This window comes from Neurospora tetraspora (assembly GCF_033439725.1).
Source record: "Neurospora tetraspora strain CBS 560.94 chromosome Unknown B0H65scaffold_2, whole genome shotgun sequence".
NCBI lineage: Eukaryota > Fungi > Ascomycota > Sordariomycetes > Sordariales > Sordariaceae > Neurospora > Neurospora tetraspora.
In genome coordinates, this window is record NW_026944384.1 from 1,160,137 (window position 1) to 1,282,906 (window position 122,770).

The window sequence follows — 122,770 nt, forward strand, 5'->3', positions numbered from 1 at the left end:
AAAGGTTTGAAAAAAATAATATACACGTTAAACCCTAACCCGATTGGGGCCCCCTTAAGGTTTGGGGCCCCCAGAGCCTAAGGCTTGTGCCCCCGGAGCAAATGCCATATTTTTAAGCTTAATACTATACGAATTTGAAAACTTATAGTTATAGTACGAAAGGACTTTCATAGATCCGTATATATACGAACCAATATATAAAACGTACGTGTAAAGATTCGTCGCCGTAATTTCGATAGTTATACCCCGACCGGTACTCTAATTAAATCATTTAACGACAATAATATTAAATATATTAAGAAGATAGATCTAGAAGACCTAGAGCGGTTGTTGAGCTTCGTCTTTATTGTCCTAACCTATATATCGATAGCTAAAATATTCCCTAAAATGATAATTATCGATAATACATATAGTACTAACCGGTTTAATTATCCGTTTTATTAAATTTCGAGCGTATCCTTTGTTAGTTTAATATTTAATTATATCTTTGGCATTATTAACGATAAAAAGGAGGTAACTTTTAACTCCCTAATCGAAGCTACCTATAAACTAAGATTACGATATAATCTATTAACTCCTTCTATTATTATTATAAATAAATATAAAGAAATAAAGTAGGCTTTAGGAAAAGTATTCCCTAATATTTAATAATAACTCTATTTATTCTATATTATTAAAAAAGTACTATTTAATACGAAAAAGAAGTAGAAGAAGTATAAGGGTAATAACAAGGATAACTTTAAAGACGATGAAGAGGGTAAAGATAATTAGGAGAATCCGGTTTCTTTCGATCTAATTAATTAAGGAATTTACTCATCCGTACAAACTAGCGGTACCCCTAGCAAATCCACGATTACGGGCAAAATTACTAAAATTACCAACGATCCCTATAGTATTGTAGCTATATTTAAATTTATAATGTACGCCAAAACCGAACTAGAATTCTAAGTAGTTTGGGAGAGGTTAAAGAAACAATTTGAAGGTCAAATACTAGTTCTTCGATACATCCAGAAGAATTGGCTCCCTATTAAAAATCAATAAGCATATTATTATATTAGGAGATATAAGAACTATAGTATTAAAATTACATTGCCAATTGAATCGAACAACCTCAATATTAAGAATTACCTTCTTAACGGTAATAGCGATATTTACAAACTAATTATTACCATCGTAGAAATGGCTACTAGTCAATACTAAACCTTTTAAGAGAGACTCGTACGCTAATAAACCCGCCAGCGATAAAAGTATATCGACCGTACGTATTTAAATAAATTACCGCTATAAATTAATTACGTTGCCTTCGAATTAATTAATCACGAATACCTTTAAACAAATAAGGGCAGGCGTAGTAACCCGCCTACTCTAGAGCCCTACAATGAGGAGTATAGTATCCTTGCCTAATATAGACTGCCTTATTATTATATTATATTTAATAAGATAATTATAACGAAGATTCTAAAACTTACTTACGTACACCTTCGCTAGTATTATAGAGAGCCCTTTATACGTACTATATTTATGAGAAAGTCTTTTCGCACCGTCGTGAAAGTCTTCAGGCACCGTCGACCCACCCTCCCCCCACCCTTCCCGCCCACGTTCTACCCTTCCCGCTTTTCCGACCAATGAAAATCGGTGCATCCAAAGCGCGGACCACCCTCGCCTTAGCGTGGTATTCTTTCATAGATTTCGCTTAGAAATCTAGGCATTACATTATTTCATAGCATGATATTAGATTGCAGTACCCGCCCAAATGTATACTCCTATAACTATTATTTGAGGCATGTGCCAGAATAATCGCTAAGTCAGACTGGGTGGTTAGTGTAACCCCTAGATGCGTGTAATGGCCTGAAATCTGGGAGCTTGGCGGGCGCGGTACGAAGGGGATCGGTGCGAGGTGGAGACAATGTAGTCCGCGCTTTGGATGCACCGATTTTTATTAGTCGGGAAAGCGGGAAGGGTGGGTCGACGGTACCTAAAGACTTTCACGACGGTTCGAAAAGACTCTCATATTTATAGCCCTATTTATTATTCTATATATGATTATTAATCAGTAATTTTTCTACAGAATTTTTATAATTTCTACCTTCGCTTTCGAAACCTTCGCGTTACGGCTACCGGTCGTAGCCATACTAAGAATTCTATTAAAGCTATTCCTAACGACTATACCCTTCCTATAAATACGAAATAAAAAATTCCTAAAACCCCCAAGACACCTAAGAAGTAAAAAGAAAAAGCTACATCTATACTTAATTTAAGGAAGGGAAGTAAGAAGGCTATACTAACGTTAAAGAGTAAGAAAGGGAGTAAAAAGGCTAAGCCCATCAAATAGAGTAACTTCCATAACCTGCCTCGCTTGTAGCCCAATATTCGGCGTAAGCTATTTTATTAGGAGAGCAACGATATCGACGAACTTACTTCCAATTCTACTAAACGTAAGCGCGTACGGGAGCCGGTTAGCTCTAATATTTCAAACTATAGTAGCGAGTCGGAGGCAATATTAGGAAGTAACTAGAAGCTTAGCCTTTCATTTCTAGAGCTAGTACTAAATTATATTCAAATAGCTATACCAGAACTAGAATCAGAATTAGATTTAGATTTAAACTCTCTACTCCCGCTTTTAGAGCTCCCGCCTCTAGAATTCCCGCCTCTAGAACTCTCTCTAAAAGTCTCTCTAAAATTTTCTCTAGAATTAGAGCTATAACTAGAATTCTTACCCTCTATAGAGCCCTCCCTAGAACTAGAGCCCTCTCTAGAGCTAGAGCTAGAGCTAGAGTACAATTTCTCGTTTAAAAAGCAATAGTCAAAGTAATAGTAGTCCTCTCTAGAGCTAGTGCTAAATTATATTTAAGTAGTTACACTAGAACTCTCGTCTCCAAAGCTAGAGTTAAACTCTATTTAAGTAACTACACTAGAATCGAACTCTCCCGTTAAGCAAGCGGTTAAACGTAAAAGAAGTAGGGCTCAAGTAGGTTTACTAGCCTCCAAGGTTCTAATTATACAAAGTAGTCGTATAAGCAAACCTAATCAGCAACCTTAAAAATACTATACTAAGTATTACGAAATTCAATTTAGTACTATAGTCTTTCGTAGTATAAATAAATGCTATAGAATTATCCCACATACAAAACATTATATACCATAGAAATCTCTATACAGAACTATATCGTTGAACATCGCTATTATTTTTTATATACATATAACGCGACTTGTAACGCCCTGGAATTTACCATATAAACGCTATTTTACATCAAAATAACGTGCCAAGGCTTGAAATATGGGTGCCCGTATAGGGATGGGTGCCCGTGTAAGACGACCCGGGTGCCCGCGGATGAAATGCCGTTAAATATGAGGTATGATCTTTATTATTGTACGAGGGAAGTAGGAAAGGTATGCGCAGCCAGGGCAGATATAGGGTACGGGTGAGATCCACTTAGTTGGGTGGATCTACCCCGTAACCGCTACTAAAGCTGAGCCTAGAGTGCCATAGCAATGGCTGCAGCTGAGCCGCAGTGCAGCATTGGCCAATGGCACGACTGGCACAGGGCATTTGATCTAGCCCTGTGATAGTTAGAATAGATAAAGACATTATTTATATGTATAAAGGCAGAATCGTCTAAATATTTCCTTAAAATAGAATTAATACATTTTTAAAAGGTAATTAAAGCGCTGCTAAGACTGAAAAGGGTAATTATTTATTCGAATAGTCCGAATTACGTAATAAAAACTTTTTTCTACTCTTTACTTATCGCTATCCTAATTTTATGGAAGCGCTTATATAATATTAGTCATTATTAATTATTTAATACTTTTTAAATTCCGAAATATTCCCTTAATAAAGGGGAAGGGGTAATAATTAAATTTAATAATAATATTAAATTTCTTATAATTATAATAGAAACGTAAACTACTTCCCGGCTTCCTTAGAAATAATATAAAAGCCGCTATTTCCGAACAATTAGGTTTAATAAAACCTTTATCGAATAAATCTTTCAATATCTTCTTTAATACTAAGAACTCTTTACACGATATATTATATAGTAAACCTACCGGTATTAAAAGGTTATTCCCGTTTATATCCCTGATAATTTTGATATAATAATTAATAATAAACTTATATAAATTCAATTTATTAACTTCCAATTTTATAAATAATTGTCATGGGGCCAAGGCCCGGGCTATAGCGCTCTGGTTAACGACTAGAGCTATTATAAAGCGCCGTAGCTATGTCCGTACAGCCCCCATCAAAACCACGCATCTCCGGTAAAACCGCCTCTCAAACAGAACTTTCCTTCTTCATAGAACCTTAATTAAATTATACAACCAACACCTATATTAACCGTACTATCCCCATTACATCAAATTTTATTATAATAGACCTAATAGACTAAAATAAACAACCGCTATAACAATAGTAATAAGGCCTACTTGCTTAAATAGCTATAAATAGAATTCTTATAAAGTTCTCCGCTATTATAGCCGCTGTAGCCGTAAAATAAATAAAAAATTACGAAGAGAGAAGCTGCACGCTTCGTATAAGAGAAATAAAATTTCGCTGAAACGCTATTTACTAATAATGTATTCGCCTAAGTAATAAACATAACATTTAATATATAACCTACGATTTAAAATTAATAGAACCCCCTTAATATTAATATAACCGCCGTAACAACTACTACTACCCCGAGTACTACAATAAATACTATACAAAAAACTGCTCCTTATTGCAATTTTAGGTATAAAAATATCTATTAACCGAAATAAAATAGAACCCCCTCTATATTTAATTTCTATATTACCCGACTACGCCTTATATACAAAGAAAAAAGGTTGGCGGGAACTATTACTAACAATAAATCGGGCTAATTAATACTATTAAACGCCCTCCCGGCTAATAAAATGATTAAAGTAAAAACTTTCTAGCGCTGTAGTAATATTAATGGTATTTATAAACCCGAAGATGTCTTTAATTACTTCGAATTAGTCTTCGGCAATAAAAACGAAAAAGAATTAGCCCTAACCCGCCTACGTAGTATATAATAGAAAGAGAACCAATCCCTATTGGACTAACTCCTTACGTTCGAAAAGAACCTTATGAAAATTAAAAGCCTTATTAAAAAAATTAATTCTAAATTAATTTAATTAACGACTTCTATACCTAACGCTCTCTATAACTAATTAATTATAATTTATATACCCGAAACCTACGACCTTTATATTAAGTAATTAAAAGATATTATATAAAAGCTTAATGCTAATAAAGCCTTCCGTAATTTTGGGGGTAATAATAAAAAATATAATAATCGTCGTTAGAATTCCCTTTCCTAACGCAACCCTACCCCTACCATTAAATACCCTAAAAATATAAATAATAATATTATAATAGGCTATATTAAAATAAAGGGCAACTTTAATAATAAGGACGCTAAACGTACCAAGTAAATTTCCCAAAATAAAAGAAATAAATACTATATTTGAAATCTCTATTTCTATTAAAAAAATAATAAATATATAATCGGTAACTATATATACTAAGCGACGCAACGTCCCCCTATTAATATTAAATCTACTAAAATTAAGCCTAAAGTAAAACCTACATTAAAAAATAATAATAAATATTCTTCCTCTAAAAAATCGGAAAAGAAATAGCTCCCTTACGAAGTCGAATAAAAGAATATTTTAAAATACTAAGTAAGAAAGCGGGAACTAAAAGCTTCCTAAGACCTATAAAAATAAATATTATTAAAATACTTATCTTTATTAATAATAAAAAATCGTTGCTATACCCTTATTAATAAAGATTGCCAATACTATACTGTAACTAGTAAAGGTATTATTAAAAAATTAAAAATTCCTGTTATACCCATACTTAAAAGATAAATATAAAGAGCCTTAATTAAAATAGAAGGGGTAGAAATTAAAAGGATTATTTATTCTAAGGTAAATATTTATAAGTACGAATCTATTATTTATATTTATATAATCCTTTAATTAAAATTCCCTATTATTCTAAAGAAATTGTAATTAATTACTATAAAGGCTTACTCTATCCTTTATAAACATAAATTTTAGTATAAAGTAACCGGTTATTAAATCCGGTATTTAGAATATTTCCTAAAAACTTTCTCCTTAAAACCTAAAGAGTTTAGAAAAGTAATATATTATTTAATAACTACATTTATAATTATAATAAATAAAATTAGGAAAAAGACTAATTAATAAGCTGTAAAATTAATAATATTTATGATAAACCTACGAAACATCGAGAAAGCCTTCAAACTTAAAATTAATATAATAAATAAAGAATTATAAGAAAGTAATCCTTATAAAAATATATAATTACTTATTCGTTTAGAAGTAAAAGGAGGCCGATAAAATTAATCCTAACCGCCTGAATGTCGATGATAAGATCGAATTCAAAAAAATTAAAAACGGTAAACAATTGCCTTTCCTTTATAATTACCTTTATAATATATTATAGAAAGAATTCTTAATGTTAAAAAGAACTTTTAAAGACCTTTTTAATAAGAGTTTTATCCGTACTAATTATTTAATTACCGCCGTATTATTTCTCTTTATTAAAAAATTAGGAAGAAGTTTTTAGTTCTATTATAATTATAAAACCTTTAATATTATTATTAGAGTAAACCGGTACTTATTACCCTTAATTAAAGAAACGTTTAAAATTATCGCTAAAGTAAAATAATTTATTAAAATAAATATTATATAAATATTTTATGAAATTTGTATAACCGAAGGAGAAGAAAGGAAAATAATACTTTAAACTTAATATAAATTATTTAAATAATTAGTTATGCTTTTGGGATTATTAAAAATATTAATAATATAATAACAGTATATTAATAATATACTAATTTTCTTATTAAATTCTAAAGTAAATTATTTAATAAAGGTGTATAAAATTATTACATGTATAATTATTGTAAAGTTTTATTTAAATTCTAAAAAAGATAGAGATTTGTAATAAAGAGTATTAAATAATTATAAATATTAATGTTTAAGCGGACCTAGAGAAGATCAAAGTAATTATCGAATAGGAAGTATTTATATTTTAAAAAGGGGTATGAAATTTCTTTAAATTTATTAATTATTACCAAATATTTATTAAAAACTTCTCCTCGATTGTAAGGCTGCTAATAGCTTTTATAAATAAAGGGGTCCCCTTCGAATAGACCGAATAATATAATATAATTTTTAAAGAATTAAAAGAATTATTTGTTAAAACTCCTATTTTACCCAATAGAATCCTAATTTACTTACTTTCCTAAAAGTAAATTATAATAATTATAATTTCGGTAATATCCTTATTTAAAAGAAGAATAAGTAAAAAACGGCGGTTATTTATTATTCTTAAAAGTTTACCCCTACCGAATATAATTATCCTATTTATAATAAAGAAATATTTATAATTATTGAATATATAAAGGGATAATTTATAAAATTTAAAAGCTATAAAAAATTCGTTATTATTATTAACTATTATAATTTCGAATACTTTATAGAAAAGTAGAAATTTTCTAAATAGTAAGCGTAATAAATTGAATTTTTCTTACAATTCAATTTCAAATCCTCTATCGCCCGGAGAAATTCGCTGTAATTCCTAATATTCTATCTTATCGGGACTAGGACCGCTTAAACAAAGAAGATATAAAAGTTAAGGAAATATAATTAATTACTTAATTTACTTTTAAAAATTATATTCGTTTAATTACCTCTTCTATTATAATAAAGGAAGATATAAAAATATTTAAAAGTCCGGATTTACAATAACTCTTCGAAAAAATCTCTTAAAAAAACAAAATCTACTAAATAATTTACTAAACCGTTATTGATAAAAATAAAACCCTTCTAATCTCTACACAAAGTTTAAAGATTTAATTTAGTAAATTTATTATTAATAGGTAAAATAAATTATATTACAAAACCGTATTTAAATCCTAGGAACCTTTATTATTACCGAAGTTATAATTCTATATATATCCTTAAAAGAAATTAAAAAGAATGTTCTCCGTACCCGTATTATTTAAAAAGTATATAATTCGAAGATTCTTGATTATCCCGGAAAAAAGGGTACTATTTATATAATACATAACAATTTCTATTAGCCGCTAATAAATATTTATATCCGTCGGTTTTTAATTAATTACGATATTTATAGTAAAGTAAAGTATTAAAGAAATTAGAAGAGAAGGTTATTAAAACCTTTTCCTATCCTCAATTATTTCGTTAAGGATATTTAAATAAATTTTATTACTAATCTCCCCCTTATAAGAAACTATATTAATTTCTTCGTTATTAAAAATAAATTTAGTAAATTGGTGATCTTAAAATTAATATTTATTATAAAAGTGAAATAACAGCGGAAGATCTTTTTAATTATGTTATATAATATTATAAATAGTTGCAATTTATTATTAGTAAGAAAAATATTAATTGGACTAGCCGATTTTAAAAATATTTTTACGATTTACTAAGTATTGATTAATCTTTAAATACCGTTTTTTACCCTTAAATTAATAGTAGCCCTAAAAGAATAAACTAAAAGGTATAAACCTTCCTAAAAATCTTTATCAACTATATCTAAAATAATTAGGATTATTAATACCGCTATTAATATATTTCTATTCTTCACTACTTACAATTATTACCTGTAATCTCTAATAAATAGCCTTAATAATTCTTTTACTAGAAGGAGATTTTAAAAACCTATAAGTAAAAATTTAAAATTTCGTCGCAATACTATAATGAATTATGAATCTATATTAAACAATTATAATAATCTCCGTATAAAAGTAGGAATATTTTACTAATTATAAAAAGTAATTAATGAAAATCTTTAAAATAAAGGATGAAATCTTATTAAATTTTAAAAATTTTATTATAATTCGCCTTAAGAAAAAATTCGATTAAATCTACGTAAAGTATATAATATTTAAAATTCTTAACACTTTTATGATAGAATTTTCCGACCTCTTATTAAAAGTCTTTCATAAATTCTATATAAATCTATTTAGGAAAGCTCGTAAAGACCCTTTACTAGGTTAAATTACTACCAATTCCTAACCGCTAACTATTATAATAAATAAGGAGAAAGAGTATTATATAAATAAAATTCTCTACTATACGACTAAAAAAAGTCGTACAATAATTTTAATTAATTAAATTAATTAAGTATAATAATTGTAAGAACTATTAGAAGAGTCCGCTGGTATAACGGCCTTAAATTATTTCGAAATAAAATATAATTTAGCGGATATTAATAATAATTTAATCGAATATTTTAATAGAGAATATAAGAAGTAATAAAAACCGTAATAAAAAAAGAAAGAAAAAGGGTAGTAAATATTAATTTTAAATTTTTCTAATTTTTCTTTAATATTTTATACTTTTATTTATTTTTAATCTCTATAACTTTTAACCGCTTTTTGAATAATTTAAAGCAAGCTATTAATTTTACTATAATAAATTTTTAGGAAGATAGTTCAATTAGGAAGATTTGGACTTAATTTACCTTACGGTTGTTTTTATAAAATCGTAGGTTCGAATCCCGCTCCCCTCTCTTTTATACGATCTTTTCTAATTCTTAGATCGAATAGAATTCTTCCCCTACCCTACGTACGTAATTAAATTTATAGGGCTTTCCCTAATTTAAAACTTTAAATACCCCGCCGAAAAGTAGATTCGGGTCGATTCTCCCTACTTCGAAAAATAATTATCCCGTTCGATAATACGATAATTCTTCCGCCTAATTAGAGTACGATTCCCTAATAATAAGTAAGGTAACGCTTACCCCTCGCCTCTACTAACCGGGGCCTTCGGACTAATTACGAAGAAAGTACGATAACGAAATTCGTAAGACCCTTTTACCCTCCCCTTCCCCGAAGCAGTACCCTAATGATAAAACGTATTTAATTAACGATAAGGACCGAGGGTAAGGGTAGAGGGGTTGAGAAGGATTAGAGGAAATCGGAAGGAAGGTTTGGGATTGAATAAAGATAAATATTAGATGTAAAGACGCGGGAGGTTTTCATCCGGTATTCGGCGATATACGGTTTTTCCGCCCGGCTTTGAACGACGAAGGACCGTATGCCTAAATAGGCGACTAGTTAGATTAGACAGTCAAGTGTGAATAAGATCATTATTATTATAATAAACTCCTTAAAAAGAAAGGTTGGGGTCGAGGGAATAGCCGGAATAATAAGAGCGGTAAGGGTCGGAAGAGGAGTAGTAACGTCGCTAGAGGCCGAAAAAAAATAACTATACTCCTATTTAAAAATTTCGGTTAACCGAAATTTATTTTACAGAAGCAAATGAAATAAAAGCAACTTACGCAAAAATAACATTATTTTTGTATAATTCGGTAGTATAATATTAAGTAATTATAATTATATAAACGTACCCGAAAACCTTCGTCTTTACTTTATTAGAAATCGCTATTTCCTAGATTACGGCGAATTTCTAAATTAAAGACGAAGCCTAATCGTAGTATTTATTATTATTATAATAGGCTATATACGCCTAATTTCCCGGTTTAATATAATATTCATACGGAATATTCAAATACAAAATATATAAGACTTTAGAAAGGTCACAATCCGCCTAAAGAATAAGTAAAGTCAATAACAATATTTTAAAATAAGAGCGATAAAGAAGATTTATTAGTAAATATTTAAATTTAATAAATTTAAATTTTTTTAAAATAGCGACGGGGTTTTTAATATACCTATAATAGGTAGCGGCCTCCTAAGAAAGGGATCAAGAGCCGCACTCAAATAGCGAGGACGAAACTTTACACTCAAATGGCTAAAATATGGACGGGGACGGCTCGGAGGAAATCAAAAAAAGTATGTACCTAAATTAGGAAAGGTAAGCGAAGAATTAGATAAGGGATAGTAATACTTACTTTGATAATTTAAACGACAATTAAAGAAAGAAAAAAGAGGAAAGGAAAAAAAGAGGGAAAAGAAGTTGGAAGAGGGGTTTTTATATATAATTCTAAAAGTACGTGTATACGTACGCTATTACCTACTACCTATTACCTTCGTCGGTCGAAATAGAAGGAGCGAACGTGTAGAAGGGCAGGAGGGGGGAAGAGGAAGGTAATATTATAAGGCCAAAGCCCGGGCTATAGCGCTCTAATTATCGACCAGAGCTATTATAAAGCGCCGTAGCTATATCCGTACAACCCCTATCAAAACTATACATCTCTAATAGAGCCGCCTCTTAAATAGAACTTTCCTTCTTTATAGAACTTTAATTAAACTATACAACCAACACTTATATTATCCGTGCTATCCCCGTTACAATAATAATAATATAAAGTTATAGAATTTTATAGGGATGATCTTCTTAAATTTAGCCTTTATTTTCAATTTTTTCGGCGCGAAGGCCTTCTTTAGGTTTTATATCGAAACTATTATAATTAGAACGACGTGATTTTTTAAAAATTATAAACGTAATTAATAAAATATATAGCCCCTACTATTATAATTATTTTTATTTCCGCTTCCTAAATATAAAGGGTACGTTAATTAATATAAAGGAGCCACTTACGGGTACTCCCGTACTAAAGCCTTTTTTAATAAAGAATAGAAAAAGATTTACTATAAGAAAGTTAAGGCTTTCCTAAAATCATTAGGTATTTTAATTAAAGTATTACATAAACGTTAATTAACTAATAGTAATTACTTATCTCTATAAAAAATATAATTATTTTACTAATTTCTATTCCTTCTCTAGCTCTAAAAGCCCCTTTAAATTACCGCGTTCCAATACTAATTTAAAGGAAGTATAGGTTTAATATAAGGGTTTTATTAATTACAGCGTAATGTTAGCATCCTTTATCTATTAGCATATACGACATTTTAATTTTAAATAATAATTATTATTTTTATTACTTCTACTTTTAATATTACTGTACTAATCGCTATTCGAATCGGTATAACCGTAGGGGATAGGGATAAAGGAATATAAATAATTATTATAGGGAGAGATTCAAAGTCCCGACGATAAACCGGAATTAGGCTTTTCCCTATTAAGAAGGAGCCGTTATATTATCTTCGCCCTCTTCGAATAAAGGGGCGTAAGTATTAGCGCTAATAATAATTAAAATAATAAAACTAATTTAAATATATATTCTATTTAAGTTAATAACTAGGGCGTACGGGTATTAAACTTATATATAACTACTTCCTCTATACTTTAAATAATAATTTTACTCCCTCCGCTTACGGTAATCTTTATCCGAAATCTATTTAGTACGCTACTTACCTATATTATTAATTAAGTAACGTTAATTCTAAGCTATTCGAATAATTATTATAATTATATCTCCGTCGGTATCCCAGAATACGACATTCAACCTTAAAAATCCAATAGCGCTAATAAACGTAGTAATAGTATATAATAAAGGGGTAGAACTATAATTATTAATATAAAATTAAAAACTTCTACTTCGTTTCTAAGCGAAATAAAGGGCTTGGCCGGGCCTAGTTTATTCGAAATTCTAAATAATAGCCTGTAAATACTTTATATATTCATTATATTCCAGAAATATAATAATAGAGACTATTTATTCTTTAATTTCTTTTAAAAGGGAGCCTTTTAATTAAGTAAAGCGAAAATCATTAGGCTAAATAGTACTACTGGCGGTAATAAATATTTATTTAAATTTAAGTATAAATTCGCCTAAAGGTTTATTAAAAGTTTAAACTATTTTACGTAATTAGGCTTAAGCTTTTTCTATTTTTTACTCACTATTAAAAACGTATATAAAGTATTCGAAAAAGTATTAGGGATTAAAAGTTCCGTTTAGGCTTCCCGCAATCTAGTAAATTTAAATACGCAATTATAGCTTTTCGAAGAGCGAATATAAAATTTAATACTACACTACTCTATCGTTACCAATAAAGCTATTAGGGCTATTAAACCTATATTTATAAATTAATTAGTTTATAAAAAAGTAGAACGAATTAGTATTTCCATTCTAAATAAGCTAATTAAATACTTTTCTTTTAACTTTTGCGATAGCGGCGGCTTATACTAGAATAACGGTAGGTACTATAATTTAACCGCAGAATAAAATATAATAAATATAGTTAATATTATAGTTAGCGAATTTAATACGAAGTACAACTACCTAATTAGCATTTTAGAATAGCCTAATTAAATAATCGAACGAGGGGGTAAAAAAGGGGGGAGCGCTTATATCAATATTCTTAGGGATAGGGAAGGGGGGATAAATATTAAATCCGCTAAAGAGAATATTAAAAGGGGGGAGCCCTCCAATATTCTACTAAGGGATCTACTAATTATTTTACGGGTTATTCTATTAATTATTCTATTGGGGGATCTACTAATTGTTATTCCATTAGTTATTCTATTAAGAGATCTACTAGTTATTCTACTAGTTATTCTATTAGTTATTCTACTAATTATTCTACTAGTTCTAATCATTAAGATCTATCTATTAGGGGGGACGTTCGCTATAGTAAAAGTAATATACTTTTATAAGAAGTCAATGTATAAGGTCGAACCTAATATTATAGTTCTTATACAATTGGCATAAGTACAAGGCAAAATATATATTGAAAAGGTTCGATGAAGAGAAGAAGAATCTAGATACATAGAAGGGAGAGTGGGCTGTACTCTTATATACGAGGACGTACGTAGTGACCGGGGGTTAACGGTGAGGGCGCATGTCTAGAAGGCTTCCAGACTGGAACCTCTGGGCGGCAGCCCCATGATAGCGGAAAAGCGGAGGAAGAGGGTATTCGAATTGCGGGAACCCGAGAAGCCCAATACGGGAACGGAGGTACCGAAAGGAGAATACAGAGTTCTAAGGAGGTCACTATAGGGAACAGGGCTGACTATAATTATAGAAGTATTTAAGGCAATTTTTTATAGGGGATTAAGGATTAAATTAATGGATTAACAGGGATTTTGATTATTTTATATATTATTAATTAATTATATGGCTTCTTTAATCCAGGGCAGTATTATAAGGTTAGCTTTGTGACTATTATTGTACGTAATTGGCCAATTACTATTTATATACGTTGTGCTGGACTGTAGCCGCTTTTGAGATTGTTGCTGTGACGGCGCTGGCGGACTGGGTCTGGGTGCCATGCACGAAGGTAGTTCACGAGGGTGCTAGAATAAGATATATAGAGGATTCCGGGCATGGTACGGTCCAGGGGATGCGAGCCCTTCAATTGGCCATACCAAGACCGGCTATAGGGTAGATCCTAGTACGTGCAGGGTTTACTATGCAAGTGAAGGGGATACGAATAAAGGGATTGGCTAATAGCGACCCGCATATAGGTCCCGCTATCGCTTATACGACTAGGGTATTTATTTAAGTCTATACGCTTATACCTAATTCTCTTCCTCTTTTCTTTTCCCTATCTAAAATCTTCTATTATAAATAGAATTTTAACTTTACCTTCAACTCACCTATACTATACTCTTATATTACTTCAAATTAACCCAACAACTACCTAGGAAGGTTAAATCCGAAACGAAACTAGAAAAATCTATTATAAGAATTTAAGGCACCGAATATTTACAACAACTATATAATAGCACTACTACGCCAAATACGCAATAGCATCGGTAGCTATAAAGGTACCGAATAGACCGAGAACCGCGACGATGATTGTTATAACGAGGATATCTCTAACGATAAACGTAACGATACCTTCTTCGGAAAGGAGGGTAGAAATAACGACGGAGAAAGAGGCTCTAACTCTTCCGATCCCGACCCTTCGTAAAAGGAGGATACGGTTATTAAACCGAAGCCTAAGAAAAAGGTTATTATTAACGATAAAAAATTTACTCTTAAGCGCTAAACTATCGATCCTATTATTAAAGATAACGCGTATAAGGCTATACGTTTTAATAAGGAGCGCTACAACGGCTTCTACCCCGATAAGGAATATTTTCGCGACAAATCTATAATCCTTCGTAAGAAGTCCCTATACTATGTATACTATCTATTGAAGCAACCCAACGAGGCATTGGCCGATGCGGTCGCCAATACGGGAGACGACGACGAGGAGCCCGAATTATCCTTTAACCTATTCGATTAGTATATTACGACGGCGGTCGAAAATATTAAGACTTTCGATACCCGCTTAACCAAGTACGAAGTTATTAACGATTTAAAGTAAAAGATAGAAGAATTCGTTGAATTATTCATCCGTAATTTAATCCCTAGTATCCCCTTCTAAACTTTGCTCCCCTCCTCTAATCTCCTATTTCCTGGTTACTTAATTAAAGAAAAGTTCGCTAAATTATATTATAGAAACCCCTAAGCTATATTCTAGGAATTTGAATTACTATTTATTATAAATATAATATAAAAAGAATAATATCGGAACTTTATTACCTCATTTCTTACTTAAATATTAAATTCAAAACTATTTACAACTAAGTCCCCGCTTTAGCAAATTAATACCGCGTTACTAGCCCTACTATAGTATAATAATTAAAAGATTCTTTTAATAAGAAGGAGGAAACTATCGAAGGATTAAAAGATTTTATTACCGACTTAAATATTAGTAAGGGAATAACTAAGAATAAGAATAAAGGAAAAGCTAAGGAGACGGTATTTCCTAGCATTGAAAAGGACGTTAGTAAGGCTCTCTTTAGGGCTTTTACCCGCTTCTCGACTTTACCCCCCGAAACCGACCCCGATAACAGAGAGCGCTCTAATAATTCCCGCTACCGTAGTACTAAATAAACCGACCCTACCAAATATTATTATTAAGATAAGGAAGACGATATCCCCTTCGAAGCTTAATACGATTTAATTTAAAATAAGTTCGAAATCAACGCCGACTACTACTTAACCAACTACAACAAATTTTTATACATTACAAATCGTTTAGCCGGCTATATTTATTACAATTTAATACCGTATTTACACGAAACCTACCTAAACTAAATTAAAATTTATTCGGGTTTAATAATTTATTTATAGCGTTAATACTATAATTTTAAATAAGAAGAGAACGCGCTCTAGAACCTTACTAAATTAAAGATGAAAGATAATAATAATTTCGATTTTTTTTAAAAATAAATTTATTTACATAGTTAGCGAATACTAACGTCTTAAAATTAAATAAAAACGAGAATTATTCTAATACCTTCCCGCCGAATATAAGAAATAAATAGGTATAAAGTATTATAATTTATCTATTTCCTTCGAATTTTACTTTATAGATTACTCCAATTTTAGACAAGTATTAAAAAGTATCGCCGACGAAAATAAAGTTGCTTCTAAGTCTAATAAAAATAATAATCCGGGTAGAAATAATAATAAGAATTCTAGCTTTAAATCCGCTCCTAAGCCTACTAATAGAGGAGGCAGAGGTGCCATTCGTTAAAGTAGTAACCGTTATAAGGAAACTACTCGACTATTTAACAAGGGTAGATATTTCCTCTATAAACAAAAAGGTTATACAAAACGCAATTATTCTGAGAAGGATCATTTCGACTACGAGCGTCGCGACTACGTTGCCGCCATTATTAACTATTATTTAGCTTACGAGAACGGATAGGAGGCTCTAACTACCCCGGCCATAATTCTAACTAACGAATAGGGAAATTAATTACTCTAAGTAAATTAAACTCCTTCCTAGGGGAAGTATCGGTTATAAAACAATAAAAAAAGGATAAATAAAAATATAAAGAAGGATTTAACTTAATACCCTTTTTAGGAAGGGAACCCTTATTTATTTAATATACTTTAATTAATAATAAAATGGTTTTATTTATATTTAATACTTCAATCGATATAGGAGCAAACGGTTATTTATTTATTAGTACCACTTTTGTTAAAAGATTAAAAAAACGACTATTGGTAGAATCTACGAATAATTTCCCGGCTCGAAGAATTAATAATTACCAAGGAAAAACAAACTAGAGTATTAAAGAAGTTATTAGAGCCGCTTTAAAAATTCAAAATCGAACTACGCCACCCAATTACTTTATTATAATTAATATAGTATACAATATTATTATCGGCCGGAAATAGCTCGACCTTTACAATATTTAAGTAAATTGTACAAACCGTCGTTTACTCTTTCCTCCGGAATAGAAGCCGGACCCCAATTAATTAAAACACTTCGAAGTTCGAAATATTATTCCCAATAAAGTGAACCCCGTCTACTAAAAGGATATAGACTACCGGAACCTATTAATAATTCAAAAAAATAAACAACGAATAAACAAGAGAAATAGCGGACGAATAACTATTTATTTTATAAACGGATATACCTCTACCGAACTTATCCTCAACGGCCAACCCTTCTTTAACTATTGTAAGAAAGAATTCGACTTTAAGGTACGAAATTAATATGGATGCGAAGCCCGTTAGTACTAGAAGGATATTGAGAAGCGTATCTTAGAGTTAGAGGCCGCTACCAACTAGGAATTTAAGACCGTCCCAATTATACCAGTAAACCTCTAGTACAATTACAACAATACCGACGAACTTAGCTACGCTAGACCGCGCTATCTTTTCTAGAACCCTACCGCGATCTTCAAAAAGTCCGACCTATTGAGCAAGATAGAACGTAACTTGGTTAACTTTATCTACTTTATAGTATTATTTCTAAAACTTAAGAAACCCTATTATTAAAAACAACTAATTGAAGGAAAATAGGGATTGGACGCCTAAAGTACTTACTAACTAAAGTATAACGGTATAGGTTAATATAAATACTGTCCTACTTAAATATATATATTAAATAGAAATGTCTTTACACAATCCGTTAAAAAATATAATTAGATTTTTTATTCGACTAGTATTTTCGAAATCGATCGATTTATTTAATAAAAACGAGTTATCGACGACCCCGCTTGGGAACCGCTCCCCCGCGATAAAAAAGAATTCTGCGACGAAGCCCTTCGTATAGTTCCTCCCGAATATTACAACGAAATCGAAGTCTAATATAAATATAATTCGAATATATTACCTAAATACTGCCTTACAATTTCAAGATCGAATTCGATAAAAGTTACCGTTTAAAAGAATTTAGGTATAACCCTCTATATAAAAGATCCTTTAATAAGCTAGACGCCGTACGAAAGTATATTTTGGAAAACCTATTGAAGGGATTTATTGAAGCGAGTTCGTTCCCTTGGGCGGTACCTATTTTATTCGTTAAGAAAGCGGATAGTAGCCTTCGTTTCTATATATATTACTAAAAGCTCAATATTATTACTTGTAAAGACCGCTACCTATTGCTGTTAATTGAAGAAACCCTCGCTAAAGTAGCTAAAGTATAATAGTATACGAAGATTAATATACGATAATTATTCTACTATATTCGTATAAGACCGGAAGACGAAGAGCTAATTATATTCTGTACTAGTATAGGGGCTTTTAAATATAAAGTATTGCCGTTTAGTCTTACTAACGGCCCGGCTAATTTCTAGAGTTTTATTACTTCGGTCTTAAGCGAGTATTTGGGCGACTTTTGTACGGTTTATATCAACAATATTCTTATCTACTTAATACCTTACAAGATTACCGATTTTACATTAAGAAGGTCTTTCGCCGACTAAAAGACGTTGGCCTCTAAGCCGATTTTAAGAAGTACGAATTCTATATTGCAAAGACTAAATTCTTAGGATTTATTGTGGGGCGAGACGGTATTTCCGTCGATTTAGAGAAGGTGGAAGTTATTAAAGGGTAGGCCGTCCCTTCTAATTTAAGAAGAGTCTAATCTTTTTTAAGATTTTGCAATTTTTACCGAAAGTTTATTTAAAATTATAATTACGTAGCGCGCCCCTTTACGAACTTAATACGAAAGAGAAAAGTATTTATATAAATAAATAAATATTAAGCCGCTTTCGAAGAATTTAAGAAACTATTCGTAGAGGCTCCGCTATTAAGGTATTTCTATTACGATACTGAAATAAAGGTAGAAATAAATACCAATAATAAAATACTAGTAAAAGTACTATTTTAACTATAGGAGGATACTAAAGAATAGTACCCGGTAGCCTTCTTTTCCGAAATTATATAAGGTATTAAATATAATTACCCTATTTATAATAAAGAACTATTCGTCGTTATTAGAGCCCTCCAAACGTAGCGACCCGAATTTATTAGCCTCCGATAGAATAAACTATTTACGATTATTATCGATTATTAAATATTTAAATACTTTAGTACTAAACGCTTCCTTAACCTTCAATAGGCTAGGTAGGTAAAATTCCTATCCTAATATTACTTTGAAATTACGTATCGGCCTAGTATAAAGAACGTAATAGCGGACGCGCTGTTTCGGAAATCCGAAGACTTCAAAACCTAAAAAAATAAAAAGGACGCGTACTATACGTTCTAAATATTTAAATTAATAGAAGAAGACGGATTTAAAATCTTTATCATCGTTTCTATTACGACCGCTTCTAGCCCGCTAGAAGAATTAATCCTAATTATAGCCCTAAATATAGATAAATTAAGCCCTATTAAACTAAAAGGATATAAGTTAGTAGATATTTTTATAAAGGCTAATTACCAAGACGAATTTTTGGGGGAATATTGTATTCGCGTTTATAATTTAAACCCTAATTTCGTAATACTAACTAACGGACTCTTAATATATTAAGATCGTTTAATTGTCCCCGAATTAAATATCTTATATATTCGTATTATCGATAAAGCTTATTGAATATTAACTATAGCCTACCTAAGGAAAAATAAGACCCAAACGATTTTTAAAATATAATACTAGTAGTTGTATATAGTTAGAAATATTAACCGTTTCGTTAAGAATTGTATAATATATAAGGCTAGTAAGGTCCCTAAGGATAAAGTACCGGGCTTACTTTATCCGATTCCCCCGCTAGCCCGGAAGTAGACGTTTATTATTATAGATTTTAAGAAAATACTAAGGGATAAATATAGTTTCGATAACGCGTTAATAATAATTGACTACCTATTAAAATTATTTTAGGTTACCACTTGTATAAAAAACGCTGTAATTTATAACGCCGCGCAAATATATTACGAAGGATTTTACTATATTTATAATATACTAAAAGAAATAATTTCTAATAAAGGACTATAATTTACGTTCGCATTTACGGACGAAATATTGAAATTAACGAAAATAAAGTTAAAACTAGCTACCGTAGGATATAATTAAATAGTGGGCTAGGCGGAGGTTATAAATACTTATATTAATTAACGCCTACGACTATTCCTTAACTATTATTAAAATAATTAGTCCGAAGCTATCCTAGCCTTAGACGCGGTATAAAATAGCTTTCCTTAAGATAGTCTAGGTTTATTTCCCTACGAAATTATATTCGAATACCCGATAAGAATACTTTTTAATTAGGATACTTATACTTAAGACCCTAATATATTACGGACAGAATAATTAATTTAGGAATAGGCGTAGGATTACGCCTAGCGTATTTGAAATTACGTCGAATACGCTAAAGAAACTATATTGAAAGTATAGGAGTAATAGGCAATATAAATTAATAAAAAGAGAAGGGAGCCCGATTTCGAATTAGGAAATAAAGTTATCGTTATTAAAAGGCTCTAATCTATCATTATTCGACCTAACGATAAGCTCGATTTCCCTAATATTCGAAACTATTATAAAATTACTGAGAAAATAGGATACTCCTACTATTTAAAACTATTAAAGAATTAGAAGGGTATTAACGTCTTCTACGCAGACCGTTTGCGGAAATATAATAATAACCTACTCCCCGGATAGGCGTTCGAATATCCCGGCCCAATTAATACGGACGAAGATAATAATCCCGAATAGGAAGTCGATAAAATTACAGCCTTTAAGGTAACTAATAGAAAACTCTTTTATTAGGCGGATTAGAGAGGTTGGGACCTTGATCTAGAATAGTAGCCCGCTTCTAATTTTAAGTACGTACCGAAGGCACTTCAGGACTTTTACGAGGCCAACCAGATACCCCGGGCCCGCTCCGACAATTAATAAACTAATTTAATAAGGATACGGAGTAGTACGAGAACAACGAATACCCTAAAGCGGAAGGATTAAAGCGTTTATAACGTATTATAAGGAAGAAATGAATATAATTTATAACGTTCTATACGATTATTTAGTAAAATTCGCGGACGAATTTTCTATATAGGGGGGGGTAATATAATAGCATTAGTAGACTAGGTCTGGGTACTATATACGAAAGTAGTTTACGAGGGTATTAGAATAAAATATATAGAGGATTCCGGGTATAATATAGTCTAGGGAATATGAGCGCTTTAATTAACTATATTAAGACCGGCTATAGGGTAGATCTTAGTACGTATAGGGTTTGTTATATAGGTAAAGGGGATACGAATAAAAGGATTAGTTAATAGCGACCCGTATATAGGTCCCGCTATTGCTTATACAATTAGGGTATTTATTTAGGTCTGTACGCTTATACCTAGTTCTCTTCCTCTTTTCTTTTCCCTATCTAAAATCTTCTATTATAGATAGAATCTTAGCTTTGCCTTCGACTCACCTATATTGTGCCCTTGCAATTGTAGTCTATTAATTGACTGGCTAATGCGGCGCCCCACCCTCGGGCGCCTATATAAAGCCAGTCTCTGTGTATAGCCTTGCGACTCTTCCCTTTCTCCTTCGTACAATTACGTATATTCACATCTACACCCACCCTTTGCCTATAATACAACGTTTAATATCGCCTTGCCACGTAACAAAGGAAGGGGTAGGAATATAAACCTATTTACTAATACTTAAAGACCTACGACCTCTAATATAGAGAACTATAATACTTTTTAGGCCCCAGACATCGAATTTCTTAAAGGTATAAGGGCTTTAATAATAATTAACTATAATTTATTTTAATAGAATTAATTATTTAGTATATATTAATAAAACGGTAGGATGTTTAATACTGTCCCTAATTATAAAAGGATAATATTCAATATTATATAAAAGCGTAATCTTACGAGAAATAAATTGCAAGATTAGAAGTTATAAATTAAGTAATATTAAGTATAAGGAAGAAAAGGAAGGTAGTTGAATAAAGGTATTACGGTTTTGAATATATAAATTAGAATTACTAGTCGTCACCGCCTTCCCAATTTATACAGATTATTAATAAGGATATAAACTTTTTATCCTAAAGTTATAATACTTTGTAGTTGGCACCCTATTGCTTAGTATTTAGTGTTCTAGCAACTTATCTAACTATATTATAATACTTTAAAGTATTAAATTCTTTCTAAAAATCCTTACGACCCGAATTAATTCACTAGTAGATTAGTCGAAGCTAGATATACCCGGCGCTATACCTAGTTGGGTGAAACCGTATCGAGTGAGAAAAAGCGGTAATTACGACGGGAAAAGAATCTTTATAGAAACCTAGTCTCGAAACAAATCATAACAGCGGCCTCATGGCGCAACGGTAGCGCGTTCGACTCCAGATCGAAAGGTTATCCGTTCAAATCGGGTTGGGGTCATCTTTGACTTTTTTTTTGGCGCACGCAATGCCGCTGCGCAGTGGATATCGGAAGTTTCAAGCAGCACTTTTTGGGTTCTGCACTTCGGGGTTCATCGGAGGCCGGCCGGGGCTGGTGAGGATCTCGATGTTCAGGCGGACCGTTCCGTTATTCCAAGTCCGGGCGCGTCTCCTTCATATCAGCCTACATCCTGCGCTAGTCACCTCTCCTTGGGTGTGGCCTTGTTTGTGTCTTCTGCTTCGATACTCGTGCCTACTCCGTGGCACCTGATGTGCGGCTCGTTTCAGGTACGGCACGTGTACGGTGCGCTCCTGATTCGCTTGAGGGCTGGAAAATGACATCATCTTATCAACAGTGTTATAAGAGCCACAAACCGAAAGGAACGTCTGAAAAAAGAGTCCGGGGAGGGAGGCTCCAGAGAAAGAGATAAATCACAAGACCGGGTTTATATCCCAAAGTTTTGTGTGGTATGTATGGTAGCTGAAACGCTCTGCTGAGCGCAACTGTTCGGGGCTGATATTTGTCGACAACCAGTTAGAGCGCTTATCAGCCAGCAATACGTAATTCTCAAGTCTCTTTCCCTCATTTGTCAATCCAAATGGTTACCAACCACTTGTTAACCTTCGACAACTGGGCACAAAACGAACCTGAAGCAAGCTGGAAACCCAAAGGTTGCGTACGCCCCTGCATGGAAAGTGGTGATGAGCGCCTGAAGAGCCCTTGTTCGTATGCCGTCAATGCTGCCTCCGAAGAGAGGGTGACGGCGGTAGGGTAAGGTACTTTAACCTGTGGCGATCTAGGATACTGCACAGGGGCATCACACACGGGCGCCCCTGTTGCTGCGGCCTAGCTTGGTTCCTGGAGGTTGTAGTTCCAGGTTTCGACGTGCCGGCATCACGAGGGGAGGCCCTCCCGACCGTGTCAACGTATCCCGGCGTTCTGGCCAAGCACTAGGCAAGCGACTCATGTGGGGGGCCACTAGGATGCCACTAGCAGCCCTAGCTGTCTCGAATGGTGATCTTCCATCATGGTGCAGTCATAGAATCCTTGATTAGGCCCAGATCGGCTACCTGCCATTCAGGCTCCTGCACAGAATTTAACAGAGATTTCAGTACATTACCGCCTAATAAGCTAGCAATTATACTAATTTTAGGGTAATAACCGTACTAGAGCCGTATTAGAGTACCCGCATTAGTACTTAATTAACCGTATTTATCGTTATTAACCGTCTTCAGTATAGTTCATACCTATAAATACCTAAGAATCTACACTGCTTTTAAAAAGAGGAGTTAACCTTATTACTTATCGTAACTCGTAATATTGTATTAGAAATAAACAATACCAATAATCAACTAAACGACTAGAGATTATTATAATAGACTCCTAAGACCTTATAGAGCCTCTTAATATTATTGAGGGTATTAATTTATCTTAAATTTATACCTTACCCCTAACCCTTAATTTAACAGATAACGACCTATTATTACAACCTATCTAAAATATTTTTAACAACCTAGTACCTACTAGCCATAATAATAATTTACTACCTCCTTTCCCTTCCCTAATTATTATACTAACTTAGCCAATAGCCTAGCCAATTTAAGAACCGGCTCCCAATCCTCCCGCCGGCCAAATTATTACTATAAAAATACTCCTCTATTAACCCAACCTTCCTAGCCTATAGTAATTAAGGGGAAACGCAAAGCTACAACTAAGCCAACGAATAAGAAAGTTCCCAAGAAACCTAGAATACTGGTAAAGAAGAAGGCGGGACCCGTATTTAATAATATAAAAATTATAAGGTTTACCCTCTAAATAACTGCTACTTTTATAGAATAGGTTTAATTCTATATTAGGAAGGGTTAATATAGAAACTAATTTAATAAGGATTATACTAAAGTATAAGAATACCTTATATCTATATATTAAAAGACGTAGCCGGGGTATTGTTAGGATTTAATTCGTATTAATAATAAATATAATAGCGAACAGCGGCGGTATATAGTATAGCAAACCCTCTTTACTAAATATTCTAATATTAGGATAAACTATAATATTAGGCTACCTCTTATTTTAAACGAATATTAGGAGAGCTTCGTCAAATACTATAGTACCAAATCGTATAGCGTTGACTAGGTACGTCGGCAACCGCTTAAAGATATCGAAGTATATAGTTAAACCTTTTTTAAATTGAAGGGTACCGGTTTTAATATTATAAAACCGAACGAAATGTAATACAATAGCGGGTCTAGAGCCAAAATTAATTAAAATTTCGAAGTAAACGTAGACAATAACTTACTTAATAACATCGAAATAGGGGAAGAAGCGGAATAGAAAGCCGGCAATAACGATAAAGAGGAAGAGTAAAACGATAGTAGGGAGAATTTAACGAGGAGGAGGAGAAGGAGGAAGAAAGCGGCAACAAATCCGAGCCATCTATAACCACAAAATAAATCGCAGCGGCAAAAGTAATAAACTAGACCGTTAGCAATCAAGCAATTAATATAATAGCGGTATAGAAATACTATTTCGTTATTAACCCAAATAAAATTCCCACTTTCTAAACCGTTACCTTCGTAAATATAAATACTAGAGGAGGGGGGAGGAAGAAGCCTTCAAATATAGCCGCGCTTAGTAGCTCGATAAAGAAGGCGGCGGCTACTCTATAAGCCCCTAAACTTCCTAGCGCTACTAATATCGGTATCGCAATTAATAACTTACAAGCGCACTTCGCTAGCAAAATAATAGAAATAGAACCAATAATATATATCGATTATTTTATAAATAATCCGCTAATTGTATTAATATAGATAAAGTTGAGCAAGGGTATAAAGACTACGTATATAAATAGATAGAAATAAGGGATTTAGAAAAAGGGGTTATAAATTAGAAATTTAGAAATTTTATTAAAAATTATACGAATAAATACAATAATTCGATTTTACACATTACTCGATTTACTCAGATTACTCAATTTTACATAACTCTAGTCAAATAATTCGATCTTATATAACTTTACTCAAATAATTCGATTTTACATACTAAAATCCTATTTCGCCTCCCCTCCTCTCGCTTCCCCTCCTCTCTACCTTCTATAAAACTCTCGCCATTATTTATTCATCAACTACGCCGCGTTATAACAGATAATATTAAAATAAACGCCCTTTATTGACTATTTCGCTCGCCGGCGCGCCATTTTCATTATCCTCTCCTCCGCTTATATAAATACCCTCGATTCCTTTCTCGAATACGCAATAATAAAATTATATAGCCTAATTACCGCGTAGACAATTTAGATTTACTTCTTAATACTCTACTCAATAGGTGCGACCCTTACAATTTTCTACCTTCTCTTTATAAAATTAAAAATTTACTCTACGGTAATACGAATATAAGAGTGACGTAAATTATATAACTTTTTCACTATCTTTAAAAGTCTCTCTATATACTTCTAATCTTAAAAATAATATGTAATATTTAAAAAAGGAATTACAATACCGGTCCGCGTCCTAAACCCCGTATCTATTACGTAATATCGTACCTCTAACACACGAAAGGATTTCCTAAATATATACATATATAGTAAAATATCGTTCAAAGACCCCTCCGCGCCGGTTAATATATACGTAAAAGTATAATCGAACTTGACGGCGGCGAATATATTCTATATAATACTACCCTTTCGATTATAGTATTATTACTACTACCGCAATAATATTTATACGGCTACGTAAGTCCTATCGATAATACTAATATAACTATTAAAAACGTTAAAGGTAGGGTCTAATTTAATATTAGGGTCGAAATAATCGTCGTTTAGTAGCTTTATAAATACTTTATAAAGGGTAACCAATCTAGGGAGTAGATCGTTAACAATAGCACTAACAATACTCTAACTAATTTGGAATTTATATACTATATTACACTAAGCCTTAGCGTAAGCTAAAACGTATAGTATTACTATACCCTTTTACCGTATAGTCTAGTATTTAATTAATTCTATACCGGTATAAATTTAAAGCTATTTTACTAAGGTATCGAAAGTATATCGATCTATACAAAAAAAATCTTTAAATTAGGTCTTAAATCTATAATATATCGAATTTATTAGCTCGCTAGCATACTCTAGACTACTTAGGCAGATAGTGGTAGGTATTTTACAGTCTCTAATTTTTCCCCTCCCGAATAGTACATATATAGCATTAGCGGCTATAAAGACGAAAATAATACGGTTAGTAATCCTTAAATCTATATCGATTTTACAAAGAACTAATTTATATAGTAAATACAATAAGTAATCGTTATATATATTATATCCTAAGACAATAGAATTAGTAGAGTAGAATTTTATCCTCGACCCCGTATACGCTAACTCAACTAAATTTCGACGATTTTACACCCTCTATAGTCGATAAACATTCTACAATCCTCTACGAAGGTGGTCTGGAGGCATTTGTTCGTCTGGCAATATTCTGGACTGCAAAGAAGGTTAAAATACCTTCAATATTATGAAAGTGGGTATAACTATCCCCAGTTAGGAAGGTAATATGGCCTGTATTAGTGTAGTACGGTTTTTGGCACCCTAGTTCACGCACAAACTAGTTAGAATAGTAGACAGCGCGAAATCACTGCTAAATCTGGTCTAGTCTGTTCAAAATATCGATCTTGGCGACCAGAAAGCCAACAAAACCCTCTGCAGGAGCCTGAATGGCAGGCAGCCGATCTGGGCCTTAGTCGATTCAGCAGCGAGTTCATAAGGCCTTCATCATGGCCATGTTCTGGTCTCCAGCCTGTTCCTGGTGACCGTGTTTGCTTTTCATGCGCTTGATCAAACTCCTCCCGCCAAGGCCTCAACCACCTACCTTCCGACAGTGAACCTCAGCAGCCGCTATTCACCATGTCGCTTCCGTCCACATACCGCCGCTCTGAGTCGAGCATGCTCGAGCACCAAACTTGGTGCGATCGAGGCTTCGAGCCTACCGAGACGTCCCTCGCCAACATGATGAAAGCCCGAGGCCTTGTCCAAAAGTTCAAGGTTACCCATCTGCTCTCATATCTTGGCCGGCTGAATCCCATACCGATTGGCGTGTCGAAGAACGACGCGGTCTGGCTCTTCGATAATGTTGCCTTTCGCGGCCCAAATGGTACATGGCAGGCAGAGTTTGTGACGGCTGTTTTCGACGCGCGCGTATCAACCAAGTTTGTTGAGGCTGTAGGCGACATCGCCGAAAAAGTGGGTCTCTCCAAGGGCGACAAGCAGGAGAAGACGATTGAGCAGCGCATTACTCCTTTCCTCATGGAGGTTTTGCCTGGGAGACGGGTCGATATCAAGTTTGGCGAGTCTACCGAGTTGCGGCTGGGCCCTGGAGGCAGGAACGGAATCAGCAGTGAGCTAAAGAAGCTCCCCGACTTAGCTGCCGGAACTGTGGTAAAGTCAGTGGCCGAAGTCCCATCTGGCGCAGGAGGATTGTTGGAAATGAATACTTTCTATACAGAGCCTGAGGGTTGGGCCGTTATTTCTGGTACGCCTGTGGTCTTCGAGCCGTCACTCAAATGAGAGACAGTCCTTTCCCCCCGCACAAAACGCCCAGCGTTTGCTTCTAACACCCGACCCTCCAAAACAGATGTCGATGACACTATCAAGATCACGCAAACGAGCGATCCTGTGGGAATCCTACGGTCCACATTTGTGGTAAGTTTAGCGCTCTCTGCGTTCCATCGCAACCGTCTAGCCCTTTGATGAAGCTCAGATATTGACGGCATGTCCCCCTTTGTGTAGGCAGAGCCGACACCAATTGCAGGCATGCCAGAGCTATACTGGCAAATTAAGGACATAGTGACGCCGTCTGCACCGTGGTTCTACCTGTCGGCATCACCATACAACCTCTACCCTTTCCTCCGGGATTTCACTCACCGTTACTACCCCCGGGGCCAGTTGATCTTGCGAGATGCCAGTTGGATGACCATTCCAGGGTTGCTCTCCAATCTCACGCTTGGAACCCAAAAGTACAAGGTCGATCGCATGAAGAAGCTGTACGAGTGGCTGCCAAAGAAGAAAATGATCTGTGTAGGCGATTCAACGCAAAGCGACCCCGAAGCATATGGTGAGTTGATGATACCTTGGATTCGAAAACAAAAGAAGTGAGCTGTACCAGAAAACTCACTGGCTGACACATGGACTCATGTTCTGCAGGCGAGATGTATAGGAAGCATCCAGAGTGGATCAAACTGATTATCATCCGGAAAGTTACCGATATTGCGGCCATCGGTACGGAAACGAAGAATGCTCCCAAGCGGTTCGAGGAAGCGTTTAAGGGTGTCCCAAGGTATGTGCGACTCCTACGGCTGAGGTCCCCTTTTGAGTATTGGATCTAACCTTGCGATACTTGCAGAGAGGTGTGGCATGTGTTTGAGGATCCTGCCGAGTGCCGTGAGCAGATCCAGAGAGTGGTTGGCTAAGGTGAAGATGTTTACGGCACCCCTCCGCATCTTTCCTCGAACGAGCTGTCAGTTGCGTCTGGTCATGGCTGTATGCAAGGTCCAATGCACACACTTGAGTCGTGTGCTTTAGTCGTGTGCATTTCGTGCGAGACCTGCTGTGGTACCTGCCTCGTTGATCTAGCAAGATCTACTTTAGAGGTGGCAGGTATGTCGAGGCCACCTCTCCCGGTCATGGAATCCGAAAGGCGGACATGGCCTTTCCGTTGATGTTATTAGCTTGCTTGGACGTTATGACTTATAAACGAAACGCATACCTATTTTTCCGATAGTATACCCTTCTGTTAATGATCGATTCCTTCTATTTATGTTGACGGGGGCGTAAGTACCTTGCTGGTTAGGTACGTACGGCATGGCTGACACTCTAACTACCGAACGAGTGCGGGGAAATGCAAGTTTACCCCATGTCGGGTTTCTGTGTTGTCAGTACCTGCCTCTGACCGAAAGCAGTTTCTCGGTCTTGGTATTTACGTCAGTGATTTATTTACCCGAATGGTCCTCCTATTCGTGGGGCATTGCAAACAACTGGCGCGGCTGAGAGCTGTTACACCTGTTGCTTTTCTGCTTCCATTATCATTAGCTTCACTTCCACTGCCATCCCCCTCTTCGCAGCGTGTTTCGTTTACCACTACTACGATTGCTACTGCCCTGTCAACCGCAGCTGAAAGGTTCAAGATGTCGTCCGAAGGTGCAGCAGCAAAGCGACAGAGGTCCAACAAGGATGTGCCCTACAACCTCATCTACTGGCCAGACATCCCCGGCCGCGGTGAGTTCATCCGGCTTGCCCTCGAGGAGGCCGGTGCTGAGTACGTCGACACGGCCAAGGTCGAGGGAGGCATCGACGAGGTCATGGCTCATATAAAGGGCGAGAAACCCGACGACAATACCAACCCTCCCATCTTTGCGCCGCCCATTCTCAAGCACGGTGACCTTGTCATCAGCCAGACGCCCAATATTCTGCTGTATCTAGGCCCGCGATTGGGTCTCGTACCCAGTGCCGCGGACGATCCGGATGCTCTGTACAAGGTTAACGAGCTGGCACTTACGGCGCTGGATGGATTGAGCAACGAGCCGCACGACTGCCATCACCCTATTGCGTCTGAGCTGTATTACGAGGACCAACAGGAAGAGGCCAAACGGAAGGCCGAGCATTACGTCAAGACGCGGTTACCCAAGTTTCTCGGTTACTTCGAAAGGGTCCTGAACTCCAAGGCCAGCGGTGAGGGCCCTTACCTCTACGCAGGCAAGCTGTCATATGCGGATTTGGTCCTCTTCCAGGTATGTTCCGCGCCTTGCTTAGCACCAATTGCTCTTCGTATTAGGGCTGACATGAGACAGTGTCTGGATGGCCTCAAGTTCATGTTCCCCAAGGCCATGGCGAAGTTGGACAAGGAGGGTAAACACTCGAAGCTGTTTGAGCTGTACGATGCTGTCAGGCAAAGACCCAAGATCAAGGAATATCTGGAGGGTCCTCGTCGGCAGAAGTATAGCAGTGGCCTCTATCGGTACTATGAGGAGTTTGACATTGAAGGCTGAGCGTGCAAGACAATTGATGACTGCTGGCCGTGGGTATAACTTGTGGCTTGGATTTGTCTATTAAGCCGACTACTGTATGATGGAGGTCGCGAATCTAGAACTCGAAATAGTCGTGAGACAATGCGCTGCTGTTAATGTTGACTCCAGGGGTTGTACCTTGTCGTTTTTTTCAGGGTCTTGAGGTTCCAGGTTCTTCCCTAACTCCCCGAGTAACAACTCATGTTGTCAATGTCCCTGTGTCGATCCATTCCTACATGGGCTGGGGTAGTCCATGCGGCATCCGGGTCATGATGATGACGTTATGATTTATACACTACAAAACTCCCCAAGTGTCTGCAGACGTCCTGCATCTCGTCCTTTTCCAGTTTCCTACTTGAGTACCCATTTCCTTTGGGACTTCTTCCAGTATCCAATGCTCTCCCGTGTCGCTCATCGCTACGTCTGCTCAGGTAGAAGTCAACAGGGCCTCGTACTGGGCGCTTCCTATACACATCGTTTACTAGACCTTCGGAAGACAAGACGACTGAATCATTGTCAATTTCACCACGAAAAGCCGCTCCAACGCACAATGGCTCCATTTCGGACCCCCAATAGCGATCCTCCCAAGCATGAAATGCAATATTTCCCCGACATGACGACAGCTTTGCCCTCTGAGTCGGGCGAATTCCGTCGTGTTTTGTGGACCGGGCTCTACTCCCAGCTCGTACTGATGACTATCCCCGTGGGTGGAGATATCGGGGAGGAGGTAAGTATCTCACATCCTGTCTAATGCTATTACCACCTAGACCGGCCAGGAGTGCTAAGTCATGGCTCAGATTCATACCAGGGACCAGGCCCTTACCTTTACCTCGGGCGTCGGCCTCGCCCAGGTTGGGGGCAAGGAACAGAAGATCAAGGCAGGCGATATGGTAATTGTACCAGCAGGGACAAAGCATCAGTTCCTGAACCAGGGACCGACGCCCTTGATTCTATATACCATCTACTCACCGGCCGAGCACAGGCCAACAGCAGTGCATAAGACCAAGGAGGAGGGCGAGAAGGAGGAAGAAGAAGGTATTGATGTGCCGCCTGAATGGAGTCAAAGGAGCAGGAAGCAGAACATTGAAGAAGGATGGGTGAAGGCCGAGGAGTGAGTTCAGGAGCAGCTCAAGGTCATGTCAGAATATGCCCCTGATTTGCTTTGTTTCCACAGCCAATTTCCTCCTCACTTTTATGATTCCAACATTCAATGCTTTCAGCGCCATCAACCAGTGCCTGCTCTTTGCAAGACGATCATGCAGGCAGATTCTCATTCAACCACACGTGGGTATAGTTCTTTTTTTTGTTTGTCAGGGAATGGATGGGTGCGACAATTGGACAACGGATCTACTAATGCGTACCAGCTCAACACCACAAGCCTACCTACCAATTATTGTGTTCATGCAAATTAAAAAACACCACGGAGCTGTGGGGTGCGTTGCATGTGACTGCGATGTCCTCAGAGTGTTGTTATGCTCTTGCTTCCCTTTTCAGGGCTTCGAGGTTTCAATTGCAACGCCGGGTATTTAATGCCGCACCACTTTGGGTAATTGTTGCCCATGAACCAAACATCATTCCACCAGCAGGGATCCAGATTTCCAGGCCCTGAAACTCTCAGTGATAATCAACCAGAAAACATATAATAGCAAAGTTATCCCTCGCTTGATGGGCAACATGACGGTCAACCTTACCACAACCTCCATTTCTCTCGAGCCTTATCCGATCCTGTAACTTTCAGGTCTCGAGTTGTCAAGCAAAGATGCAGCTTCTATCCGTAATCTTTGTGCCTGTTTTTCTGTTTGCCACTCAGGCTGCCGCCGCAACATGGTATTTCCTACGCTACAACACCCCCTCGGGAGCCAAGTTCACTACCTTCAGTGGACAAATGGTCGTCCCAACTCTACCCAAAGCAGCAGTATACTACCTTTGGCCAGGCCTCCAACCGACCGACAACAGCGGAGTTTATCAGAATGTGCTTGACGGGCGAAGCGGCACTTGGTGGTTTGGATCTGGATGGTGCTGTTCAAACCCTTCATTGCCGTGGGGAGGCGGGTTCAACACTTATGCGGGAGAGACGAACAGCTTCTCGAACGTGTTGAACAGTGATGGGAGCGGATGGACTACGACGGCGACAAGGGGTACCAACGGCTCGCCCGTGACCAATACGTTTCCTCTTGGTGAGTCTAGAGGGGAAAGCCTATTCCGAGCCAAAGGCAGAATGATGGATAAAAGCTGTGGGAGCTGATTCTCTGGGCTTATACCACAGCGGGCAAATCTTTCAACCAAGCTATTTTTGCCATTGAACTGTGAGTCTCGAGTATATTTTTTCTCGTAAACCGAACTACAGCCGTGATGTCGATACTGATCTGTATAATAGTTACGATGTGCCGTGGAACTTCGGGCCCTTGACATTCAAGGACGTCAAAATTGTGAGTACCATTTTGGGCGGCGGAACCATCGAACTTTCACTCTCAACATAAAGGGCTTTCAAGTGCTAACTTACCCGACAGGTTGCGACTGGAAGCACGAACACGGCGTGGTGCACAGGAAAGCCAGAAAACTATAACTCGGCCACAAAGTACACCATTTCCGGAGCGAGGGCATCAGTGAGCGGCACGACCGTCACATGCACCATTGACTCGGTGGTTTTGCAAGGCCCTGCATAACACTAGAGATAACGGATAAACCTCGTTCTCATGTGGTTATTCTGCGAGTTCACGAACTTGTCCAGTATCCACTCAGGTGGTCTGATAGCAGGAAGTGGGAACATGGACATCGTGGTTTCTTATTTGTTCATGCTATTACAAGGGTATATCCCACCACATCGTAGCAAGAAACTCCTCTCATCAATCATAATCATCGGCCCGTTAGTTACAACACACTCTCATCATACCGCCGCCCACTAGAGCACAGCCGTGAAGGCTTGGGTCAACGGGATGTTGACATCCACGCTCTTCTTCCTCAAGGCGCTGACGACGGTGATCTTGGTAATCTTCAGATCGGTCTTGAATCCAAAGTCACCCTTGACAGTCAGAACACCCAAGGCATACTTGAACTTGATGTTCGTCACACCCTGCTGCTCCAAGCTGACTCCATCATCAAGGTAAAGCTCACCCTCGGCAGTGAGGTCCTTGCCGACCGCGATGATGAGCTCAAAGTTCTGCTTGCGAAGCTCGGCAGTGGTCAAGGCAGACTTGGCCCTAAGAGGAATGATGACGCCACCACGGAGATAGAGCGGGATATCAGTCAAGCTCTGATCCTTGGCAGTGACGGTCTTGCCCTCGCCGTAAACGACTTTAAGGGTGTACCAGTCGTAGAAGATGTCATTGGGAAGGTAGACATCAACGCTGGTCGAGTTCTCCTCAGTGACTGGGGCGACAAGGAGGCCGGGACCGTAGAAGTACTGGTGCTGGAGGCCAAAGGTGTTGGCATCATTGGGGTAGAGATAGAAAACAGGGTTGATCATGGGGGTACCATCGATGGACTGCTTGTACTGGGCAGTGTAGATGTAATCGAGCAGGCGGTAGCGGATATCGATGGCCTTGCGGGCAGCCTCAGCCACGCTCTCCCAGCGATAGAACTCCTGGCCGATGGCGCCCAACTCGTTATGGTTGCGGTAGAAAGGGGAGAAGGCACCCAGCATGGCCCAGCGAGCGCAGAGCGACTCGGTCGTGTTTCCGCCGAAGCCACAGACATCAGCGCCCGCCATGGGGATTTGGTAGATGGAAGCAAACGCCATCATTCCGTAGATGCTCTCACGGTAGTGTTGCCAGTCAGCAATGTTGTCACCAAGCCACTTGCCAACCGAGTGGCCGGCGCCAGCAAAGGTGGAACGGGTGATGATGAAGGGGCGGAGGCCAGGGCGGCGGGCAAGCATGGCCCCGCGGGACTGGATCGACATCATGGTGCCGTAAAGGTTGTGGACATCATACTCGGCCAGGCCATTCTGGTGGATCGTATCGGTATTCACAGTCTTGTTAGAGAGACCACCCTTGTCGGCGTTCCAGGAGTCCAAGTAAGCAGCCTTGTTGTGGATCGAGTACTTGGGGAAGAGAAGGTCACGGCCTGGGAGACCAAGCTGCTTGCCGGCAGCAATGGTAGCCTCGACAGTCTCCTCGCGCTCAGCAACAAGAACGTCGCGCTTGGTAGGGGCCTCAATGGTCAAGGCCTTTTTCTCCTTGCATTCAGTTCCCTCAGGCTGGAAGACGCAAGGCCAGCCAGGGAGCTCCCGGGGAGGTGTCCTCACGGCAGGAGGCTCAGGCGGGTAGCCAATGGCGGATTTCTCGGGGTCATTGCAAGGGAAGAAGCAAGGGAAGTTGGAGGGCTCGTTCATGTCAATCCAGAGACCGTCAATATCAACGCCAGAGCTCGCGGAGAAGAACTCAGTGAGCTGGTTATCCCAGTACCTGGAGATGTTGGCCGAGAACCAGTCGGGGAAGACCGAGACACCAGGCCACACGACACCCTTGTAGATGGAGCCATCATCACGCTTGAGGAAGACGTTCTCTTCAATGCCTCTCGTCAAAGCGGGGTTTTCAGGCCCCTCCGCCGCCGACACGGCAGGGTCGACCATAACAATATACTTCTGGTTGTTCTCGTGAAGATGGCCGATCAACTGCCTCATGGTCGAGAGGGGGAAACGCTGAGGATCCAGAGTAAAGACCCTTCTGCGGTCCATGTAGTCAATATCGGTCCACATGGTCTCAAGCGGGATGCTGGCCTTGCTGTAGTTGTAGACAACCTCAGCAACCTCGAAGGCATCCTGGTAGCCGTAGCGGCACTGGTGTAAGCCAAAACCCCAGTAGGGCATCATGGCAGGGGGCTTGGTGATCTCAGCATATTGCTTAGCAACCTCGATCGGGCTGGGGCCAGCAACGAAGTAGAAGTCAACGACACCTCCGAGAGAGTTGTACTCGAGGTATTGACCGGACCGGCTGTCCTTGTCAATGACGATGTCCATACCGTTGGAGTTGAGGAACAAGACACCGTGGCTGCCACTCTTGCGGTGCTCGTAGTAGACCGGGTGGTTGCCGTAAAGGTTCGCTCCATTGGGAGTGGAGTAGGCATCCTGAGACCAGAAAGTCCTGATGTAGTTGGTGGTGTTGAGGCGGAAAGAGTCCGAGTGCTCACCGAGGCCGTAGAGGTTCGGGTTGCTGGGCAGCTTGGTACGAAGGCGCAGGTACTGGGACTCGAAGATCAGGGAAGCGGCCGAAGTGTCGAAGAGAACCTCACCGGTCTTGGTGCGAGTGACGGAGAAGGAGAAAGGATTGGCCTTGTAGTTGAACTTTAGGGCAGACTTCTTGGAGTTTGCGCCCTGGGCTGCCTGCGGGCGAGGGAAAACAGACTCAGGGATCTGATATACATCGTTCGCGGCATCTTGGATCTTGACGTGGAGGCGGTTGTCTGACACGCGAGTTCTTCATGTCAGCGTCTCTCACCACTCTAATTCTTTAATTGATATATCAGCTAACTCACCCGTCTCGTACGTCACCTCAAGGACGAGGTTATCCAGATCAGTGCCGTAGGCATTGCATGCCTTTCCGGCAAGCTTGAGCTCCGCCGTCAAGCCATTGACACTTGTCTTGACGTTCGTAGCCTTGTAGCCGGGACAATTGGCCAACGGATCGTTGTTGATGGCGCGGATGGCCGGTGGAAGGGCGGCAGAGCAGAACGAAGCCAGCAGCCCGAGGGCCGCGAGACGAGATCCCACAAGCATCTTGTAGTCTGTCCGGCTGGTTGGTGCTTGGTGACACACACACACAAGAGAAATAGACTGCGCTCCGGAGAGATGCCACTCTAAATCTCCCTCACACCAGAACTACGGGAGGCAGCATGTTCTTACTTATACACATTCCCATCTGGACCAAGCGCATCGTCACCGAGCAAGGGGATTTTGAGGAAGTAACACCAGCGCTTCCTGCCCCGGCAAATCAGGAAAGGATCGGCTAGTAACGATATTCTGGAGACTATTGAAAGCTGCAAGTTGGGGAACCTGGGGAATCCGGGAACAACGCAAGGAACTATTGCGAACGCCGCCCTGGGAGCCACTGTGGACCTATAGAACCTTGGGACTGCCATGCTGAAGGTTCCCAATCCGTACCATCTCTCCGCACTCAATCATACTTTATCATAGGGCTTTTACTAACAAGAACGCACCAACTCTCATGACCGCAAAGGTTTGTGGCGTCCCGAACCCCACGATAGAATCTGAGTCGACCTTGTGCCGGCCTCATGTCGGCCTTGACAAGGCTCTGAGCGGGCCTATTGCTACGACCAAGCACGACTAGTTGGGAGGTGGTAAAGAAAATCATCAGTTAGGCGGAGCACAGGCGGTCAACATGTGAATAATGAAGTCTTGGTAAACTCTGCCCACTTGCCTTTTTCTACGTGCGTGTTGCTCTCCGGCTGGCCGGTGAGCCTGCTTTCTCCAATTCACCAACGCTCCCCCAGTCTTGCCTTCCCCATCCCCCGCTATCACCCCTTGCTCTTCTCCGCATAGATTTTCCTGGGGAAGGGAAAAGCCATTGGCCCAAGTCCCCATCAAGACAGTTCGGGGGTAGCATCCCAGGTGGGGGGGACTGATGGCCCATGTTCCTCAAGAAAGGCCCGAATGTCGGGATCGAAGATGCGAGGCTAGCCCACTAAGCCAACACCAGAACCACCATCCAAGGCGCTGAATACATTTACGTAACGGTCGGAGTTGGAACCTGTAAGCTTGGAATGTGATCGGGCTAGACTCCGACCGTGGTCGCGGTTTGCTAAAAAGCTGGTTGAGGTCCGGAGGCCGAGATTTAGATCAACAACACCAAGCCCATAGTTGATCCGGCAACCAAGGTTAAGCTTATCCAGCCTCTTTGGAACCCAGCTCGTGGCCGTTGAAGAACATGAGAACGATATCCGAGGTTGCCGAACGGACGGTAGACGGCTTTGCCAGTTCGCTTCATCATTTCTGCACAATCCCAAATCAGCAGGTGGTAAATCTCATGCTCGCGGCACCTTTGAACTACCCGCACCTGATCAGTCAGTTCATTCTCTTTGTATGGAGTATGTAAAGTCAACCGATACCTGGCGCGAAGAATTCAAAACTTTTATATGCTGCTTTTACAGTGGCCATGGTACCCCCTTGTGCTTATCACCCTTGCAGGGATACACAAACCATGTAGCCGCGGGCGAAGAACAATACGAGTCAACTTCTGTTTACCTGGTGCTGGAAGTCAGAATCCGCTCCAGCAGAGTGACTATAACATGGTCTGATGTAAATACCGGGCTTGCTGTAAGACTCCAGCACCGCCTAGAAAATGATAACTCCAGCAACTCTCTAATCATGCTTATACAGTACCCATATGCGCCGCCATGCTTCTCTCTCCGTGGCCTGAAAGATGCCATGATCCCGAAAATAACGATAAAAAAAACACCTTAGTACGAAACGACTTTGGTCAAGTTCCTCCCACGATCAGTCCACATCCATACCGTCCGAATCCGGCGCCGATAACGCCACGGTGATTGATGGATCCTCATCCTCTTTCTTCGTGTTTTCGGCAGCAGCCGAGTTTTGATTCGCGTTCCTATCGGCGGGCATAGCTGATCCGTTTTGCGGACAGAGCCTATACTTGTCGTCCTCGATGCACTCAATGATCCCTTCATCAAGCGCCCATTGTGCTAGCAGGCGATCCACGCCCATACGATCAGCCTCTCCCTTCTCCATATGTCGACCGACATGTTCTGTCCACTCATCCCATGATCCGGCGCCCTCAAAAACGCTCTGACAGTCAGGTTTGGGACAAGACGATCGCTGAGGAGGTTGCCTGCGCGTTACCAGACATGACGCTTGCATCTCCTTTACGTGCGCCTCCCACTCAGCGAGAAGTCCAGCCTCAGGCTTGCCACCGGGCTTCTTGAGAATCGGCGGCGCATGCATTCGTCGCAGATGCTGCGTGAACAAATCTTTGCGGTTGAACTCATTCCCTTTGCCATCAGCGCTGCTTTGAGGACATGCCGAGCACCGATAATATTGCAGACACAGGTGCTGAGAGGCTATGTGACGCTTCCACTCATTCTTGGACCCGAACGTGCTTGCACACCCGGCAAAGGAGAAAGCACACGGGAACGGCCGCGTGTGAGCAGCTGCGATATGCTTGCGGAGCGAAGACGAGTCCTTGAATGGCGCATGGCTACAGTGGCTACACCGCGTCTCTTGCTTCGACACTTGTTTCTGAAGCGGCCTCCTCCCTGCTGCAACCCTTGGGCTTTCACCGGGGATCTTGCCGTTGACCACTCCAACCTTGGCACGAGGGGTGCCATAGGGGACACCGCCGTAGTGAATCTCATCCATAACGGTGTCATTCACATCGGAGGCACCGGGCTCTTCAGGATGCCTGACTGCAATACTATCTCCCACCCTGTTGCTTTGTGCGTGGAGATCGCTCAGCATCTTCAACTGTTCTGCCGCTTCTTTCATCTCGTCGGAATCTTCTGCGTCGTCCTTGGCCTTGGGACCGGGGGTCTGACCTGGAGGGCCAGGAGTGACGGGAACAGCCCCGTTGGGCGTGGGAAGCGGGACCCGGTGCTCCTGACGTGGTTGGTTCTCCTGTGTTAGGGAAGAGTAATGGTTTGTGTGGTCTCGCCGATTCAGAGACGGGCTACCTGCAGCAGCCTCTCGTGCCTCTAGCAGAATGCGGCCATCCTCGAAGTCTTTGGTCATTGGCTGGCCGTTCGCGGCAGACTTGACGAGTCGCTGGTAGAGATGAATCATGTTGTGTGAACTGATGTATCCCAAGAAGCAGCAGACCTTGTCGTGCTGGACGATGTTCCATATTGAGAGCGGCATCGAGATCAAGAGCATAGTAGGAGGCCCGAGGAACATGCCCTCCACCGTAATTTTTGAGGCAACGGACGGAGGATTATGGAGCCATTGGTGGAAGAAGCCCATATCTGCGCTCGCATCTCCCACGAATGTGGTACACACTAACACTCTACTGCTCTCCTCGAAAGTAAGGTCAGCCACTTCTGTGGCGCTGAGCGGCTGGTCATCCCGGGTCGACCTCCAGGCGTCCCCATCCACGTCAGCAGATTGGGGAGGCGACTGCAGCTGTGCGACTTCTTTCTTCAGGGGTCCGAGAACAATATCACGTCCCTTGGCAGGAGTCAAGGTGAAAGTCACCGGGACTCTCTCAGACGGAGCTATTTTGGCTGTTCCGTTGGCCATCTTGGCAAGGGCTTGGGCGCTCTCGTGTTGCCGCAGTGTTATTAGCTCATCGAGTAGCTTCTGAACGCTGAAGGGACGCCCACTGGCAAGCTTGGTAAGAGCATCAGCCAAGGTAGCTGTAAAAGAGCGGGGACCGGCCTCTCTTGAGCTCTGCTCCGGCGTGTACGCGGCAATGGCCTGTTTGGTACCGTGACTTCCAGCGGGAGGCGAATCCTTGATGGCACAGGTGTCTAACAGGAGCAGAATCTCTGGCTGGGCGTCCTCGAAGAGGCATCTAACTCCGTCCCACTTGAGTTTTGCAGCATCGTCGCGAGCGTTACTATAGCCGTAATGTCAGCCTTGGAAACAGGGGCGATGCTGTAAACATGAGGGTCAACCTACCAGGCCCAATAGAGGTGATTGTCTTGGCCAACAAAACCATGACCGGCGTAGTAGACGATCAAGAGGTGATCAGGACCAGCGTTTTCAAGAAACGAGGCCATCTGGTAGCTTAGCTTGATGCTGGGGTTGGGCACGGTAGGAATGACCCATTTCTCGGTGCTGTAGTTGTACCGGTCCCGAAACACCTTCTCCAAGAGCAGCATGTCTGCTTCAACACTGAGGTCCTCCTCCCATCTCAGCATCAGTACGGACACGCTCCTGTGTGGAACAAGCTGCTCCTTGACCATCTTGATGTACATGGCAGCATCTTGGAGATGTCTCGCATAGGCCTCGAACTCTCCACGTTCGGTAAGCGGTGCGGACTGGGCAGACTGTGCTGGCGACACGAGTGGTTCGGCGGCGGGCTGGAAGTGCTGCTGTGAAGGAGGAATACGGTTAGAAGAAGCACGGTAGATGGAATAACAAGGCTACTAACCTGGTCCTGAGGGAAAGACTGTGCTGGCGGCTGGCCCTGAGCCTGAGCCTGAGCCTGAGCCTGAGCTTGGGGCTGGGGCTGAGGCTGAGGAGTCGTCGAGGGGACGGCGGATTGGGCTGGGGCATCGGAAACCTTGGGAGCCAGTCTCCTCCGCTTCGATGGAGGGTCCATGGCGTCGTCGATGTAGGCCACTTGGAGGATCACACAATTAGGCGGTGACGGCGGGATGGAGGTCGAGGACGAAGATTGCGCGTCCGGCCGGGGCAGCTACCTCTAGGCTGAGCAAGCTCGAAAGCGCAGGGTCGATAGCAGTATCAGTTCCGGTAGTATGGATCAGTCGAGGCCACAAAGGACACGGCAGGCCAGACAGGACAAGGGTACAGGAATTTGGCTGAGGTCGCGATAATAAGGCTGGACGAGGCAACAAAGCCCAAACAAGCCTTTACGAGCGGCAGAACTGGTGGGCACGACGGCAAACAGACAGAAACGTCTGGCTGATGGCAAAAATGCGTCGTCGGAAGAGACTCGGATTACAATGGCCGCCAATCAATACAGAAGAAACCTGTGGACAGTGAATTGGCGGGATGGGCTCGAGATATCCCATGCACAGCTCGCACACAGGACAGACAGGGCAAGGGCAGGAAAGAGAAAAAAGATAATTGATCTAGATGGGCGAAATCCAGATCAGTGTTGTTTGTTGTTGTTGTTGTCGTCGTTGTTGCGAGGTGAGTCGTGTCGGTCGGCGAAGGTCAGGCCAGCCACAAGATGGAAACAGAGAAGCGGGGGAAGTTCAGGTTCAGTTGGGAAATCTGAGGTCAGGTTGTCTCGCCTCGACGACAGCAGAAAATGAGGAGGTGAGGGTCCGGGAAGTGCTGTTAAGCAGCCAAGTACTCCCCGGGTTGAGATACAGTGAGGTGAGGCTGTGGTGGTAAACTGAAAGCTACCTGCCCGAGGAGCGACGAGGGACTGCAGCAGGTACTCGGCTTTGAATTAGCCTTGTGGCAGGGCGCGCAAGGTTCAAGGACCAATTGAATTTGTGACTGATGATTGGCCAGATGGTGCAGCCAAGGCCCCATGTCTGCACGCACCTATACGGATGGAGCCAGACAAGACCTGTTGAGCGGGGCTGACAGCACCTGGAAAGCCCACCGGGAAGCACCTATCGACAGTTATCGGCCACGGCCTCGTCCACTTGGAAGGCGTTTCTCCCGGACTGATTGGTGCACAAGCACGGGCACCTCTCCGGGATTGCACCAGATGCGACCAGCCCCGCCCCTCGCAACCCCCAGTGGCCCGTCCGTCCAATCCCGTCATGTTTTGAGCGTCTCAGCGACCTACCGTTCGCTACACGGGCCTGCACTCCTCACTTGTTCAAAACTACAAATCAAGAGCGACCTGGGAGTCTCCTCCTTGTCTCTATCCATTCCCGTTGAGCCGACCAAAGCTTCCAGATAGTGTACTACACACTTTATCAATCATGATGTTGACCATGCTGCCCTTGATGAATGATATGCTGGGAAGAATGCTACTAACCTTCCGACGGGAGTTCAAGGCCGTGTCAGTTTCCATGCCTCTAGAGCTGCACCCTGACCCCTACCTAGTACGTAACCTTTTTTGCTATGTACATACCCAATGCGCCAGGCTTGGATTCTGTCAGCTGCAGCGTTGCGGCCTCACCTACAGACCGACAAGACCATGGATCGATGGATGCCTTTGCTATTTCCCGTTCCCCTTTTGCCTAGAATCGGGCAACTCTTCAGACGCACGTCAAACACCTCTTTGGCCAAGCTAGGCTAAAAACGCTCTTTTGAACTCACACTTGCCTCGAGACCAAAACAACACAGAACAAAGGCACAGAGAGGAGATGGAGAGTCGCATGGGGATGCGTCTGTGCCCAACGATAAATAATCCAACTGGTTTCTGGGCCATTTCCGCCTGCTTACGCCCTACCCATTCATGCGTCCTCGTTGCCCTTCACGAGGAGGGTTGGGCCCAGGACTCAACAACGAACGAACGGACAGACGGACGAACCAGACCTGCTTGCATCGACATGGCATGCTATGGGCACTACCGCAAGCCCACGATCCAACGAGAAAACAAACGATTCGTCCGCCTCGTTCATGGTCTAGTACCCTTTGTCGAATCAGAGGAGACAGGAGAGCCTCGGACCGCCCACTGCATGCATGACAAGGCCAAAGAAAGCTGCCAGCACCGCACCGCCTGGGCGCCGCGCGGGCACCTTCTCAGTCTCCTCGAGAGATCGAGATACCATACCAACCTCGCCAACCTCCCGGATCCTTTTACCAAGCGTTTCTCTTGCTCTCGGCTTCCCAAAAAAAGGCTCTTTCCCTTTTTCGTAGTGTACGTCAGCCTTCTGCAGTTCGCTGCACACCTGATTGGCACAGCTCAGCTATCACGCCTTCACTAAGGTTTAACCACCCAGGGAATCTTGGGAGCTAAAAGCCGATCAGCCTATTCTTATCGGCAAAGGCAGACATTCTCCACTCACCGCAGTGCCGTGCCCGTTGCGCACGTAGAGAGGCAGTGCGTCCTCCCGGGCAATCCTCTTCATTGTTCTGTCCCATCCCGTGGCCTTCACGGTGAGCCCGGGGACAGGCATTGGATTTTTTGAAAGCCTTCAACGTTCTTTTAACAACTCGTACAAGGCAGGCAAGCAGGCAAGCCAAGCAGGGTAAGGTGTTTTGTGCTGTCGCCTTGCAGAAAAATGCCCAAGCGGACATAAGGCCTGGGCGCATCATGTGTGTGCGTACTGCGTAGGTCAAGTGGTCCAGTTAAGTCAACTAACCTCAGTCTTTATCGCTGGAGAAACATCACATAATAAACCCATTTCAAGCCTTTACTTGCGAGCTCGACGAGTGTCCGACTACGACTGACAAAAGATGTGCCGGATCGTGAGCATACAAGTGCACAAGTATTTTCATAAGTTGCTAGCCCCTTTTATGGAGTGAGCCACTTGACAAACTCCTTGTTTGTATAGGGTTAGGGTTATATATGCTGCGAACTGTTTGCTATGAAAGCTGACAATCCAACTATCGATGATGAACGTTTCTTTTTCTGACATTCTCAGTCATCAAATGCATCGTCAATGACTTGAACCCTCGGGGATCGTAGGGAAAACACGGCCAAGGGATATATGATGAAAGGGGCATCCTAAGTACAACCTCTTGAGAACTTCTAAACTTTCACTTTCCCAAGGAAGCTAATCCAAGGCGACCTGTCTACTTGATGTCAACTTTTTTGCTCGTATCCTTCACAGATAATGGATCAGCTAATCCTACAGTATCCTACCAGCTGGCCACCGGATCTCTGTTCACACCGGTTCCCTTCTTCCTCCATGCCTCACTCCCACTGCATCATCGGCCTGGCCTTCCCCGATAGCCCCATAAGTATAAGCATGAGCACCACTTTCCCCAAACCCTCCATCATCTAGCCGCGAAAGTGCTCTCTTGACTTCATTATCCCAGTTGCTCATGCCAACAATCAGCCACTCGAGCACACCCACCAAATACAACGCAACACATTGCCCAATCCACAACCCGCGGAGACCCCAACCGTGGAAAGCAAGATAAATGCCCATCGGAAGCGCACCGCCATAGTAACTGACCAGATTCACCGCCGCGCCCACCCACTGCCTTCCCGTTCCCCTCAACACGCCCCCGCAGGATCCATTCAAGCCATCAGCAATTTGGAACAGCGCCACAAACGGCATCACATCCGCCACCAGTCTGATCACCCTCTCATCATCATTAAACAGACGTCCAAACACATCCTTAACACTCATTAACACCGTCAGTATCAACGCCCCGGCAACTATGCTAAGCACCACCGCACAATGTGACGCCCTGCTTGCCTCCTTGACCTTGCGCGCCCCTAAGAGGTTCCCAACCCTTGAACTAGCAGCCACGCCCAAGCCGAACGGAATCGTGTTGATGATCTGATCGGCCGTCATGATCACAGACTGCGCGGCCAAGGCGATGGTGCCCAGCTGGCCGGCAGCCAAAGCCACGATCTCAAATGCCCACCACTCGGTGCCGACGTGAAGGATGCCTAGCAGAGCGAGGCGGATGAACGGGCCAATGTTGGAGAGCGCTCGACGAGGGGAGAGGCCGCCCCAGCATTCATGGCCGCGGACGAAGGTGGCGTAGGCGACGAGGAGGAAGAATGAGCACCAGTACGAGATGCCGGTGGCGAGGGGGGCACCGTGCAGGCCGAGACCGAGTTTGTGGATGAAGAGGTAGTTGAGAGCGGCGTTGAGAGGGGAGGTGATGAGAAGGACATATGTGCCGGGGCGGTAGACTTCTGGTGGTGGGGGGAAATATGTTAGTGACTGCCATTTGTGGGTATCTGGCGATGTGAACGAGGCATTGAGGGAGGTGAGTAGTGGAAAAGCTAACCTTGAGCCTGCAAGAACTTCTTCATGCACTCAAACCAGATATAACCCAAACCGCCCGGTATGAGGCGCCGAAGGAACATGGCGCTCTGTACGCATATGTACTCCTCCTGACCAAGCAGCCGGAACAAAGGCTCGGAGAAGGTCCATATCAAAGCCACGACAGCATAAAATGCGGACAAGACTGCCAGTCCGCGCTGCAAAAGGATGCCGAGATCATGTTTGTTGGAGGAGCCGGTGTAACTGCTTGATGCAAGAGTGTCTAGAGCCGTTGAACCGCCCAGAGCGATCAACCAAGCCGTGGACATGGCGAACATGTACGAAAAGGCGGCCGTGGCTAGGGCTTCCGGACTCAGACGGCCGACTATGAGGATGGAGCCGGTCTGGAGCGAGTTTTGGAGCGTATAGGCGAATATGACGGGGATGGCATTCTTGGTGAGAAGCCAGAGCTCGGATAACCATAGCTTATACTCGGGTAGGTTGAACGCCTCGGATTCCTCGACTTGGGTGCTGGAAGACTGGAGTGATAGAGGCTTCCTCACCAGTGATGTTGTCTCATCTGGGTGAGGCTCCAAGGGGCCGGCGGCCCTGGAGGGCGTTGTTCCTGACATTTTGGTACCAAACAAGATGTGATTTGGCGGTCATAGGCACACAACTCGGAGGTTCAAGGTTGGTATACCGTGAGACTTGAACCTGAAGAGATTCGTGTTGTTCAACCAAGGTCAGGAGACCAGGCGAGCCCATGAGCCAATACTTATTCCTCCTCCATGGCGTACGTAGTTCCAACAACTGCGTACTGGCACAATGATCCCCGCATCTGATGGCAGTGGGAAGCATAACGCTAGATAGCATTCTTGCAGATCAGAGAGTGGGAGGATACCTTACCGAGACTTTGGCATTGCTCCCCTCCGAGATTGGTAACTGTTATCCAGCCAGTCAAGGATGGCTTCTCCGGGAACGAAAAGATGATGTCGAGCATTTCTCGCAGAGTGAAACACGGCGCGCCACTGTGCGAGCCGAGGGCCGTAAGATAAGACATAATCGCAGGCTCAGACAAGTATCTGGCCAGTGAAATTCTCGAAATCGCCCATTGACTCGGGTCGGGTCGGCGGTCATAAGTAGTTGCTTCAAAGTGGAAGATCTGCATAACATGGGAAATGGAATCCTAAAGCGGTTAGACTCAACCTCATGCTAGGTGGTAATCTAGATAGCATGATGTTACCTAGATAAAATGCCAAATGTCTACTACATACAGTGATATTCAGAGTAGTACCAGACCTTTTGGGATTGCCATTGCGGGATCTCCTCTTGAATGGCTCGTTGATTGCCATGTCTTATCGGAAGCTGGAAAGCCAATCGAATGAGGTAGCAACCGACGCCTCTTTGGCCTTCTTTTTGATTGTCAAATAATGTTATTCACCGCAAAAAGAACTGATGTCAAAGTGAATTGTCGCAGAAATGGCCTTTCCGCTCTGCATGAAGCCATGGGCTATCGGCGGCGTCCTATAAATCGGTCCATTAGGGTTTCGTAAAAAGACGCCTGCAAACTCCGTTAATAGAGTTACAACTCGAGCAAAGGAGACTGGTGATTCTCAACCCACATAATGTATATGTATGTATGTCTTCTATGAGCTCAAGAGAAAGGAAAGAGCTCAGACATAGTGGGCGGCTTGCTGAAGAAAGAGTTTCAAATCGAGACCAAATGAAAGCCGCCAGAGGAAAAAGATGGGTGGAGAGAATGTTCGATGTGACGCTGCCGTGAGGTGACTGGTTAGGACGATGGAAATCGGACAATTCGCGCTGTAATGGATGACGATGCGAGCGGGACGGGGGCGGTCGGGGCTTTGAGCGGGGCCAACCGATGTGATAATCCCGGCCCGGGGATGACGTGACCGCGGGGAAGCCGGCCGCCAAATCCCGGGCTCCGATCATTACTGGCTATGGGAGGGAACTTGATGGGCTATGAAAAGAAGTGATCGAATTGTTCTTTTTCCCTTGGGCAGCAACATTTTACAAAAGAGTATTTTACATACACACATACACAATGTACCTGCTGGACCGTTCCAGTCCAGACGAGTACACACCTGACGCTAATTCCATGCTATTCCCGTCAGGCACGCTTGATGGCAGCCTTGGCTTCTTCCGTACGTGAAGAGGACCATCCAGATTTCAAATAGTGGCTCGAGATCATGTGCTGTTGACGATGGAAAGCGCGGGTACCTGCCTGCGCTCTGCAGTTCGTTCTTTCCAAGCCACTTGTTGTCTTCGGGCTTCTACCGTGACATCTGCATGACGGCAAGTGCAGTGCTGCGGTCCTCCCCCTTCCACATTGCATCACCACTTTCACTTCACTTCATCGCTCCAACTTCACTTCGGTTCCGTCTCCTTCCCCTTTCCCTTCGCCAGTTTCATCGTCTTCGACTTGTCGTCACTCCCACGGCGCTCGTCAAATTCCTTCCCAAACTCGTTCCTGGCACTGCCGCTCCTACTCCTACCGCTTCCAGGCTCCATGTTTGACGATCCAATGTTTTCGTTCAAGTTGACGCTGTCACCCTTCAGCCAGCGTTGAAGCCGCATGGCCGCGTCCATGGTACGTCGCGCAATCTCCCAATGCCCCATACCCATTTGCAGCAGGGTAGTATTCATCATTGACTTGACCCACAGATCATGTCCTGTGTTCTTCACACTTGATATCAGAGGCAGAAGCATCCAGTTAAAGACTCCCAGCAAAGAACGCCATGTAGCCAGCGGAACCCTCCACGCTGTCGTCCAGAGCTCCAGGAAATCCTCCATGCTGACCACCTCGCTGAACGGACGCCGTGTCATGATGGCTCGAGTGTACAAGATTGCCGATATCCTGATGGCTTGGTACACATAGTCCGGGGCCTCAGCACTGGCTTGCATAGCTAAGTCTTCTCCCAAACTTCCCTCTCTTCGTTTCGGCATCTCCCCTGCGCGGACCCCGGAACTGGGTCCCGTCGCCTGCTGTTGAACTCCGAGACCGTATGCTGAAAACTGCTGGGTGATTTGTGTTGTAGGTGATGCAGCCGCCGTAAGCCCGCTATTACCCTCCACACCCCCCCTGGTTTGTGACTCAAGTGCCGTGTTCACTGCCGGAGATGGAGCATTGGCTGATCCTGGAGAAGGTCGTCTCGTTATAGGACCGTCCGGCGGAAGCCTCAACATCTGGTCATGAGTCCATGCAGACGTATGGTGCAGTTTTTGTAGTTCCATTGAGGAAGCGTCCTCAGGAAGCCCGAGGACTGTGCACACAAGGAACCGCAAGTCGTCCAGGATCGAAGCCGTGGTGGGGTGTATGTGAAACTCCTCATGGCATGAAGCAAAGTGTGGGAGAGATCCCGATGATATCGTGGATATTAGGGGCGTGTTCAGGGCCAGCTGCAACGGGGGCTGGGTACTGTCTTGGAAGTCAAACTCGTGGCCCCCCCGCAAAGAAGGTGGTATCTCGAAACACAATGCAATCCCAACGTCCGATCTGCCGTTCATTGTCAGCACAACCCCTTTCCACATGATACTGCCCCATCGAATCTTACGTTATGGCAAGTTTGCTAATCAGCCCGTTCAGCCCCAGCGTCCGAAACCCACCACGAAGTTTAATCATCTCACAAAGGCCGCCCATATGTGCATGGAGGGATTGCTTTTCGCCCCAATACCACTCATTGATAATGAGCTGAACAACTCCGGCTATTCCTTCGTCTCCGGCTACCAGGCTTGACTTAATATGGTCATTCAGGAGCGCTATAGCTTGCCCTTTATGTGCCATCGCTACCGTCGTGTCAATGATGCCCGCCACATGGAGCCAGCCTGCAGCGGTGCATATGGCCACACGAGTTAGGAGAGGCGATCGAAGACAAAACGGAATGTAGTGTTGGATATACGGGTTCGTTGCATCGGGGTTGCTGTCTATGGATGCTTTCATATTACCGATTAGGTTGACGACTGCATTGATTGGTAGTGTCAGCGACGTATACGCGAACCCATATTCTTTCCCCAACGAGGCAGACAACGTACACATGTTTAGCAGGTCATTGTCTTGAATAGACTGTCCAGGCGCGGGAGGGATGTGTCCATGTCCTTGGTTCGGACTTATTCCGGGCCACGGTGCTACGCCGCTGGCTTGAAGACCCCCAGGATCTATCCTGCCCGGGGGAGTCTCTCGAGACCAGTTCCCACTCAGGAAGCGAGCGGGAATAGTGTGATACGCTCGAAGTAGATTTGCGGCATCATGGTACAGGTCAGTGTGGAGTGTGCACCCTTCATTGCAGCCAAATTCTCCTGGGAATAGACCGCCTTGCGTTCTGCTGAAGACGTGTGGTTGAGGCATCATAGTAGACACGGGAAGCTGAGTCCCAATGTCTATCCCTGACCAGCGCACTGTTACTGCTCCAGTTTCTCCTCCAGTACTCGCTGCCCATGATGACGATGTCTGCCGCGGGGGCAAGAGAGGATGACGGGTCCCTTCGATTTCGTACTGCCCGCCGTACCGTCCCGATGAAGGCAACACGGATATTGCAAAGGCCGATTGATGGGAGATGGGAGTTACACTAGGCCGTCTTTGGATCCATCCGGTTAGTTTCCTTTCCCAAACACGATTATGCCTTAATCATGGAGCTGGTATGTGTACCTGCTGCTGGGTTTATACTCGCATAACGGTTGGGGAAACCGCCTTGCGCAGTTGCTACATGGCTGACCCTGATTGCACTACGGAGAAGGGAACATGCCGTCAGTCTATGGCAGACCAGTACAGATGATGTTCTGGTTAATCTGGGTCTTGCTATCCTGTTGAGACTCGAACATGACACCGACTCGGAATTCTCGTACCTTTTGTTTTCTTCTCCGGCACTCCCCACAAGATGTTGTCGTCCTCTCGGCACGCGAAGACCGGCCGACAGGAGGACGTGTGGCCTCGGACATGGTCCCGTCTGGACGGCAATCTTGACAACACAACAGTCATTGGGGTTTGCGCCGAACATGAGCTTAACGGGCCATAAGGCTGACTTATAGGTAAGTCCCGTTCCGAATGATGGCTGCGACAAGGGACAGGTATCAGGCTTCACCTGTACACCTTCGGCTTTCAGACTCTTTTGGATTAGCGTACAACCTGCCGCTCGGGTTATCAGGAACCCACCACTGGTGAAGCAGAGCAGGAGGGCGAGCACCCACTGGCGACGGTACTGCTTCACAAGAAGCGAGATGTGCTGAGGTAGGAGGGCGAAGCCTAGAACAGCAGATCACGGTGATCTGCATACAACTCATCACTTTTTGATTTCCATGCCCGCGGAGGTAACAAGCGTCCACCTTCGAAAGCAATGGTTCGACATGGAGACTACCGCAAAATCTCACTCATAACGGAGATGCTTTGTGGATCGTACCAGGATTATGAGCCAATTCAATTGGCAAGATGCTGCATATGTAGCTAAGAGCAAGCTCAAAACACCCGCATAAGGTGTGGTCTTCCCCAAAAGAGCATCTCCGTTATGAGTGAGATTTTGCGGTATGCTGGGATTATGAGCGAATCCTGTTGGAAAGATGTTGCATATGCAGCTAAGAGCGGGCTAAAACTGCCCGCATAAGCTGCTACTTTCCCCAAAAGAGGATATCTGTTATAGGTGAGTAGAAGCGGTATTGGTTTGACATAGGGCGTGTTTGGTTCGCGCGGTGTAGTTTGCTTTCGCCATACAAATAAACCCTGTCTTTACCAACCGGTGGGAGATGCTGGTGTAGTCCGAGTTTCGTCCGTGAATTTGGCTGCACGTCGAGCTTGGCAGGTATCTTTTTCCTGCACAATCTTTGAATAAGCAAAATCCTGCATATTCTTGCATTCTCCTTCCTAATCAGGCTATACCAACTCCAACTGACAAGGATTTGTAACTACCCTTCAATTGTAGGGTAGAAACGGACCCCTGTCAGTGTAGAAAGAAAGAAGCAAAGAAAAAAGGTGCTCGAAAGTCGGTACATTATCCCTATCAAAGACCGCAGATTTACTGCATATTTTAGCTTTGTACCCAACTCTACTCGCTCTTTCCACTTGCTATTTGAACCAAACACGCCCATAATTGGAACAGGGTACACCGCGGAAACTCATGTTGCAACCTCACTTGTTCTAGCCGCGTAAGCCAGCACACAAGTGTTGACTCAATTCTTGCGCACGATGATGGACTATGGAAAGATCCAAAGCGCTGCTGACTACAGCCCCTGACATGAAGAAGTCCTGCATTTTTGAATGGTTTGGCAACAGACAACTGAGACATTGATCAAAGGTTCGAGCGAACGACATGGAGACACCTGTACCCGGGTACCTTTTGACATCACAGACTCAAGTGGCGCACCTGAAGGCGAGGATAGCTGTCTCAGGCCTGATTACGACGACTTCCTCGCTGATTTCCAGCACGGTATGTCCTCTCAACGACCGAAATCGACGACATACATAGGGCGGCGCGACTTTAGACGGACGCTTGCAGACTTGAATATTCTGATAGGTCATGGTTCTTGGCTCCCCCAAGCAGCTATGGAGGAGCAACTCCCTTGACAAGGTCATAATAAACTCGACCTCGAGCCTGTTTGGGAAAATGGTTGTGGGCTCTGTGCCTCGAGAGCTGTTCAAGTTGGATACCACTGCGAGACCTCAAGGACTCGGTAGGTAGTTTGCTAACTGGCGGTCTACGTGATCAATACCGGACTAGTGGTTTCAACGAAGGTGAAGTGGGAGGCGTTTCCTCGTTTCCGTTAGGCCGTCACAGCCCACAGACAAATATATTGAACTGGGATCATTATCGGTTGCCCTGCCGCTGACTCGAGTCTTGGGTAGGTCGACATGAAATCTCTCGCGTTAGGCCATTGTGGCAGACTGGCAGTGCATCCGTATGGCAGGGATGAGCTGCCGGATCAGCAGCCGCCAAGCGAACAGGAAGTTGCCCCAGAGCTACCTTGCGGCGACTGACAGGTACAGGTCTCACATACTGTCATCTCGTGCCGCCAGCTCGACACAGAAGCCGAGTGGTAAACAGAGATCGAGCCAGTAGAGACAAAGCTGGCTTAACCCTCATCGAGCAGATATCATGTTAGCACCTTTCCAGGTAGACCTACGAGGCATGAGAAGCCCAAAGAAAATGGCATGTTTAGGACGTACCTGACGTTGAGGGGAACTCCGGTGCAAGTGCCCATGATCCTCGCTTGCACGATACAGACCCCCCAGTTGGAAAGCCACCGGAGGTCTTTCCGGAAGAGCTACGGACCAGTTACAGGACATTAAAATGCGAAAGGTAAGTGCCCCTAAATCCTTACCAGGGCGTTATTGGCCCGGATGCAATCCTCATCTGGCACCATGACCATCATGGAGAAAGGCACATGGCTCAACATGCATCGGCAGTGAAGACTCTTTTCCCCTCCTTCCCCTCCTCAACTTTGCCGGGAAAGCCTTAGCGCTGTTACTCTCGAAAGAGGCGCAGCTGTGCACTAATGCCAGACCATGAGGTTGTCTGGCATGGACCTGCCTGTCCTCTGTCCGAGAGCTTTTTTTTGCTCGCCGAAGAGTCACGAATGCCAAGACTTTTCGGATAATAGGGGTTGAATGTTTACTATCTGATGGGGCCAATCCGTCAATGTAACGTAAAAAGAGGCCCTCAACGTCTGGTGTTTCAGCTTCGAGGGCCAGAACAGAACAGCTCGCTTCTTTTATCCCAGTTCATCGACGTCTTGCCGCTCACATGAAAAAGATCGAGTGTAAGAGATCAAATTAAGCATGATTACCCTTGATCGACGCTACCGGCACTGGACTGCACTGTGACGTAGGGCTGAAGGGGTAACAGCTCCACCCGAACCGAACCCTTGGGTTGACATCTCAAGATTTACCACTTCTCACGGGATATGCGCCCGGTTTCATGGAGCTATGCGGGCATGGGCATGATGATCATGCTTGATATCCAGACCAAAAGTCAAATCAAACATCGTCAGAGTAATCGAATTCTACCTCCAACAGCACTGGTAGGTAGTCTAGCCCGGTCTTTTTCCGTCCTTTCTTACCGTAACCACGTACATCCTTCTACTCAATCATGGTGTTCACACCCTCGGAAATGCGGCATGGACAAGTTGATCCAAAAACCGGAAGCCATCCCGAGCCTGTGCGCCTGTGTTTCCCATGAGACCAGGCTCCCAATGCGTGCCACCACTCCGCTTGAGACTTCGTAAACCAAACCACTCCGGTCCACTCCTTTTTTGTGTCTTTTCTGGAAGGATAATAACATTACACAAGACACAAGACACGAGTGAGAGAGATAACACGGGTACGGGTAGAAAGCAAGAATGTTTTTATTTTTCTTTCCTTATTCCAGCGGATCAGTGTCTGTGGTGCTGTGGTTACTGTGTGCTGTGTGATGACTGCCTGTCTGCCAGGACATGTTGTGCGACCGTGCTTAGATTGCTATATTGGATGTTCTTCGCGAGCCGGGCGTGCTGGGCTGGCTCTCGTTGATGAATGAATGATTGTAGTTAACATGTGGTAGAAGATAGAGTGCGTTTGTTTGTGAGTGGCTGGCAGAAGCAAGAGTGGATGGCATTTGATAGGCTAGAAGAGATAGAAAAGGAACAAGCCGGGCAACGCAACGCCTGCCGAGTGGAGTGAAGTACATGGAAGAAATCAAGTGGTGAGACTTATCGCAACACAGAAAACTTCGATAAAAGCTGGAAGGCAGCTGAACAAGCATAGCTGAATCAAGGTATGCATCATTCATTCACGCAATACAGAGAGAACCAAAACGACCCATCATCAATCAGCTCTGGTCCACATGTCGCTCTCAATCAAGTGCCCTCTGGCATAATGCTTCCACTTCCACTTCCAGTCACCTTCTAGAGTCCGTTCGACCCTCTTTCCCTTGTCGCCATGACCATGGCGCAAATAACCACTCGAGAAACATTTAGACCGAAAGACACCAAAGCAACCACTGAAATGAAGGGGAAAAGATTATCACCAAGGAAATTCATCAATAACCCCAGTCATTAAACATTGTCTAAGCTCAATATACTTCGCGCGCGCCGATTGATATCCTCCTTCACGATCATCGCATATCCGTTCGCCCGTCGGTGAAGTAAAGAAAAGGTATGAAAAGTATGGTATATAGTTAGATATGAAAAAGAATATGGTATTGGTATGTAGTGGTATCATCGCGTGTTCCGTGTCATAACGTCATATCATGAAGTATTGCTGTCGTTCGTTCATGAGCGTGTGGGTGTGTGTGGTATATTTTTCTCCTCCCTTCTTTTCTGCACCCCTCCCTCTTCTCTCATCTCCCCTGCTCTTTCCGCTTCCTCGTCTTCCTCCAAGTCCCATGTGAAAAGCTCGCTTATGTTGGCTTTCCAATGTCCAATTCTCGTATCCAGTCATTCGGATCCCGGTGACACATGGCTTATGGCTTGTTTGGATGCCTGTGTCTAACCACACCACACACCACACCATCACCCGCCGGCAGGCATGGCGTGCTCCTCCCCTCATCCCTTATCCCTTACTCGTGGTATCGTGCGTATTTTTCTCTCCTTTCACCTCACATTATAATTAGGTTTCCTCGCCATGTTCACAACAGGCGGCTCCTCGTCCTCCTCAATCGGATACGGCACATACGCAGCCGGCAGGGTATTCTGCCTGCCATTGGGACTAACCGGCGAGATCAGTCCGTCCGCCGAGGACAGGGGCGTCTTGGGCGGGAGTGGTGGTGGCTCTATCCTCGGCGGGTACTGGAAGTGCTGCTGGTACTGCTGGTTCTGGTACCAGGGATATTGGGGGTGTCTGGGCTGGTCGTCTTCGGTGACGATGGCGATCTTATCTTGCCCTGAGGCGTTGCGCCATTGTGCGGGGGTTGGGGCGATGGCGACGAGTTTATCTGAGTCGTCGGTCCCGGATGGGACTGGAGGAGGGACGGCGGGGGCTGGGCGACTGGGCGCTAGGTGGCTGCTGCTACTTCTTGCCGAGTGAACGCGCTCGGCTGAGGATCTGGGTGAGGGGGTGTTGATGCCGTTGGCGCTATGTCCTGGGACCGAGAGTGCGTCGATGCCGGATTCGTAGGACTGTCGGCTTGGTGGCGTGCCGAGTCGCTGGGGAGGGTAGGTTGGGATGTCGCCAGGTAGTTCGACGGCCAGGGGCATGGAAATGCTGGGGGTAGTCTTGATGAACTCGGGGATGGGGCCAGGTGCGTTGCTGTTGCTGCTGGCACGCTCCCATCGCTGCTTTGCGAAGTGGATTTTTCCGAGCTTGGCCGATGCGCCCTGGACCATTCTCTGCTCGTCGTCCCGCTGCAAATATCGCCTCGTGTTTGTGCTGATGTCGGATAACCTGTGCCACTCGTTCATACCAAACTCGCCAACGCCGACCTCAACGTTGAAGCGGTAGTAGTTCTCGATGTTGACGCCGCGCTTTACCAGGTGTTCCTTCTTCATCATCTCGTGGATCTTCTCGCAATTTTCGATCTTGGCGATCAACTTCCTCCTTGCGTCCGCGAACTCGCCCATAAACCCCTCGTACCAAAGAGTAGAGTTCATATCACTCCCCTTGGGCCGCTTTCCCGTCCCGACACTGACGAAGACACCGACTTCCCGTCCCGGCCACTCGTTGACCACAGCTTCATCCAGGGCGTACATGGAAGGGTTGAAGAGACCAGCACCATCGTCGTGGAATACGGACTGGCCGATCTGTATGGGCTTGAAGGCAAGTCCAATGGCGCAGGTGGCTCGGCCCGCTTGCCAAATCGTGCAGTCAAATTCGGGGGCTGGTTCCTTTCTCGAGTCGTAGGAGCGAAGCACGGCTGGCTTCGCATTTCTTGGAGACCCCTTGTACATGGCAGTTACGGCGCTGAACATTTGTTAGCGATTCATCTTTTAACTCGGTGTTCGTTACGTCCATACGTTTTTGTGCGGTTCTCCCTTTCATCGTAAAGACGAGCATGGGGATTTCCCCAGCGAGAAGAAAAGGCCGGCCTTGTTGATTGTGCGCTGTGACTCCTTGCGCTGAAACTCACGACACTGGCATTGCTGGAGTGTCTTCTGGGATAAGAAGAGGCGGCGCTTGAGCGGGAGACGGCACTCAAAGGACTGAAAGTATCTTGCACGGCGCCGTCGTTTCCTTCCCCCTCGTTGATGGTATGTTCCCTCACGCAGTCCTGAATAGCTTCCTCCAACTTTGTCGCCTTGAACACGGTAGATCGGTAGGGAATGCCGGCAATAGTCTTGTCCGTCTCGAAGACCTTGCGGGTAAGGCGCACATAGAGTTCCTTGCATGTCTCGAGATCAAGTCGTAGCCTTCCCAGCATAATCGCAATCAGGCCGCCGGTGCCGGTGCCGACGATAAGATCGAAGTGGTCGCATGGTTTGGGAATCTCGGAGCGGCGAGGTGCTCTGCCTTCGATTTCGACAAAGGTGCGGTGCATCAACTCTTGGATGATGAGGAACATGGAATAGCCACGGACGCCTCCGCCATCTGTCACGGTGTTAGTTAGCCCATGTTAAAACGGGGTTTGGATTGTTTCAACGCATGGCGCATAAATCGGGAAGTTGTGTTTGATGCGCACAGGGAAAGGATTCTGGGGGAGAGACCCACCGAGCGATAAGATGCGCAAAGGCGGCCCTTTTGTTGTATCTTTTCTCTTGAGCCCACCCTCCATCTTGTTTATACTTCTAGTGTTGATTTCCTGGAGATGCGCTCTCGCAGATATGGCGACGAGGCTAAGGTGGATTTTTTGTAGTGTCTGGTTTGCGACTTTGGTGGATTTGTGCCTTACGGGCGAAGGTTGCGAACCCGAGGAATGCGCCCGCAAATGCGGGTGACCACACAGGTAGTAGAACTAGTGGCCTTACTGCTGCAGTGGGAGGGTATCGCTGCGGATGCTGGTGTCACTTGGTTCGAAAGCGTCGAGGGCGTGGACGGCGTGGAGGGGACCTTGCAGCGCTTGATGGCTCACTGGTGCAGAATGACGGGAATCTAGATGGCACTGACGTTGGTGACGCAGGAGCTCGGGCCAGACGGGAAACGATCGACTGCAATAACCGCCACACCTGCAGCTTCAAAGTCTGGTTAATATCAGGTCCAAGACGAGTTGAGTCGTCGGTAGTTGATTTCTGCTGTTGGTGTTGGTGTTGTTGCCGTTGTCGTTGGGAAAGAAGAGAACCCAAGACGGTCAACATTTTGATATTCAAACAAGTTGGCCTCCCTCCCTTCGAAAATCCAAATCCGTACCCGCCGAGCGTTGCCGTGGACAAATGTGGCAGTGCAGAAGTTCAGTAAGCTCGCGCGAGCCCGAGCCCCGAGTCAAAGCAAAAAGTCACGTTGCTTGCTTATAAAAACCGCATGCCAAGGGAACAACCCAGCACAGTCACTCGCGTCAGTATGGCATCTTGTCGTCTGATGTCTGTACGCAGATGACCTTTTGGAGACCTTCCTTTCACATGAAGCGATGTGAAGTGATGCTCGACCAAACAAATGTGTTGGTGACCGCCGCCCCAGAGCTGGGCATATCTCGAAGCTTGGAGCTGATTGGCTGAGCCAGGAGATAGACTTGCAGCATAAAATGGCCCCAAGAGCGGTTATCGAAGTTTCCATCGACAACCACAGAAAAGAGAAGCCCTGATCGGCGACGAGGTTACTCCATGGAGAGAAGTGCGGAGGATATGCACAGTCGTCGAATCATTGGCTGTCATTTGATACCAAACCGACAAAGCTCTCCAAAGTTACGATGGAGAACTCGTGGAGAGGTGGCGGTGCGAGCATAGCCTAGTCCTGTTCAGGAATAGCGTGCCAAGCCAGAAATGACGGACTTAAGTTGACATTGGAGAATTGATAAAGAAGGGCGGCCCATCCCGCCAAGGCCGACTGCATCAAACTTAAACTTTCAAGACACTTGCAGAATACAACAAAAAGTCAGTCACCTCAAGGAGATTGAGATGGCTCAAACGGACAAGAAACGGACGGTGGTTAAATGGAGAAATCAAGGATGCAGTGGATTCTCAAGCCATTGTTTTACTCTTAGGCCAATGGTTTTACTCTTAGGCCAATGGTTTTACTCTTAGGCCAATGGAGAGCCAACCTCTGCGCTTCCTTCCCTTCTGGTTGGCGGTCTCAAACACGAATGGCTAGCGCTTTCCGGTGTTCTTAGACACTGAAACGCGTGGAGTGCGGGGCGCCACTTATACCTCTCCAAGATGAACGACGTCATCGTGATTGCTGTGCTACTGGCAGCTGCTTCCTTACAACACAGCAATGCACCAACTGCATTCTCATGTGCGCCTATAACCCAGCTACCAAGCAACTGACGATGCTGGGCTTCGATTACCGGGGGAGATAAGATTTACAACCTCCAACAACGTCCTTACATTCCCGTCTGTCGCCTTGGCAAGACAACCACAAAGGGGAACTAAATAAGTTGGTGCTTGTCGCTGTCACTGTCACTGTCAACACCAGCGTCCACATCGACACCGCCATGGATCTGATATCGTCGTGCTTTGGAGGAGGCCGTATAAGGCTTCCGGACGAGGAGGAGCCGCTGTTGTCTCATTACGACGATGATACCGCGTTACAGAGACAGCTGCACCAGAAATTGCACACCTACCAGATGTTGCGTGCCCTTTCCAAGGGGTACATGCCATCCAACGACCAAGCCATCACCAACCTGAGAACCCTTCTCTCCTCCGACATTCTGAATCCAGACAACTCCGGCCTCAGCGACTCGGGACGGGCACTTGTCTTTTACTCCAGGAAATGGATTACCCAACTCATCCAGCTCTTGGAGCACAAGAACAGCAAAGACCAGATTCAGGACTTCCTGTGGTACCTCTCCAAGGCTCGCGTGTCCGTCGACATGGAACACATTGCTGAGCGTGCTACCAAGGCTAGAGCCAAGGCTGATACCGCTGCTGGTAAGTTCTCGTACCAGCCTTCGTCTACAGGCATAGGTACTGATGCTCATGTCTACAACAGCGTACAAGAGCATCCAGACAGTCGGGTCGTTGCTCTTGACCAACTCCGACTTCCGCCTCTTCCTCTCGGATCTCGGTGTGGTTTCTCGCGAGGTCTTCCGCGACACTGCCTTTGCCCTCTCTGCCGCATCCAAAGAGGCAGCCAAGCGCCTGGAACCTTCCAAAGAAGAGAAAGAATCCGTAGCGAAACCAGGGAATGACGAGACAGCCGACAAACCGGTCCAGCAGGACTTGGAGGATCAGGCTGCCGAGGTGGGGCAGGTGCTTGGAGACACTGCAGCCACTGTGGCCCAGGAAGCCGAAAGTAGCATCATCAACAAGTTACAAAGCGACGAGACGGATACCCTGCTATACCGCCTCAAGCAGGCCGTCACCAAGCTGCGAGACCGCAGGGATTATTCGGATTCAGTATCGACATTCTCGCTCCTCCTAAAACGATATGCCATGGTATACTCGCGCATCGCTCGCGATACACTTCAGGCTGCCGACGAAGACGTTGATCGTAATCCAGAAACGGACAAGGCTCTGGAGAACTTCTGGCTCTTTATCAAGTCCTTTGGCGACCAGAAAGATTGGGAGGAACTGGAAAAGAGGTTCAAGCTGGTCATGGATCATGGTCATAGCGACCCCGAATTTGAGAAGTTGATCGGTGAGCTAGGCAACGCTGCCCAAGAGATGTTCACCGACCCATCCTTCTTCGACCATGCCGAGGAGCGTTTCCAGGATCTCCGAGACCACTCCCGACAGCTCGCTGCTCGCTCTTCCCTGCGTGATGACATTGATGGCTTGTTGTCACAATTGCAATCCACCTTCCAGGCTGTTATGCGTGATCGTGATATCTCTGACCTGCTCAAGACGTCAGCCACCATCGCCAAGATCTTGTCGCCGAAACACCACTACACCAACACAGACCTTGTGACCGACTGCATCCACGTCTTTGTTCCATTGCTCATCCAAGGAATCAACTACATTCCTATTCCCAGGTTGGAGATCTCCACGCCAGAACTTGACCTCTTGCTTGAAAACCTCATTCTTGAGCCTGGCAAGACCATTAACCACACATCTTTCTTCCCATACAAGCTCCGTATTGAGACCCTCAACGACATTGAAATCCGCAAGGCCAGATTCCGTACAACATCAGCCATGAAAAGTCTAGTGAGAATCAAGCTCGATGGACTCTCGGTCCGCGCCGAAGAAGTCGGGTTCTGGATGAAGGCTCACACAGGACTACTGCGCTACGTGGACGAAGGAATTGCTTCCTTTGCCATGGACGAACGAGGCATGGACCTCGAAATCGACGTCGAGATCGGCCGTGACAGGATGGATAAGATCATCTCCCTCCGCAGCGTCCGATGCGAAATCCACAAACTCGACTTCACCTTGCGCCAGAGCAAGTTCAGCTGGTTTGCATGGCTCTTCAAGCCCTTCATGAAGCCCGTTATCAAGAAGACCATAGAGATGAAAGTCGCTATGGCCATCGCCGAGTCCTTGCGGTTCGCCAACCGCGAGATCCTCTTTGCTAGGGAGAGACTCCGCGCCACGCTGATTGCGAATCCGGATGATCTCAAGACGTTCTTCAAGGCTGTCTTGGCGAGGTTGACGCCTCCTGATGATCCGGATCTCAATGTCCGGGTGGGTGTTACGGATCCCGGAAGGGGCGTGTTTGATGGGGTGTATGCTCCTGGAAGTATTGTCAAGTTGTGGAATGAGGAGGCTACGCAGGCGTCGCAGAGGATTCGGGAGAATGATCAGGATGGATGGAGGAATAGCGTGTTTGACGTTCATGCTACTTTGATGGCTTGAGGGGTGGATCAAAGGAAGAAATACTGGGGTCGTTGAAGGGTAGGTATGAAGGTATGACAGTTTCCCTTTTGATGGCACATTTTGGTGTTGTGATGGAATAGCGATATGCTTTTGGCGGCAATGACAGGTCTTACGACGGATTTGCGAGACTCCCCTATCTTAATTTTTTTGCCATTATGTTGAGATCTCTCAGTCAGATGGACTTGAAGAGAAGAGAACATATCCTGTCTTCTCACACGTAATGGTGCCTTCTACAAGGCTAGGCACTTGTGATTATAGCGAAGGGGAAAACAAAAGCGCTAACGAAGACTTCAACTGCTCATTTCCCGCTCGCATCTTCAAAATGTAATCTTGAAACCCTTCAGAGAAACACAGGAGACCATCAAAAGCAAAACGATCTCGATCACTCAAAGCCGTTGAGAACAAAAGCAGGTATCTACAGTAGCCCGTTTCAGCCTCGAAGGTGGGCATCTCTCCGGCACACCCAAGAATGGGATCAGACCAATCGTAATCCACGAATTCCGTGCTATGACTTCATCCCAGACCTTTCTAAGACGACCACCATCTGCCGTCTCAGCCGTTCCTATGCCGACCATAGGCCGCCGTCCTTTTAATATTCCGATTTGATGCCAAGAATTCTTGGTTTTCTTGTCGGCCTCGTTCAAAGCGGTCAGTATCAAGTTTCCCCAGTGGAACTTGCCAAGGTGAGTGCTTGTTGAACTTGTTGGAAGCGAGTCAAGCAAGCCCTGTTCTTGTGATTGTGATACGGCAGTACGATTGGATATTTCGTTCCGGCATTTTTCTTGTCACACGTAGACTGTACACACAGCACAGACCTTTGGAGGAAAAGGGATGAGGCCTCCCGTTACTGGCTCTGGCGTATTGGTTCGACGAGTGCCGTTAGGAGGAGGAACAAGGCAGAGAACATGGAAGGAGGAGGGTCAAAAGTACCGGTGACCAACCACAAGTTGTTCACAGGCCAATGCGTACATGGACACAACCACGTGCCAGAATGGAGCATGGGACCTGAAACGTGGAATTCGTGAAAATCACTGAAAAGAAACGTGAGCCAAGGAAGTGTTCACTGTAGCATAGTCGTTTGCCAAGAAAAGGGGACCTTGGACATGACGAGAGCCTTACCTCCGTGCCATCCTTTACAGGGCCCTGAAGGGCTGAAGGAAGTGGCAAGCTTGGGTGAGTTTGGGTGAAGCATGATATCGGAAAGGATGGTGGTGATAAGGGAAGACTTGGCTGATGTTAGTATGCCGTGGTGTGCGGTGTGGTGTGGTGTGGTTTGGAGGGTGTGTTGATGCCCAGTTTGAAGGAAACGGGTTGTCATGTCAGGTTTGAGGTTTTGGGTTGAGGTGGGAGATTACGAGCAGTGATTGAGATCTGGTGGTGGTGATATATCTTTGTCATGCCCTCCCACAGCCGTGATTCAATCTGACTTTCTTCTGTCATTTCTTTCGACATCGCTGTTACGGACAAATCGACACCACCCAGACTTGTGGGAGATCAACCAGCATTTTACTTCTCAAACCGATCTCAATTAACAATACCATCAACGGCCAGCCCGGCAAAACCGCCAAAATGATTTTGGTAGACATCATCTCCATCATCCTCCGCCTCGCGGAGCTCGCCTTCGCAACCATCGTCGCCGCCCTCAACGGACGCTTCCTGCACGCCGTGCGCGGCACCTCATCATGGGATCTCGGTCGACACATCTACACCGAAGTGGTGGCGGGCCTGTCCATTCTCTTCGCCATCATCTGGCTGTTCCCCTTCTCGAGCTCGTTTATCCACTGGCCTATGGACTTGGTCATTTCGATCATGTGGTTTGTGAGCTTTGGTTTGTTGGTTAATTGGTTGAATGGGGCTTGTGGGTAAGTGTCCCCGGTTTTCACCAGCAGGAAGGGGAGGGGAGATGGACAGATGCTAACGAGTGGGCAGATATGTCTTTGACTGGGATAATGTTGGGTTTAATGGTGTGGGCTGTGGTGAGTGGAAGGCTACGGTTGCCTTTGCCTTCCTCAGCGCCATTTGCTGGCTTGTTAGTGCTTTGGTTGGGTAAGTTTATTACTTGTTTCCTTGGGAAAATTTCTCCAGATGCTAACATATCGAATAGTCTCTACTGGGTTCGTCGCCGTACCCGCGCTCCCGTTGATGCGGGCTACCCTCGTCGCCGCTGGTACCGTTCTCGCGTCTAAGTTCAGATGCTTGCCATTGAGGGTTGGATGTGGGAAACTTGCCTACGAAAAGATATGACGAATGATTTGATGACTTCTAGAGGCAAAATGCCCGCCTTGTTTTTCCTACATGGTTGTAATCTTGGACTGGAGATGTTTTGTTGAGGACTGATGGACGGAAATGATACCTGATACCCCAAGAATGGATGGATCTGGACCGCGCTGATGATGGAGTATTGTGGACCCTGTTCTTCAATCGCATCTCTCTTTACCCCTGAATAACAGATGGGATGACGGGCGTTTATGGAGACCCTCATGGTAGGAATGGGTCAATGGGATGATAATGACGGAAAACGGGCCGCAAAGTTATAATTAGCCGCCATGTTGCTTGCTTCTTTGGCCTCGCGTGGTAGCTGAAACTCTTCCAGAATCCAGTTAACTATACCGCTTTGCGTAGATATCCTGTTGATCGTGATGTTTCTTGGTCTAGATCGTATGATACTGAATCTGTCTCCAGCCTGAGCCAACGTCTGGAATGTTTGTTGAAGCTGCGTCATTGGTGTAAGGCTGAAGTGGGGCATTATGACGTAGTGGTAGTGGGGTCACGCGGCGGGACATGCATGTTGACTTTGACATTGCAACGGCGGAAAATTCAAACTGAATTCCAACAGGGAGCTCCTTCCTGTTAGCAATTGGCGCCACAGCCGAGCAGCTACAACAGGAACACGGTCGCAATCCCGTCAATAACAGTTCGTATTATTCATGGGAACGGGATGTGTGACGGCAGATCGGTGGTACGGAAGGCTGCAATCACCTGGATTTTCCCGAATGGCAATATCAAAATTGCCTTTTCCAGGCCGGCTTTTTGTTGCTTTTTTGTTCATCTGCCCTGGTGACTCTGAAGATCTTGACTGTTATAGAGCTGAACAGAAGATAGACGACACACTGCTTGGCAACGGAACATGGAAAGTTGGTAGGAGCTGACGAATGATCCTTTGAGATGCCCGTTGCCGGTCTGGTCGTCGGTGCACACACAATTACATATTCTCTAACCAATGACATGTAAGGAACAGACCATGCTTGTTTCAGTTCCTTGAAGCTCCCTTCCTTGTGAAGCTCCATCTAGATGGATTGTCACTTCCCACTTCCTCTTCGGTTTTGTCAAGGTGCAATTCTGAGTGGAGTTATTCCGATCCAGATGAGGCTTGACTTGCACAGAATTTGTGAAAACTCCACGTCACAGCCACAAAGCATGGATAATCATGGCTGGTGATCAGTTACGGGCCCTCTTTGCATGACGTCTTTGCCTCCATCTTTTCTTTCACATCTGTCAGAATCTGCTTGTTCCTGACGGGAAAGCATTGGCTAACACCAACAGCTGCTGGTTTGCCCGATATGGCGTTATGCCGCAGCCCTTGTTCGTCTGGTCTGCACCCACGCACCGATGACGACACTGGACAAGACGACCGTGAATGGCCCGAGTACGTACCACTTACACGTCCCGTTACCTGCCGGCCTCACCTTCCTCCTACGGTACCTGGTAGCCTTGGCTGCCGTCCAAGAACTGGATCGAGATGATGCCATGGCTCCCTCCTTACGCCATAGTCCCCTTTCCCATACGCCTTCCTCAGTCGAAAAGTGAAGTCGAATTTGGCATATAAAGAACATCTTCCTCTCCCGATCTCAACTTACACTTTCGATTCATCATCACAGACTCAAATCACAACAACAAACAAACAAACACTTTGATACCCCAATTACCTTTTGACACTATACCCCCAACACACACCTAACACATAAGAACATCATCCAATATGTCCGGCATCATCAACAAGATCAAGGAGGCTGTCCACAGCGACAACTCTGCTCATCACGGCGCTCCTGAAGGCACTGCCGGCCCCCACAACTCCCACGTTGCCAATGCTGCCGACCCTCGTGTAGACTCCGACATGGACGGCTCCCACCGCAAGGTTGCCGGCCACGGCGAGCACGGCAGTGGTCACGCCGCTTACGGCGGTGGCCACCCCGAGGCCTACACTCTCGGCGGTAACCCTACCGGTACCCACGCCGGCACTCACACTGGCACTCACACCAGCAACACACATGGCACTTCCGAGGGCGCCTATGGCCCCCACGGCTCTCGTGCTGCCAACGCTCTCGACCCCCGTGTTGACTCCGATCGTGATGGTTCCCACAACACCGGCTACAACACTCACAGCACCGGCAACACCTTTGGCTCTACCGGTACCCACGGTACCTACACCACTGGTAACACCTTCGGCTCTTCCAACACTCACGGTACCTCCGAGGGTGCCTACAGTCCTCACGGCTCCCGTGCCGCCAACGCTCTCGACCCCCGCGTCGACTCTGACCGTGACGGCTCCAGGACCGCTGGCAACACCACTGGCACTCACAACACCGGTACCTTTGGCACCATTGGCACCCACGACCGCCAGAACCACCCCTTCAGCTCTAACACCCACTCTAACGCTGCTGGCTCCGGCCACACCGGTGTGACCGGCACCCACGGTGCTCCCACTGGTACCCACGGTCCCCATGATAGCCGCGCTGCCAACGCTGTTGACCCCCGTGTCGACTCCGACCGTGATGGCCGTGCCAATCTCGGCCACCACTCCGGCCCTGGCCCCGCCCCCAACACTGCCGGCCCTCACAGCTCCGACATGGCCAACAAGCTCGACCCCCGCGTCGACTCTGACCTCGATGGCAGCAAGACCGTCGGCGGTAACAAGACCTACCAACAGTAAGTAAGTAATTGTGAAATACCTTGCCCGTGGCTGAACATCCTCTTTTGAGGTCGGCCTGTGGCGTCCTTGTAACACATAAGCTAACAACTTCTCCCAAGACAACCTCACACTTCCAACCTCGCCCACAAGGATCCCACAGACGCTGCTCAGGTCCCTCCCTCTGTTCTCCGCAAGAGCGTTGGCGAGCCCGTCATCGAGCACGCTGACCACGGACACCACCGCGAGAGGAGGAACAGCATCAAGACCCACCAGGAGACTTATAGCGGCATTTAATCTGTTGGTGTCTGGCTAAAAGTTAAACTCCGGTGGCGTTTATGGCTTGATGGCTTTCACGACTTTTATGACTCTTGTTACTTTCCTTTTTTTATGATTCGAGGATACCTCTTTCTGTACCACCTATACCACGTTCCCTTCTTGTTACGAACGAAAGTTCACAGTCAGTGAGATGAGCGGTAACGATATGATACCCTATCGTGGTAGTGGGAGGATGAGGAAAATAATGTCGATTACGACTACGAGCTTTTTACATAGGTCATTCACCCTCCAAATGAGAAGTTGTTGCCTTGTATATCTTTTGCGCCTATGTTTCTCAAAGTGACATTTTGAATTCTTTCTGGTACCTTGAAAGCTCTGTTGCAATGCTTGAATGGTTTATCACTATGCATGCCCTGGTGTAAGTGATATTACGTCCACATATCTAATATGGACACATTAACAGCAGGCTCTTCGACCGTTCAACAGCACAATTCCATCCCTGATTCGCCAGGTAGGCCATCCACAAAACCCCCGAATTCGAATTGGCCTCTGTGTAAATCATACGAACACATGTCTCTGGCACGCAAGATGATCGCCGGATTTCGTCTAACCTTCCACGTGGTGCCATCCTAATCGAAGTACATGCGCCCATGGTCAGATGTAGGATGATGTCTGCATATGTCCATGTGCATTCCACATCTTCTATAAGGAGAGCTTCCATGCGTTTGCAGTGTGTTCTCTGTGTGTAGGGAAAAGCTGCTGTCAAAACCGACCTGCTTCGGTACTGCATGCAACTTCTGGGTATAAGATACATGTGCATACATTTACATGGAAACCTAAACGCTACGTGACCGAGATACATACGATGACTTACAGTGCTATATATTTCAGGGTGAATGTATTCCGAACCACCAGTTCTTTCATTCCATCTGGTGGTTGTTTGCAGTCTTGGGCAGAATGGAGAAAAACGCGACCAAGAGTAATCTCAAAAGGCCTCAGAGTATGACATTTGTTTTTTTTCTTTAAAGAGCAACAATGCAAAAGGTTTCAAACGAGAAGAAGATGGGCCGAGCAAAAGGAGCAAATAGAAAAAAAAAAGAAAGACTGCAATAGAACATACAACACCTGGGATTCGCTGGTCGTCACCGACCCAACTACTAGTCAGGCGATTGGTAGCTTATCTATGGGAGAGCGGACGGGATCCCGAGTTTTCTACCATCTATGGTCGTATGTGATGGAAGTGGTTAGTTCATTTGGTTATATGGTTCCATACATAAAGAGAGATATGATGATGGTGTTGGTGTTGGTATTGGCGACACTGAGGTTAAGGATTTCGGGGTTTCGTATGAGAGAGGCCGCGAGCAGAGGCGAAATTTGAGTCTCATTTATGGAGTAAAATTCGCCTGCTACAGACTTTCGAGGGTTGTGATTGTGTATATACCTATGTGAGGTGTGAACAAAAACTTCAGACACCTTGATTGTTGCGTGCGTATCTTGGTGGTGATGTCTCGGTCTGTTGTTGATGGGATTGTATGTATCGGCGATCACAAAGTCGGTGAAAGGGAAATCTCATATATAATGTCTTAATGAAACCTGCGTTGAACACCGCCGCAATTCATCTTCCTCCTTGCTCCATCCTCCAAGTTCTTCAGCCCCGTTTCCCCCACCGAAGCTACCTAGTCTACACCCTTAGCTGCCTAAGTCTCGATCTCCCTCAGTTCAAAGCTCCCATCCGAATCCCTGTCCAATATGACTTTCGTGTTGTCCGCCAGTTTGGCTGCAGCATTCGCTCGATCAGCTTCCCATAGTCGTTCCCGTGTCGATGCAGTGAGGCCGTGGATCAGTATGGGTAGTGAACTCTCCTTCCAGGCCCAAAATCATAGCTTTTTGGTCTCCCGAATTATCCAGATGGCAAATACACAATACACAACTCGCCAAGATGGTGCCGACGGGCAAAATGAGGAAGGGAGTGCGTATGCGTATGTACGGGATTGAATAAATGGCGGTGCCGTTCGTGAACTCGGTATGCTCTTGACGAACGTTGCGGACCCACACGGATAACCTCTTGGAGATATTTTCAAAGTTTCCGTGATGTCGTTGTTTTCCGTTGCCTGTGTCCATCTCGTTTGGTTTGTGAAAGTGTCCAGGGCGGTGGACCGGTCTCCGTCTTATGATATCACAAAGCCTAGAGTGTTCGCATGATTCGACTGTCCGAATTCTTCCATAAACCATGCTCCTGCTGGCTTGACCGTGACGAAGGAGAAGAGTAGGTTGTTGGAATAGGTACACTCGTACACGGCAACCGTGTCATGTTGTGGCAATAGACTTAAAGTGTCCCATCGCTCACCCCCATATGTACTTGAGTGGTTAAAGGTCGTCATCTAATTCACTGGGTCGGATAACCTCAAGTGCTCCTCAATGTCAAATACGGTACCTGGATCCGTCTGTGCGAGGCCAGTAAAATGGTAAAACCAAAACCGTCCAGGGCAGCTGTTGTCTGACGTATGAGTGCTGAATATCAAGGGGCGCTCGCAAGTGAGTCGCGTAAAGGCTGAGAGCGAGATTGTGAAGGGTAGTTGGCGGTTTTGATTGTAAGTTTCCACCTAGAGCCTGAAAAACCACGGCAGCCAGAACTACCTCTTGGTAAGTCCCAACGCGAATGAAAAGTGGGAGCCTTATTATGTTGTCCCCAACAGAAACCCGAAGAAATGCGGAGGAGCTGCGCAGTATCGGACCGTTGCACAACGTCGCGAGGCTTGGGCACTGCTGTCTCAATCTTGGATCAAACGTCGAATTAGGACAGCTCCAGCCACATACACCGAGGTCTAGATTTCTAGCTGAGGCATACCATGTTGGGATATATATCCTGCGAGGCTATGGCTGTGCTTAGTCTGGCAATTCACCGGGGAAACTGGAAAACAAAAACGCTGGGTCCTAGTCCAAGCTTTCGCAGGCTTCATAGATGACGCTTTTCATGAGCTCGATACACTTGTCGGCATCCGAGCGACTGCGCTCTAGGCTTCGCCACCTTTACGAGTGGATGTCAACGGAGTGTCTCATTGTCGTCCTGGCGGTTGTAGAATGGAAAACAGGCAACGCGGTAATCTATATCGCCAATACAACCACCAGAAATATCGACGACAGTATCGGATTGTGTTTCTACGTCCACCACTACTTGAAGCGTATGGGATGAGGGCTTCCTACCATCCATGGTGGTGAATGCTTGTTTAACCAACTTTGGCAGTTTACATCATCATGGAACTGGCAATGGAGCGTCCTGCGACAACGGTGTAAGTGGTAGGTAGGTTCCTGATTTCGAAATGCTGACCGCAAACGGGCAGGAACCTAACAACACCCACGGAGTGAACTCCGCAAAATGAGAAAATGTTCTGGACGCTGCCCCTGGCTGGGCCTTGCTATTCAACGTCGACAAAAAGTTGCAGCTGGCTATCGCGTGTCCATCCGATGCCTCACCACATGAACATCACCCAACGGCCCATGCACGATTCAAGCTGGGACAAAACAATGAAGTGGTTGACGCAATGGCACACTTCTAATTCCTGCAATGAGCTGGTATGGTACTGGAAATCTTGTCGCGGACGCACAGGCCATTGCATGTGAGAGCTCATTGTCTATAAAATGAGTGGAAAAGATGCGAGGAAACCAATAGGAACACAAGGGAAAATAGTCGGCCTGTGGAGGAATCATCAAAAAAAGATCGAGCATCGTGATTTACGACGAGGTAGACTGTCATCCTCAGTTCGGTGGAGGGCTGGATTCGCAGTTTCTCCTGTAATCCAATATCGTAAGTGTCGAGGACCTCTGAGCGTTAACGGGGAGCGAGGTAGATAGACCCTTGTACAACGTATTCGTAGAAGGCATCATCGACTCCGTAGACATCGCTAACGAATGTCATCCCAGATCTGTCTCCATCTCACCCATCTCCCTAGTGGTAATCGAGAGGTAGCCGCAGCTAGCGGCCCTTACCCACCCTATCACTGTCGCTCAATGATGGAGACGTGATCGCACGAATGACGGACATGACTGTCCAATTTGGAATAAGCAGAGTAAATCAAGGAAGAAAGTGAGGCGTGCGAAGCCATTACCCCACAGGGATCAAGTTCGCGAGATCAAGATAAGCAAGTCGCTGAGAGCTGAGAATGTTCCTTGCCCCCCTGTTTTGGTTGATGTACTTGCTTTGTCCTTACGGGGCTGAAAAAGAAAAGAGAGGGAAAAAGGTACAGAAGAGCAGATCTTTACCCCGTAACAGAAAAACGGGGTTGAGAGGGCGGGAACCAACGACTTTGCTGTGCTCTTTGGCCTCAGTTGGCTTCAAGATTGGTTGAAACTTGTCGGTCTTTCGTTCCCTACCCCCCGTTTCCCGCTATCCACCATGGCTGGTATACGGAGTAGCGTACTGTCGCGCCCTTGTGAGACGAGACGGTTACCCGTGAGATTGACAATTGAGGTTGAGACTAGGCGGTGTTTACGAGGAACCAGTGACGGATTCGGCGCTTCCCGCAGATAAATGAGCGACGGTGTGATGAAAAAAGGTACGGTACGGGCTGTGGGGACCAAGTGCTGTTCATTAACTTCATTGCACGCTCTTCTGCCGTTGAGCCCACCAAGCCTTTCCATCTTGCGTCTGACGGCGCACCCGGATGACAGGCCTATGCATCCGCGGCTCCTCCGAACCAGACTGTCGGTGCCGGCCATACTCGTTCCAAAGTCCTCCGGCCACCGACCGTATCAGTCAACAGTAGTCGGATGCATGAGCAGAAGACTGATTGGGGAACACATAGTGAGAGGGGCCGGGTGATATCTTGTAAAGGAAAGGAAATGATAGCCAACCGCTAAACCAAGCTATACACTTCGGCGAGGTGCGGTGTGGAGAGCACGCTACGCTAGAAGATCTCTGGAGATTTCGAAGTGAGATTTGGGATCTGAGAAAAAGGGGGGGGGGGGGTACGCTCCCCGGTCGCTGCTTTTGACCGGTTCCTATACGCTTAGTCAAGCGAAGAGGGCAAAATAACAGAAGTGGACATTGTATAGAGCCATGTCCATCATGGTGCCCGGGTAAACCATATGCCGGACCTAGTTTCTCACATCTCACTAAAGAGGAACTAGTGAAACTGTGGAAAGACCTAGTCAAGGACAGGCAAAGGACGGGAAAGGAGGACTGTGGATTTCGAGGACAAAAAGTTGACCGCGAGAAGTCAGAATAGAGACACCCATCTGCGTGCGCGCAACAAATGGCAGGAGAGGCAAAAGAAAAAGATGAGTCGATCCACCCAGGGGTCGAACCTGGAACCTCCTGATTCGTAGTCAGACGCTCTGCCATTGAGCCAGCGGACCTTGTATTGTTGGAAAACGGGCTTGTATGAAGTTCTTTTCAATGCTGTGGGATATCCTTGGTCTTGGTGTGGAGGCACAATAAATTTTGTGGGTAATGCGGCCCCCGTCTGGAGCCAAAACCCCACACCGCAACACCCGGATCCGCTCCGCTGTCCGAACCACCGAAGATGCCGGGTCCCCGGGGGTCGGCCAAGTCAGGGGGGAAATACTCGGCATGATCGAGTAGCCAAAATCGATCCGACATCGCCTTCCTCGTATTCTTTATGCCTATTTCACCGGGATATATGCATATGTTTTTCAATTGAGTAAGGCGAATGAGGCTCAACATTGACCAGCGCGTTGATGTGCTTCGCATGGCCGCGAAGCGTTGTTGCCAATGCATGGAATGGCGACAAAGAAGCCAAAAAGACTGAGAAACTCCGAGACATGTCTCACTTTCCCACGGAAAGACGACGGGCCGCTCCACCATGACCGGGGTGTAGTTTCGTGTTTCCGGTCAATGACCGATCGCGGTCAACGGTATCTCTTGTAGGATGGCCGTTCCACTCATATACCAAGACTCGCTTTAGGAAGGTGTGTCTGTCAAGAGCAATTCTGTTGGCAACAAAACCAACAGTGACTTGAAAAGCCATGACGGAAATTTGATCTGCTTGATCACGAATCCCATTCTGTACCTCACGAGGCGAGGAAGTCGGGGACCATAACTGCCTGTCGTCGCCGATTTCATCTTCGCTAGGCTCATGTTTGTGAAAATGGGAGCGCCAAGTAACTTGATCCCCGATCATGCGGCGCGCGAGGACAAGTGCAGAGAGTTGTGTCCCCGGAAGAGGCTAGACAACGCGTCAGGACAACGTGATCTGCCTACCCATCAAGCTTCGGAAGGCGTCATCCAGCACTTTGCGCTTCTTCGCTCGAGCTCGGTTGGCCTCTTCGATGCTGGTGCTTTCATCTACCTCGTCAAGGGTCTCTAGCTGGGGTGTCCAGGCACGGATATACCCGTCGAGTTGTCCGCTGTAGATGCCGCCAGCGACATTGGTTCATCCCATGATGACGCCGCTGGAACTGCCACCGCCATCAGCTCCTCTCCAGACGACTATTTCCAACATTAGCACATGCCAAGCGAAAGGGGGACTGATTATTTGGTACGTACTGCTGGAGAGAAAATTTCTGATCGTTCGTTCTCCCCTCTGTGCACGGATAGCTGCCACAGCAAGGACCCATGCCGCGTAGCCTGATGATAATGGTGCCCTCATGTAGGTCCATAACCAGAATCTCGTTCTCATTCGGATAGAACAATAAGTCCTTCTTTTGTGGAGTAAGTCCTATAGGCGAGACAAACATTGTCAAGCGTCCATTGTAATCATTTCGGATGGTTGGGCCAAAACTCGCCACAGTGTTCGCCCCTGCAGCGGCATCCCAAACACGAATTTGGCGGTCGTGACCTGCAGACACAATGTACGCACCGTCATCTGTCCAGGTCAAACCGTTCACTGGCCCGTTGTGCGCCTTTGCTGAGGCACGGATGCACAGATCTCAAGAATCCTGAAATGAGGCGCGCTCAACATGGCCTGAACCGGCCATTTTACTAGGGTATATAACTCCTAGGCGGTCCTCCTGGTCCAAAAGGCCAATGAGCGCACTGGACCGTCTGACATCCCAGAGACACGGCACCATCGGCTGATTCGCTGGCCAAAATATGGTCATGAACAGGTGACCAGGCCACAGCCAGGTTGGCACCAGCAGAGCCACCTATCTGGCCGGGAGAGACAAGAGACTGGACGGCAGCCGAAGAACGCAGGTCGACGAGCCGGACGGCCAGATGCTGTGTTCCGCAAGCAACAAGCAGATGAGAGGCGATGGGTGAGGTGGCGTGTGAAGAACCTTTGCACCCAGCTCGAATGTGCCTACCAAGCGTGCCGTATCTGTAGACCACAGTTTCTTTCAAGTCTGGTCAAACGAGCAGGACAAGAAGGCGGCACTGTCGAAGGGATAGAAAGACAGGTGGGTAATCCTAAAGCGATGTCCGGCCGTAGTATAAGCCTGATTGGCGACACGCGGTATTGAAGCCACCGGGCAATATGTACATGTACATGGAGCTTGGGTTCCCACATTGCTCCAGGTCCTAGAGCTTAATGGTAGCATCGGAGCCCCCGGAGACCAGTCTGCTCAGTGGTGATTAGCAAGGAGCTAGGAGTAGACCAAGAAATGCCCAAGCGGTACCTACATTCTTCCGTCAAACCGCTCGAGAGCTAAAGGACTAAGTCCGGCTTGATGAGCCCAGAGGGACGCCGGTTGGTGAGTGGATCCCGGCATGGTGACCCGCCCGGGCCCGGTCGTAACCGCCGGTCCCGTACCCCGGCCAGCAAGCGGGATTGCCGTCCGCTCTCCGCCATCAAAGCGGAACCGGGGAGCAGAGCGAAACGAATGTAGTAATTTGGTGGTCAGCCTTCAATATTGATGGTGATGGCCGAGACGCTGTGTCACGACGGATCGGGTTTGAATCGCGTAGACCGTGACGTGCAATGGCAGTCTATGCAGGACAGAGGTTTCATGGCGGTCTTGGGTTGATCAACTCGGAGATCGGATAGAGGGCCGTTCCCAGACTGTCGGATGCCTTGGCTTTCGTCGGATTGCAACCCGTTTTGCTGCATTCCAGACGGGGTCGCATCATAACCTCGAGTGGTAGAGGGAGGGTGTAAACAGTAGCCGAATTGCGTGCAGGTGTTGCCAAAACATGCCGGCGCCCAAGCCGGGCAGGAATCGTGGACGCAAAAATATCGACAGTACTTATAGTCTTGATGTTGCTTGGGTGGACGCTGCGCTGATTGAGGATGAAAGAGGAAAGATTGAGTGAACCGACCGACGTTGTTGGATGCTTTCGGTAATGTGACGTTGTTTCCAGTCCAGAGGTTCATCTCTCCGCTGAGGGAAGCTTGCACCTGCAGTGACGGGAGTGAGCGGGGCCACTGCGGTTGAACGCGGGGTACTTTGGCGTGTTTTTGCCTGCCGGGCATTGAGCTTCCATCAGGGCAGTTCAGACTCGAATCTTTTTGTCGTATGTACCACCGCCTTTCTCCAGCCACAAGGAAGGAACGGGTTGAGTTTTGATGCTTTCTTACTTCCCTTACCAACTAACGTCATGAAAATATTTTCACACAAGATCGGGACTGATAAAGAAATCCGTGTAGCTCCTTCCTCAGTTTGAAATGGGGAGCAATGTTTTGGACAGAACACAAAATTTTCTTGTTACGCGCTGTCGTCCCCCTGGCTGAAGGAAACGAAAGTTACGAAATATCTTCCACTTCAATTTTCTCATTTTGTCGATCTCACAAGTGGAAATCACATCAATTCACCCCGTCTTTGTCATCCATTTCCAACATGACTTCGTCACCAGCTCCCAGTGACTATTCCGACGAGGAACTACGCCCATCGAGAAAAGAGAATAGAGGACGTGAATTGAACGTCTACGATGCCGTTGCCGGTATGTTCCCCGCCCCGTCTCCTTGATGCCTCATCTAACTTCCTTCCAGGTAATGTTACCTTGAACGACCGATCTCAGTCAGGTGCTTCACGCCGAAACGACTCCTCAAGTAAGCGACAAAATCGGTCCTCCGGACTACACTCTTCCCGCGACCCCAGGTACGCTCCCGAGGAAGTTCTCTTCCGCCGCAAGGGCGCGCCTGTTCGCTATGAAGAAAATGACATCTACTGGGCCAGCGAGCATCTGCCCGACGGCGGACGTCATCTCCTCCCTGACAGCGACCTCTTAAAGTCCATCCATGGGTACACCAGCAACTTCTATGATGCAATGGCTCTTCGCCTCGGTCCGCGCTGTGTTATTGGCTCCCGAACCATTGACGAGAGGAGCATGGATGAAACCGCTCTACTTGCTTTTGGAATCCTCCTTGAAGAAGCAAGTCGCGAGGCCATGGGGAAGAGAGGGGACTTGGTTCTGACTGAACCGCTCACGGATTCTAAGTTGCCACATGCTGATGAACGGGCTCTCGACACCCCTGCCGTGATCGATCAACAACCGGTTGCGGATGGTGACCAAGGAGCGACTCCGGAAAAAAGGCGGCGGAAGAAGAAAAGGAAAATCCGACGTGATGACGATGTTACAGCAGCCGAAACATGATCCGGCCATCCCTGGCACCTGAAACAAAACGTTTCCTCGTTATACACATCTCACGAGCCTCAGCGCCAGCCTGGCAACAATGGGGTGTCAGACTCGGACTTTGGACTTTGTCACACACGACGTTGCTGCCTTTATCACCTCTGGACAATCGTAACTTGACGAGCGAGGTTGCATCAACGTTTGCGCTTACAGTATCAATAGCCGGCCCATGTCTATATAACCAAAGCCTTGCTATAACGTGGTTGCTTACACTCGCATCCAATGAACGATGCAGGCAGCCAACATCACCAACAACAACGCTGAGATGCGCAAGTACGAGGACCGTCTTTCCAAATCCGCTACCTACTTGCGAGAGGCCGTCGGCGCCATTGTACCATGTGGTCGTGGTGCTCGCTTCTGTCCCCGAATCAACTCGAGAACACGTTTTCAGACCCTGCCATCTCCAGACGAGGGCCCCGCATAATGCTGATTATCGGAATAAAGGTTATTAGGCGACCTCGGCGAGGATGCGTGTTCGAACGCAACCACCACGCCTCTGCTATGATCTTGACAAGCATGGAGGCTTTGGAGCAACTGCGATGCAGAATTGGCTGGTCAAAAAACACAAAAGTCATCTCTGGGATCATGGAGCCGCCACAATGGGACGCTAAATGGTTCGAGTTGGACATCCGCGTTGCTTTTCTCTATTATGGGGGGAGCGATTTACTTGGCCCAGCTACGTACTAGCCCTGGCTCAACAAGCACAGTACACGCTGACATGCATAACCCCGATATGAATAGTACCGCCTTTCCAGTGATTATGGCCTCCCTCCGGATAAAATACGTACCTGGTGCACTGTACATTACACAGCCTAGTACTACAGATCGACTGTGTTTCGTGCGTATCAAGCAGCGTCGCGCGCCATCCGAGTTGCTTGCTGGTTTGAGGGACAGCTCTTCTCCAGTTCTGTGAGATCATTGGTTCATGGTCATATTGACAGGATCGCCAGAAGCAACGTTTTGACAGAAAATGGTAACAGAACGACCTATATTACAGCTGCGTCCCTATAAGACGCGATTAGTTCTCCGACTCAACGAAACCGAATCCCGTCACTGAAACAGCCTAATAAGGGATTCAACGTCATGCTGTCTGTTACCCAAGTTACCTCTCACGCGCAGACGAACAGATGTCAGCTTTCGGCGAATTCTACTGGAGATCGGAACATATCCGCTAGGCTAGTGAGTGCCGAATGGAACACAAATTACAGTGGATGTATGACGCGCCCTCCAACTGTAGGCCCACATATCGTTTCAGTGGTCACACTGTTATCCTGTTGACGATCATCTGTTTCTCGGGGAATTCTCGAGCATGTACAAATCCTCATTGTTGCTTGTGACTCCCAAATCTTCCATTGCCGGGGCCGGCGGACGTTCGGCTCTGTAGTGGAGTTTACCACCCGCCTGACAATGGTATTTTACGTTACATTCACCGTTAACGTCTTGAAACCTACTTGCAGTTGACTTACCTGGAGACATCCATTCCTCTGATCCAACAACCGAGATGGTCGAGACATTTTCCCACAACAGGCCAGCAGTAGGCGTTCTTGGGGCTGAACTGAAATCCCCATGTTCCAGGTCGCTTACAAGGAAGCCACGAGAGCCACAAAAGTTGACAAGGGGATACATGGAACAAAGATTCTCGATCACGACATCCGGAGCTCCCTCCATCGGCCCTACGCCGAACGTGAGTGGTCAGCAACGCTGGCACGCTGGGCTTACATGGCTAGTCTGGGAAAGTGATAGGTTAAAACAACCGAACAACTCCAATCCCCTTCTTCTGCCTGCCCACCAAGACACTACTATAGTGCATTGATATGGATGGGGTCATGGGGGAAGGGAAGGGAAAGGGGAGGAGGTGTAAGAAAATACCTCCACACTACACTATACTGCACTACTGCGTAAACGAGGCGCTGTTCACTACACTTAAAAATTGAGGCCACGGCAATTGTTGGAGTCCGTCTCGAACTCCATAGATAGGCCTGGCTCGAGCCTGGCTGGGGGCCATATATCTCAGTACAGCGGAGCGTTGTCTTACTTCGGTCCCGAGAACGGCAAAAGACGATTCGATCAAGATTGATGAATGCCGGTCAGCTCTCCACATGGCGCGTGCATGCGAGGGAGGCATGCTGGTTCGGGGTTGATGAACATTGGAGGTAAGCTTCTCCTCGTTGTCGCATATGGCACGAGGTTGGCAAGGAAAAAGGAGATCTGGGGCAAAACCGAGACGAGCAGACCAGACGGACATACGCGACAGGCGAAACGAAACGAAACGAAGCTGACATGAAACCGTGACCATGACCGTGGAGGGTTGCTTGCTTGCTTTGCTTGCTTTTGCTGCTCATCCATCTATCCAGCTCCTTGCGGATGCAGAGATCCTTTGACGGGTCTAGGTAGTGTACTAAGCTTAGACTACCTCCTAGACAAGACGACAGAGAAATCACAGGTACCTACCTAATCACCAACGTTTCATATTCCGTATGTTCACAAATCATGGTTTCCAACCGTTGAGGCGTCGAAGTCCGACCCAGGTTCTAGTAAAGCCAGCCGCTCCCTGTGCCGCTGGCTTGCTCTTTCTTTTTTCCAGGGTTTCGCCTCTAACAGCTGACTGCCCGCTGACCTGACCTCGTTAGAACCCCGAACCAGAACCGAGCCGCACGCAGTCCAGAACAGCCGCTGCTTGGTGCCCATTTTGTTACCCCGTATGCTGTAGGCACGGGGTGCTGTTCAGCAACCGAGATTAGAAGTGTCTTCTAGAAGACTTTTTGCCGTTTTTGCCGTTTTGGTGGATATTCCGAACAAGGGAGGGGTGTTTGATACTTCTGCTGAGAAAGTGAGAACTAGGTATGAAAGTTACCGTAAACTCACGAGTAATGAGTAGGTGAGCAAAGAGAAAAGGCATATCATCCTGGGATTCTTTTGGCTTCACCGTCGTTAGTTGAGTGAGGTTAAGGTAGTGGACAGCCGGAGCCGGACGTACCTCCGGTCCTGCTTGCGGTCTTGGGTCGCGGACTTCGGCATGTTGTTAAACCACGTTAGGATAAGCTCAACCCCCCAAGCCCCAAACCCCAAAATCAGCCCTGCCGTCATCGATTCGACGATTACGATTCTCATCTGCACCTTCGCGGAGCCTAGAAGTGCGACGGAGCCACAACCACCGTGACCGCGGAGTTTGCGGTTTTGCGGGGCCTTCAATGTGCACCGGGAACTGCGTTCAGCATTTAGCGGTTTTATTCCGTGCTTTTCAGTTTCAAAGAGAGGGGCAATCTCCTGAGCCGTGCAAATATAGTATTTTAGCGCGTCAAGGGTGTAGAGCCAATAGGGTGGTCTGCCTTGCTTGCAGGATACATCTGGAGCACGAAGACACCTCAAATGCCCCAGCCTTGGTAGCGTCTACTAGTGTCGTAGTAGTGTTTCCTAGCTGGCAGCCAAGCTATCAAGTACTGCTGGTATATTGCGGGGGGCCTAAATTTGCACGGCTAAAGAGATGATGAAGTCAAATGAACACCGGAGCTGACGCCATCTAAGAGGACAGCTGAGGTCCGGGGACCGGGTCCCCGGGTTTGGTGTGAGTGGAGAGGTCAGTCTAGTGTCCTGTAGTCCGGGAGGGGGAATGAGTTTTGGCTGGTGGAAGATGGATGTGGGACGGTGGTGGGGGAGTTTGAGACATTTCGACAGCTTCACTTTTTTCTTTGTTTTTTTTCTTGTTGCAAATGGTTCTGAGCGAGGGGCGTGATACACTGAAACCAGGTCTTGGGCGGCATACCGGCTCGGGGGAGGCAAGCAAACAAAAAAGTAAAGAGAAACAAGAGGTTCGAACCCATTGACGAGGTTTTATTCGGTATGCCGGGAGAATCCTTCTACCCCTTCATATTGGTAACTCGGAATGGACGAGTCACGGCCTCAGAAAGCCTTGCCATCCGGTCGCTCGGTCGGCGGCTCGGCAAGGGGAGCACGGGGGACAGGGCCGAAAAAGTTTGTTGGCCGCCCTGGGTACATATTTCTTTTGTGAGGCAGCCCGGAGGTGAAGGGTAGCAGGGTAGGACTGACTGTGTGGACTGCACGTGGTGGTCGGATTGCTTGTCGCAGGTATGTATGGGGATGTAGGGAATCACATGATATATGTGCGCATTTATCCTTTGGGCTTTGGCGTTGTATCAGTCGATTGTGGTTATGTATTTTGCCGTGGGTTTGAGATGTGTTGTTTTCTCATGTTGAAGCCTTTCTGGAGGAAAAGTAATGAAAAGATGGAATATTGAAGTATCGTACTGTGTACCCGTTGCTGAGAGCGGTGAAGTTACCGACTGTACGGTTCAACCTAGCGTTAGTCCACGTAGAAGGGCCGTCTGTGTGGACAAGAGCTGCGATCACATGAAATTTCGGTTTGCTAGCGGTTTTTGCTATGCGCAGTCGTTCCAAGATGATTGTCCTCTGTGACTTGTTAGATGACTGCAGCGGCCCGAAAAGTTTACTACTCAACTGCCTATTCAAGCCTGGCACCTGATCCTCTTTGCCCATGTAAGCTAGAGCGGTGAAGGTGAGGTCCTGTCAGTGATAGGTTAGATAGGCTCAGGCGGCCCTTGATACCTTGATGGGCTTTGCTAGTTTGCATAAGAGATAACATTCTTGGTGAGGGTAGGTTTTGAAAAGATGTTTGTATGTCATCCGTTGGGGGATAGCCGTCGTGAAGCCGGATTTTGATAGGCTGTAATAGGGCACGCCGCTCGTCGGGAAGGCCGTAGTGATGGATGCAGTGAGATCTTCCCGCCCACAGACCGAGAGCTGCCGAGCGGTACGCCATCACCTCTTGGGCTATTGTTGGTGCGCCTAAGTTGACCTCCACTGAGGTACAGGACTTCAGGTCCCGTGGCCTCGTCCACTTGCTATATCGATAAATGCATAATACCCGCTGAGCAGGTAGATCACCATCGGTGCAAATGACATGGGCCTGACTCGATACAGTACGAGTTGATGTCCTGTCTCTCTCTATTCTTGGTCGTTGATGGATTGCTGGATCTGAGCATCAAGTCACCGCCTTTCTCCAGTGGAACTGGTTGCGCCTTGCCAAGGTAGGTAATCCGGCGCGTGTAGTAGAGATATCTGTCAGTATCTGGGGAAGATATGTGAGACAGAGAGATCCCAGATCTGAGAGGGAAGAAGGGCGAAGGGTCCCAAGACTGCCAGTCTCAGTTTATGTGTGTCTGATAGGAAGTGAAGCAAGTGACACCTCCAACCCCGCATGTTTTGTTGGGAAATATGTCCTTGGATTTGAACATTTTGAGGGCTGTGCATGACGATGTTGTTGGATGTTTTTCTTTCTTTTTCGAAAAGGAACCCGCTGTTTTTCGCAAGTTCTGACACAAATACAGACCAATGAACGTAGAGAACCCCCCCCCCCCCCCCCCCCCCCCCAATATCTTTTCAGCATGGGCCGCGCATTCCTTACCTCTATTTCTTTCCAGGCACCGCCGCAGTGGGACGACTTTGAGGAGTCTGGATGAACAGCTGGAGAAGAGATATGAGACGAAAAAGTCAGTTGGAGTGGGCACGGGGAGGATACCTAATTTGGAGAATCGACGGGAAGGAGCCGGTTTATCGAAGATTTCGTAGAAAGCGCTTGCAAGGGGAAGAGGCTCTGGGCTGCCTGACCGAAAGCCTGCGACTTCCAAGATGTTGCGCTTGACTGATTGTGCCCAATCGTAATACAGTGGGTGCCATAAAAAAACGCCCCGCACTTTTTTTCACACCTTAAAAGGCCAAATCTCACCACTTTCATACACGGATAAAATGACCGCTTATAAAGATATACGCATGCCAGAAAAGCTACAAATAGCTATTTACTCGAGGATACTTATAAAGAGAGTCGCCTTTAGTTGCAATGTAACGTAGTAGAGAGATTTGGTTGTAAAGTCAAACGACGATACGGACTCGAATTTCAGTTCACTAAAGTACCCTATAAGCCCGCTATAACTTTTTTATCATCGCGACTCTGAGTTTGCATCTTCATTACACTACCACGAATAATTGAAATTAAGCCAAACCTTCCTAAATATCTTTAAATACTATTCTTATACCAAGCCTGGAAGTACATCTTTGTTTTGATACCTTAAAGTGGTTAGAATCCTCGAGTGACGAAGTTGAGTTTCGCCCTTTTTTGCGGGGAAAAAAATCACGGGGCGTTTTTTGGTGGCAGGGACTGTACATCAATGTAAATTTGGCAGGCCGACGCACAGGCGCGCCAATGCACTGTGTACATCCGCAGGAGCGACGCCGACGTTGTCACGTTCCTGCCATTTTTCTCATCCGAAGACAGCATCCAATTTCCCATGGCCTGGGTTGACGTCGACGCGGCAGGAGCTTCCATGTTGCAAAAAAATTGCAGTGCAGTGCAGCTTCGACAACTGCCCAGGGGCAGCAGTGCCCGTGCGTCAGTGCTTGGATTGGGGAGCCACGACTTCGGGAAGAAACAAGAGACATTGAACACAAAATTTTGTCTCGAGGCACTAATTCTACCAATGAGATATCGTCACTGCAGATAGATATTACGAGGTATGTATTTAGCCGCAATTCTCAACTCTCAGTATTTGCATGCTAGCACCCCGCCGTTAAAAGCAGTCACCAGTCAACCAATCACCACTACCAAAAGGCAAACCCCAAGCCATGAAGCACCAGACATCAACCACCATGTCGCCGTGCAAAAGCTAGGTAGATGGCAAGGTACCATACCCTCACGATGATCAACCCCCATGAGCCCCAGTCCTCGACCGGCCATCCCGCCTTTCACTCCCTCGTTCGGGCCTCAGGGCTCTGGGGCACAAAGACAAGGACAGACAGCCTTTTCCGCTCTCGTCTTGGGCTTGATCGCAGAAGCGAGGAAAAGAGGACCCGATCGTCGCTGGCTCTTGAACACAGTGGACAAAGCCATTTGATCTCGCCTGGAAAACTCCGAGTTCGGATTGGACAATGTGTTGTGCAGTTGGTGGTGTGTGCCTTGCATAGCAACTATCGTGCAATATCGGTTCTACGGGAGGTTCGACAGCACCCGTTCACGTGCAGCGCGTTGCTGGTTACTACAGTAATGGCAATAACATGGACATCCACTCTGGAAATTGAACACGATGCAAAGTACCCTTCGCAATACCACTCAACTCACTGCTCCCAAGTAACACTCCACGTACCACCAAAGCGGAAGAGCAAGCACGGATCTTTTACATATGGATCTTTTTATGGTGATCAGATCTCATATCATCCATCCTGTTTTTCGGGATTTCGGGCGGCTGGCCACACCCATTATCATCGAGATGTCCCTATATAGCCCGTCTCTATCCAGACCAAGGCAACACCCGCCCCCCTCAGAGGGATGCCGAAAGAGCCAAGGCTGACAGGCCCTGAATTTGTGAGCCCGTGACACTGACTGAGGTGACGATCTTAGCTCAGAGCGCCGGCTGGTGGTAGTGGTTGGTTGGCGTGCCAATGCTGAGAGCGAGACCGGCACCGTACATGTGCTGTACCGGGTACTATTCGACAGATGTTGTATCGACTTCTTCCCTTCATATAGTGCTGAGGTGCGGAAGTACAGAGCACTGCGTACGGGGTACACATGTCGTTGCGATGTTGGAGGGATGGCGGAGAGGACGACCATTTTCCCCCATCCTCCCCCCGCCCTCTCCTGCCCGGCATGTTCAACATCATGTCGTGATGCAGACGAGGGAGGAGACATGCAACCTCGCGAACCCCACCTCCAGTCACTTGAGCTCACTCTGGCACCTATCCCACACCACTACGGGGACGGATGCTACCACCATCACCACCACCCGTTGCGCCTTGCCGCTCGTTGGACAACAGCCCGCTGTCAGCCGTCAGAACGAGTCACAATTGTCATCTCGGTTGACAATGTCATTGCTGACCAAGCTAACTCAGATGCTGAGAAGAGATATCCTTTTGATGCAGTGCCTCTTGCTGCTATGCTAGCAGGTAGCCGAGAGTAGAACGATAATGATTCTACTACTCCGTAGAGGAAGTCGAGGGAGTGGTATCTCGGAATCTGATATCGCCTACGTACATGCAATGTCAGCACCCCGTTACTACGATACGGGTTGTACGCAGCATTGTGACGACCCGCGCGACCCCCCGGAAATGGTTTCTTTGTCACTTATGTCGCAACAGTACCATGAGCGCGGATTATCTCCGCTTGTTGTCCTCTCACGACTGCTTCTTTCACCAACTGGATTCGGACGCCACTTGCGAATGCTACATAGTATACTAAAACTGTTAACTCCTCCAATACTCGACGCCAATCATCTAGCGAGCCGTGAACTTGGCGGTCGGTATCCACAAACTACCGCTTGACATAGCACCCTCACGGCATCAAAAGTTACACGAAACGTACCGAATCTACAGTGATCATCCTACCTTGACTCGTCCTGGCGCTCATCCGCGGCCTTTGCACTATCACCTTCACCCAACACCTTGGAGGATTGCGCGGCATAACAGACGACGACAAGATAGGGGATAGTTCTTTGCGCGCCGCCTGGAAGCCCCATCATCAGCCCAGAGCTACGCCAGAGTTATTAGAGACTTGTCTGATACTGTGTGGTCGCAGCATCCGCAGGCCACAACACGCGTCAGTGGCCTGTCACGACAACGCCTTATAACTACACAGTACTGAGGTATAACTGCTAGGATTCACGTCCAGGGGCCAGCCCCTTGGTGTCACCGCTTATCCAGATTTCCCCGCAAAAAGGAGCAGACGGGCAGACGAATGAAAAACGACGGAGGGAACAAAAAGATATCGAGAAAGAAAAGACAAGAGAACGAGCCGGGAGAAAGAACAACCGTCATCGACAGGAGCAAAGTGAAAGCCAGGCACATGCGCAAGCACTCGACCGCGAAAACAGGCAAGACCCCGGACCAGAGCGAGCTCGAGGCCCACTCGTTTGCTTCTCTCTGATTGCCCCGTCGACCGAAAACGAAGCTACGGGGATCCACCAGAAGAGGTACTGGCTTGCGATGAGGGTGGACTAGCTCCAAATTCCATTTACTTTTCTCTTCCGCACTCGACGCTGATTGACCGTCTCTTTTTTTTTCCCAAGCTGGTCACTTGAGGTGGTTTGACGACAAGGCAAACCGACCACAGAGAAAAAAAAACAGACACCAAAAAACACACACGCCAGGTGTCACGGTCAGAAACACCAAGCACGTACAGTTACTACTTAGGTATGTACACTTTTACATTACAGGCCACACAACCCCCAAGCCAGCGAGAAAGCCCCCTTCGTTCCACCTGATCGTCCTATCCGAATGTTCCCCTGCCCGTGCCGGGCTACTACAGCACCAGTCCCCATCACACATATCCTTCAACCGAGTTCTGGATTTTCCAGACTCCCCGTGCTCCCCACCTGCCCGCAAGCGCCCTAACCTCGAACAGGCAACTTCGGCCATTGCTGCCCAACTGTTTGGTCTGTCTGGCCTGTCTGCGGCCTGTCTGGCTTGAGCCTCGTTGACGTGAAGCTAGGTGTGAGCCGAGAGGAGGCTTGACACAAAGTCGCAGGGGCCCTCGCTTTAGGTTACGTCTGTCCGGCGCCGGCTCGGATCCCTCAGCCTACGTTGCCTCCCTACCTACCTACACCCTCCAGAGTCTACGAAACCTCGACAGGCTACCGAGTCTGTTCACCCCCATACCCACATAAGACATTTTCCCGACTACCTACCTACATACCTACGCTGGACCACCACGCCCGCACGGCTCTTATGCCCCTTCCAGGCCAATAAGCTTCATCCCGTGGCCTTGCTTTCTTATGATTGCGCGCGAGCCCTGAAGCCCCGAAGCTTGCTTCTCTCTCTCTCGCCTCTTACATTGGACTCCGACTGTACGGGTCCTACTCCTGGCAAGCTCTGTCTTAGCTCGCTTGTTGCCCCGTTCCTGGGTCCGGAAAACTAGGGCTTGTTGTTCGGAAAGCTCCATGGTGTTGCCACAGCTTATGCGCTTGGGCTACTGCTTGCTCCCGCCTGTCGTCTGAACTGTCTTCCCCCTTTGGCTACTGCTGTTTGGCGTAAACGGTGTATCAGTGTAATACGGATACACATACATATTACCCAGCATGGACCCAGGCCCGCCCGACCCAAAACGACCCCGTCTGTCAACTGCCTCATCATGGTCAGCAGGTGGTGCGCACCACGGTGTGTCGCTCCTACATCCCACGCCATCTCCGACTGCTGGTCAACAGTATCCTCAACATCCCCATCATCCTAACCACCCCACGCCGCCGTCGCAATATCAACAAACCTCCCCTCATCCGTTCTCACGACCCCAAGGTCCTGGTGATCCCGGCGCCGCGCCTGCTGTCTCGCATCCCCACCCGCCGCCGCCGCCGCCGCCTCCGGCTCCGTCGCAGCAAGGCCCCGTCGACGACCGGCGACATCATGAGCCCGACCGATATCCGCCTATGCAAGACCACCGACAACACCATCCTTCATCTCAGCCACCACCAGCACACCACCAGTACAACCCTGGCTACCATCCTCCTCCGAGAGAAGTCGTGGTGAAGCAGGACCCGGCCGACGACAACAACACACCACCACACCTTCGGAGGCCCAATTCGACGGGCCATGCTCCCGACGGCATGACACCAGGGACCCCAATGTCAGCTCTGCCTCACCAAGGGTACCCTGAAGACAAACGCCATATGAGCTTGGACAATGGTCCGCAACAAAACATGTACAGGCAGCCGAGTTTCCCCCCTCAGACGCCCATGGCGCATGGTCAACCATACGACTACCCCCCTCACTATGGACACCATGGCGACCTTCCTTATATCCAGATTGCCCCAGCGGCGGGAAAGCGCAAGGCGCAAAGAGCATCGCAGGTTGGTTTGGGTTCTGGCTTCGGATATACACGCAACTTGCGTTCCAGCAAGAGTTGCGCCATGGACGTAAAAAGCTAACCTCCCCCATAGGCTTGTGATATGTGCCGGCAGCTGAAGGCTAAATGTGACGAGCTTAAACCCTGTAAGAGTTGCAAGGAAAAGAAGGTCGAATGCAAGTACCGTGAGGCGGTACCAAAGCAGTAAGCACTTATATATACCGGTTGTCGGGTGGTTGTCGCATTGCTGACCAAACGATGTAGACAAGACAAAGTGGCGGCCGATATCTTGGAGAACCTCATGGGTTTGAGGAACGAGTTCAGCATGTTCAACCATCGCATTACGAGACTAGAGAAGAGGTTGGAATGCGTCGCGCCGCCGTTGGAAGCGCATCCGGAGATGATGTCGTCGGATGATGATCGTCCGGGCTCTGCTGACTCAGCAGCCATTGAAGATGGCTACAACTTATCGTCGCCAGGAGGCTCGGAAAATGCAGCAAGGACACAGGCTCCTATAGATACACAGGAAGCGCGCAACATCACGAAGATCATGGACGAAGAGAGGGAACAGGAGCCTGGCCCATTTGTACGACCTGGAGCGCCCGCCATTCCGCTGAACCATACGACCCTGGCTGCCCTTCTTCTGAAGTGGAAGTCGATAAAGCGCCTAGCGCAACGCTATCTGCATGCCGAAAACATCAAGTTTGTCGAAGAATATCCCATCCGACAGGAAGAGAGGCGGGGACTTCTTAGGTTATGGGGCAGAGGAGAAGGTCTCGACAGCAGCCGCATGGACAGAGAGTCCAACCACAACCTGGGTATGATGGAAGTTATTGACGACTACTCGGAAACGGGAGCCCCCTCGCCCGCGGATTGTTGGGGTGGAATTAGCGGCTCGCCTGGGCCGATGGACCACAGGTCTACCATGGTTGGACTCCAGACGTTGGACTTTTCGGAGGAAACCGTCTGGAGGTACGTGCAAAGCTATCTGGACAACATTCAAAACATGCATCCGCTCATAATACCGAGAGAGCTGCATGCGATGGTGCGGTTGTTTTTGGATGGTATCCAGCAAAGTACCAAGAAGCCTAAGGGTAGTGCCGGAATCGCAAAGTTCGTTGGAGCGCCGCCGCTGAGCGTGCAGGGTGAGACAGGGGTCAAAAGGAAGCGCTCCCCGGCACCCGACGGCGCAGACTCGCCATCGATGCTACCCAGGTCGGGTAAGCCGACATTCCAGCGGTCCATCAACAACGCGCTTGTGTTGCTGGTTCTCGCGCTGGGAAAGATTTGTTCGATAAAGGATAGAAAGCTTCCGGATGTCGTGCCTGTGAGCGAGCCTTCGCATGGGTCGCCAATGGTACGTAACGGGTATCCTGCCTCTCCTATACAGGGATCTCCGCCGTCGTATGCTTCACATTCGCACTCGGCGGGTTTACCTTCGCCGAAGGATAGCGCAGACAGGTCGGGTCCTAGTAGGCGGGAGTCGTTCCAGGGAGGCGGCGCGCCTTCTATGAGGGTAGGATCGCTCAAGCGGAACATGGATGTGATTCCGGGCCTGGACTATTTCGCATACGCGACAGATATCTTGGGCGGGCAGCTGGCGGGAACGAGCTTGCGGCACATCCACGCATACATCTTGGCGGGTTTGTATCATGGGCAGTTGGGAAGAGTCATGGAAAGCTATGCCTATATCAAGGAGGCTGGCTGGGCTTTGCAGATCAAGATGAGACCGTAAGCCAACTTCTGCTCAAGTGTTTTTGACTGAGTACTAACCCGAGTATAGGAGTCTGGATCGGCTGAAAAAACTTCAAGAAAACCACCCATTTAATATCAATGCCGTTAAGGAGAAGTCGGATAATCAGATCGTCTTTGCTTTTTGGACATGTCTGCAGCTTGAGAGGTAGGCAACGGCGTGGAACATTGAAAAAGGGGATAGGCTAACACGTATACCATAGTGACATCGTGGCCGAGCTTCCTCTCCCGCAATCCCACATCCTTGCGTTTGAGGAGATCATGCCGTATCCCAACATCAACCTGGCCAAGACCCACGGCTTTGAGGAGCATGTCTTGCAAAGCTACCTTGCACAGCTTTACCTCCGGAAGTCGTTGAATCAAATCCATCAAATGCTTTATAACCCCGAGGATCCGCGATCGCTAAGGGCGCAAAACGGCACCCCGCCAGGAAATATCATTGAGGTCATCACGAAATCTCTCGATCTACGCTTCGTGCCTCCCGAGTACAAGTTCACGCACGACGATCCGCCAGCTGGAGACCTTCTTTCCGCCCGATTACGTGCCAAGTACTGGGGAGCCCAAGTCATCACCTACAGGCCGTACATCCGACAGATTCTGGAGTCAAATATGGCTCAGATGGCGACAGCCGAATCCCCGATGCCAGCCGGCACTCCCAGCGAGGCCATGACTCCTCTCGATACCCAGATGCACAGCGTGAATGGCGAGATTACTCAGGATACTATTGAATATGCGAAGAAGGGAATTCGGGCTCTTATTGAGAGCACAAGGGCGTTTCATGGTTTGCCAGACAAGCGGTTTGTTGTCACCAATATCTTTGGCACCGCACATGCGTAAGTATCTCTTCTCGTCTAATGCAATTATATATGCGGTACTGACATTGAATACGCAGTCAATGGGGCAATCTCCTCACGCTTGCAGCGGTGTTCAAGGATCCGACACTTCACCGTCATGTTGACGAGCAGACGCTTAAGGAGCTCTTCTCGAGGACTATAGCCTTTTTCCGGATCATCGCCCAACCAACGAGCGCACTGGCCGTTGACATGCGCATTCTCGAAGGCTTGGAGCGCGAGTTGTGGCACAAGCCCAACAGTGTGGACATAATGATGGATAACCACCACCATGTTAGCTCCTTTGTGAGCCCACCAATGCCAGGCCCACCACCGCCGCCGCCCCCGGGTCCAAGGCCGACAACACACTCTGCACCACCACTAGGGCCACCAGGGCCACCAGGACCATCACCACAGATGCCAAGGAGTCCGATGCCGCCAATACAGAATAACATGCATGGGCCTGGGACCCCAGATGGCATGATGCCTCCTTTACCTCCTATTCACCAACACCAACACTCACATCCCCTTTAGGAGAGATTTGTATCTCAACCACAAGACGTGTTTTAGCATTTTGGAAATTGTGAAGGATTTCTACTACACTTGGTCCGAAAGTCATAATTCCCTTTGTGTACGAACAGAAAGAGAAGGATGGAGGAGGTCTTTGCGAGCGAGCGTAACAAGCGAAGGGGGTCATCAGTCGATGTTGGTTAGCATGCGCGATAAAGAAGTGGACGTGATACTGTCCTTTTCCCTTGGATATCAAAGCGGATACGCATCAACTCATACATAGGATGCATCATGGCATACACACGGGGGCTGCATAATACCTATTTGCATCAGCATATCTTGAGAGAGAGAGAGAGAGAGAGAGAGAGAGAGAGAGAGAGAAGGAAAGAGCATATCTACCACACAGCTCTGGCGTTGTCAATTACCTACCTACCTGTCAACCTTACATACCTACTACCTATCTACCCACCTATCTATGCTCATCAGATACCCACACCAATCAAACAATCTCGCTCAGTCTTGACATCTTACTACTGTTCAACTCAAACGTCTCCGAAATTCTCGCCATAACAACTTACTCCTTCACACCGACCGACCAAAGAGAGAGATTTTCGAAACAACCCACAAACAACTACTCGTCGACTCCGTCAAACACTCCCTACTACATACAACCGACCCGGCCCTTCCTCCGTCATCCACCACAAACAAACAACCGCCAAACAAACCAAACACACACATTGATCACATCATAAAACACCCACAACAACAAACAACATCAGTCGACCTGTCTCTTGCATTTGCATAGGTATCATTATCAAGGAGAGGAGGGGAGCACAAAAAATGGGGGTCCGCGGAGGATATACCACTTTGTCTGTCTTGTCCATCTATCCATATGTGTGAAATGTTTGTACGCTGCATGTCTGCATTTTCTTAGGTATCTATCATCTGTCAAGAGTTTTCCAACTTGTCTATCTACTTACAACTATGTACCGTACCTTTTTCTCTTGTATTTATCCATGCTGTGGGAGGAAGGAAGGGGAGGGGGAAACAGGGAATAGCATCGGCGAAATTACAATAAACAAAATCTGGATAACTTAACTACATAACATGCGATAGCAACTGACTGGGTGGGTGGGCGGCTTATTGTATGTACACTAGTTAAATTGCATCCTCTCAACTCAACTAAAGTCAACTGTTCCATTTGCAATGATGTCCTAACACCATGCGTGCGATAACATGCCACCATTACTCCTACTATCATAAGTACCTAACTCCAGTTCATTCGTACCCCTATTGATAAATTACCGTCCGTAATATCTCATAACGCCATTTCACCAAGTGAACCTGCTCAACTTACAACCTCATCCGTTCATCCACCACCACCAACATCATACATCATCGTAGCCCACAATCTATCTCCCTACCCAATCCATCCATCCCTATTCATCCTTCATCACCCAGTAAGTAACCCTCACTTCCCAACCCTCATAAAACCCCCTCATAGCCCCTGCCTGCTCACATCAAAACAACAATCAAACAAAGCCACCCATCCGGATACGCCGCGTCCCTCATCAACTCCTCCAGCGGTGCCGAGAACGGCACGGGAGCTCCGTGCAAGATGACGTTTGCCAGGACTGGGTCGCGGCTGCTGGGGAAAAGGGCGGGTAGGAGGGATTTGAGGGCTTGCCCTAGTGTTTGGGGCGTTCCTGTTCGAGAGTTAGTCAAGAGGAAAAAGGAGGGGGAAAGGGGGACGGAGATAGCGAAAGCTTACGGTTGTTTGAACCCCGTGGAGGAACGAGGGTTTGCATCACCCGGTAAGAGCCGGAGTTGTTAGGGCCGGGTCCTCCTTGGGTTTGGGTTTGGGTTTGGTCTGATGAAGGTGGTGATGCGGGTATGTAGATCCGTATTGGAACGTTTTTGAGGGCTGTGGGAGCGTTGAGTAGGTGGGTGTTTACTTTTGTGAAGGCTTGGTAGTCATCTACACCACCCAGTTAGTCTCCCTCTCCGGAGAAAGAACAGAAAGGGGGGCAAGGGAATGGGAAGAGGGGGAAGAGGAGTAAACATACTATCCTGCACAGCATTCCACAACGCCGTCGTATGCTCCTTACTCAAACCCATGATCCGTTTCGCATTTCCATTTCGGATAAAATCCGCCTAAGTAGGTATTCATCGTTAACCTCTCACCCCCCTATCTATCAACTCTCCCCTTTCACCGGAGTCACCACCAGAGTCAAAACTCACCTCCTTAGCACTATTCATAAAAGTATCACAAATATCCCACTCCGCCCCATCAGCAACCGTCAACCTCCACGGCAGCTCACTAGGCTGGTACAGATCCACCAGCAGTCCGACCGCAAAGTTACGCAGGTGGACTTCCTCATGGTGGAAACTCGAGCACGGAGTACCGTAGTAGGCGGTCAACCGGGGCAGCAGCAGAGCGAGGTAGCTGAACCGCGGTACCGAGCAGATGTAGGGCGTCTTGGGGTGGGATTGGTGTGTGATGTAGAGAGGGATCTGTAAGGACCAGAGGGTTTCGGGGATGGAAGTTGGTTTTGGTTTGGGGGGTAGGGGGGTATGGGGTATTAGGGATGAGGCGGATGATCTTTGGGGGAGGTCATCGTAGCTGCCGTCTCCGGATCTTTGTTCGGATGGACGACCTCCGCCTCCGCCTCCGCCCCGGAGACCGGAAGTAAACCCGGGACTCAGACCGAGACCGGTACCGGCTCCTCCGGTCCCTCGTGAGGATCGGAACGGAGTAGAGCGGAGCGAAGGAGATGATTGGTACTGATCTTCTTGGTAGGGGGACTCTTCCCGCTGCGGAATCTGTGGGGAGTGGGAGTAGGGGTTTGGGGATGCCATGGCTACCTGGTTAGCTACCTCAGGGACCGACCGGGTCTTGCTGGGCTGAGGCTAAACCTGACCTGACCTGACCGGTTGAACGCCGTCGGCCGGCAGGTGACACGGAGTGGGATGTGGGATGTCCTTCCTCTCTGCGGCGGCAGTGAGGGCCGCGATGTTTTGGCCTTGCTTTTTGCTGATCAGCGAGATTGGCAGGGGCTTTACTGTTTCATGCAGTACATCTTGGCCGGTCAGAAACAAGTCGGTTATCGATGGCTGTAGTGATGGTATTTGGAGTCCTTCTTTGCTTCTTTTTCGTAATCGGCGGTGGTTCTTTGTTTCGTGAAGTGAGCATGAGGTGACGTTGAAGTTCAGATGACTGGCGTGTTGTTAGCGGGTAACTACAGTGGGGTAAGGCAGGTGATACAGTGGTGCATCATAGTTAGTGGTGACTGCCTACTGCCTCGGGGCACCTGAGATAACATCGCTACGACCAACTGTAGAAGCAGGTAAGACTGAGTACACACTCATTGCGACGAGCCATATTGTCACATATTCTCCAGTGACTCAGATTCAATTCCCGTATCATTGCAGAATATAGCTGTGAGGTTTCGGAGCTTAGGTACGTCTCCGTCTCCATAGTGTACTGCGGATGATAGTGACAGTGGCTTACTGCGAGTTGAAGTTGAACCCGACAGCGATAATTGTTAGCGAACCGAAGGGCCGAACGAAGAGCTGTGGACTCCGAGTACCGACGCCCGTATCTTTCCTTCTCCAAACCGCATGCTCGTCCGGGGGCGCGTTTGATGTCCACTGCAAGTCTGCAACTGACCTGCCTTTACATGATGCATGTCACGACACGACACGACGCGGCCGCCTTTTATGTGGACCTCAAACTGAACTCATACTGTACGCTGCTTTTGGAGTAAGAAATCGGATATAAGAATATCTACTGTGTGCTGTTAACCGCCATGCAAGGAGCGTAGCAGTCTACCACAACGACCCGGGCGGATGGGATGGGACAGGGCCGGCGGACAGGATGATGGCGAGTACGTTTCAATCCGAATACCAGCGCCATCATCGTCAGAATGGGAACACATTCATCAATCACTCTTTCTGAGGTACATACCCGTCGCCAATGCCACCCTCCCGTGCCCTGGGACCGGCAAAAGCAGCCTCCTCAGCTCATCACTAATAGTCTGATAGTCGAAATGGCCTGACGTTTCGCTTCCTTTTGTTCTAGAGCGCCCACCTTACGAACCTTCCAAACCTTCTAAGACTCCAGTGACGGTTGAGCGTTTCGCTTAGATGCTTCTGACACTGTATAACTTGTAGCGATGGGACACTTCTAGCGCGAAGCGAACGAAGCCCTTGGGAAGCCTGAGAAGCTGAACTTTTTGTCGATTCTTCCATCTCTTGTGAAGTCAGTCTATCGAGAAATATGGCACGATTAGGAGACAAAAAGACGCACGGGCAGAATGCTCCTGCAAGCATGCAAGTAAAGTGATGAGGGTATCGTCAACCACCACCACCACCACCACCATCCACCCACGCTTTTAGCGTATCCAGATCCTCGGTTTTCGCTTGGCGCTTCCGTATTCTTTTTTAGTCTCCGACGAACGATGAACGGGAGACTCACGGGAGGAACCTCTCTCCTGGGAACTCTTTGGATCGTCAAAACCGTGTGAAGTCGTTCAGGTTTCTGGCCTTTTTCTACTGATTCACCTGTCAACTAACACTGTCCTGTATCTCCCGACGCCTATCACCACCCATTATTCCCGCTGTAACACCGCAACAGACTGCCTCATTAGGCTCATTACCCGGCCGTGCCGGGACCCCAAGAAATGTCTTGGATGCTGTGACATTCAGTTGACAGGGCGGCACGCACCGAACGACAGGAACAAGCGGGCGGAAATATGGCCTGACTTGATCTAGTGAAATCTAGATCTTCCTCTCCCTCCGTTCAAGCTTCTAGAATAACCCGTTCCACACACTCCGCTGATGTTATTCTAGAAGGCCCGAAGATTGTACACTAGGTACTCGCATCCGCAATTTATCCTCTCTTCGGTAGGAGAGGCCGACACTAGACTAGTAACGGGTGGTACCCAGCTGGCCCAGGTACCAGATAGCTGGGGACTTGGGACACACTATCGAACAACACTATTGACGACGGCCCGCTAGTGAGCAGTGTTCAGCGAACAGACAAACAACGACGACGGGCTTTGGTTCGTTGGTGGAAAGTTTACCGCAGTCCGGAGTTCGTAGTTCGTACCGGCCCATCACTAAAATCAGATGTACTCCGTATGGTTATGATTTGTAGATCACGGAGTACAAATCAGAGCAGACTGGGAGCGGAGCGACGGGAAGATGGGATCACGATGTCCTCCCACTTCCCTCCCTATGTTTCCCCCAGGCATGGAATTACAGTGTCCTCCCACTTACTTCCCTTGATATGCTTTCCGTATCTTCTATTCGGATTCAAACTCCGCTGAGAAATGATCCAAGGGTGCGGAAAGGGACGTACGTCTGTTGCAGATGTCAGGATCAGTTCGGCTTACAGATAGATGGATGAATATTAACTATGTACGGCGCATTCCCTTCTTCGTCTGACCAACATGCCTGTCTGCCCGGTCACCAACGGATAGATACAATAGGAGAGATGATCACTCACTCCGTCCTACACTACCACCTACACCCATAAACTATCATATAGTCTACCTATCACACTGCCTGTCATGTCCGGTTTCCATCTCACCTCACACATTGGCTCCGCACAGGGAGAAGCATCACAATGATCACTTACTCTTGATAATCCTTCCATCCACCCGTCCGTCTTCATCAAGATCCCATATTTCACTAATCTCTCCGTCTTACCTCCTCTCATCTCACACAATCATCTCACCGATGGAAAGACATAAGAAGGTGCCGTGTCCCGTTGCAACGGGTATGACATGGTGGTCAGCTCTCTGTTACCATCTCTACCGCACGTGGTCAGTTTGATATCACCTTCTGAATCCGTGATTAACCACTGATGGAGAGAGAGGGTGGAGATACAGTTGACGTGAGATAGGTACCTCTACGGTACGTTGTTTAACCGGAGTCCGATATAGCAGGATCACCAAAAATGGATTTCACTTGAAGGGGGCAAAACCTTTTTGAGGCTGGAAGATGCATAGCAGCACACGTTGCACACAAAGGTGGGTCAGAAGATTGTAAAGCAGCGCATCAAACGTTCTTCATTTCAGTTCTTTCTTGCCTTCCTTCCATGGTTCCGTGCTTCTTCACCACTTTCATTCACGAAGCTATGCAACGCAACAACCAACCATATATCCAAGACACTATTCAACAAGTGAAGAAGAAGAAAAAAAAAGAAGCAAGACAAGACATTACCCATGTACTATTTTTTTCCAACCGCACGCTTTGACCATTGACACGAGCAGAACGAACAAAATGAATCGGCAAAACTAACCCTCAGTTGGTTATGGTATCAATAATGAGAAAAGAAAAACTATCCAGGTTATGTAATGATGTGATGCGCAGCCCAACTATGCCAGAAGAGGCACTGGTGGAAGGGATGTAGAGTGTATGCAATTAGGAAATAACGGGTAGTAGATGCCGCTCAAACAATGCTGGTCTTCCTACTCCTCCTCGAAAACACCCTCGAGAAACTGTTCGAGTCCCCAGCCCCATCTCCCCCTCTCGAACTTGTGACAGTGTTAATCGACGGCGCCGGCCCGCCAAAATCGAACGGCGCCACTTCCCCAATGCTAGGCGGCGGCCCCGAGTTCCTCAGGAACGAAGCCAGATCCGAGATTCCCGAGGTGGGAGCTACGTGGGCGTCCCTTGGCTCGAACCTCTTCATGGCTACGCGCGGAGCGGTGGTGCCGCTTGATTGTGACATGCCTCGCCCTCGTGACATTGGCATGTTTTGGTTGTGATTGACCGACTTTTGGTTGACGGAGGAAGGTGCGTATTTATCAACGCCGGGGGGCATGTGAACTTGGAGCGGGGTGTAGCCCCTTCCGCTGCTGGCGCTGGCGCGGCTGCTGAGGCCTCGAGATTCGTTAAGCCTTACGGGGCTTAGAGGGCTCATACTGCCGGACGAGCTTGGAGGGACATTCGACTTGTTTTCGCGTCTAGTAAATCGTGACATCAAGCTCGTGGCGCTTGATTTCTTCTTCGGTTGCGGCTGCTTTGGTGAGGTCACCACGGGAGAAACAGTGGGTTCTGGCGGCGGAGGAACGTTATTCAAGAAGTCCATCAAGCTCTCCTCGTTTGTCGGTGGTCGTTTTGGCTTAACCGGGTAATCATCATCCTCATCAAAGTCCTCCTCGTCGGTAAGGTCGATAGCATAAGGGTCGCGTGGCCCGCGGCGCTTGCGCTGCGGCATGGCTGATGGCATTGGCATCACCACATCGTCCTCCTCTATTCCTTCAAATCGCCCGGTGGCGGTGCTATGCTGGGGCTTGTTTTTGCTGAGCAGAGCACTCTGCGAGTTGGCCGATGACTGGAACGAATACATCGAGTTATTGGTGAGATCGGTCGAGGCCTGGCTGTTTCTGACGTCGACGTCGCGCAGTTGGGCATCCACAGCTTTACCGCCGGCTTCTTCGATAGACATCTGATCGGAGTCCAGCGTCTTCCGGAAAGGTGCGACTGCTTGCGGGATCCGTGGATTGCCCGCGGTAGGTGGGCCACGTCGGATGAAGTCGATCAGATCTGAGTTATCGTCCCTGTCGGTATGGGGATCACGGGCTGTGAGCCGTGGACGGTTGATAAGGGGAACAGAAGGCGGAGAGACAGGGCTCGGGAGCCCGCTCTGCTCCCTTGACAAACGGTTCATGGCGGCAGTGTTAATACCAGTAGGACCCGTTGCGCGAATGAACACGGCAAAATCAGCTACCGACTCTCGGGATATTCTTGGATCTCTCGCTTGCGGCGGGTGCGCACGTGGGGGCTGTGGAATTGCATGCAGGATCGGGCCGGATGTTGTAGGGCTATTATTACTGTTGCGCTTCAACTCGGGCATGGGATGTTGCGAGTGGGCATCCTTATCCTTCTTGGCATCTTTCTTGCGATTAGACGACGATGATCGAGACCGATCTGAGTCGCGACGGAGATCCTGGCTCTTCCTGGGTTTAACAGCTGTGTTGGGGCTACCGGTGGACCGCGTCGACTGAGACTATATCTGGAGGTTAATATCCCTTCGGGCGCTAGTTAAATGAATGATATCCAACTTACGTCAATGTCTCGCATGCTTTCGGGCGTTAGCGTGAACTGGATGGTCTGATCGCTCTGGATGAGCTCTTCAAAGTTTCGCGCGACATCTTCCCGAGATTGCGCCGCTATCGAGCCTTCCTCCGAAGTCCTTACCGGCCTCAGCTTGTTCGTCGACTTCGTCGACTTCAGCGATGAGGACGACGATATCGAGCTGGCTGTTTCCTGTCGCACTTCTGTTTCCTGTCGCACCATTACACCAGGTTTTGGCGGTTCCGGGAACCGAGAAATGAAGCCCGTCTCAGATGCCCCACTGCGACCACGAGAGCGTTGCACAGATATGTTCCCGATCGAAGTCGGTATGTCCTCCGCAGAAAGATTACTGGGAGTCCTCCTGCTGGTTGTGGGACTCCGATCAGGCATCTCTGGCACAGCAACCTCCGCGATCACGGAGACCCTCGGGCGACTCTGGGCGTGGTGCGTAGGAGGCGGTTTGGACTTATCTTCAAAGTAAAATGTCCCAGCCGAACTGGTGGGGGTTGTCATTTTGGGCGTGGAGCGGATGGGAGATGAGCCGGGCGACCCACGCTCCGCAACCGAGCCTAGAATTGGGTCAGAACCACGCGAAATACCTTGACCCTCAAAACCATCTGGCGAAGGAGGCTCGGGAATCGCTTCGAGAATACCGTCATCCGTAATAGGAGAGACGTCTTCGGGGGCAACTTCAGCAGACAACGCCGATTTGTTACCGCCGTGCCCAGAGATCCGCGCCCCGGATGCACTGTCTGGCGAATATCGCGATCGTTCCTCGGCGATTGAGGCCGTTCTGAGACTACTGCTTCGGGATAAGCGCATATGCTCGCTTGAATCTAGTATTGGGCTGTTGCGGGCGGCCGTGCCAGGGCTGCGAGGACTGGTTACTTCGATCAAGCGTGCCGAGTAGATGCTAGGTGTTCTAGTCCTTCCCATCGTCGTGATGATGGGTGCGGGTCTTCCTTGTTCAGACACCGTGGGAGATGCGCTTCGGCCAGAGATGGATATCCTTGATGAGGTGAGAATCTGTGGTTCCTCGTCCATAGACTCATCGTCATATTCGCTTTCATCGCTACCCTTGACCTCATCTTCGGTCTCAACATTGCCAGAGTTCTGCGTTTGAGGCTTCGTCTCGGCCTGCTGTAGAGAGGCAGGGGCATCCACAAGCGAAGCTTCAACTGGGCTCATTTCTGCACCTCCGAGGTCGTTTGACTTTTCGTCTCGTGTTGGCTGCTTGTCATCTGAAGTCTGAGACTGTTCCAGATCCTTTTCGCCAACTGAGGGAAGGGGTGCAAGCTCGCTCGCCTGTGGCTCCGTTCGTGTAGGAGAACCGCTGGGAGTGGCAGTAGGGGTCGGGAGTGAATTAGAGCGTTTCTTGGACGCTGACAGAGGAGTATGCGACGGCGATAGAGTAGGAGTCGGCGGGTTAGCAGGCTTGGTCATGGGCCATACCAACAAGCTCTTTGGCCGCACTGCCCTCTTCCGAGCAGCTCTCTCTTCTGCTCCGTCTTTGCTCCGAGATCGAACCGACAAACCAGTACCTTCGATCTCTTCCACGTCATTGTCACCCATTGGCAAAGGAATGGCGGCAGCACTCAAATACTCCTCCACCGTTTCCTCCTTGGCTGTCTCCTTTGTCTCGGTCTCGTTCGCATCAGCCTTGGCCCCTGTTTCGTTCGTAGGCTCTGGGATGGTTTCTGGTACTGGGGTTTCTGTGACGCTGGATGAGCGCAGGTGCGTCGGTGTTCCACGAGACGAGCGCATCGAGTCCCTCGAAAAGGAGTGGGACAAACCTCTGTCCAGATTGGTGATCACGGTCGGTCTGATCTTTTTCTTCCACGTCCTCCACAGCCTTCCCAAAGTACGATCAAGCGCGACTCGCTCCATGTCGAGTTCCTGCACCACAATTTGTTCGGTTGCCTCGCCGGGTTTCCGCAGGCCCTCCTTCAACTCCTTCTCGTACTTAACACGAATGCGTTGAAAGGCGGCCTGCCCCGCAACGATCAACGCTTGCTCGCCTAGATATTCAATGATCGAGGTCAAGAACATGGATACAGCAGAAGACACCAATTCAGAGGATTGGTCCTCCTGCCGTGGGTTGAGAAGCTCCTTCTCCATATAATAGTCCTCGTCCTCCTCTTCCAAGTCACCCAGGGACGAGTATACCATACATCGTAGCCGGGTCCGTTTCCAGATCAGCTCCAGGTCCAAGTCTTTGGCTGCGCTGGAATCTGGTACGTCATCCTCAGCGTCCCCCATGTATTCCTGCAACTCCTCATCCGCCTGGTTGATGACATCTTTGGCAAGCTTCGGCTTAAGGACTTCGATTATGGCTGGGCGGAGGGCAGCTAGCGTAGCTGAGCGTGCGACTGCGATGAAGTTGAAGAGTAGGTGGTCGAGAAAGTTGTTGACTAGCTGTAGGGCGGCTGGAGAAACGAGGGCTGGTTCGGCGGAGGGCTCGATGCCATGCTGATCGAGCAAAGCGTCGGCATGGCTGTCGTGGTCGTTGGTGACGATTTGCGAGGCGGCCGAGGCGGCGATGAAGGCCGCTTCAGGAGACACGTTCAGCGGAGGCGACATGAAGCTGGCCGCAATGGTAGACGGTCTGTCGCTCGATATACTCTGGGCCCTCGAGCGGGAATGCGTCTTTATCGAGGGAGAAAGGATGGCCGACTCGGGCCGAGACATGGCCTGGTCTGACGAGGGAGCCATGTTTGTACACGAAGCAAGAATGCAGCTGGTCTTTGTGTGGTGAATTAGGGAGTTGCTAATCTAGCGGGATGCAGGTCGTCTGGTGTTCCGGCAACACGACAGGTAGCTAGCGCGACGAGGCGTCAGGCCAGCGAGGGAGCACAACAGGGCCGAGCATTCGTAGAGTTGAAAAATGCGCAAGAATTAAGCAAGCAAGGGGCCGAGGCGGGTGGATATTGTATGGCCGAGTGGGCGGTAGGGTGAGACCAGGGGACCAGGAATGATCCAGAAGAGGTGATATATCTCGCAGGCGGGCGGGAGGCTGCTTTTGTGCACTGATTCGTCAGTTGAGCTACTCGCGGGCATAGAGCTGATGGCGTATAAGATGGAAGAGGCATAGAGGATACGGCGCCGAGGCTGAAACACGTTGGCGGGAGAAGGAGGACATGAAGATGGGGGTATGGGAGTAGTATATAGCCAATGTTTGGCTTGGATAGTAGGAAGATGGTGTAAGACGGCGGTAGATGACACAACTCGGTGCTGCCGTTAACCCATATCCATCCAACCTCAGTGTTGATGCGACCAAGCGGCACTGGATGCGACAAACATGGCTGAGTGCTGGGAAGAGGAATTTACTCTGGACTTTGTACGTCCTCTGCAGCGAATTTCTGCGGCACCGACACAAAACAGGCGGGATGCAAGCAGGCGAGGCAGCCAGCCGTTGGCCTTTTTCCATCCTTGGGGTTTCCATATATTTGCCAACATAACATGTCCCGGCCTCCCCTCCCCCAGACTGCCCCAATGTGCCCCCCGTACGACTTTGTGACGACTAATGGAACTACGCACCTTGAGATGATGGACCAATCAGTCCTGGCTGCTGACTCTGTTGTGTAAAGTCAAGGAGATATTCTCCGATCGAGCTCGAAAATGGGTGGACGAGGTGGGTGATGCTGTGCTGAAATTACACGAAAATCGACTGGCTGATGACCGAAAGAGGGAGGACGGATAACGCAAGGGCGCAAAGCGAGAAATAGCGAATGAACCAAGAATAGAAAGGTACAAGAACGGATAAGAGTCGTCGACTAGTATGATGATGCTGTGGTCGTGTAATAGATGTGGTTGGAATGGGATGAAGTCAAAGTCGAAAGAGTGGCGGGAAGGAGAAAGTGGAAGGATGGAATGGAAGACGGGACGAAGAGAGATCACAGTGTCTAATGCCTGATGTATTTGTCCCGTATCGTTTCGTTACGAGACCTCTCCGGTGCCAACTACCCGAAACCGAAGTGTCTCGGAATCGAGATTGGCGCTACGGTCTGTCGGCAATGATGATGATGATGGTGAAAGAAAGAATACTCGGTAGTCGTGAGAAAAGAACAAGATGACAAGCTGCAAGCAATATGGGAATCTGCGGAGAAACCTCACTCAGGGGCGTTGTCCGGTTCACAAGCCGGGGGATAGGGGCATTTGCCTCTTTTCCCTTGTACGATGCCGTTCCTTCATTGAACATACCGCATCCTCTCATTCAAGTCGGATTTATCCCCCCCTGTCCCACTAGTCCTACTCAAGTTTAGGAGCTGTGCTGTCCTGCCATCCGCTGCGAGTCACCCGCATGCTGGAACTTGCCAGTCGTCTTGAGTGGTCTCGCTAAGTCTGTCAGCCCCATCTGCTACGTTGGCGCTCCGGCATGCAGGTCCTTTCCCCGATCTACTAGACCGTATGTGGGAAGGATAAATCCGACTTGAATGAGAGGATGCGGTAATGTAAGATTCCAGTTCCTGACTCTGCTATTATAACCCTGTGTTTTTGGGGGGAGCCGGGGTTACTACGGGGGCTCGGGGGGTTACCCGGAGTCCCGGAGTGGAGGGTTAGAAGGGTCCAGCAACGGTTTGGCTTCACCCACTTCGGGCCCTATGGTCTAATTGCTATAAAACCAACGGCCTAGCGTGCTAAGATTGGGGATCCCTTCCTTCCAGCAACAGCATTGATTTCCAGGGCCTGACGCTAACCAAGCTAGCCCAAGCTCTCCCTGGCTTCCGGTTCGTGCTCTTGATTGTTCTAGGACATTTCGCTAGAAGGGAATATGTTGTTCGTATTGTTCCTGTCATCGTATGATTTCATTGTTGGTATCACAAGATCGGTATATAATCTCGAGCCGTGCCTTCCCTTGATATTCCTCGCCTCTTATCTCCCTACATCTTTCTCTTTCTTCTTGCGCCGTGTGTTCCTGCCTCCAGCGGGAATAAAAGTGAAGCCAATTGGAAGGGATTGGGGATGGTGTCGAAGGGCCCACCCACTTTAGTGAAGTGGGGTCACTCCGGGCAACCGGCAAAGGTGGGTCATTAGCTGCTTGGCTCGCTTGGGAACGGCAGGGGCCCCTGCACACCCTGTGCCTATCAATTCAGGTACCAGAATGCCACTGAACGGTCTCGAAGCAAAGAAAATGTTTAGAACCGTCATCGAAACAAACATCAACCACCGAATGCAATGCATCTGGCTCCAAGAGAAAAAGAAAAAGAAAAACTCGCCGTTGCAGATTCGCCACTATTGCGACTCGAAACAGCCAAACAAAGTCCAGCTTGTTCAGGTGACCGTCGGCGGCGTCGACGATAACCTCAGGGTAGCATTGAGTGATCAAAGCGCATTGCGGTAGTGTATTGCGATTTGCAGCGTGGTGCTCGGACCTGCAGCTACTACTTCAAAGGTCCTTTTTGCGGAGTCTGGAGAAGGTGCGATCATGGATCAACGGTGACGAGCGAGACCCCGAAAACAACAATTATCAAGATGCTGCAAGAGCGACCGAAACTGCAGGTCGAGCTTGCTTCTGTCGGAGTATGTTTATCCATCTTGCAGCTTGGCGGTTGGTGACGAGCCAAAATCACAAGATATCACGGGTTTCGTCTCTGTCTCGATCTCGGGATGTCCCTTTTTCGTCCCCTCAACACTGCAACTTCAGATGAACCTCTCTTTCCCGGCATGATGCCTGTCCCTCCAACGTCTTCCCACAGACACGACGCCACTCCATCCCTCCACCATGGGATCCTTCAATGATAACAAGGCAAGAAGGCGTTATTGGCGCACATGCATTCTCTTGATCCTCTTGTTTGCTTCCCTCGCCATACCTTCAACTCTCGTATTGGAAGTCTTGGGATGTTTGTCTCGCAAGGAAGCCACCACGGCACGGGCCCCCAACTGGACAAAACCACAACCGGGGATATCGCAAGGAATGTACGGAACAGTGGAGAGAAAGCTTCCAAACACCTGATCGTGGGGTCAACCTCAGGGCTCTGGAATGGAATCATAAAGGCCCTGGAGGACGGCATTGTGAGAAATGGATTCCTTCTCCAAAAGTCAACGGCCAGGAACAAGCTCCCGAGAGGCCGAGACTCTCTCCAACTCCACTGTCGAGCCCCGAAAAAGGTATTGCCAATCTTGCAACGGGCCACCAGCTGCCCCGAACCCCATCAGGAGATAATAGAAAACGGCAGATCTCGCCCACTTCTAGACAGACGAAAGAAGTGTCCAGACTCGTCAACCGCGTTCCTCAATTACGGCGAAATATCGACAAGGTTGTCATCGTCAGACGTTAGCGAAGTCGTTGATCGCTATCGGCATCCCCGGCCTGGCCCCCCGGACGATAATACACCCAACTGCACATCCGACGACGACGACGACGACGACGACGACACCGAGGCATAGTGCATCAATCAAATGAAGACGACAAGATACAACCTTGCCTTTCCCCATTGCCTCCCCCTAATATCCGCGCTCACTGTCAGGTGTCAGCGTACACTCAATCACGACAATGTAGTAGTCGCACAAACTAACGACCAGTTACGACCTGATCTAGCGAACATGACAGCATAAGCCTCTCGGGAAGTGTAGCCAATGCTAAGAATAAGTTTATATCCACCATTCCTCCGAAAAGGGGAGTTCGCCAAAGAGAACAACATATCGACCGCTTCTGGATGCCTTCTCTAATATAAGACCTGCACCAAGATCTGCACTCCAGAAAGCAAATTACACTTTTCATTCCATATATTCCATATTTCCATGCCACCTCCCGTCATGCAGCCGGCCGTTCCGCATACCTACTTCTAGACACCAGGCTACGGACGAATACTTCAACGCAACGAAGCGCAACGTCAAAAACATGTGTGTCCCTGGCCGTGGAAAGAAATGCATGGACAGAAAGGCGTGATCCCTTCCCGTCCGCTTCCAGCTAGATATTGCACCCGTCGTACAAAGATGGTAACTAGGGGAGCAAACATCCTTTCTCGTGGACTTCCATGTTTTTCTTTCCCCGTCGTTGCCCGTGTTCTCATTTCTTTTCCATTGCACAGAGCCAACAGCTTGGAATGCGGTGGGGATGAGCAATAACAAGCAAGCAAGCACCGTTGAGGATGCAGGACGATGCATGGAAAAAACCAGGCAAGAAGGGTGAATGTTTGCTTTTCCGGCCTTTTCCTTCTTTTTTTTTTTCCTCGCATGAAGGGCATGGCTCTCGCGTGCTTGCGTGCCACTAACTGGGCTGAGAGCAGCAAGCTTTCCCTGTGCATTTCTGCATCTCTTTGCTTTTGTAAGGAGGTGACGGAGAGGAAGATATTCCCTGCCGCGCATCAAAACAATTTTGAACACCGGGCCGTGAGGCCGATTTGTTCGTGGTATGGCGAGATGAGTATAGTACCCGTGTCGACGGACATGATGGCCAGTGCTTCGCCGAATTGTCGAGGTCTTCGGCCCTGTGGATGATGATCATCCCGAAAGAGCTGGTGATTGCCAGTGACCGGAAAGGCAAGTTGGAAAAAGAAAGCGAGAACAAGGTGATGATGATAACTTTACGTTCCAGTTACTCTCATCATCGACCATCTCATCCCTTCACATTGAGCCGCAGCTTCTTTGTTACTACTGGGGTGGCGCTCTCATCATCATTGTCGTTGCCGTTGATGTCTGTCGATGAATGAATGACCATAACAGACTAGAGATCACACACTATCACGATCTCGAGATCCACCATCAGCTCCAGTCCAGTGGTGGTGACTCGAAGTTTCGAAACTCCTTCCCTCTTCCCATCAGTTTTCCGTCGGGAGTGATGCGGATGTAAAGGCGTTCTGTCACATTTCCCATGAACTGTCATAAATGTGATGTGCTCAAATCTTGAACTGTCTCTCGGTAATCTTGGAGGCTCAGTCCCGCCGCCAGGATCCAAGATCTTGGTATACTTGAGGCTCAATATGTAGCTTGTGATAGGCCGGTATCCGATCATCCTGAGAATATCCTAGAAGGCTAGAAGGCTAGAAGGCTAGAAGGGACCTGAGACATGTACCCTATGTTATCTAGAGCAAGATATGATAGCTTGAAAGAATTGTGGAGGGGAGTATGAAAAAGAAGCGGGATCGACTCAGAGAAGGAGAGAAACTGTCACCGATGACCGCATTCTGAACAAGTGTATGAGAGTCTTCTACAGCGTATAAAAACGGGTAGTTTACCACCTCCTTGGGGGCTAAGATGAGTCAAGCCAAATGCCGACATTACAGTACCTTGCTGAGGTGCTCGCCCAGTCAAGACTTACCACGCTGGGTCAACAGAGGCGACGTCTATCCGGGTCGGATGATGCCGAGACGATATGGCCATCAGGCGGCCAGCCATATCGGATAAGCGGCTCAGTCGAACCATGGTATACGCACTCCAAGACATGAAGCCAAGACAAGATAGAAGATGGCGCCTTCTCAGTGGTTCTGAGTGAGCTCCCTGCAGCAGGGCAGGAGCGGGGGAAGTCATGGGGTTCATGTTCGGGGGTTGGATGATATAAGCTGAGCTGCGATCCTGCTGCGATAACTTACCTTAACCTCTACTGAGGATCGAGTTGAGTGTCGAAACAGCCACTGCAAATACATCGTCACTTGAACAGACCGACAGCTTGGACAAAAGAAATGGCCGACTTACTACTCCCCGAACCATTCGCCAGCATCCCGCGGGAGCCGCTGACCTTTGGCCCTTCCCCCATCCAACCTCTCCCCCGCATCTCCCAAGCTCTCGGGGGACAAGTCAACGTCTTCGCCAAGCGCGAGGACCTGAACTCCGGCCTCGCCTTTGGAGGCAACAAGACCAGAAAGCTAGAGTGAGCGACATCCCCTCCCTTCTTTCCCCTAAGAAGCATACTAACGAAAGTCCCCAGATACCTCCTCCCCGACGCCCTCTCCCAAGGATGCGACACCCTCGTCTCCATCGGGGGCATCCAATCCAACCACACGCGGCAAGTCGCCGCCGCCGCCTCTAAGCTCGGCCTGCACGCCGCTCTCGTCCAAGAACACTGGGTCCCCGACTGGACGGACCCCGGCTACGACAAAGTGGGCAACATCCAGCTCTCCCGGCTGATGGGGGCCGACGTCCGTCTTGAAGCGCTAGTCGGGTTCGGGATTGAGCATAAACAGACGTTGGCGAAACTCAAAGATGACCTGGAGAAGGAGGGGAGAAAGCCGTATTATATCCCGGCTGGGGCGTCGGATCATCCGCTGGGAGGACTTGGGTTCGCGAGGTGGGCGTTTGAGGTGGTGGCGCAGGAGGAGGAGTTGGGGGTTTATTTCGATACGGTGGTGGTTTGTGCGGTGACGGGGTCGACGATGGCGGGGATGGTGGCTGGGTTTAGGCTGCTTGAGAAGTTGGAGCGGGACTCGGAGAAGTTAGGAGAAGAAGCTAAAAAGAGGAGGAGGAGGGTGATTGGGATTGATGCTTCGGCCAAGGTTGAGCAGACGAGGGCGCAGGTGTTGAGGATTGCGAAGCAGACGGCTGCCAAGATCGGGTTGAGCGAGGAGGATATCACGGAGGAGGATGTCGTGCTGGATGATCGGTACCATGCGGGGGTTTATGGCGTGCCGGATGAGAGGACGATTGAGGCTATCAAGTTTGGAGCGAGGACGGAGGCGTTTATTACTGATCCGGTGTATGAGGGAAAGAGTCTGGCGGGCATGATGGATATGATCAAGAATGGGGAGATTGAAGCAGGCAGCAATGTGCTGTATGCACACCTTGGTGGGCAGCTGGCGCTGAATGCTTACTCCGCTTTGGGGTTGGAATAAGATGCCAGGTTGTGTGATAAATAAATGCAATGCTCACACGCCGAAGGACTACGGAAGTCCGTTGCGTTTATTTCTCACATCCTGTATGCATGAGTGTACACGAGTCTCTCGATATCAAACCTCTTTTCTGACATGAGTCAGGTAGGGTTGAAGAATTTGATCGCTTAAAGTTCAGTCTAAAAATGCCAAGATGCAAGTTGTCGGAGAATGCTACAGAAAGTGGAAGCAATTCACAAATCATGTTTGGCGGAAGTTGCCATTGAGCTCGGCATAAGAGGTGGGCACGTGGGGGTGGATCTGCCCGTGGTGGTGGGGTCGGCTAAAACAATCCACTGAAGAAGCTCTCGAACGCCGCTATCGTTGAGCAAATTTTGTGTTGAGTGCCCCTCCGTACCCTCCTTCTTCATGTTGATCGCTGTGTTGAGTGTTGGAGAACAGCAATCGCGATGCAGGTGGATGTCATCTTGACGTTGGGGGAAGTTGCGCGCGGGTTCCGAAGCTGAACTTGGTCCGCGGACATTTTGCATCTTTTGATTTTTGAACGGGCATTGTCATTCTGTGGGAATTCTGCGATTCATTCTGTTGTTTACTTCGGCTTAAACCTCTTGAGGCTCTAGGCTACCGAGGGGTTTCCGTTTGGTCATAGTATTTCCGACCTGCATCAGCGTATGCAGCGTATCTCCTCCGGGGCTCCATCAAGGCCATCCGCGGACCGCCTCAACGTCGCCTCAAGTTTCGACTTTTACACAACTCTGGTGGCCGGGCTGAAGAGTCATCATAGGAATATAAAGCGCCTCCATCCTCTCCCTCACTGTTATTCATCTCTTCACCAACCATCATCCACCTCGGCCAGCCCGACCACCACTCCCCATATATCCCTCTCCTCTGGCCCCATACGTCACCGCCAACACCATATTCTGGTCAGAACAGACGATTAGCACGCTCCTCCATTGCTTTCTCGTCTCAGTATGGCTCAGAAGCCTTCTGACACTCCCCTAGGGGAGAATGTCACACACGTTGTCCCATACCCCATGGCAAAGCTCCCATCAGACGGTGAGGGTGAGCTAGAGAACGGCCAAGTTCCTATCCAGCCTGACCAGATCCAATATGACATTGACAGGGTCGAGAGAATATATCGGTATGCTCATGCCCCATCGGCAACCACTCTATTCACCACTGACATAACCACAGCAAACTCGACCTCCGAATCATCCCCGCCTTCTGGATCCTCTACTTCCTCTGCTCCGCCATCCGCTCCAACATCGGCATCGCCCAAACCATGAACCGCGACGTCCACCACGACTTGATGTCAGTCTTGGGCATGACCGCCAAAGACACCTCCACGGCCCTCGCCCTCTTCTACGTCTCCTACGTCATCTTCGACCTGCCCTCCAACCTGGTCATGAGCCGACTTTCTCCCCGCGCCTGGATGGCTAGAATCGTCTTCGCCGTGGGCCTCATCGGTACTTGCTTCACGGCAGTCAAAGCCCCCTGGAGCGTCAAGTTCCTCCGCTTCCTGCTCGGCTTCGTGACAGCCGGCATGTGGCCCGGCATGTCCTTCTACCTGACGCTCTTCTACCCGCCCAGCCGCACCGGCAAGAGAATCGGCTATTATTTCACCGCATCGCAGCTGTCAGCGGCTGTGGTCGGCCTGGTGTCGGCCGGGTTCCAGAAGATGGATGGGCTACATGGATTCACGGGCTTTCAGTGGATGTTCCTCGTCTACGGAGTGCTGGGCATCGCGCTGGGCATCGCTCTGCTCTTTTGGTTGCCGGATCGGCCGCTGGCTCCGGGCGAGCAGAGAGTTAGACACAAGTGGTTGAGGTGGTTGCCGACGAGCCCGGAGGCCTTGACGGGCGAGGACGCCTTGATTCATTACCAGGATCTCAAGAGGGTGTATCACTCCAGGCCTTGGAACATGAAGGATCTGTGGTATGTCTTGATTGACTGGCGTCTGTGGCCCTTGGTGCTCATGTACTTTGGGGTTGTGGGTGTTGGTATCGGGACGCAGTTGTATGGGAGCGTCATCATTGCTTCCATCAACCCGAACTTTAGCGATATTACGGTTAGCTTGTTGTTTGCGCCTATTTGGTTGGTAAGTAGTCACTGGTTCAAACTCGCTTGTTCTTGTTTACGGAATACTAACGTCAATAGTGCGACCTCGTCGCTATCCTCCTCTCCACCGGCCTCGCCGATCGCTTCCACAAATACCGCGCCGTCTTCTTCAGCACCGGTGCTCTCATCCAAATCGCTGGCCTCCTCACTACTACCTTTGCCCTCGGAAATGACTGGGCCCGCTACGGTGGCTTGCTCATGATCGGCTTCGGTCTCGGTCCCACTGTGCCTGTCTGCATGGCCTGGACGAACGAGATCTTCCAGAAGCGCCACCGTGAGGTCGGCGTTGCTGCTGCCTCCGCTCTCGTCTCCGGACTCGGTAACCTGGGCAGTATCACTACTACCTATGCCCTCTACACCGGCTGGCCTGAGGATGCGGCCAAGGGACCTCATCAGTACCGCAAGAGCAACTACACCATGATTGGCATTCTGGCCATGAGCATTGCTAGCAGTATTGTCCTGACGGTTCTCCTCAGTATCTTTGGCATGGAGCCGAGCCAAAGGGTTGTGGCGAGCAGTGGCAGCTCTGCGGAAGAAATCCAGGACGGTGCTGCGTTGCGCGAGAGGCAGATGCGTGGGTTTTCGGGGATGTTGGGGAGGAAGAAGAACTAATCTGTTTCCCTGAAAGAGACAAAACGGGAGTTGAGCTTGCGGTCTCGTCAAACCATCACCGTCGAACTCTCCACGGAAGCACAAAGGGTGAAGCTTTGTTGCTGCCACACACAACCACCAGGAGAGGGCTACATCTGATGTGGTTCATCTCCGTCGCACCGGTTTACTTTGCGAAATTCACTCTACGACAACTGTCGAACGGCCCGTCTCCGTTCACGACACGACTACGTATACGACAAACTTCTTGCCTCACTAATCAACGATGATGGGACCGGGATAAAGTGACAATGCTTCTACGCTATCACTTCTCCCCAGCCCATCGTCACCTCAACACGAGGCAAGATTTAAACCGAGCAAAACAACGAGGAAAGAAAAGAAGACGAACACGAAACGAGAAGGACGAACGAGAAAAAACGGTGGTTTGCTTTTCAGTTTTTGGCTTATTGTTTATGATACCCCATCCGTGTTTGAATACGCTGTCGCCTTTGCCGAGTTTACTGGATACCCTTATTTTCTATCTCATCAATATCTCGACAGCGACAGTGCGCTAACGCCATCGCTGGGACGGCGTGTTGGGACCGAGTACCTTGATCCCGAAAGGGAGGCGGCGACAATGCTGTTACGCTATCGCCAATGCCGGGTCTCGTGGGCGTTTTTGCTTTTTTATATACATCATGTACCTCCCTATTTTGAAAGGAGATGAGGGAAAGGAGGAAAGAAGAACAGCAGTCGGGCTACCGGTATATGTATGGGACAGGTAGTCGGTCATTCGTTAGATGCTAGATCCTGATCAATACATCATAATCTCGCTGGAACTTCGTTACTAAGTGGGTAGCATAAGTCGCCCACCCTTCTCATTGACCATGATAAGGTGATCGAATCTGCCTTGACAGTTGGCACTAGATAGTCTCATGTTGCGCTCCTGATTCTACTTGTTCTTATATCGTTTTGGTGGACCAGAAATCGAGGCTCACCAAGACCACTTTCGTTCGATAACTGAGAGAAAGTTGACCCGAGCCGTAATACCCATCGAGGTTGTCCCATAGCTTTATTTCTGCAATTTGCTACCCTGCCCTATACTATCGAACCTTTGCTTGCTCACGGCCACCCACTCTTCAACCTTTCAGCAAAGAACTCCATCATAGGCAGCACCTCCTCCCTACTCCTCGGCATTCCATCATCCGGCCTCTTCCACTCCACCACCTTCACGTTCTCAAACTCCCTCTTAATCAAATCCACCTCATCCTCACCCACATACTCACTCTCGCTTCCGTGTAACACCAACACGGGCGTCTTCGCCTTCTCCCTCGCACTGATACTAGGAATCATCGAAGGCGGCAACGCCCCTCCAATCGACACGATCCCCTTGAACGCCTTCTCTTTCTTCGTCGTCTCAACCACTCCCTCCTTCACCTCCTCCCCCTCCTTCACCTCCCTAACCTTGGGTTCTTCATCTCCACCAACCACCTCCCAAATCCTCACTTTACTCCCCAACCCCAACGCCACCCCGCCACCCTGTCCAAACCCAAACAACAGCACATCGCCCAACTCCCACCCACATTTCCCCATCAACACCTCCCCAATTAGTTTGTTCATCACCACCTCCCAGACCTTTTCGTAGCCCGAATCCATATCTATTTCGCCAGTCCGTCCGTCGAGCTTTAGGTCGTCGCCCCAGTGGAAGTTATTCGTCGGGCCGCTGTCCAAAGGCAAGCCCAAAAGGGAGGGCGGGAGGGGGGCGATGCCACGGACGGAGATTGCCAAGACGCCGGGCAGAGAGAGGTTGCGCGCGAAGGAGAGGAAGGGCGCGTCCGAGTCGCCGAGGCCGTGGAAGAGGAGGAGGATGGAGGTGGTGGATTCGGGTGGGGTGGGGTAATGGAGGGAGACGTGGAGGCCGGAGGAGGACTTGAGGGCTTCGAAGTCTTCGGGTTGGGGGATGCGTGTTTGAGGCATGATGGTTTGGTTTCTTGTTGTTGTGGTTTCTTTGGGTGCTTGGTTGGGATGGTTTTCTTGAGTGGGTAGGTGGTAGGTGGTCGATCTTTTTTGAGGGGTGGTTTGGCCAGTGTAGCTTTGCGAAAAGCGTTGGAATGTTCGAGGTGACGGTGATGTCCTGACTGAGACGAGCTTGAACGTTTGACTGGGTGGGTGTCGATCGCTGAATGAGCGATGAGTTGTGAGTTGTGAGTTGTGGAAGGAAAGGAGAACGGACCAGCTGGGGATTTCATGAGATGACGATATCGTTCGTTGCCCGGAGCGGGTCCGTCCGTCCATCGGGCTCCGGAGCCCCGCTTTTAACCGAGTGGGTCCCCTGATCGCCGGATATTTCTACGAGTGTACAGAGGTAAACTTTGGTATCGTCAACTTTCTGATTGGAACGGTTCATTAATCAAGATAAGAAAGGAATATTGATGGATGAAGTCTTCTAGGATAGAACGTGACGAGCGCAAAGAGATCTGTTAGAGGTCAACATGTCCTTGCTATTGCCAGCTTCACACCTAGGCCATACATAATTCTTATGGCTTTTTCAAAGAGACCATGCCTAAAATGCACTTATTTCTTTTCTTCTTCTGTTGGTATCTCGTTTAGTCGATCACTTCTTCTCCTCCTCCACCACCTTCTCCGCAAACCCCTTCTCCTCCAAATCCTTCGCATCAGCATTCTCATCCGGGACCAACGGCGTCTCAGCCACCGAATCCACACCCGATCCCAAACCCGAAGCACCACTCTGCTCGTCGTCTATCCTAAGATCCGCAACCTTCTCCTCAATGTTCTTAGCACCCTCCTCACCCTCAAACTTGCTCCAACCAGGCTTATTCTTCTTCTGCTCGCCCGGCCCCTCGCTCTTGAAGTGATATCCCCTCGCCCTCGGCCTCTCTCCCAAACCCTGAGGGATCTCAGGTTCGTACCTCAATGCGAACTGCCGCGCTTTGTCTTCAAAGGTACCATCCGCAAGCGCCTCGCGGATGGAAGCGAAGAAGGAAGCCAGCACAGCGTGGTTGTGAATTTGCAACAAAGTCCAACCCAGCATTTCTCTGGCGCCAAGCAAGTGCTGGACGAAAGCCCGGTGGTGCGTGGTGCAGGCGTAGCAGGTGCAGGATTCAGTCAGAGGCTCAAGGGAGATGGAGTGCTCGGGGGAGGACATGTCGATTCCCAAGGGGAGGAGCCCCGATGATTCGGATGCAGGAGGGGGGAAGGTGAATGACAAAGCGATGCCGGCGTCGGAGGCGGTGGAGAGGAAGGGGAGGAGGAAGATGTCCATTCCCAAGGAAAGCTGGCGGAGGACTTGGTGAGGCGTGGATGGCGTGGTGAGAGCCAAGCGGGGGAGGGAGTCGAGGTTTTGGTAAGAGGTCGAGACGTCGGGGATCAAGTCGGCGTCGTAGACGGCTAGGCCCGAGAGGACGCGGGGGTTGGATGCGTGCTCTTCCGACAAACGCTCGATGTATTCCCATTGGATGGAGTAGCTGATGGGGAGCACGGGGGCAAAAGTTGCGATTTTGGAGGGCTCCTTGTTGGACTTTGGACCGTACATCTCGGTGAACCACTCCTTGATCCAGTCGTCGGCGCGCTCGGCCATGCGGAGGGCGCGCTTGGAGGTGGGCGTGCTGGTCTTGTGGGTGAGGTCGGCGAGGGGAATGGCGATGTCTGGGTTGAGAGTCTGGATGGCGTTGATGTACTGCTTTGTGGTGACGGCTTGGAAGCCGGTGGAGGTGAAGACGGAGACGGTCTGGTTGGTGTTGCCCATGGGGGAGGAGACGGCGGGAAGCCTCCTGGAGCCGAGAACGGTGATGATGGAGGAGGGCATGGCCGTGAAGCTGTTTAGGGGCTTGTTGATGGGCGAGGGAGTCTCATAGATGGGGGGTGGGCGGGTCATGTTTTGCTGAGGGCGCTCAATGACTGTGAAATTGTTAGACTATGATCCAAGAAGTGAGGGCACAATGACTTACAGTCCTCCAAGGCCATGTAAGTGCCATTGGTATGTAAGTGCTTCTCGACATTGTCTGGGGTTACGTGAGGGATGACACCTCTCGAGGTAAGGCCGAAGAAGTTGGGGGTGTCGACAGTACGACGACCTGGGAAGGCCAAACGACCGAGTCTGGCACCGCCATCCTTAACGGCGGTCTTGAGCAGTTCAAAGGTCATTGTTGTTGGTTCATGCCCATCACTCGACATCTTTTCAAAAGGGACCCCTCTTGGTGGAGAGGGGAGATGGGGTCTTGATACGAGTGAGTGAGGTGTTGGGATGCCGGGACCTAGAATTTTCAGGTTATGGAGCGGCAACGCAATGACCTCTCTTGATATTCCCTGGCTGATGGTGATGAGGATTCTCCAAGACACTTTTCAGATTTTTGTCTGATATCACCAGGTTAGTGGAAGCTTTTCTACAGTATCAAAACTTCGTGATACGCAGTTGGTTCGCGCAGTGTACACTAGCAGTGTAACTTTTCAATAACGGTATTTGCGTATTTTTGCGCGTTGGTTCACCGTTCTGCTCCGCCAAGCTGTTAAGGCCGCCTGTAGTGAGGGGTGCACAGGGGTTGTTCCCTGTAGTTCAGGTGCTAGAACGGCCTGGCCTTGGCAAAGCTGAAGGGAAGGTGGGGTTCTGGATCTGTCGGGTCCCTCTTTCCAGTGTCAGTGCCCCTGGGTGCCTGGCGCTCCCGCCTGCCCGTGTGTCGCGCCTGTCAATGTCAAAGTGTCAATGCAGTGGTGATAGACTTTGATACAACGGCCGTCGACATTTCCCAGATATCACCATTGATAAGAACAACAAAACAGTTTGAGGTTTTCCAGATCGAACGCCGAGAACACTGAGTCTCCGCCATGACGAAAAGGCTGAGCTGCAGGGACCGATTGGCAATGATCGTCAGCATATCCTCGAGTGGTCAGATGACACGACCCCATACCCAAAGCTTCCTGAGCCCATAGTCCGTATATTCACATACAAAATTAGTCCAACCCACAAAAGAAAAAGATTAATACAATTATTATAATACGTATTCATATAGAGTTAATTCAATATATTAAATTAATAATAGTAGTTCGAATAAAGTCCGATAATATATTTATAATATATTTAGAATATATTTTAAGCTGTAAACGAGGAAATTAGGTTTTATAAGTTTATTTGGGTCGTATATATAAAAGTCCCCCGTAGAAAAAGAATTTTATTCGCTCGCCCAAAGTTCCCCCGTAGAGAAATATAAAGTCCGATAATATATTTATAATATATATAAAATATATTTTAAATTGTAGACGAAGAAGGAGTAAATTCTGTAAATTTATTCAGATAGCGGCGGAATTCGTACTAAATAGCGTAGTTCTAGCCTTTACCGCCCTATTTAAGACGGTAGGAAGGAAGACCTATAATAAATTAATAATTAATAAAGGATTTATTAAAAATATATTTAAAGTGAAACTTATAAGTATATTTAAATTCTTTACATACCGTATAAATAAATTTAGCGGAAAAAGCAATATCATCGCGCTTTCTATATATCTTCTTTATTAATTAGATATTAACCTAAATATTAATTAAATTAGCCAAGTATAGCTAAAGGATATATTAGAGATAAATCAATAATTTATTAAAAATAGATCTAAAATACTTATATTACTATTCTTCTAAAAGGGGACTTCTATAAGACTATTTTCCTCCGCCTCCGCCTCCTCCTCGTTCCCTTTTTCTTATATTTCTTATTATTCTTTTTCTTATACTTTTTACTACTTTTCTTTTTGTATTTCCTCTTACTCCTCCTCTTACTCTTCCTCCTACTCCTCTTCTTATATTTCCTACTATTCTTCCTCCTACACTTCCTCTTATTCCTCCTCCTATTCTTCCTCTTACTCTTCCTCTTATTCTTCCTTTTATTCCTCCTCCTATTCTTCTTCCTATACTTTTTACCACTCCTCCTCTTATATTTCCTATTACTCTTTCTCTTCGATTAATAGTAAGTCCAATAAGTCCAATTCTTCGTCAATAACCGCTATTTTATATTTCTTAGGAATAACCGGCTATAAAGTCCTATTAAGAATAGGGACAGTTATAGCCTAACCGGAAGTTATAAAAGCTATAAAATCCTTATACTATTTTAAATTTATCCGTAATTAGTTTTAAATTATCTAAAAATTAATTAAGGATAAATTATATACCAATAATAATTATATAATCCTTAGCCTTAATACCTCCGATTAAAACGTTAAATAAACGCTTTTTAAAAATATCATAAATACCCTTTAAATATTTAATAAAATTACTATAAACAATAAATATAGTTTAAATAAATTAAAGATTAATTATTAATTTGATATCAATAACTTTAAAATATTATTTATATCGAAATTATACTAAATATCCGGGCTATTACAATCCGGCTCAGGCTCTTTCCAACAGCAAAAGATCTTACTAGAGGCAACTATATATACGCCCTATAAAGTAATTAGCGGAGATAGATTAAAAATAAATTAAAGATAAATTAATGATCGGTCTCAATACTTATATATTTGTCGGTCTCTAAAAGGGGCACTACGGCCTGACGCTTACTTTTATCTTCGGGTTTAACGGGTTTCTAATCGCCATCCAAATATTCTTTATATACGTCAGAGGCCGTAAATTTACAATAAGCGGGTGCTATTATAAAGAATAAATCATTAATAAATCTTGAATTAATTTCGATATATTTCGGAGGAGTAGTAGGGGCTAAATAGGGGTAAATCAATAAATATTTAAATAGTCGAAAAGGAATTAGAGAAAAGAAAATTTAAAAAAAAGATTCTAATTAATATAACGATTATTCCTTTCGCTAAATTAATAAATACGAATACGTGATTATATTATTAATATTATACTATACGTATCCACTAAGAAGGGTAAAATATCGGATAAATTTTATAACATAAATTAATTTCGGATAAGACTGGGATGAATTTAATTTTATTTATTTAATTATTTATATTAGCCTTAGTTTTTTGAAATAATACTACTTAAATCTTATATAGACCCGGTTAGCGATCGTATTATAAAATTTAGTATTATAATATAATTAATATTTATACGGGTTATATTTTTAAGAGGCTACTAATTCGAATTACATATTAATTTTTTTATATTTAAAAAGAAGATTATAAAATATATTATAAATTTAAATATATTAAGATACTATATATTAAAATAGTAAGTAATAAAATATTTACCAGTAGATATTTACCTATAGAGAAAGTTCTAATATATAAATTTTAAATTTAATATAATTCCCTACGTAGAAATATTAAATATTTAGCCTCTATTTATATATATAAAATAAGAAAAATACTTAATACAAAGTATTTATTATTAACATATATAACGGGTCTGCGAGAGTATTGCACAGCGAGCAGTCGTATAAGGTTGAAATGCTATATTTGACAAAGAGAAAAAGGAAGGACTGTACTAGAAGGGTGTAGTCAAGAGAAGGTTTTGTATAGGTCGTTTGGAGCGTACAGGCTAGGCAGTTATGCGGGTCTGGCCAACTAGAAGGCTCGCATCCTTATCGATAAGGCAGGCTCCCTATCGATAAGGCAGGATACGGCTTGGCATCAGCCAAGCTTAACCCCTGGGCTCTAGCCCCATGATAACATATAAAAATTAATTAACGGGTAGGAATATAAAACCCGATCGTTATTTTATAATATACAAATAGATATAGATAAAGTTTAGTATCAAATTCGAATATCGAACGAATTTATTAATAAATCGGTTGAATTATAATAATAAGGATAAGATCTAATTATTATTTATAAAAATAGGACAAAGCGTTAATAAATTCCTCTTTTGCGTTTTAATTTTAATTGTAGGGCTAAATAGAAACGAATAATTATATAATACAGAATTCTATGAATAAAATTGAATATACTTTAATTAAAAAAGTATTTATTTAATATTACAATTAAATACCAATAATTATTCGAATTCTATTACTAAATTATTTATCCTTTATTAAATAAATTCCTAATCCAACTCCAATCGTAGAAAGTCTTACGTATTCGTATCTACTACGTCTATTACCTTTTCTATAATACTCAATAATTTACTATATTTATTTTTTAATCGTCCGTTTAATAATCCGTTTTATATCTTTAAAATCTTATTTTAAGCTCTTAATATCCTCCGTAAATTTATTATCCCGCCGTTATTTTAAAACAATTTTGTCCTGAACAATTTACTTTACTATTATTTAAAATCCTTTTATCGAATCGGTAAATTAATTTGCAAATATTTATATTTGCACTAATATATTAATATAATTAAATACTACTTATATAACGAACTATAAATTAGTATAGTAAATATTACAATTGATTAATTTAAATTATAATATTAAATTATTAAGCAAGGTTAGGCTATTATTTATAAATTAACAGTTTCGAACTACTATAATCCTATTAGTAGGCGTCCTATAAACAAAATATGATTATATATCCAAATTAATATATACCGTTTAATTACGAATATAAATCCTTATATAACTCCGTCGGGCGAATAGAATTATAATAATTCTTTTCGTCCAATAGTAAATTATCCGCTCCCTATTACAATACTAATTGCCTTAAACCACTTTACTAGAAATCGACTAATGTCACGGGTCTACTGGGTGTGCACGGCAGTAGGGGTGGAACAGAGCTTGAGATTGTTAACAAAGGGGAAGAAAAGGTCCTACAAGCCCGGCTGGGCTAGAAGGACACCTATATATTAGAAGCCTGGCCAATCAGGAGGCAGGCAGGTAAGCGGGTCTGCAGGCCCTGCTAAGGTCCAAAGGCCTAGCCTCTAAATATCTAGAGCTAAGTATAACCTTTAGGCGCCAACCCATTACATTACCCCCTTACTTCCCTCCTCCGTATGTATAAAAATAATAATAAAAATTATTATATATAAAGAAATATTCCTAGAATTTAATAAGCAGCCTCCTATTTATACCCGCTATAGCCCTCCCTATTAAACGCTCCCTAAATAACTAAATACTTATATATGTAATGCTAGACGATTAAATAAATATATAAAATAACCGACCCTATAACCTATCCCTGAAATTAAGCCTCTAGGAACTATATCGACCGTAATACCTATTTAATGTTTATATGCGATTGAATTATATACTTAGCCCTATCTATTTATATAAGCCTTCGTCCTATTTCTATTAATAGGAGCGCTACTGGTAATTATATTATCTGGTCAATAGTCTGCAACCTCCTCTCTTAGGAATAATACCGAAGTTTTAATATATAATTAGTATAGTTTTTACTATTTATATTTATAGGATAATAACTAAACGACCTCTCCTCGTAGTAAAAGTTAATATTTAAATTTAAAAGGCGACCGTAAGGCTAAGTTTAAATTAGCCGGCCCACCTAGCGAATAGCGTACCCAATAAATATATATAGCCTATCTTTCCTTAAATATAATTTTTCCGGGCCAATTTTTAACTTCTCTAGGCGCTAGGAATTTAGTAATCTTTATTATAAATTTCGTTATCTTCGGATAAATCCCTATCCGGCTCAATATTAATAACCTATAGCCGTATAGTGGCTTTACCCTTACCTTTATTTTTATTAATTAAATATTCCTTTACCTAATACTAGGAGGAGCTATAGCCTATATAATAATTCTCCTTCTTCTACCATTACTATTATTCGAGAATAATAGTCCTAGTACTACTACTTCTACTACTATATCTCTCCCTTATTATTCTAATAGCGCCGATCTATATTGGGTCGCCTTTAAAAAAGTTAGCTCTAAGCCTAAAATTAAAAGAAAGGTACTTATTACTATTAAAGCGGCGTAAGAACTCTAGGAACTTAGTATACTATTCTAGAGCCTCTAAATATTCCTTAACGTAATCTTGCTAACCGTCGTTTAAATTACTTATAAAAATAACAATCTTAATATTATCTAGCTATACGGAAGCGCCTACTCTATAAAAAAAATATTATTAAACCGAAAGAAATATTTCGTTAATAATTCCTTATCGGACTAAAAGGTATTGAAAAGTTCTTAGCCAATGCGTTTATTTACGTTCGAATTGCTATAATCAAGGCGGAATTTCTATAAAAATTAATCGGGCGTATAAGGAAGTTGCTTCGCGAAGGGAATAAATTCGATTTTAATAGAAGGTAAAAGGTTAAAATAGAAGTAATAGAATTAGGTTTCTAAATTACCGTTATTAATAGCATAACTGTCGGTATATAGTTTAATTTTAATACTATGAATTTATGTATTAATTTCTTCAGTAATCTTTATAAATTTATCGAGATAAGGAAAGGATAACTTCGATTAGGTTGCAAGGAAGGGAGCGGCTGCAAATTAAGAGGCTTAAGTAAATTAAAAGGCTTTAAATTTAATTATTTTAGAAATAAGAGTTTAAATAGCAACGGTAAATTATTATTAGCGTTTGCTAGCGCTTTAGGCCTAAGGGATATAAATTATAGTCGAAGTGGCGGTGAGGGTCTTTATAGACAAGAAAAAGGTGGAGGTCGTATAGACGGTCGAGGGCTCTTTATATAGATGAGCAAGAAGGTTTGGAAATTTAAAAAGAGGGTCAATAATATATTACGGGTCTACTAGGTATATATAGTAGTAGGGGTAGAATAGAACTTGAAATTATTAATAAAGGGGAAGAAGAGGTCCTATAAGCCCAGCTAGGCTAGAAGGATACCTATGTACTGGAAGCTTAGCTAATCAAGAGGCAAGCAGGTAAGCGGGTCTGCAGGCCCTGCTAAGGTCCAGAGGCCTGGCCTCCAGATGTCTGAAGCCAGGTATAACCTGTGGGCGCTAGCCTATCACAACTAAAACCTTCTTATTTTAATTCAATAGAAGTAAACGTAAGAACCAATTCCCCAACCGATGGTAATTGTATTAGAAATCGGTTTTTAAAACTACCGAACGATAATCCTAAGAGTATAATCTCAATATATTATCAAATTCTTCTACATTATTTTACTATCCGAGTTTTAAATTAGTATCGATTTCGAACTAAGTAACGCGCTACGGCCAATTTAAATTTAAATATAATACTCAAGCTACTATCAATCGGTCAGTAAAAAGGGTAAATATATATCTAGTAACTTAATTCATCCAATATTCCCTAAATATATATTAGAAATATAGTACTAAGGGGTTACCTTTATTCATTCGTTACTAATAATCAGGCAATATTAAATCGATAACGCCCGCCCTAAAATATAATTATAAACAATCCGGCCGGTAGGTATTTCTAGCAAGGTCTTTCTAATTAACGAATAGAATAGCCAAAATGGCCGACTAAACTTTAAACTTCGAAATTTTTAAGATAGCGAACGTAAAGAGACCTTAGAAAATATTCTAATAGATTAATACTTTAGGAATAAATATATAGTCCTTACAAACTAACTAAACGGCTTTAATATAGAATATAACACTAAATAACGTAGGGTTCTATAACAAAAATACAAAAGGGAGGGCTATATTTTCTAATATTAAAAATAAATATTTCTATTTATACTCAACGAATTATTATAAATATAATTTAGGGTATTGTAAATTAAATTTATAAAAAGGTACGTATTTTAAAATATATAAATAAGGGGAATCCCTCGTATTATAATATTAACCGTTTTAACGCTTTCTCCTCTTCCGTCTCTTCTTCCTCTTCTATCTCTTCCTCCGCACTATACTTCGTTTTCTTTTATAGTAACTATCCGGATTCTTCGCTATACCTAACGTTCTCATCGTTCTCTCGCTATATAATCAAACTCTCCGAATACTTAGTTAATTAATAGAATTTAATATAGTATATAAATTAAAAGTACTGTACCTAACGCGTAATTGTAATTTCCTTATCGTCGATCTCTTTGGACTATCTACCCGGCTACTTCCTTTTTTTATTAAAAATAATAAATTAATAATATTACGTCAATAACATCGTTTATTTTTACTTAACTTATTTATAATACGAAGCTTATATTTAATAAACAAGTAAAGTTTAACCGAAAAATACGTCCCTAATATTGTAAGTCCTAACTCGTTAATAAATTAAACCTATAACTATTTAAATAATTAGAATTTAACGCTAAAAGAATTAAGAATAAATAATAACTATAGGTTATACCTAGAGGTATAGCGGAAGAAATAATATAGTAAAAAAATAATAAAATAAAGAAGTAATATAGTAAAGAAATAATATAATAAAATATTAATAAAATATAAAAGAATAAATAGTAAATAAAGAGAGACCCGATAAACGAATAGAATAAAATATAAAAGTGTTTAAAATTCGCTAAAGCTATTAAATATAATAATAAAAGTATAAAATACTCTTAATTCGTTTATTTATTATTCTAGTATAAATAAAGGACTATATGCCAATTAACTTTCCTAGTTCTAGCTCCAAGTTTAACTCTAAAGGTAATAATTATAATTCTCCCTCCCTATATATTTTAGCTAAGAATATACAGCGAACGGTAACGGTATTATAACCCTCCTAAATAACGTACGCATCAATACCTTAAGAAAAATATTAAATATCCTCGAAGGTATCGTACAATTCTATATTATATATATAATAAACTGCTAGAGAGGCGGCAGGTTAATAACACACACAATATAAACATTCTAATATATAATAATTCCCGAAGCAATCCTAACGTATAAAAATATCATAATTTAATATCTCGCCCTATAAATATTCAATTGACTATTA

At 46.4% G+C, this 122,770-nt stretch overlaps 27 protein-coding genes and 2 non-coding genes across 29 annotated transcripts; 15 read left to right on the forward strand and 14 right to left on the reverse strand.

Moving 5' to 3' along the window:
• Positions 1–14,288: 14,288 nt before the first annotated feature.
• On the forward strand, positions 14,289–15,110 carry B0H65DRAFT_439641 (uncharacterized protein; the record flags this gene model as incomplete). The annotated part of the gene is made up of 3 exons (XM_062825432.1): positions 14,289–14,369; positions 14,658–14,736; positions 14,893–15,110. 3 exons carry the CDS (start codon positions 14,289–14,291, stop codon positions 15,108–15,110), a joined length of 378 nt encoding a protein of 125 aa, XP_062683923.1.
• A 7,316-nt stretch (positions 15,111–22,426) lies between these two features.
• On the forward strand, positions 22,427–22,498 carry B0H65DRAFT_t83. Its single transcript has one exon. It is a non-coding gene; the product is annotated as a tRNA-Trp (tRNA).
• Positions 22,499–27,395: 4,897 nt separating this feature from the next.
• B0H65DRAFT_419952 (uncharacterized protein) lies at positions 27,396–30,532 on the forward strand (the record flags this gene model as incomplete). The annotated part of the gene is made up of 7 exons (XM_062824246.1): positions 27,396–28,020; positions 28,123–28,190; positions 28,278–28,602; positions 28,692–28,824; positions 28,891–28,945; positions 29,609–30,274; positions 30,335–30,532. 7 exons carry the CDS (start codon positions 27,396–27,398, stop codon positions 30,530–30,532), a joined length of 2,070 nt encoding a protein of 689 aa, XP_062683924.1.
• Positions 30,533–31,100: 568 nt separating this feature from the next.
• Positions 31,101–31,665, forward strand: B0H65DRAFT_506190 (RmlC-like cupin domain-containing protein; the record flags this gene model as incomplete). The annotated part of the gene is made up of 2 exons (XM_062828049.1): positions 31,101–31,277; positions 31,348–31,665. The coding sequence occupies 2 exons, from the start codon at positions 31,101–31,103 to the stop codon at positions 31,663–31,665; spliced, it is 495 nt and encodes a 164-aa protein (XP_062683925.1).
• On the forward strand, positions 31,500–32,195 carry B0H65DRAFT_93134 (uncharacterized protein). The gene has a single exon (XM_062831585.1). The coding sequence runs from the start codon at positions 31,697–31,699 to the stop codon at positions 32,078–32,080; it is 384 nt and encodes a 127-aa protein (XP_062683926.1). The 5' UTR covers positions 31,500–31,696; the 3' UTR covers positions 32,081–32,195.
• On the forward strand, positions 32,035–33,334 carry B0H65DRAFT_93035 (uncharacterized protein). The gene is made up of 4 exons (XM_062831583.1): positions 32,035–32,727; positions 32,817–32,856; positions 32,928–32,979; positions 33,061–33,334. The coding sequence occupies exons 1-4, from the start codon at positions 32,310–32,312 to the stop codon at positions 33,214–33,216; spliced, it is 666 nt and encodes a 221-aa protein (XP_062683927.1). The 5' UTR covers positions 32,035–32,309; the 3' UTR covers positions 33,217–33,334.
• B0H65DRAFT_93099 (glycosyl hydrolases family 31-domain-containing protein) lies at positions 33,124–36,464 on the reverse strand. Its single transcript, XM_062831584.1, has 2 exons — positions 36,026–36,464; positions 33,124–35,953 (listed from the first exon to the last, which is right to left on the reverse strand). The coding sequence occupies exons 1-2, from the start codon at positions 36,264–36,266 to the stop codon at positions 33,453–33,455; spliced, it is 2,742 nt and encodes a 913-aa protein (XP_062683928.1). The 5' UTR covers positions 36,267–36,464; the 3' UTR covers positions 33,124–33,452.
• Positions 36,465–37,782: 1,318 nt separating this feature from the next.
• B0H65DRAFT_94341 (uncharacterized protein) lies at positions 37,783–40,964 on the reverse strand. The gene is made up of 3 exons (XM_062831591.1): positions 40,612–40,964; positions 40,137–40,552; positions 37,783–40,074 (listed from the first exon to the last, which is right to left on the reverse strand). The coding sequence occupies exons 1-3, from the start codon at positions 40,780–40,782 to the stop codon at positions 38,004–38,006; spliced, it is 2,658 nt and encodes an 885-aa protein (XP_062683929.1). The 5' UTR covers positions 40,783–40,964; the 3' UTR covers positions 37,783–38,003.
• Positions 40,965–43,942: 2,978 nt separating this feature from the next.
• B0H65DRAFT_419208 (mate-domain-containing protein) lies at positions 43,943–45,633 on the reverse strand (the record flags this gene model as incomplete). The annotated part of the gene is made up of 2 exons (XM_062824192.1): positions 43,943–44,931; positions 45,027–45,633. The coding sequence occupies 2 exons, from the start codon at positions 45,631–45,633 to the stop codon at positions 43,943–43,945; spliced, it is 1,596 nt and encodes a 531-aa protein (XP_062683930.1).
• A 1,352-nt stretch (positions 45,634–46,985) lies between these two features.
• On the reverse strand, positions 46,986–50,392 carry B0H65DRAFT_455386 (uncharacterized protein). Its single transcript, XM_062826236.1, has 5 exons — positions 50,172–50,392; positions 49,865–50,114; positions 49,668–49,744; positions 48,577–49,596; positions 46,986–48,518 (listed from the first exon to the last, which is right to left on the reverse strand). The coding sequence occupies exons 2-5, from the start codon at positions 49,955–49,957 to the stop codon at positions 47,390–47,392; spliced, it is 2,319 nt and encodes a 772-aa protein (XP_062683931.1). The 5' UTR covers positions 49,958–50,114; positions 50,172–50,392; the 3' UTR covers positions 46,986–47,389.
• Positions 50,393–54,574: 4,182 nt separating this feature from the next.
• On the reverse strand, positions 54,575–56,688 carry B0H65DRAFT_418811 (acyl transferase/acyl hydrolase/lysophospholipase; the record flags this gene model as incomplete). Its single annotated transcript, XM_062824165.1, has 3 exons — positions 54,575–55,880; positions 55,934–56,504; positions 56,625–56,688. 3 exons carry the CDS (start codon positions 56,686–56,688, stop codon positions 54,575–54,577), a joined length of 1,941 nt encoding a protein of 646 aa, XP_062683932.1.
• Positions 56,689–58,500: 1,812 nt separating this feature from the next.
• Positions 58,501–60,799, forward strand: B0H65DRAFT_420463 (bactericidal permeability-increasing protein; the record flags this gene model as incomplete). Its single annotated transcript, XM_062824278.1, has 2 exons — positions 58,501–58,936; positions 58,998–60,799. 2 exons carry the CDS (start codon positions 58,501–58,503, stop codon positions 60,797–60,799), a joined length of 2,238 nt encoding a protein of 745 aa, XP_062683933.1.
• A 1,590-nt stretch (positions 60,800–62,389) lies between these two features.
• On the forward strand, positions 62,390–63,006 carry B0H65DRAFT_418883 (membrane-associating domain-containing protein; the record flags this gene model as incomplete). Its single annotated transcript, XM_062824170.1, has 3 exons — positions 62,390–62,682; positions 62,750–62,866; positions 62,925–63,006. The coding sequence occupies 3 exons, from the start codon at positions 62,390–62,392 to the stop codon at positions 63,004–63,006; spliced, it is 492 nt and encodes a 163-aa protein (XP_062683934.1).
• Positions 63,007–64,413: 1,407 nt separating this feature from the next.
• On the forward strand, positions 64,414–66,109 carry B0H65DRAFT_94602 (uncharacterized protein). Its single transcript, XM_062831592.1, has 3 exons — positions 64,414–64,466; positions 64,699–65,746; positions 65,849–66,109. Exons 2-3 carry the CDS (start codon positions 64,800–64,802, stop codon positions 66,021–66,023), a joined length of 1,122 nt encoding a protein of 373 aa, XP_062683935.1. The 5' UTR covers positions 64,414–64,466; positions 64,699–64,799; the 3' UTR covers positions 66,024–66,109.
• Positions 66,110–71,288: 5,179 nt separating this feature from the next.
• Positions 71,289–71,360, reverse strand: B0H65DRAFT_t139. Its single transcript has one exon. It is a non-coding gene; the product is annotated as a tRNA-Arg (tRNA).
• An 842-nt stretch (positions 71,361–72,202) lies between these two features.
• On the reverse strand, positions 72,203–73,673 carry B0H65DRAFT_506200 (uncharacterized protein; the record flags this gene model as incomplete). The annotated part of the gene is given in 5 exon segments (XM_062828050.1): positions 72,203–72,327; positions 72,511–72,561; positions 72,578–72,892; positions 73,014–73,241; positions 73,619–73,673. The coding sequence occupies 5 exon segments, from the start codon at positions 73,671–73,673 to the stop codon at positions 72,203–72,205; spliced, it is 774 nt and encodes a 257-aa protein (XP_062683936.1).
• A 1,065-nt stretch (positions 73,674–74,738) lies between these two features.
• B0H65DRAFT_419761 (uncharacterized protein) lies at positions 74,739–75,495 on the forward strand (the record flags this gene model as incomplete). The annotated part of the gene is made up of 2 exons (XM_062824234.1): positions 74,739–74,841; positions 74,891–75,495. The coding sequence occupies 2 exons, from the start codon at positions 74,739–74,741 to the stop codon at positions 75,493–75,495; spliced, it is 708 nt and encodes a 235-aa protein (XP_062683937.1).
• A 954-nt stretch (positions 75,496–76,449) lies between these two features.
• On the reverse strand, positions 76,450–78,222 carry B0H65DRAFT_439654 (uncharacterized protein; the record flags this gene model as incomplete). The annotated part of the gene is made up of 4 exons (XM_062825433.1): positions 76,450–76,520; positions 77,001–77,207; positions 77,982–77,985; positions 78,157–78,222. The coding sequence occupies 4 exons, from the start codon at positions 78,220–78,222 to the stop codon at positions 76,450–76,452; spliced, it is 348 nt and encodes a 115-aa protein (XP_062683938.1).
• Positions 78,223–81,884: 3,662 nt separating this feature from the next.
• On the forward strand, positions 81,885–83,218 carry B0H65DRAFT_455451 (uncharacterized protein). Its single transcript, XM_062826237.1, has one exon. It carries the CDS (start codon positions 82,241–82,243, stop codon positions 82,844–82,846), a length of 606 nt encoding a protein of 201 aa, XP_062683939.1. The 5' UTR covers positions 81,885–82,240; the 3' UTR covers positions 82,847–83,218.
• A 165-nt stretch (positions 83,219–83,383) lies between these two features.
• On the reverse strand, positions 83,384–84,074 carry B0H65DRAFT_439655 (uncharacterized protein; the record flags this gene model as incomplete). Its single annotated transcript, XM_062825434.1, has 2 exons — positions 83,384–83,585; positions 83,944–84,074. The coding sequence occupies 2 exons, from the start codon at positions 84,072–84,074 to the stop codon at positions 83,384–83,386; spliced, it is 333 nt and encodes a 110-aa protein (XP_062683940.1).
• A 1,088-nt stretch (positions 84,075–85,162) lies between these two features.
• B0H65DRAFT_94762 (uncharacterized protein) lies at positions 85,163–89,642 on the forward strand. Its single transcript, XM_062831594.1, has 6 exons — positions 85,163–86,396; positions 86,487–86,596; positions 86,657–88,123; positions 88,176–88,292; positions 88,348–88,977; positions 89,037–89,642. Exons 1-6 carry the CDS (start codon positions 85,632–85,634, stop codon positions 89,506–89,508), a joined length of 3,561 nt encoding a protein of 1,186 aa, XP_062683941.1. The 5' UTR covers positions 85,163–85,631; the 3' UTR covers positions 89,509–89,642.
• A 1,275-nt stretch (positions 89,643–90,917) lies between these two features.
• B0H65DRAFT_94742 (autophagy protein Apg5-domain-containing protein) lies at positions 90,918–92,771 on the reverse strand. Its single transcript, XM_062831593.1, has 4 exons — positions 91,726–92,771; positions 91,551–91,638; positions 91,256–91,462; positions 90,918–91,190 (listed from the first exon to the last, which is right to left on the reverse strand). The coding sequence occupies exons 1-4, from the start codon at positions 92,341–92,343 to the stop codon at positions 91,000–91,002; spliced, it is 1,104 nt and encodes a 367-aa protein (XP_062683942.1). The 5' UTR covers positions 92,344–92,771; the 3' UTR covers positions 90,918–90,999.
• A 3,072-nt stretch (positions 92,772–95,843) lies between these two features.
• Positions 95,844–100,449, reverse strand: B0H65DRAFT_94879 (uncharacterized protein). The gene is made up of 2 exons (XM_062831595.1): positions 97,564–100,449; positions 95,844–97,504 (listed from the first exon to the last, which is right to left on the reverse strand). Exons 1-2 carry the CDS (start codon positions 100,282–100,284, stop codon positions 95,942–95,944), a joined length of 4,284 nt encoding a protein of 1,427 aa, XP_062683943.1. The 5' UTR covers positions 100,285–100,449; the 3' UTR covers positions 95,844–95,941.
• A 2,643-nt stretch (positions 100,450–103,092) lies between these two features.
• On the forward strand, positions 103,093–104,124 carry B0H65DRAFT_94957 (uncharacterized protein). The gene has a single exon (XM_062831598.1). The coding sequence runs from the start codon at positions 103,342–103,344 to the stop codon at positions 103,957–103,959; it is 618 nt and encodes a 205-aa protein (XP_062683944.1). The 5' UTR covers positions 103,093–103,341; the 3' UTR covers positions 103,960–104,124.
• B0H65DRAFT_94942 (uncharacterized protein) lies at positions 104,071–105,059 on the reverse strand. The gene has a single exon (XM_062831596.1). The coding sequence runs from the start codon at positions 104,878–104,880 to the stop codon at positions 104,290–104,292; it is 591 nt and encodes a 196-aa protein (XP_062683945.1). The 5' UTR covers positions 104,881–105,059; the 3' UTR covers positions 104,071–104,289.
• A 1,017-nt stretch (positions 105,060–106,076) lies between these two features.
• Positions 106,077–107,373, forward strand: B0H65DRAFT_94945 (1-aminocyclopropane-1-carboxylate deaminase). Its single transcript, XM_062831597.1, has 2 exons — positions 106,077–106,381; positions 106,439–107,373. Exons 1-2 carry the CDS (start codon positions 106,194–106,196, stop codon positions 107,337–107,339), a joined length of 1,089 nt encoding a protein of 362 aa, XP_062683946.1. The 5' UTR covers positions 106,077–106,193; the 3' UTR covers positions 107,340–107,373.
• Positions 107,374–107,907: 534 nt separating this feature from the next.
• On the forward strand, positions 107,908–110,066 carry B0H65DRAFT_567341 (major facilitator superfamily domain-containing protein; the record flags this gene model as incomplete). Its single annotated transcript, XM_062830364.1, has 3 exons — positions 107,908–108,477; positions 108,531–109,434; positions 109,494–110,066. The coding sequence occupies exons 1-3, from the start codon at positions 108,308–108,310 to the stop codon at positions 110,064–110,066; spliced, it is 1,647 nt and encodes a 548-aa protein (XP_062683947.1). The 5' UTR covers positions 107,908–108,307.
• A 1,098-nt stretch (positions 110,067–111,164) lies between these two features.
• Positions 111,165–112,019, reverse strand: B0H65DRAFT_419151 (Alpha/Beta hydrolase protein; the record flags this gene model as incomplete). The annotated part of the gene is made up of 1 exon (XM_062824190.1): positions 111,165–112,019. One exon carries the CDS (start codon positions 112,017–112,019, stop codon positions 111,165–111,167), a length of 855 nt encoding a protein of 284 aa, XP_062683948.1.
• Positions 112,020–112,438: 419 nt separating this feature from the next.
• B0H65DRAFT_95059 (tRNA-guanine(15) transglycosylase-like protein) lies at positions 112,439–114,493 on the reverse strand. Its single transcript, XM_062831599.1, has 2 exons — positions 114,011–114,493; positions 112,439–113,960 (listed from the first exon to the last, which is right to left on the reverse strand). Exons 1-2 carry the CDS (start codon positions 114,234–114,236, stop codon positions 112,657–112,659), a joined length of 1,530 nt encoding a protein of 509 aa, XP_062683949.1. The 5' UTR covers positions 114,237–114,493; the 3' UTR covers positions 112,439–112,656.
• Positions 114,494–122,770: the final 8,277 nt, after the last annotated feature.

What these genes read in the sequence shown, in the direction of transcription:
- B0H65DRAFT_455451 (XM_062826237.1), top strand. Translation starts at nt 82,241, where the DNA reads ATGGCAAGGTACCATACCCTCACGATGATCAACCCCCATGAGCCCCAG.
- B0H65DRAFT_94945 (XM_062831597.1), top strand. Translation starts at nt 106,194, where the DNA reads ATGGCCGACTTACTACTCCCCGAACCATTCGCCAGCATCCCGCGGGAG. An exon ending in AACAAGACCAGAAAGCTAGA is followed by an intron (nt 106,382 to 106,438) that starts GTGAGCGACATC and finishes GAAAGTCCCCAG; the next exon opens with ATACCTCCTCCCCGACGCCC.
- B0H65DRAFT_93099 (XM_062831584.1), bottom strand. Translation starts at nt 36,266, where the DNA reads ATGCTTGTGGGATCTCGTCTCGCGGCCCTCGGGCTGCTGGCTTCGTTC. An exon ending in TGAGGTGACGTACGAGACGG is followed by an intron (nt 35,954 to 36,025) that starts GTGAGTTAGCTG and finishes CTCGCGTGTCAG; the next exon opens with ACAACCGCCTCCACGTCAAG.
- B0H65DRAFT_95059 (XM_062831599.1), bottom strand. Translation starts at nt 114,236, where the DNA reads ATGTCGAGTGATGGGCATGAACCAACAACAATGACCTTTGAACTGCTC. An exon ending in TTACATGGCCTTGGAGGACT is followed by an intron (nt 113,961 to 114,010) that starts GTAAGTCATTGT and finishes ACAATTTCACAG; the next exon opens with TCATTGAGCGCCCTCAGCAA.
- B0H65DRAFT_94742 (XM_062831593.1), bottom strand. Translation starts at nt 92,343, where the DNA reads ATGGCATCCCCAAACCCCTACTCCCACTCCCCACAGATTCCGCAGCGG. An exon ending in TTATGAATAGTGCTAAGGAG is followed by an intron (nt 91,639 to 91,725) that starts GTGAGTTTTGAC and finishes ATACCTACTTAG; the next exon opens with GCGGATTTTATCCGAAATGG. An exon ending in TCCACGGGGTTCAAACAACC is followed by an intron (nt 91,191 to 91,255) that starts GTAAGCTTTCGC and finishes ACTCTCGAACAG; the next exon opens with GAACGCCCCAAACACTAGGG.
- B0H65DRAFT_94942 (XM_062831596.1), bottom strand. Translation starts at nt 104,880, where the DNA reads ATGCGCGGCAGGGAATATCTTCCTCTCCGTCACCTCCTTACAAAAGCA.
- B0H65DRAFT_455386 (XM_062826236.1), bottom strand. Translation starts at nt 49,957, where the DNA reads ATGTCCGAGGCCACACGTCCTCCTGTCGGCCGGTCTTCGCGTGCCGAG. An exon ending in GCCGGAGAAGAAAACAAAAG is followed by an intron (nt 49,745 to 49,864) that starts GTACGAGAATTC and finishes CCTTCTCCGTAG; the next exon opens with TGCAATCAGGGTCAGCCATG. An exon ending in ATTAGCAAACTTGCCATAAC is followed by an intron (nt 48,519 to 48,576) that starts GTAAGATTCGAT and finishes AATGAACGGCAG; the next exon opens with ATCGGACGTTGGGATTGCAT.
- B0H65DRAFT_94762 (XM_062831594.1), top strand. Translation starts at nt 85,632, where the DNA reads ATGGACCCAGGCCCGCCCGACCCAAAACGACCCCGTCTGTCAACTGCC. An exon ending in TTGCAGATCAAGATGAGACC is followed by an intron (nt 88,124 to 88,175) that starts GTAAGCCAACTT and finishes ACCCGAGTATAG; the next exon opens with GAGTCTGGATCGGCTGAAAA. An exon ending in ACATGTCTGCAGCTTGAGAG is followed by an intron (nt 88,293 to 88,347) that starts GTAGGCAACGGC and finishes CGTATACCATAG; the next exon opens with TGACATCGTGGCCGAGCTTC.
- B0H65DRAFT_93035 (XM_062831583.1), top strand. Translation starts at nt 32,310, where the DNA reads ATGCAGCTTCTATCCGTAATCTTTGTGCCTGTTTTTCTGTTTGCCACT. An exon ending in GACCAATACGTTTCCTCTTG is followed by an intron (nt 32,728 to 32,816) that starts GTGAGTCTAGAG and finishes CTTATACCACAG; the next exon opens with CGGGCAAATCTTTCAACCAA. An exon ending in GCTATTTTTGCCATTGAACT is followed by an intron (nt 32,857 to 32,927) that starts GTGAGTCTCGAG and finishes TCTGTATAATAG; the next exon opens with TTACGATGTGCCGTGGAACT.
- B0H65DRAFT_93134 (XM_062831585.1), top strand. Translation starts at nt 31,697, where the DNA reads ATGCCCCTGATTTGCTTTGTTTCCACAGCCAATTTCCTCCTCACTTTT.
- B0H65DRAFT_94341 (XM_062831591.1), bottom strand. Translation starts at nt 40,782, where the DNA reads ATGGACCCTCCATCGAAGCGGAGGAGACTGGCTCCCAAGGTTTCCGAT. An exon ending in AGTCTTTCCCTCAGGACCAG is followed by an intron (nt 40,553 to 40,611) that starts GTTAGTAGCCTT and finishes CCTCCTTCACAG; the next exon opens with CAGCACTTCCAGCCCGCCGC. An exon ending in AATCACCTCTATTGGGCCTG is followed by an intron (nt 40,075 to 40,136) that starts GTAGGTTGACCC and finishes TTACGGCTATAG; the next exon opens with TAACGCTCGCGACGATGCTG.
- B0H65DRAFT_94602 (XM_062831592.1), top strand. Translation starts at nt 64,800, where the DNA reads ATGTCCGGCATCATCAACAAGATCAAGGAGGCTGTCCACAGCGACAAC. An exon ending in GGTAACAAGACCTACCAACA is followed by an intron (nt 65,747 to 65,848) that starts GTAAGTAAGTAA and finishes ACTTCTCCCAAG; the next exon opens with ACAACCTCACACTTCCAACC.
- B0H65DRAFT_94957 (XM_062831598.1), top strand. Translation starts at nt 103,342, where the DNA reads ATGCATTCTCTTGATCCTCTTGTTTGCTTCCCTCGCCATACCTTCAAC.
- B0H65DRAFT_94879 (XM_062831595.1), bottom strand. Translation starts at nt 100,284, where the DNA reads ATGGCTCCCTCGTCAGACCAGGCCATGTCTCGGCCCGAGTCGGCCATC. An exon ending in AAAGCATGCGAGACATTGAC is followed by an intron (nt 97,505 to 97,563) that starts GTAAGTTGGATA and finishes CTCCAGATATAG; the next exon opens with TCTCAGTCGACGCGGTCCAC.